At 42.5% G+C, this 120,652-nt stretch overlaps 1 protein-coding gene across 11 annotated transcripts; it reads left to right on the top strand.

The window, feature by feature from the left end:
• The first annotated feature begins 24,350 nt into the window (after nt 1–24,350).
• Nucleotides 24,351–119,640, top strand: FGD3 (FYVE, RhoGEF and PH domain containing 3). Of its 11 annotated transcripts, none has more exons than XM_088171754.1 (20): nt 24,509–24,639; nt 72,991–73,161; nt 76,545–76,713; nt 77,794–78,391; nt 84,891–84,980; nt 87,586–87,722; nt 89,044–89,200; nt 93,526–93,664; nt 94,446–94,504; nt 96,084–96,230; nt 96,900–96,992; nt 98,775–98,854; nt 99,246–99,276; nt 99,757–99,858; nt 104,008–104,070; nt 108,258–108,380; nt 110,715–110,867; nt 112,377–112,517; nt 116,614–116,702; nt 118,240–119,640. In XM_088171754.1, exons 1-20 carry the CDS (start codon nt 24,627–24,629, stop codon nt 118,316–118,318), a joined length of 2,634 nt encoding a protein of 877 aa, XP_088027880.1. In that variant the 5' UTR covers nt 24,509–24,626; the 3' UTR covers nt 118,319–119,640. The 11 variants fall into 11 exon arrangements, 9 of the variants coding, with proteins under 9 accessions (XP_088027876.1, XP_088027880.1, XP_088027878.1 ...); XR_015806149.1 differs by lacking the exon at nt 24,509–24,639 and adding an exon at nt 51,321–51,342 and having other exon boundaries at nt 116,610–116,702; XM_088171752.1 differs by lacking the exon at nt 24,509–24,639 and adding an exon at nt 51,321–51,342.
• The last annotated feature ends 1,012 nt before the right edge of the window (nt 119,641–120,652 follow it).

Genomic DNA, 120,652 nt, shown 5'->3' with positions numbered 1-120,652 from the left:
CTTATGAATTATATGTCAACATATGGCAGAGATTTGGGGGGGGGGGGGGTCTAGATTGTGATTAGAAAAGAGTTTCAGCAAAAAGCAGGAGCTCTGCTAAACTATGTGCTGTGCTTCAGCATCTTTTTTATTGAAGTGTTATGCTTTATATGTTTAAATTACTGATTTTTTTAACTGCCATGTTCATTAAGAAATCCAGGGTATTCAAATTCTGGGGTTTTTTCATATTGTATTATTATTCTTAGGAATAGTTCAATGTAACAAGAAGAAAACTTGACTTTGCTCTGGTTAAAACAGTAATAGGCACTTGAAAGATATTAAATAAATAGTATTACATATAAATTCCAGAAGTCCTGGGTTTTAGGAAGGTGAAGTATTATCGATTAACAGAATTTTATACAACTATACCAGTTAAATTCCAAATTGGAATTGTTTTGTTACTTTTTCATTTTATTGTGCCAAATTATGGTACATTTAGAAAGAAAAATTCTAAAGTGGTCAGTGATAGGGTGTTATCTGTCAGCGCCTTTCTGTCACTCATTATTGCCAGTAGTGCCTTTGATCATTTGAAGGGAGACTCTTAGAGTAGTGTAGGGTAAGTCCTGTCACTTAGGAATAGAATGGCTGGTTTGGAATTTGTTAAAGATGTGGAGCAATAAGTGCAAAGTGAACTCCCATTTCGCACATTTTTAATGGTAGGCTTACTATAGAGTTTATATATTCAAGGAATTGTAAAAAATTCTGTTAGTCAATGATATTTCATCATGCACATCCTTGCAAATTCAAGGGTATAGAGGGGAAAAAAATCAAAATCACAACCTGAACAAATCTGACTACACTTTGGGAACCAAATGGACTCATGTTGAACAGATGAGCAGTGTATGACCACATTTATGGTATCAGTCTGGGAATGCGTTGGGAGTGTCACTGTCTGTGGATGGTGGGGGGCAGGAGCCACAGCACTGTGTGCAAATGTGAACCCCAGCACATTGGGATCTCCTTTGCATGTTGTCTCTAATTGTGATTTCAGCAAACAGAAACAGAGAAGCGCATCGACAAGCCATGCCAGGTTCTCAATGGCTTGGTGAGGCTCATATGGATGATTAAATTGGTACTTGCTGGAGGGGAGCCTTCCCACTTCCCAATAAAAATAGAAATGGAACTAATATTGATAGTGCAGTAAAGATTTCTGTTTGCTGGAAAAAGCATTATTATTCCTAGACGTGAGGACTTATACTTCCATCTTCTGTTACACTATTGATTCATAAGAAATATTGTTGCATTTAAAATTACTACATTTGTATGTGGGTATTTATTTGAAATGATGTCTAAGTACTGTATTATGTTCTATGTGCATTACTTTTTAGTGGTGGGTTGGTCTCCATGTAACGTCCTGTGCATGTATTCTTGCCAAGTAACCTTTACACAGATCTGGAAAACAAAAAAGTTAAACTTCTTGAAAGAATAACTGTGTGTTAATTGGATAACTTTAGGAGGAGGAGTGGAGGCCAAAACACTGCTTCCAGATTAATAAAATAGTTTTTAATCTAGAAAAGCAATGTGCCTGTGTAAAGGTAGTTACATTGGCAGGAGCAATAAAAGAGAAAAGGAATTGTGTGTTCGGCCTGTTGGTTTTGCAGTTCAAGAAGGTGCTGGTTTAAGTAGTCTGCTGAAGGGATTTTCAGCTGGGGGCCAAATAAATACTAATTTTTATCTGAAAGAAACTGAATACATCACATGAAGTTTTCTGCAGAACTAGAAAATTAATTATTTTTGCTCACATTCAGGGAACACTATCCTGTCCTATCCCACGATATCTTCATGGATTAGTTTTGGCCTGGATCAGACTGGTTTAATGTATGTTGCTGAATAGCCTTGCAAACACTTGTACTGGTACAGGGAAAGTAAGGGTAGGCCTAAGGCTATGGTGTCAGTCGTGACAAATCATCCTCAAGTTGCATCTTAATTTCTTGTATACTCTCCAAAATAACTCACATACTCTTTAGGGCCCCATCCAGCCTGGCCCCGAACACTTCCCTGGAAGTATTTCCTAACCTGGTGGTGTTCCCTGAGCACCCTGATCTAGTGGGAGATGTCCCTGCTCGTGGCAGGGGGCTGGAACAAGGTGGTTTTAAAAGCCCTTTCTAACCAGTTAGGGATTTGGGGAAAATGCATAAAGTTGATGCTTGTCCAGTAGAATTAGCAAATAAACTCACAAAAAGCCCCTGAAGCAGAATACTAAAACTCTGAAGGCAAGGCTGAGGTTTGCCCCATCAATACAATGATGTTCCTGGACCAATGACTTCATGTTGTTCCCTAGAAACATTAAATACAGTTTTATACTCTAGTTTAACAACTCTTGTGCCCCCAGGGAGGATTGTTAGAAGCATTCTGCTGATTGTTTCTCTATCTGGTAGCTGTCAGCTGCATGATCCCAGCTCATCAACTTACAGATGCAAGATGCCAGTTTTTCTTTTGGCATTTGAAAACACTTGCTCAGAGGTATGCAGTGAACTAGCAGAGCATGTGTGCTGGGACACTTGCCCTGCTTGTAGAGGTCTGCATTTTCTCTAACAGGAACTTTACCTGCAGGATGATCTTCAGAAGAAATATGTAAATCCATCTGCATGCACATGAGAGCAGACCTGTGAAACAGTAAAACAGGGTGATTCAAGAATGCTTTAGTAAGAAAGAGATTGAGAAAACAGTCAAAGGAAAGAATTTACATTAAAAGCCTGTCTAGTGAATGGTTATTAATTAAAACGTTCATTTCTTTGACTCTTTTCTGTGTAGAAAAATCCCTTCCCTAAGCCCTGGGGGAAATGTTGCCTCTGCAGAGACGGAGGGTGGGTTCAGCATTACAGCAACATATGTGCTGGAGTTACGTCTCTGGGAGAGGAATCTGCCAGCAAATATCACACTCCTGCTTGCTACAGAGTCAGTAGTCCAGCAGAGATCTTTTGTTTCTTGCAAGTGAGCTTGAAAACAAGTTGCTCACTTCCCAAAAAAGGAACTGGGCAGATTTCTGGGTGTACTGAGATGCCTCAAGATCAGAGATATGGAAGTTTCCAAGTACCCGGTTTTGTGGGATGAAGGCGATGAAAATTGAGACAGAGGTGCTTTTCGGAGATCTCGCTAGATAACATGGTAAAATTCAGCTAGACAAATATTTACAGTAGTTAGAGTTTCAAAAATATATTCACATTCTTGTGATTTTTGAAGGCTGATGTAGTAGATGGACCTACATGAAAAGATATTTTTGCATCCAAGAACTTTGAAGAAACAAAAATATAAAGATCAACTCCGGGAGCTCATAACCAAGCAAAGCAGCTAGTCAATGTAATTATTCTGAGTATATTATTTTTTTTGAGAGTTATTTTGAATACTTATCTATAAAAGCTTCAAGCAAACATTCATTCATCGTTGTTGGGAAAATCACTCATATTCAAACCACTCAAAAGGATAGCTTCATTTGTCCTTTCCCAGGAAAGGAGGAGAGAATGCTGCTTCCCAGTGTGAATGCAAAATTCTCCAAGAAGGAACAGTCACACCTGGGGAGGGAATGTTTTTCCTCATCCTTACTGCTATCTCAAAGATAACCTGAGAGCTGATCTGCCCCTTACCTTGCCCTGTGAATTTGGGATGTGCTGCTCCTGAACTAAGCCATCAGGTTTGATAGTTATCAAGTGAAGGAGTTGTAAAATGCCCTAGGTCCAGAAACTGTTTAAAAAACTCAAAAAAAACCATGAAAGCCAACTAACAAGCTGAATCTGGTTCTAGATGTTAGAGTACTTCTGAAGCAAAGGTAATACACAGAGTGGGAGCAGTGTAATAAAAGCTGATTATTGTGAGTGTGCTGAAAAAATCTGAGAAAAATTTAAAAACTTAGACCAAATCTATACTGATAATGTAGCTAGGACAATGTATGTAATGTGTTACTTGCAGGTGAAAGTTACATACCTGAGCAAATCTTGAGTTAGCTACATGAGATGAGGTGAGTTTAAGGCAGGCAGAAGTGAGTTAGTGCATGTCCAGACCTCTACCAAACTAATGAGAATAAGAATTTAACTAAGCTGAAAATTACTTTCAGACCAGAATTCCCAAATACTGCGGCTTTTAGCCAAATCAAGTGTCATTAGAAGGACACTCTGTAGGCCAAAGATGTACCTGTGTGATACTCTTTATGTTGCAAGAATTTTGAAAAATTTTATATATTTGAAGCATCTCTGATATTACTTTTAAAATAAATGTCAGCAGGTGGGGATTTGGGCTGTGAATGTCCTAGGCTAAAATATTGTAGCAGGCTTAACAGGCAGGAGAAACTTCCATACAGATGATTTAGTGTATGGTTTTAAAGCAATCATAAGAGGAAGAAAAAAGAGCAAAACTTTTAAAAATAAATTCTCACTAGCAATTACACGATCCATTCTCAATAACAGCATTTTTAAATCTTTTTTTTTTTTTTAATTGATAATTTCTGCTTTCCAAACAGTCATCTATTTGAGGAATTACAATTCTCCATTATTAAGTTTAAGGAAAGAATAGAAAACAATTCATTTAACTATACACTTCTTCATAATGCTTGACATCATTTCTTCCACATCTTCTCCACAAAACCTGACTCCTTATTTTTTACACAGAAATTTTCAGTTCGGTATTGTCTCAGCATTCAGATACATGCTAACTCAAATTTAGGGAAAACATTCAACTTGGCAGTTCCATAGTAATAAACATTTTCCCCTTAATTTCTGGTGGTGAGACTGCTCCTAACTATAACAGTTATTTCTAATTATACTGATTAAACATTCAGGCAGCTTCTATTAATCTCAAGTGTTGCTTAGCTTTTTTTCCTATGTGACTTCTACCCTGGAATTCAAATTAATGCAGCTCAAAGTTTTATCAAGAGATAAAGAATGAAATATTTGATCCAGCACTGAAACATCAGCTGCCTACTATTGCCAGATGAACAACAAACCTTTATTGAGCCACATATCAGAGTCCTGGAGCTGGAGCAGAAATCTCCTGATTAGCAGCCTGATGCCTCCATCAGAGAGCAGAGTGCTGACATGCCATGGACAGTGTTGGAGGGAGGTTTTATCCTGTGAACTTACCTGGCTCTAAGGAGTGTTCTAAAATTACCCTGCATTATTAAGATTGGAAAAGCATTAATTCGTTTTAGCTGGTAATCAAGGAGTTGTTTAGTAACAGGTCTCAAAAATAAGATGCAGTTTTTGAAAGTAAGTACCTTGTGCGTTCCTTGTCTTTCTCCATAGGGACAGAACTCCCAGCTATCAGCTCTCACCAGTACGCATAATTACCCAGTTCCTGAATGTCCAGATCAACTCTCTTTGGAAGTCAGGTCGGAGAAAAAACATTGACTGTGGTCTACATGAAGGGAGGAGAAACCGAGGTGGGAGGTGAAAAATAGTAAGGGGATGTAACCCTTATGCCTGAACATGCAAAATACAACTACTGACAGCTGTGTGTGATCAGGGAACAGTTCTCGCAGAGAACACAAGATGGCAGTGCCAGACAAAGACAGGCAGGGCCTGACAGGGCCAGAGAGAGCCAGACAGAGCCAGCCAATTCCGGACAGAGCCAGACGGGGCCAGACAGCGCCAGCCAATTCCTGACAGAGCCAGGCAGGGCCAAACAGAGCTGTGTCTAACAGAGAAAGGCAAGGCCAGACAGAGCCAGGCTATGCCTGATAGAGCCATGCCGGGCCAGATAGAGCCAAGCAGGGCCAGACACAGCCAGGGCCAGCCAATTCCTAACACAGCCAGGCAGGGCCAGATACATCCAGGCTGGGCCAGAGAGAGCCAGGCTGGGCCAGACAGAGCCAGGCTGGGCCAGACAGAGCGAGGCAGAGCCAGCGAATTCCAGACAGAGCCAAGCAGGGCCAGACAGAGCCAGGCTCGGCCACACAGAGCCAGGCTGGGCCAGACACAGCCAGCCAATTCGTGACAGAGCCAGGCTGTGCCAGACAAAGCCAGGCAGGGCCAGACAGAGCAAGGCTGGGCCTGACAGAGCCAGGCTGGGCCAGACAGATCCAGGCTGTGCCCGAAAGAGCCAGGCAGGGCCAGAGAGAACTAGGTTGTGCCTGACAGAGCCAGGCTGTGCCTGACAGAGCCAGGCTGGGCAACAGACAGCCTGTCAGGGCCAGTTAGAGCCAGGCAGGGCCAGACAGAACCAGGCTGTGCCTGACAGAGCCAGGCTGGACCAGACAGAACCAGGCAAGGCCAGATAGAGACAGGCTGGGCCTGAGAGAGCCATGTAGGGCCAGACAGAGCCAGGCAGGGCCGGAGAGAGCCAGCCAATTCCTGACAGAGCCAGGCTGGTCCAGACAGATCCAGGCTGTGCCCGAAAGGGCCAGTCAGGGCCAGAGAGAGTCACGCTGTGCCTGACAGAGCCATGCAGGGCCTGACAGAGCCAGGCTGTGCCTGACAGAGCCAGACTGGGCCAGACAGAGCCAGGCAGGGCCAGATAGAGCCAAGCACGGCCAGACAGAGCCAGGCAGGGCCAGAGAAAGCCAGGCTGGGCCAGAGAAAGCCAGGCTGGGCCAGAGAGACCCAGCCAATTTCTGACAGAGCCAGGCTGTGCCCGAAAGAGCCAGGCTGGGACAAACAGAGCCAGGCAGGGCCAGACAGAGGCTGGCAGGGCCAGAGAGAGTGAGCCTGGGCCTGGCAGGGCCAGGCAGGGCATGACAGAGCCAGGCTGGGCCAGATAGAGCCAAGCACGGCCAGACAGAGCCAGGCTGGGCCAGAGAAAGCCAGGCTGGGCCAGAGAGACCCAGCCAATTTCTGACAGAGCCAGGCTGGGCCAGACAGAGCCAGGCCGGGTCAGACAGAACCAGGCTGGGCCTGACAGAGCCAGGCAGGGCCAGACAGAGCCATCCAATTCCTGACAGAGCCAGGCTGTGCCCGAAAGAGCCAGGCTGGGACAAACAGAGCCAGGCAGGGCCAGACAGAGGCTGGCAGGGCCAGAGAGAGTGAGCCTGGGCCTGGCAGGGCCAGGCAGGGCATGACAGAGCCAGGCTGGGCCAGAGAGAGCCAGGCAGAGACAGGCAGAAACAGGCAATTCCTGACAGAGCCAAGCAGGGCCAGACAGAGCCAGGCAAGGCCAGATAGAACCAGGCTGGGCTCGAGAGAGCCAGGATTGGCCTGACAGAGCCAGGCAGGGGCAGACGGAACCAATCAGGGCCTAATAGAGCCAGGCAGGGCCAGACAGATCCAGTCTTTGCCGACAGAGCCAGCCAAATTCTGACAGAGCCAGGCTGGGCCAGACAGAGCGAGGCTGGGCACGACAGAGCCTGGCAGGGCCAGAGAGAGTCACGCTGTGCCTGACAGAGCCAGGCAGGGCCAGACAGATCCAGGCTGTGCCCGAAAGAGCCAGGCAGGGCCAGAGAGAGCTAGGCTGTGCCCGAAAGAGCCAGGCAGGGCCTAACAGAGCCAGGCCGGGTCAGACAGAACCAGGCTGGGCCTGACAGAGCCAGGCTGCGCAACAGCCAGCCTGTCAGGGCCAGAGAGAGTCACGCTGTGCCTGACAGAGCCAGGCTGGGCCAAACAGTGTCAGGCAGGGCCAGACCGCGCCAGGCTGGGCCTGACAGAACCAGGCAGGGCCAGATAGAGCCAGGCAGGGCCAGACAGATCAAGGCTAGGACAAACAGAGCCAGGCAGGGCCACACAGAGGCTGGCAGGGCCAGAGAGAGTGAGCCTGGGCCTGGCAGGGCCAGGCAGGGCATGACAGAGCCAGGCAGAGCCATAAAGAGCCATCCAATTCCTGACAGAGCCAGGCAGGGCCAGACAGCGCCAGACAGGGCCAGATAGAGCCAGGCTGGGCTCGACAGAGCCATGCTGAGCCAGACAGAGCCAGGCAGAGCCATAAAGAGTCAGGCAGAGCCAGGCAGAAACAGGCAATTCCTGACAGAGCCAAGCAGGGCCAGATAGAACCAGGCTGGGCTCGAGAGAGCCAGGATTGGCCTGACAGAGCCAGGCAGGGCCAGACGGAACCAATCAGGGCCTAATAGAGCCAGGCAGGGCTAGACAGATCCAGTCTTTGCCGACAGAGCCAGCCAAATTCTGACAGAGCCAGGCTGGGCCAGACAGAGCGAGGCTGGGCACGACAGAGCCTGGCAGGGCCAGAGAAAGCCAGGCTGGGCCAGAGAGACCCAGCCAATTTCTGACAGAGCCAGGCTGGGCCAGACAGAGCCAGGCCGGGTCAGACAGAACCAGGCTGGGCCTGACAGAGCCAGGCAGGGCCAGACAGAGCCATCCAATTCCTGACAGAGCCAGGCTGTGCCCGAAAGAGCCAGGCTGGGACAAACAGAGCCAGGCAGGGCCAGACAGAGGCTGGCAGGGCCAGACCGCGCCAGGCTGGTCCGGAGAGAGCCAGGCAGAGCCAGGCAGAAACAGGCAATTCCTGACAGAGCCAGGCTGGTCCAGACAGATCCAGGCTGTGCCCGAAAGAGCCAAGCAGGGTCAGAGAGAGACAGGCTGTGCCTGACAGAGCCATGCAGGGCCATACAGAGCCAGGCTGGGACAAACAAAGCCAGGCAGGGCCAGACAGAGGCTGGCAGGGCCAGACAGAGCAAGCCTGGGCCTGGCAGAAGCAGGCAATTTCTGACAGAGCCAGGAAGGGCCAGACAGGGCCAGACAGAGCCAGGCTGGGCCAGACAGAGCCAAGCAGGTCCAGATAGAGCCAGGCAGAAACAGGCAGAGCCAGGCAGAAACAGGCAATTCCTTACAGAGCCAAGCAGGGCCAGACAGAGCCAGGCTGGTCCAGACAGATCCAGGCTGTGCCCGAAAGAGCCAAGCAGGGTCAGAGAGAGCCAGGCTGTGCCTGACAGAGCCATGCAGGGCCTGACAGAGCCAGGCTGTGCCTGACAGAGCCAGACTGGGCCAGACAGAGCCAGGCAGGGCCAGATAGAGCCAAGCACGGCCAGACAGAGCCAGGCAGGGCCAGAGAAAGCCAGGCTGGGCCAGAGAAAGCCAGGCTGGGCCAGAGAGACCCAGCCAATTTCTGACAGAGCCAGGCTGTGCCCAAAAGAGCCAGGCTGGGACAAACAGAGCCAGGCAGGGCCAGACAGAGGCTGGCAGGGCCAGAGAGAGTGAGCCTGGGCCTGGCAGGGCCAGGCAGGGCATGACAGAGCCAGGCTGGGCCAGATAGAGCCAAGCACGGCCAGACAGAGCCAGGCTGGGCCAGAGAAAGCCAGGCTGGGCCAGAGAGACCCAGCCAATTTCTGACAGAGCCAGGCTGGGCCAGACAGAGCCAGGCCGGGTCAGACAGAACCAGGCTGGGCCTGACAGAGCCAGGCAGGGCCAGACAGAGCCATCCAATTCCTGACAGAGCCAGGCTGTGCCCGAAAGAGCCAGGCTGGGACAAACAGAGCCAGGCAGGGCCAGACAGAGGCTGGCAGGGCCAGAGAGAGTGAGCCTGGGCCTGGCAGGGCCAGGCAGGGCATGACAGAGCCAGGCTGGGCCAGAGAGAGCCAGGCAGAGCCAGGCAGAAACAGGCAATTCCTGACAGAGCCAAGCAGGGCCAGACAGAGCCAGGCAAGGCCAGATAGAACCAGGCTGGGCTCGAGAGAGCCAGGATTGGCCTGACAGAGCCAGGCAGGGGCAGACGGAACCAATCAGGGCCTAATAGAGCCAGGCAGGGCCAGACAGATCCAGTCTTTGCCGACAGAGCCAGCCAAATTCTGACAGAGCCAGGCTGGGCCAGACAGAGCGAGGCTGGGCACGACAGAGCCTGGCAGGGCCAGAGAGAGTCACGCTGTGCCTGACAGAGCCAGGCAGGGCCAGACAGATCCAGGCTGTGCCCGAAAGAGCCAGGCAGGGCCAGAGAGAGCTAGGCTGTGCCTGACAGAGCCAGGCTGTGCCCGAAAGAGCCAGGCAGGGCCTAACAGAGCCAGGCCGGGTCAGACAGAACCAGGCTGGGCCTGACAGAGCCAGGCTGCGCAACAGCCAGCCTGTCAGGGCCAGAGAGAGTCACGCTGTGCCTGACAGAGCCAGGCTGGGCCAAACAGTGTCAGGCAGGGCCAGACCGCGCCAGGCTGGGCCTGACAGAACCAGGCAGGGCCAGATAGAGCCAGGCAGGGCCAGACAGATCAAGGCTAGGACAAACAGAGCCAGGCAGGGCCACACAGAGGCTGGCAGGGCCAGAGAGAGTGAGCCTGGGCCTGGCAGGGCCAGGCAGGGCATGACAGAGCCAGGCAGAGCCATAAAGAGCCATCCAATTCCTGACAGAGCCAGGCAGGGCCAGACAGCGCCAGGCAGGGCCAGATAGAGCCAGGCTGGGCTCGACAGAGCCATGCTGAGCCAGACAGAGCCAGGCAGAGCCATAAAGAGTCAGGCAGAGCCAGGCAGAAACAGGCAATTCCTGACAGAGCCAAGCAGGGCCAGATAGAACCAGGCTGGGCTCGAGAGAGCCAGGATTGGCCTGACAGAGCCAGGCAGGGCCAGACGGAACCAATCAGGGCCTAATAGAGCCAGGCAGGGCTAGACAGATCCAGTCTTTGCCGACAGAGCCAGCCAAATTCTGACAGAGCCAGGCTGGGCCAGACAGAGCGAGGCTGGGCACGACAGAGCCTGGCAGGGCCAGAGAAAGCCAGGCTGGGCCAGAGAGACCCAGCCAATTTCTGACAGAGCCAGGCTGGGCCAGACAGAGCCAGGCCGGGTCAGACAGAACCAGGCTGGGCCTGACAGAGCCAGGCAGGGCCAGACAGAGCGAGGCTGGGCACGACAGAGCCTGGCAGGGCCAGAGAAAGCCAGGCTGGGCCAGACAGATCCAGGCTGTGCCCGAAAGAGCCAAGCAGGGTCAGAGAGAGCCAGGCTGTGCCTGACAGAGCCATGCAGGGCCTGACAGAGCCAGGCTGTGCCTGACAGAGCCAGACTGGGCCAGACAGAGCCAGGCAGGGCCAGATAGAGCCAAGCACGGCCAGACAGAGCCAGGCAGGGCCAGAGAAAGCCAGGCTGGGCCAGAGAAAGCCAGGCTGGGCCAGAGAGACCCAGCCAATTTCTGACAGAGCCAGGCTGTGCCCAAAAGAGCCAGGCTGGGACAAACAGAGCCAGGCAGGGCCAGACAGAGGCTGGCAGGGCCAGAGAGAGTGAGCCTGGGCCTGGCAGGGCCAGGCAGGGCATGACAGAGCCAGGCTGGGCCAGAGAGACCCAGGCAGAGCCATAAAGAGTCAGGCAGAGCCAGGCAGAAACAGGCAATTCCTGACAGAGCCAAGCAGGGCCAGACAGAGCCAGGCAAGGCCAGATAGATCCAGGCTGTGCCCGAAAGAGCCAAGCAGGGTCAGAGAGAGCCAGGCTGTGCCTGACAGAGCCATGCAGGGCCTGACAGAGCCAGGCTGTGCCTGACAGAGCCAGACTGGGCCAGACAGAGCCAGGCAGGGCCAGATAGAGCCAAGCACGGCCAGACAGAGCCAGGCAGGGCCAGAGAAAGCCAGGCTGGGCCAGAGAAAGCCAGGCTGGGCCAGAGAGACCCAGCCAATTTCTGACAGAGCCAGGCTGGGCCAGACAGAGCCAGGCCGGGTCAGACAGAACCAGGCTGGGCCTGACAGAGCCAGGCAGGGCCAGACAGAGCCATCCAATTCCTGACAGAGCCAGGCTGTGCCCGAAAGAGCCAGGCTGGGACAAACAGAGCCAGGCAGGGCCAGACAGAGGCTGGCAGGGCCAGAGAGAGTGAGCCTGGGCCTGGCAGGGCCAGGCAGGGCATGACAGAGCCAGGCTGGGCCAGAGAGAGCCAGGCAGAGACAGGCAGAAACAGGCAATTCCTGACAGAGCCAAGCAGGGCCAGACAGAGCCAGGCAAGGCCAGATAGAACCAGGCTGGGCTCGAGAGAGCCAGGATTGGCCTGACAGAGCCAGGCAGGGGCAGACGGAACCAATCAGGGCCTAATAGAGCCAGGCAGGGCCAGACAGATCCAGTCTTTGCCGACAGAGCCAGCCAAATTCTGACAGTGCCAGGCAGGGCCAGACCGCGCCAGGCTGGGCCTGACAGAACCAGGCAGGGCCAGATAGAGCCAGGCAGGGCCAGACAGATCAAGGCTAGGACAAACAGAGCCAGGCAGGGCCACACAGAGGCTGGCAGGGCCAGAGAGAGTGAGCCTGGGCCTGGCAGGGCCAGGCAGGGCATGACAGAGCCAGGCAGAGCCATAAAGAGCCATCCAATTCCTGACAGAGCCAGGCTGGGCCATAAAGAGCCATCCAATTCCTGACAGAGCCAGGCAGGGCCAGATAGAGCCAGGCTGGGCTCGACAGAGCCATGCTGAGCCAGACAGAGCCAGGCAGAGCCATAAAGAGTCAGGCAGAGCCAGGCAGAAACAGGCAATTCCTGACAGAGCCAAGCAGGGCCAGATAGAACCAGGCTGGGCTCGAGAGAGCCAGGATTGGCCTGACAGAGCCAGGCAGGGCCAGATAGAGCCAATCAGGGCCTAATAGAGCCAGGCAGGGCCAGACAGATCCAGTCTTTGCCGACAGAGCCAGCCAAATTCTGACAGAGCCAGGCTGGGCCAGACAGAGCGAGGCTGGGCACGACAGAGCCAGGCAGGGCCAGACAGAACCAGGCTGTGCCTGACAGAGCCAGGCAGGGCCAGATAGAGCCAGGCTGGGCCTGACAGAACCATGTAGGGCCAGACAGAGCCAGGCAGGGCCAGATAGAGCCAGGCTGGGCCAGATAGAGACAGCCAGTTCCTGTCAGAGCCAAGCAGGTTCTGAGAGAGCCAAGCAGGTTCTGACAGAGCCAGGCTGTGCCCGAAAGAGCCAGGCAGGGCCAGAGAGAGCTAGGCTGTGCCTGACAGAGCCAGGCTGTGCCCAAAAGAGCCAGGCAGGGCCTAACAGAGCCAGGCCGGGTCAGACAGAACCAGGCTGGGCCTGACAGAGCCAGGCTGGGCAACAGACAACCTGTCAGGGCCAGTTAGAGCCAGGCAGGGCCAGACAGAACCAGGCTGTGCCTGACAGAGCCAGGCTGGACCAGACAGATCCAGGCTGTGCCCGAAAGAGCCAGGCAGGGCCAGAGAGAGCCAGGCTGTGCCTGACAGAGCCAGGCTGGGCAACAGACAGCCTGTCAGGGCCAGTTAGAGCCAGGCAGGGCCAGACAGAACCAGGCTGTGCCTGATAGAGCCAGGCTGGACCAGACAGAACCAGGCAGGGCCAGATAGAGCCAGGCTGGGCCTGACAGAGCCATGCAGCTCCAGACAGAGCCAGGCAGGACCAGATAGAGCCAGGCTGGTCCAGACAGAGCCAGGCAGAGCCAGGCAGAAACAGGCAATTCCTGACAGAGCCAAGCAGGGCCAGACAGAGCCAGGCTGGTCCAGACAGATCCAGGCTGTGCCCGAAAGAGCCAAGCAGGGTCAGAGAGAGACAGGCTGTGCCTGACAGAGCCATGCAGGGCCATACAGAGCCAGGCTGGGCCTGACCGAGCCAGACTGGGACAAACAAAGCCAGGCAGGGCCAGACAGAGGCTGGCAGGGCCAGACAGAGCAAGCCTGGGCCTGGCAGAAGCAGGCAATTTCTGACAGAGCCAGGAAGGGCCAGGCAGGGCCAGACAGAGCCAGGCTGGGCCAGACAGAGCCAAGCAGGTCCAGATAGAGCCAGGCAGGGCCAGATAGAGCCAGGCAGAAACAGGCAGAGCCAGGCAGAAACAGGCAATTCCTTACAGAGCCAAGCAGGGCCAGACAGAGCCAGGCTGGTCCAGACAGATCCAGGCTGTGCCCGAAAGAGCCAAGCAGGGTCAGAGAGAGCCAGGCTGTGCCTGACAGAGCCAGGCTGTGCCTGACAGAGCCAGGCAGGGCCAGAGAAAGCCAGGCTGGGCCAGAGAGACCCAGCCAATTTCTGACAGAGCCAGGCTGTGCCCGAAAGAGCCAGGCTGGGACACACAGAGCCAGGCAGGGCCAGACAGAGGCTGGCAGGGCCAGAGAGAGTGAGCCTGGGCCTGGCAGGGCCAGGCAGGGCATGACAGAGCCAGGCTGGGCCAGAGAGAGCCAGGCAGAGCCATAAAGAATCAGGCAGAGCCAGGCAGAAACAGGCAATTCCTGACAGAGCCAAGCAGGGCCAGACAGAGCCAGGCAAGGCCAGATAGAACCAGGCTGGCCTCGAGAGAGCCAGGATTGGCCTGACAGAGCCAGGCAGGGCCAGACGGAACCAATCAGGGCCTAATAGAGCCAGGCAGGGCCAGACAGATCCAGTCTTTGCCGACAGAGCCAGCCAAATTCTGACAGAGCCAGGCTGGGCCAGACAGAGCGAGGCTGGGCACGACAGAGCCTGGCAGGGCCAGACAGATCCAGGCTGTGCCCGAAAGAGCCAGGCAGGGCCAGAGAGAGCTAGGCTGTGCCTGACAGAGCCAGGCAGGGCCAGACAGATCCAGGCTGTGCCCGAAAGAGCCAGGCAGGGCCAGAGAGAGCTAGGCTGTGCCTGACAGAGCCAGGCTGTGCCCGAAAGAGCCAGGCAGGGCCTAACAGAGCCAGGCCGGGTCAGACAGAACCAGGCTGGGCCTGACAGAGCCAGGCTGGGCAACAGACAGCCTGTCAGGGCCAGTTAGAGCCAGGCTGGGCCAGACAGAACCAGGCTGTGCCTGACAGAGCCAGGCTGGACCAGACAGAACAGGCAGGGCCAGATAGAGCCAGGCTGGGCCTGACAGAACCATGTAGGGCCAGACAGCGCCAGCCAATTCCTGACAGAGCCAGGCTGGTCCAGACAGATCCAGGCTGTGCCCAAAAGGGCCAGGCAGGGCCAGAGAGAGTCACGCTGTGCCTGACAGAGCCAAGCAGGTTCTGACAGAGCCAGGCTGGTCCAGATAGAGCCAGGCAGGGCCAGACAGACCCAGGCTGGGCCAGACAGACCCAGGCAGGGCCAGAGAGAACTAGGCTGTGCCTGACACAGCCAGGAAGGGCCAGTCAGAGCCAAGCACGGCCAGACTGAGCCAAGCACGTCCAGACAGAGCCAGGCTGTGCCTGACAGAGCCAGGCTCCGCCACACAGAGCCAGGCAGGGCCAGACAGATCCAGGCTGTGCCCGAAAGAGCCAGGCAGGGCCAGAGAGAACTAGGCTGTGCCTGGCAGAGCCAAGGCGGGTCAGACGGAGCCAGGCTGGGCCTGACAGAGCCAGGCTGTGCCTGACAGAGCCAGGAAGGGCCAGACAGAGCCAAGCACGGCCAGACAGAGCCAGGCAGGACCAGATAGAGCCAGGCTGGGCCAGACAGAGCCAGGCCGGGTCTGACAGAACCAGGCTGGGCCTGACAGAGCCAGGCTGGGCCTGACAGAGCCATCCAATTCCTGACAGAGCCAGGCTGGGTGAGACAGAGCCAGGCTGGGCCAGACAGAGCCAGGCAGGGCCTGACAGGGCCAGGCAATTCCTGACAGAGCTGGGCTGGGCCAGACAGAGCAAGGCTGGGCCAGACAGATCCAGGCCTGACCCTGACAGAGCCAGGCAGGGCCAGACAGATCCAGGCTGTGCCCGAAAGAGCCAGGCAGGGCCAGAGAGAACTAGGCTGTGCCTGGCAGAGCCAAGCCGGGTCAGACGGAGCCAGGCTGGGCCTGACAGAGCCAGGCTGTGCCTGACAGAGCCAGGAAGGGCCAGACAGAGCCAAGCACGGCCAGACAGAGCCAGGCAGGACCAGATAGAGCCAGGCTGGGCCAGACAGAGCCAGGCCGGGTCTGACAGAACCAGGCTGGGCGTGACAGAGCCAGGCTGGGCCTGACAGAGCCATCCAATTCCTGACAGAGCCAGGCTGGGTGAGACAGAGCCAGGCTGGGCCAGACAGAGCCAGGCAGGGCCTGACAGGGCCAGGCAATTCCTGACAGAGCTGGGCTGTGCCAGACAGAGCAAGGCTGGGCCAGACAGATCCAGGCCTGACCCTGACAGAGCCAGGCAGGGTCAGACAGAGCCAGCCAGTTCCTGACAGAGCCAGGCTTGTCTAGACAGAGCCAGACTGTAGCTGACAGTGCCAGCCAGTTCCATACAGAGCCAGGCAGGGCCAGACAGAGCCAGCCAATTCCAGACAGAGCCAGGGAGGGCCAAATAGAGACTGGCTGGGCCAGAGAGAGCCAGGCCGTGTCAGACAGAGGCTGGCAGGGCCAGATAGAGCCAGGCTGTGGCTGAGAGAACCAGCCAATTCCTGACAGAGCCAGGCAGGGCCAGACAGAGCCAGGATGGGCAAGACATAGGCAGCCAATTCCTTATAGAACCAGGCAGAGCCAGACTGAGCCAGGCAGGGCCAGATAGAGCCAGGCAGGGCCAGATAGAGCAAGGCTGTGCTGACAGAGACAGCCAAATCCTGACAGAGCCAGGCAGGTCCAGATAGAGCCAGGCTGGGCCAGGCAGAGCCAGCCAATTACAGGCAGAGCCAGGCTGGGCCAGGCAGAGCCAGCCAACTACAGGCAGAGCCAGGCTGGGCTAGATATAGTCAGGCTGGTCCAGAGAGAGCCAGGCAGGGCCAGACAGAGCCAGGCAGGTCCAGATAGAGCCAGGCAGGGCCAGATAGAGCCTGGCTCAGCCAGACAGGGCCAAGCAGTGCCAGGCAGAGGCAGACAGGGTCATACACTGCCAGCCAGGCAGGGCCAGACAGCACCAGTCAGCCCGGCATGTCCATTCACAGCACCCTCTGCTGTTTTATAGAAAATGGGAGGTGAGAACAGATCAAAGCTGGTCACACTTCTTCCACACTAAAAGCTTTGACGTTGTCTCAAGAATTCTCCCCTTCACCCCTGCCCCTCTCTATTTCATTCAGATTTGCTGTTGTTACCCATAATTTTGTACAACTCACCTTGGATATATTTCTTGCTCTTTTGGCAATTCTCTGGCTTGACAGCTCAGGAGTATGAAGCTTTATGAATGGATACCAGTGCTGCAAGTGATTACCCTGAGTCACGTGACAGGCAATAAATGGAACCACAATTGTGAATAAGTTTTAATTTTTCCTCCTTGTTATTTTTTTTTGACTGCTCTGATCATGCAGTTGACTTCCTGATTATTCACCAATTGTCTGTGTGTCACATAATTATTCCGGGCTTGTGCAGGATCTGTTGTGCATAGAACTTGCCCTGCTTGTTTATTTAAATGCCTAGCAGGAATGGGTTGGGTCAGCAAAAGCTGTCTTCAGGTGTGTGCTATGTCAGAAGTTTGGCAGAGCGATTGGCAACCAGCAAGAGTTTGGTCTGCACCTTCCCCTTTGCCCATCCATAACCCCGAGTCTCAGAGCACTGCTTCAATCAGCATGGCCAAGGTTTCATCCCATCTGAATCCATAAGCCAGTGGCCAGGCTCAGAGATGTGGCTACCTGTAAGTGAGTACTTCTGCGCATTCTCAGCTCACCACTCACTGGCATTGCCAGTTTGCAGGAGGACTTTGTGAAAGGTAAGAAACCAGGCAGGAAATGCCAAGGGTCATGCTGACATCATCCTATTGTACAGAGAGGAACAAAGCTAAAACTACTGAAATAAATCAAAAATCTCATTATGTAATGGATAGCATGGCCACATACATGCCTAGTTTCATTAGTTTAGGAAGTTTTGCTGCCAAGACATGATGTGGAAACTACAATAATTAGTCCCAGTGGCATACCCGCTAAAATTGGTGTAATTTCTCACTAGCAAATCAACCTGCTATGTGAAAAGTAGTAAATAATTATATTATTTAATCAACAATTAAAGGCTAATAGCACTCCTGGAAAGATTTTATTTCTCTTAGAGACTTGAAGGTACTCCGCCAGAAACTCCGCTCTCGGATCTGCAGTTCACCTCCAATTGTATTTTTTAACTTATGAGTGAAATCATATGGTAGAAAAGTTGCTGCTGGTGGAAAAGTATTTAAGCCTCACAAATAGATTGCTAGTTAAGACCACACTACTTAAAGCGTGCCTTTGCTCATCATAGTGACAGCTAAGAAAATGTAGGTATGAAAACAAACAGATAGCCTAACATCTCCTGTATGTTAAGTATATCCAAAATGTCTGCACAAGATAAAAACTAAATCATATATTTCAGGGGATAAATATCTAGAAATAAAAGTGCTTTGGCTAAAAAGCCACTCATAGATTCTGACTTTCAAGGAAGTTCAGGCTTTATATAATTGTATGTGTGTGTATATATATATATATATATATGTGGGCGTTGGAATTAGATGATCTTTAAGATTGCTTCTGATGCAAAACATTCTATAATTCTGTGATTTTAAAAACTTTTTTTTTAAAAAGTCACCTAAGGTGTTTGTGCTGATCCATCGTACCGAATACATTCCATGTGAGGGTTAGCCCATTGACTCCTTGAAGACAGGTGAAGCAAACTGACTGTGCTTTAATAAATGAGGTTTACTTACCTGCTTTCCTGGGTACAGATGTGACATGAGATCTCCCATGTGACAGAAAACAGGCATGTCATTGCAGGGCAGGAGCTGTATGTAGACCTTTCCCTCTGCATCTGCTTTATGACTCTGCTAATCCCAGCCCAGGCTGGGCAGGACTGTGGTGACCACGGTGGGCTGTAGCACGTGTGGCTGCAAGGGTAGCTTTGAGGGCTACTGAGTAACTCATGACACTCTTGCAGTCGCCAAGATCCTAGTAACACATAGACCATCCAGGTCTGTGTGTAGAGCAGTTGATGATGGCTGGTGTGAAACTTTATGAGAACCTTTGAGTAGTTTCATGAAGAGTCACAGAGAATCTGTTTTTAAAAAACATACATCAGTGTTCTGGATAATTTAATAATAGATTACAGAAATATTGTACTGTAGCATCGACTGGCGCTGTGCTTGAGACAGAAGGAGCAGTGCTCTATGGTCCTTGTGACAAAAAGCCTCTTTATTTTTCTGACTTCACCTTAAATACCTTTCTTAATGTTCCCGGGTAAGCGCCTGTGATTGGTTCCAAGTTAAGGCTGCTTATCTCTCTGACCAATAGCCTCTGCAGCTTGGGCTGGAACTCATTGGATCACATCCTTGTCTATCTCCAACTCTGTCCTATCTCTGTTCTCTGGGGGCCTGTCTATTAGGCTAGGCTGCTTCTCCTATCAGTGGCCAAATTCACTGCCCAGTACAAGCCAGCTTGCACTGTAACATTGTACTAACCATTTTGTTTTGGTTTTTTTTTCAGAGTAAAGTTTTACAAAATATTTGGGCTTCAGCTAATTTGCTGAATCACCCTTAAGTACTGGAGTAAGTCCATAACTGATGAAATGTATGTAGAATGGAGAAAAAAAAAAAAAAAAGAAAGATGAGAACTCTTTTATCAGGATTCAAAATGAGTCAGTGTTTGTTTCTGAACCCAGATTAACAGTGACAAGGGTGACAAAAGTCAGGTACTGGAATTCCCTCTTTCTGTTTAAAAGCTATACCTTATGTCTGCCAGACCATTGTTGAACGTATTAGAAGTCAACATTTCTGGACTAAATTTCTAATCTAGTGGTGCCCAGTAAAAAACAGTATTTCCCTCTCCTGTTTGAGAGAGATTCCAGTTTTAGTACCTTCCTAATCAAAGCAGCAATCTGACAATCTCTGTTCCGCCCTTTTCAGGGTACCAAAAATATTGGGTAAAATCTGCAATGCCCTTTAGACTATTTAATTTCTGAAAGGGCTTAACTATAATCCTGGTTATTTTTAAAAGCACTTAGGTACCTCTGTGCTTTTTCCTTTTGAATAATGGGATTCTTGAAAGTCATTGACTGTGAAACACATCACCCTTGATGCATGATTCAATTGATAAAGCACATCTTCTTTTTGAAGGTAATGCAAAAGTCAGTGTTGTTTAAAAGTGTTTAATTGAATGGTGACAAGCTATAGCTCCTCATTTACTTTATAACATGGTACAAGAATAAACTATGAACATGGGAGCTAAGAAGATCTTCTGGGCCACCGAGTTCACCCCCACTGCTGCAAATTAATGTGCACATCTGACAAGCCTACAACTTTAATTAATCTAAAAATATAAATGTAAACCCACAGTAAACAGAACCTCATCTATGCACAGAGGTTTCTGTAACACTACTGTGCTCTGCCATGAGTTCAGCCCTGGTAACAGCCAGTAAACAGAGAGCCACCCACTGATAGGTGAGGATTCTGCTGTCTGTCACATATGTTGGCTATTAGCTAGTGGTCAGCAACATCTCCTCATCATCATCCTGTCTGGTGGGGATGGACAGTCACACATCAAGTGTAGCCTTTCTGGTCAGCATATTATGAGTCCCCTAATGATCCACCCTCATTTTATACCCCAGAGACAGAAGTGAATGGATACATCACCCTTGTAGGTCTTTTTTTTTTTTTTTTTTTTTTTTTTTTTTTTTTTAAGCAATGGCAACAGGATTACTATTTTCCCCAATATATCATTTAAAACATGAAGAATGGCTCTTGTGCTCTCCTTGGACATAGAAGACATTTTCCATTGTGAAGATCAGCTCTGAAAACAGGTGGTGCACTGATCATTCATTACCTGTTGTATGAACCTAATTCTTCTTTCAGAGAGCCCAAATAACAACTCTAAGGTATATTACCTTAAAAAGATCTGAATCAATTTAAATGAAAAAAACCTGTTAAGTCAGTGTATAAAGAATACCAGTGATATTAGGAAGTCCAGGGTTGGAAATGCCTCAGTGCTAAGAAAAATTAACATTCAAGCTCCAGTAAATATTTAAGTTCAACTACTTCATAATGTGCAGCTAAAATACTATTCCACTCTGCTATAAAAATCTCATGCCAGAGTTTAAAATCAGCCACAGGACCTGCATCCCAAATGGAGAGCTGGTTTACTTTCATCTGCAGTTCCTTATTTCTGTATATTGTTTTGTGGGGTTTTTCCCTCTGGATGCTTGGCTGCTGTGGTAAGTGGGGTTGGTGAATATGGAGTAGACTTGCTTTTGCCTAAGATACCATTAAAAAAACCAAAACAAACAATCTCCCCCAACCACAGTATGGTTTTGGCTTAAAAATATTTTCCCTTGAAAACTACTTTTCATCAATCATTTCTTTCTGACTTTTTTATTTTTTCAAATTTTAAAGCAGCAGAATAAGTTTCAGTGCTACCATAAAATTTGTTTTTATTGCATTTTCTGGTTTAATCTCATTGTGAATGAGAAATAAATCAGTTGTGCTCTATCTGCAAGTGCAAAGGCCCAGCTTCAAATTCATGAGAATGGGATTGCACAAATACTCAAAAGACATCATAGTAATCCTCAAATCTTCGTTTTCACATGAAAAGTAGTCTTTTCAGAAAGAAAAAAAAATCCAGTCAAAATTCCAAGATTTATAAATAAGAACTCTGTGAACAAAGGAACTCTGTGTTTGCCATAGAGTGTCATATGATGGCAAAAGCACGAGGGTGACCCCAAGGATTACATGATCCAGAACAAAATATGACATGCATCTCCTACAGGAAAACAATGTCAGACAAACCCCATGTATTTGCAAAGCCTTGGCTCTTTGGTGTCCAATGTCTCAATAAATCTAGAAGAGGTTATTCTTACTCTCATTATATCTATCTTTCCTGGACATGTAGTGGTAATCCTCATTGAACTGCAAAGCCTACCATGAAGGAGAATTACTTTGTATTGAAAGAACTCATCTCGTAACAGAATTTTATTGCAATATAACAGGCAACTTTTTTATTTTTGGAGAGAAGGAATATTTGTATGAACTCTGCTAACCAGTTACACTGTGTTTATTGGCCTTTTACCCTTGCACACATGTGCATTCGATACCAAGGGATTGAAAACAATTAAAACCAGCCAAAGACCATATTCAATGGACCTTGATCAGTGCTTCAAAGCTTAAAGAAGTTCAGTGTACTGGGCACAAAGTAGAATTTGCAGCTAAGATTTACTAAAACTAAGACCTTCAGGTGCTCAGCAAGGTCCAGTTCATTGCAGAAGTTTTCTAACCAGTTTCTGGTTGATTTAAGAGAATCTTCAACTTCTTTGAGACTAACACTGTGGATACTAGAAATGACAGAAATATTGACAAGGCAGACTTGTTTCTATTATGACTTCCTTCATAACACCTGAAGGGAAACAGCTCAGGTACCCGAGACAGGTTAGAAGAAAAGGACTTTACAGAGCTAGATATATATCTACTGCATGCAACTCAATGAAAGGTGGCATCCCATGCTTGTTACTTAAGAGTAATAAAAATGTGCTGTAAATGATCACGGATCATTTTGTTCCTCACAGTTTTTAAGGATTGCATGCCACTGAATTCAGGTGGGAAGAAAGTTCCATTATTCAGGGGTGCCCCAGCAATTTCTTTTGTCTTCCCAAATCTGCACTGTTTTGCTCTTTTCCTGGTATTGTCAGACCACCTTTTCTTAGTTTTATTCCTTCCAATCCCCAGCAGAGCTGCAAAGCAGAGCCCTTCTTTTAGTTGTTGCTTATCTGCTGAAACCTCTCTGACTCTACAGGATTTACCTTGGCTGGAGACATGGCTAATTTCCCAGACGTAAAGAAACTGACGCTGACCCTCTGTTACAATTTTGCTGGCCAAAAGCAATGGATACAACTTGCTTAAATTGTTAACTCTCTCCAGAATAACTTAACTGATTCTGGTCAGAGATACAACTTAAATGCTGCAGACGCCCGGACTGTAGATACTGAGTACCTAAAATGTAAAATGGTCCAATTATCTAGAAGAAACAACCTAAAAACCAAACCAAACCAAAATGATGGCTAGGATGGGTAAAGAATTGGACAGGAAATAAACAGGTAATTTTAAGGGACACAGGTTATTTGGTGTTCTGGTGCTATACTTAACAAGTTATAATGATTAAAACAAAGCTTGTCTCAGCTTCACACTTTATGGCATGCACCTTGCTTTCATGACAGCAAAGAACCTGGGAAATTTCCAACAATTTGTGAGTTTGTTTCTGCTGCTGAATCTCCATTATACCTGATGAACATGCAGCCATGATTGGTGAGCTTGGATCTGTTCAGGTGAAAATGCTGTAGAGAAGACCCACCTTATTGTGCTAAAGGACAGGACTAATCTAAGAGAGTCATATCCATTTTTACAGTAATAAATGTCTGAAATCATTAATTGCATATTAAATTTGTGCATGTGTATTAATGCTTTAAGGTAGGATTTTGAAAGTAACAGGTTGGATTTCCAAAATGACAAGAAATCCAGATTGGTTCGTGACTGATGAATCTGCTTTCTTACTCTGGTTTATCTATCCCTATTCATGGAGTTGATCTGTGAATACATGAACAGCTACTTCTTTTATCCTGGAATGGATTAGTCCACAGAAATTAATTTTAGGAATGTCACTGCAAAACTGCATTTCCATTCCACCACACTGTTGAAGTGCTCAACATTCTATTTCCACATTAATGCCTGCATCAACATTGGGTATTTCAGAGGGAAGGTAAAGAGCAAGGATGAACTACTGGGTAATAAAAAATAGACTAAAGCCCAACACAGATAACTTATCATTTTCTTGTTTTGCTGCTTTTTCCTGAAAGTAAATGCCTTTGTGAAGACCATTTTACATCTCTTTGTGCTTGTTTGATAAGTACTTCTGTTTTTCTCTGTGTTATTTACTTCAGGTGATGAGAAGCTGGGATCTTAAATCTCAGAAAGCTCTCCTTTAAATATGTGCCTCACCTGAAGAGCCAGGGTTTTACCTCTGTGGAAGGAGTACTTCATCAGGGCTACAAAAGAGAGCATCACCCTCCTGCTCAGCTGTAATCCCTACCACGAACAGCGTCCTACTCCCTGTCCAGGCACAGGGCAGTGAGTCAGGTGGGCCTTCGGGTCTGACTATTTAAGAAGCTCTTGTTTCTGGGAATGGCCCTGAGAGGTGGGAAGAGGCTGGCAGGGTTTGGTCCCCTCAGACAAAATTCGTATCTGAATTGCTCTTTGACACTTACACGGAAGAACAGGTCAGTCAGAGAAGCCATGCAGAGCCCGGGGTCTCTCCTGGGCCTCAGCGTGTGTCCCACAGCCGTCCCCAGGAGCTGCACTGAGAAGCTTTTAGCTCCGAAGGCAACAGCCAGTGTACAGTCTGTGACCTTTAGATTTCCCTTTCTATTGCTTGTGACGTGATTTTGAGCTTCGCCCTGGGTTCGTCCTCTTTCTTACCGAAGGGACCCATAAACACCTTCCCTATGGCATGCAAATGGTGAAGAGCTTGGGCGCCCCTTGCTCCCTGCAGCTGCATCCCGGAGCCCACTGGTTCACTTAAGGGCAGTGGGATGCCATCGGTTAGCCTATTACTTGCCTGGCTCTACGGGAGCTCCTCCTAGCGCTGCCCGGGGTCCACGCAAGCCACAGGCGCTGCTTCCCCAGGGCCGGGCGGGAAGGAGGCAGGAAAGGGTGTTCTCCCCTTCCCCTTGGCCCCCGCTCCCAGCCCTAGGGAGGGGCCAGCCCCGGCGGGTGCGCCCTTTCCCCGGGCCTGGAGCAGCACCTGGTCCCCCGGCAGCCGGGGCCCCTCTGGCGTGTCCCGCTGCCGCCTGGGCCGGGCCGGGGGCACATCCCGCCTTCGCGGCCTTCAGGGGCGCCGCGTCCCGTTGGCGGCGCCTCATGGCGCGATGCAGCTGCAGTGGGAGGGAGAGGAAACCCACCCCCCTCGCCCGGCGGCCGCCTTTGTAACCGCCCGGCCCAGCTCAGCGCGCAGCGGCTCAGTGAGCGCCGGAGCGCGGCGGCGGGAACAGATGGAGCCGGAGGGTAAGGCTACGCCGACCCCCTCGCGCCCTGGCCGCGATTCCGAGAGAGCCCCGCGCTGGCCCGGCGAGCTCTTGGTGAAGGCTGCGGAGGCCGCGGGGAGCTGGGCCGGGAGCGAGGCGGTGCGGAGATCCCGGCGGGCCGCCGAGTCTCTGCCGTGCGGGAGGGGAGGCTGGTTCCCGGGCCGGCCCCGCTCCAGGTGTGCAGGGCCCCCGCCTCCCTCCCTTGCCTCCGCTCGCCGGCCGGTGGCGGGCGCTGCTCCGCGCGGTCCCGCCAGCTCTGCTGGGGCCGGGGCCCCGCTCCGCCCGCGCCCTCAGCGGGGAGCCCGGAGGTCGGGCCGCTCCACTGGGGGAAGTGGGGGGCGCAGCAGAGCAGCCCGCACGGACTGAGGGGGGCGATCAACTAACTTTCTTTCTTCCATTGATTTTTTTCCTTTTCATTCCCTGCCCCCGCGAGCGGCTGGCGCGGTTCTGATGCAAACCAATAGCCCGCGGGGCCGGCCTGCCCTCCCCGGGCTGGACCCGCAGCGGCGCTGGCTGCGCTACCCACGGCCTCCCAAGCACCAGCTGCGGGCTCACCTCGAGCTGCTGGCTGCCCCGCACACGCAGCCTGGACCTGGCATCTCTGTGTGGCTCACAATGGCCCGAGAATCCATGTTTGAGTAAATGCAGCCCTGAGTTGTAAATATATCTTTAGTTCTCCGAAAACCACACAAAATCAGTTCTGTAAAACATTCATTTTAGTATAACTGCAATTTACTGTATAGATTAAATTTATTTCCTGCCAATCCATATTTAGGCACTTATGAAATGCTGAGGTTTTTCTCCTCTCTCCTTTTCAATTACCTTTTGGAACTGTTAGTACTCAAAACGTAAACGACTTCCAGTTGCAAATTGGAAATCTCTTAACCATAATGGTCTGTTGTGTTTAGCTGGCTGTCTACGAAAAACCAAAATTCTCGTGGGGAGGGGGGGGAAAAAAAAGCGCCCTAAAACCCCTTATGAGAATCATGTTTAGAAAACTGGCATCATGCATTGTAGCTGTTTTTTAAACCTCAGTACCTATGTCACATTTTCCATTCCAAATATGAAGAGTCGTTTAACTATGTTAAAGGGATATACTCTACCTTTGTTCCATTGCAAGCTTTAGGGAATTTTAACACAAAGGAATATAGTTCTGCGACATAAAAGAATCTTGCAGTGCCTGATATGCAGCAGCACCAAGGAATGGGAGAGACTATTGAAAGTTGTTAATGACCAGAACTGGTTTTGTTGAGAAGCATGCAGAATGGAAGGGGTTATGTATGGCAACCAATACACTGATAGAAGTATTTTTGCATTCTTTAGAAGTTTATCTTTCATAGAAAGCTGTTTTTCACAATGCTAGGAGGATGTTTTAGAGTTCATACTCCATCTAGCAGAGCTGTGTTTATAATATCCCTTGAAATAAGAAGGCTGGGTTGTTCCTGTTTTAGCTAACTTATGACCCAGTTCTTTATATTGTATGTGTTCTTACCTAAATGATGCTAAAGAAAAATGATAAAAATGAGACTGAATTTGAAGGAACTCCTTTTAAAGAAATAAATTCTTATTTTTAAAAACTGAAGTTTTCTGCCCTGCTTCTTGGGTAGGTAAAAGCTGGATCAACCTAGGAAAGATTATGGTGAGTTGCAGAGATGCTGAAGTTCCCCACCTACTCTGGATGCAGAGATATTCAGGGAATCTGACTTCTTGTACCTCCTTGGGTAGCAATCTTCAATACATTAATTTTTAGAGGCTGGTCTTCCCACATGGCTTGGAGCCTGCAGTAGTTGAAATGCCCATGTTTGCAGCCTCCTGCTCTGTTAGGAAATCTGTAGATCTTGCTTGCTCTTGTGGCTCTGATGTGCCCTGCTTGCCTAGTCCTGGCTGGAATCATTCTTGAATGGGACTGGAATTGCTGTTGTCCAGTCTCATTTGGCACAGCTTCTTGCATTTAAATGTATGTCTAAAACTCTTGCTGAAAGTGAAGCTGGGACTTTCTCTTTCCGGAGGACCTTTGCCTTTTGCCGAGTGTGCAGATCTAAGGCCTGTCAGGTATCTTCCACAGAGGCAGGAAAGAAAGATGAAGTTGATACAAGGTTGCCCTTTCCTTAAGGAAATCCAGTGTACCCTACTAATGCTACAGAAATACTGACCAACACAATTCTTGTGGGTCTCTCCTCAACTCCTAACGTTGGCTGAGGTGATAAAGTAGGACAAGGTTGGGACTGCAGAGTGTATTTGGTCTTGGAATGTCTCAGAGGTGCAAGAGAGAATATTATATTCAAAACAATAAAAACAGTAGAATCATCGTGCTGATGGTTCTTATGGCTTTTTGTGTGGGATGAGCTTCTGTAGTGTGATCCAGAATGAGGAAGACTGCCTTAGATCAGTAGTGATGGAAGTGGGATGTTGAAACCTTGTGACACCAGCAGTGACAGACTTGGGAAGTCAGAATCCCAGATGATGATTTTTCTCACATGCATTGCTTGCACTGCAGTGTTTTCAAGGCAGTTTTTGTGGCTGGGTTTTCCAAAGTATTCCGATGGTTTTATACTCTGAATTCCCTGATCAGATTCAATGTGTTCAGTTTTGAGAAAGCTTTGTTCTCAAATGAGCTATGTGAGATGGAGTGATGTGGCCAATGATGCCCTCTGAAATATGACCTAAAGTCCAACCGTTTCCTCCTGGTTTTCAATGAAAAATGTACAGCTAACTTCTGCAGGAGGTATTGGAGGGAATACCTTTGTCTTCCCATGTGTCCATAAGCTCAAAAACCACTGTGTTCCTGACTGAAGCATGTCTGTTCCTGCTGACCAAGCTCAATAGTTACGGATGCATGGGATTTTTCAAGATTGTCTGTCTCTTTTTTTTAGGGATCTTGATAAGATTATTGGAGATCAATAATGGTCCTGCTTTGGTCAGTGAGTGTGACCCAGTGGTCTGTGTGAGAATTGAAAGGCAGGGAATATACATGCAGCAATGATGTGATTAATGCTTTAATTCCTCTTGACTGTGCATTGGTTTCTACTAAAGCTACAAAATTGTGAAATGCTTTTGAGTAACGTTAATTTTCTTCTTCAAGCTGTTTTGTTAAAATTTACATTTTAATTTTTAATTTAAATTTTTCATTTAGTGAAAACTCAATTTGAAACTAAAAGAGATGACTGATAAAACCTAAGTAATTATATTTCTAGCTCCCTGGATACAGATATTGTGTTAGACTTTTGAGCCATTGATTGTATAGATGTTAACTTGAGTTGAGTGCACAGTGGCAGATTAAAGGCGGTAATAACTACTTTATCTGTTTGTATTGATATTATCAAATTTTAATGTGAAATTTGATGTTTCACTTAAGAGAACTGAATGATATTTCACCGACAATGACTTGGCGATTCTTACATAATGATGAATATTGATGGTCTTTTGAAAATATGTCTCTTGTTACAAAATCTCTGAAATAGCTACAAGTTCCTTTTGAGTAAAAAATAACGACTTCAAATATTTTTCAGATGTGGGCACATGACATAGCCTGAGCTAAGATGGACTTGGAGATGAGTGAGAGGAGAGGAAAAATAGGAGGGAGTATCGTTGAACTGCTTTCCATGATATGACTGCTCTTGAGCCATGCTGCATGCCCGCCACCAGCTCTCAGGGCTCTCTTTTTTTTTGTCCTCTGCCAACCCCTTTGAACATACCACTGAGAACTGAGCCTGGCACTCCTGGGCACAGGACCCCAGACCTCCATGGTGAAAATCCATGTGAAATTGAAAATAGATGTCTGCAGCTCAGTGTTACGTTCTCTGGAGTATTTGGGAAGCAGTCAAGTCACAGCACCTGACTGGTTTGAAGGTTATGAGTGGTGAAATTTGAGATGCCTTTGTTGGTGGAACAATAGTGAGGTACACTGGAAAGTGCTTCCAGGGGAACTCTTTTCCCCCCTCCCTCTACTTTCCCTCTTCCCATTTCCAGCCAGTTCATAAAAGGAAGGGTTATTATAAGTAGATTCACATCCTACCCTTTGCAATACCTTAAAATTTCAAGGGTCTTTGGGTTTTATTTCAAAGTTTGTGACTGTTCATTCTATCTGTGCTGCCTGTTGTTGGGAGCTCCTGATACTACAATACCAAGTGTTTGCTTTACCTGGGTACCCGGCAAGTGCTGTGCCAGCCTGTGCAGAGAAGATGTGCTGGTGCATGGTGTCACTGCTGGTGATGCTAATTGGAGTGACAGACTCATGCTCATCTCTGCTCCCTTGGTGGTGTGGCTGTTGCTTTTTCTGGCAGTGATCACCATGTCCTTCTATAAGAAATACTCAGGTCTGCAGTTGTGGTCTGGCTTCTCAGGGTTAACTTGTTGAGTTTAAGTGGCATTATTTAAAGCACATTGCCTCTGTGGTCCCTGACCACTGCCTCACAAAATGCTCCCTGTCTTTTCTTCTGGTCTTACTGACTTTTGTTGATATTTTTGTCTTTCTGTGAAAGAATGTATTGGTATTACCTGCTTCCTTGTTTTCTGGGTTGCACTTTTCATGATATTTGCCTGGGGTTAAGACCTTTGTGTGGAACAGAAAGCTAATGATTTAACTGCTATGAGAGGGCCTGGTGAAGAATTGAGGAGGAAGACTGTGAAGAGGAGGTTGTTGAAATAGCATAATCTCATGCAGGACTCCCTGCAGGATACTTGAGGGGCTCAGCAAAGTGATTTCATCAACTCCTCATCTGTAGTCCCTCCATTAACAGTAGGATGCAATTCCGACCTTGAAGCCGGGCCATTTGAACAACCTTTCAGATATGGGGACAATACTTTTGTCCCTCAGTCTTTCTTCTCTCCCCCTTAGTATAATTAATTTTGTGGTTATGAACTCTAAAAACCAACAACTCTTTTGCAGTTAACCATCAGCATAAAAAATTTGCAGGAGTGCTAAAACGGGATTTTTCTCCTTTGTTAAGAAGCTTGGTACTGCCTGAATGATGTGATACGTGTTAGTGGTGAGGCTAGTAAATCTGGCTTTACTGTCACACAGCATCCCCAGGAGGCATTGTTGGTCCCTCTCTGTACTTTTGCTGGGCACCAACAGCCTGAGAAGGATGTTTTTTGTCTTGAAGAAATGTCAAGTGTTACCAACTTTGGTGTTTTAAATGCCAGTGACTTTCTAGAGAGCTCAGAGTTACTAAAGGCAAGAATAACCATTTCTAAATTTTAAAATTTCATAGGCCTCTGGAATTTAAATGTGCTGGAAGTATTGATATCTGTTCAGAGGGCACTCTTGAGGGTGGGTCAGAAGCAGTCATTGAGCAGTAAATAGAATAATGTAGAATTAATGGTCGTCATATCTGTTGTTAGTCATAGAAAAAATGCATCTTTTGGGATGACAGAACCGTCAAGGTACTAACAGGGACAGAGCTGACCATTGGCCATTGCTGTGAGAGGTGAAGAACTCTAAAATGTTGTAGGTCCTCATGCATTTCAGCATGGCCTTGAGCAATTACTTTACTGTAATTGTATTTTAAAATCCAGAAATGTCCCCTTTTGAAAGATAGTTCTAGGTTTTTATTTCTTCTTTATTCATCTAACTTTTTACTGCTTCACAGAAATTCTTTTATTTAATAAATATTCAAGGAGAGAGCATTTTTATGCTGGACTATTGAATGAATCAATTGCATGTGTTATTTGCCATTTTTCTCTCTTCAAGCATTTTGAATAATCTCCACTGAAGTATACAGAATCACTGCTAAAAGTGTAGTACCTTTATAGTTAATTTCAGATACTCACTGAGCTGGTTAATAAACGCAAATGGCTAAAACACTAACACAGAGTCCAGAGTTGACACTGGTTAGATGTCAGCCTGTTATTGGAAGCCCAACCTCTATCCTTGGGATAGAGCATTTGAATACAGCGTGTGCAAGCAGCATACGCATCTGTACATGGCATCATGGATTTAGATTTTTGGAGGCTACCAGTCTTGATATTAAAGAATATAATTTCTAAAAGTCCAAAGAACCCAGTAGTCACAGTATTTTTTGAAAGACAGAGTGACATCTAAATATCACTTGGATGTCAGAGGTTTCTTCTCTTTATCTTATACTTCTGAAAAGCAGAAAGTATTTTATACTTCTGAAAAACAGGAAGGTGTCTGATTATAATGAAGGAATTTAACACTGGGCTCTAGTTTTCTTAAACTCTTGGCCTCTTTTTATTCTTTCTTATTGGGCTTGCTGGCTCCGAACAGAAAATCTCTCTTGGTAATTTAACCCTGAGCAAATATTTACGTTCATGAGATTCTTGCTACTTCAGTAATCATTTTGAGCCTTGAGGATGGAACAGGGTGAAAGAGCTAATGTACCGAACATTGAGGCAAGGAACTGTGAAAGGGAGACCAAAGAAGCCTCCAAACCTGGGTTTACCATGTTTGATATCAGTCACCTGCTAAGTGGAATTTGGTTGTCACTTTCAGAATGAGGTTTACAGTGATAGTGTTTTCTGTCACTGTCCTTATGTGTCTGATGGAGGCTTGTGAATTGAATTTCACCCACAGCTTTAAAAAGCTGAATAAAAATGTTTGTGTAAAAACTGAAGGGAATGAAGTAGTAGAAGAGAATACTGAAATAGAAAAGAAGGAAAAAGGGAAAAAGTGAGTACAGTGCAAAAAAAACTGATAAGGGCGTAGGAAGAGATTTCGAAGAAAGAGGGTTTTAAAGTCAAAATTAGTAATCTGAAATTTGTAAAAAAGGAAACCGGTACAAAATGCTCTGAGAGATTAACCTGTGGGCACTGCAGAAGTAAGGGAAAAGTTCTCCAGGATAACACCAACAGAGAGCTGAATAAATATGGTAAAGGAAGGAGCGATCTCTCTGAAGACTAGTGAATGGAAATACCACCAGATCTCAGCTTCCCATGGGTTTGTTTTTTTCCTAGATTTTGCTGTCACAATCCAGCATCATGCCCTGTGCTGGCTGCAGTTTTTCTGGGAAATACAGGGGATGAGAATGTACTCAGTTCTCACACTCTTTGAGGGAAAAATATGCAGGGTTCCTCATGGAGCCTTCCAGTGGAGGATGGAGCTTCCTCACACAAGCCCACCTTGGCCACACCTTTGGATATGTGCTTGGACTCCCAGGGATTGGGTAGTGGTCTGGCCCTTGGGTCAACCACTGCAGCTCCATGCTGCTGCCGGTGAGCTGCTAATAGAGCAGGGGTGTGCATGGGATAGCTGAACACATAATCCAGTACAAACTGAGCGTTGTATTCCATCTTAAATTGGATGGGAAAAGGGATTGTGCCCCCACAGGTAAAATTGTGCTGTTGGTTGACACAGTTGTACTGGAGCTGTGGCTGAACCTACAAAAACTGACAATGATTAAGGCCCAGCCCCCAGGCTGTAGTAGTGTACAGCTGCATCTTGGAACTCTTAGGGGTTTGTATTGAAGTAACATATATGGTTTTTCTATTTAATTTTTTCCCCTATTTTTCCCTTGTTTGTTGAGTATCTGCAAAACCCCTGACTGGGGGTAGATGGATTTTGCCTGGAGGAAAACCTCAGCCATTCCAATTTCCTGTTGGAGCCAGGTGTTCCACCTCTGTGAATCGCTCTTGCTAACTGTCGGAGTCATTCATGCAGAGTGAAGTTTCCCATGGAAGAACAAACAGTGCTGCCTGCTGAGCTCTCCTGGGGATCTGTTTTACTAATTGCTATTGAAATTCTCACAGCCTGTTTCTTGGCTGTAGAAATGCAGAGCCAAATATCAACAATGGGGGGAGAAGTCCCCCTCTAATTATTGCGCAGTTGAGAAAGGCATTTCTTAATTTTTTTTTTTTCATCTTATGCAAATATATGCCTTGCTTTGCCATTCCTAATTTACTGGTAGAAGTGCAATTGTTCACAGAGAGGGAGAGTAAGATTTCCTCAAAATAGTAAAATAAAAATAATAATTCTTAAAAATTCTGTCTCATCCATGCTGTGTGGAGTTGTTGGAACTGGGTGTTTGGTTGGAGTTATGGCTGCTTGATCTTGATGGTTGTGCAGTCAAAAGGTTGCTTCACTTGGAGTGCAGAACAGATGCTTTTTTATTCACTTGAAAGGATAGTCTGGTGTTTTGTTGGTATTTCCCAGACCATGCAAGTCCAAAAAGTTATTTTAAAAACTGCTAATCCTCTTAAGACAAAGAAACTGACGAAGCAAATTTTGAGGATAGGAGAGCTGCTCTGTTACTTGTCTGTCTTCAGAACTTCAGGATTCTGGCCACAGACTGAAAACCTTTGTAGCAAATGGTTATGGAATAGCTGGCAGCAAGAGGTGGTTTTATTGTTTCTTTTCTTCCCCCTACACTCAATTGTTTAAAAATTCCATTGTGTCTTAAAGCTGGAGGGTTCATCGACTCACAGAGTTCATGGCCTTCATGGAAATTGAAATTTTCTTATGGTTGGTAACAGAATTTCTAGTTCAGAAACTTCTGCAGAGTTGTGCCACTGTTTTACTTGTATGTTTGAAGTGTTAAAACGTTGCATCATGACATTGTATAATGAGGGTGGATGTTCCACCCAACTCCTCTGTGTAAAGTGTTGAATTCTGGGTTTGAGCTGATCCATTCAAAGCTGTAAGGAACCTGCAAGTGAGTTGCCTCCAACTGCACAGTGAGCACTGTTTTATTGCTCCCTTTTCTCTTCTCCCTCTTGGTTGGATTAGGTTTCACCATGGAGAATTGAACAGGATCTTGCTGAATGATTTTTTGATGACAGCAGAGCCTCTATAGGGTGGTGGTTTCCTCTCTCTTCAACAGAGGGTCAGAAATCCAGGAGTCATAGATGGTGCCTTTAATCTGGGAGAGGCTTGGTGAAATGCTCATAAAAATCTTAAACATTGAGAATACAGGTTTTAAATTTGGCTCTTTGATTCCCCTACATCTGCTCTTGCACCTGTATTGTTTGCATCTCCCAACCACAAAGGTATTGTATGCTAAGAGTATATTCCAAATCTGCTAAATGAATTAGATTATCCTGTCTCCTGTTTTCTACTCTGTTCTGTCAGCTTTATTGGAGGAACATCAAACTCCTGTTGAGTCCTGGTCATCTGTTTGTCTTACTTCACTGTGTCTGAGAATCCTTGAGTACTACTGATGTGATATGGCTCAGCATCAACCTACCACTCTTTTTTTTTTTTTTTCCTTTTTTTCCATTTCCAACTGTTTTTGGTCTCTTCCCTCTGACATATTCCAGTTCTGTGGAAGCTCCAGGATATTCCTGATGACATCTTTTCCCAGGATGTTTCTGCTGTGACATCTGCTTGGCTGACTAATAAAAATTAATAAACCCTGAGTTACAGTATTTTGAGCTGAACTTAGCCTAGATCTTCAGATCCTTCTAGAGACCATTTTTGTGCATTACTTTCAGCATGCTAAAACTTTCAGTTTTATATCCAAAACATTGAAGTTTAGATAGACTGTGTTTGTGGAGTTATGATAACTCGGTGCTGCTGTTTCTCTGATATTTAATTTAATCCCCACCCTCCACTGAATTTATGTTCCTCTATCTTGTGATGGAAGATGCGATCTTACATATTATATGAGACTTTTGAGCATGTAATCTCTTGGTTTAGCTTGCAGAATTCTGGGTGTGGTGATATGATAAATAACAAAATCCATCATGGTTGTCATTCCTTAGTACCATGCATCCCACAGGCACCTACTGAGGAGGTGCTTGGCACTAAAAGCTGATTTTTAATTTCACCAGGTAGCAGGGAAAATGAGACTTAATTTAATATCCATTTGATTAGTAAAACAATATCTTGATCTATCTTTTGAAATGCATTAAAGATGTTTAAATGATGTGCCTAAGTTTCTAAAAATACTGAAAAATCATAATTTGCAGTAAAGGCCTTAAAATACGTTTTTATGAAATAAAGTGTTTTTTTCTTTTTAAAATATTAGTAAGAGTTTTCAAAGGTAGAGCAGTTATAGAAGGGGAAGTAGTTCAAATGTGATTCTGTGACTTCCATTTTGGTTTTGTTTGTTTATTTTTTTAAGACTGGAAAATCAGATGGTACTTTAAGGATTTTTTAAGTTGATGCTGAGGATTGCAGTGATGTGCCCTTGCTGAGAAGGCTTGTGGCAAACCTGCAAATCCAAATCCTTATTTTTCAATCTGGTGTAGTGATGATTGCTCTCTTTTATTTCACTTAGAAGCAGAGTATGCTTTTCAGCAACTTCGGTGTTAAAAGACATGACCTAAGGAGATTTTATAGTTTTCCCCCTGATGATTCTGCTGCCAGATAAATATATTGGAGGGAGATCACACTTTCAGGGATTAACACAGGCTGGAGCAAGATAAGGCCTTGTCTAAACAGAGCAGGCAGTGCTTTGCCTGGGTATTGCTTCTTGGATGTCTTCTAATGTCAGTACAGGACTAGAGCTGATCAGCCAGATTGGATATCCAGAGTTTCCCAGAGAAAGGGAATCTGTTGGAAAAATACTTATCCAAAAGGGAGCCTGAACTGGAAATATGGTGGTAATGTTCAAGTTACTGTTGGATTTATAATGAGAGTTCTGCTTAAAATTATGCTTCTTAATTATATGTATTTTTATGTGGTGTTACAAGTGGGTAACAGACTTGTATAAATGTGTCTACTGAATGAATGTGTAATTAATGTCCAGGATAAAAGAATGTAATTAACAAGATTTTTCTTCATAAGGACTGTGCTTATCAAATAGGTTTGTCTTTTCTTTGTTAGCAACCTGGTCTAGGTGGAAAGTGTCCCTGCCCATGGTAGGGGGATTTGAATATAGTGGTCATTAAAGTCACTTCCAATGCAAACCATGTGTGAATCTATAATTCTATGAATAGGCAGAAACTGGGTGTGGATTATTACACTTCCGTGTTTTGGCTCTGACTTGTAGTTGGGTTTGGTTTTCAGTGATGAAAATGTGTTGCTGTGTCTTTAGCTGACTCTTCAGCTGACTCTGAATTTGTCCCCTCTCCTTGAACACCTATTCAAGATGTGGCATAGAGTCTTCATTTCAAGTTGCTGGTATTGATTAAACTGTAGTGTCCGATTTTTTTTTTCCTCTTCCTTTTGGAATACATTAAATGCATTTTTAAGAGCTGGATGTCACAATTGCAGGATTTGAACTACTTTGTTTAAACAAAAAGCCCACAAAAACTGGAAGTCTGTATTTTTTCCACCCTGTTATTTTTACGTTTACTTAATGACAGTCATGATAGAGGGTAATTTATGCAAGATTTGAAGTTCAGCTCAGGTGTGGATTTCTACAGTAGTTTATAGATAGCTTAGAAATAAATGTGGAGGCTACATAGTGACAGTATTTGGTTCTTTTGTCTGGCTGAAATTTGTATCATAGTCATTAAAGATATTGACATCTCTGGTCTCTTACTCGGAGTTGACCTTGATAGGTCAGTATTGCTGCTCTCTGTCAATCCCACCCATTACATCTGTTCTCTGTGTAGTTCAAATACAAGGACTAAAATTGAATTGAATGGATTTTCTGTTTTTTTTTTTTAATTACTGCTATTAAATCTAATGTGTTTTTTTGGCTTGGCTTTTGTCGTATAGTGTTAGGATTTTTTTTTTTAACTAACAGCTTTTTGAGAGAAATTAGGAGTATGACTTCCTTCTTTGCAGTCTGTTTTTTAGTGCTGACAATTGTCTCCTACATGTTAGATCTGAGCTAACAGATCCATGCTCCATCAGGCAGACCTGCTTCTGAATACATTCCCAGCACACTAACTATTCCAGAAAGTTAATGCAAACACCTCCAGTTTCTTCCTTCCCTCATCTTCTGTCATACTGACCATGTAAAAAGAGCTATTTGTGTTTAGATTTGATTAGTTCCCTGTGCTAGTCTCCAAATTTGGAGCGCTCTTTAAGCTCTCTGCTGCTAAAACAACTTGCAGGTAGTCAGCTCCTGCCTTTTTGGGACTGTCCATGTAAACTCAGCTGAGGTCTGGCCAGCATGGCTAAGGATCTTCTACCTGGAAAGATACAGAAATCCTTGTTACAAATAGTTTTTTGGAAGTGCTTTTCTTGTTTTTGTTGGGGGCTCTGTGGATTTTTTTTTTTGGTGGGAGGAGGGATGTTGTGCTTGGTTTTGTTTAATATTTTTGTTTTGGGGTTTTATTTTGTTTTGGGGTTTTTTGAGTGTGTTTGTGTTTTAAGAAGGCCTTCAAAGCTAACATCATGTGTTGTATACATGCTGGAATAGCTTCATCCCAGTGGAGGCAAACAGCAGATCCTTGGCAGTACAAGCTCAGGCTTAGTTTGCGTTATATGTTATTGGATCCTTGGATGGATTTTCCACTAGAAAAGAAGCATTATCTTCCGAGTTCCCGTAGGCTAACCCACTATTAAAAGTTGGCTTGCAGTGTTTGTAAATGTAAGCACACCATCGTTTTATATAATGTAGCCAGGATTATTATAAGCAGTGACATGTTTTCTGCTCTTTGTCATCATGCTTAGTTTCATGGTGTCATGGTTTGAGAATGGTACTCCCCAATTAAGTGTTCTCACTAAGACTCTCCAAACCATGCTCCACTTGCTCTCTCCCTCATGGCAGCTGGATAGGAGAATGGGAGACAGAGCAGATGAAGATTGTGAGTTGAGAGAAGATAAATTTACTGAAAACAGCAATGAGGTAAGAAAATTAACAGTAAGAGCAACAATAGTAATACAGAATGAACAGGAGAGAGGCCAACTATTCATGTATTCATCACTATGCAGAACCCCTGACAATACCTGACCATGCCATGCTGTGCCACCTGGAAGGGACCCTTCCCTCCATCCTGGAAAATGATGTGAAGTGTTATGGAATAACTTATGTTCTACAGTAAAAATTAACCCCATCATGGCTGGAACCAGGACACATGTTTTTTTTGGGATGACACTTCAGAAACAAGCACTGATACTCTAGTTTTTAGTGCTGTAGTCAGCCTGCAATACTAAGCAGACCAACAGTACAGCAGAGGAAAAATACTGACGAGTGTCTTATTAGGGGAAAAAATATTCTTCTGAGTTCATGGGGGTTCAGTATATTCCCTTGTCGTTGGATTCAGCTTTGTAAGAAAATGGATATTTATTTTCCCCAAATTTAGGTCCCAGGTATGCTCAGAGATCTGAACCAAATGTAGAGTTCCTTACAGGTCATGTTATGAGTATTCTCTGTATACAATCTCCCTAGATTATCTTTCAAAGCATTTGAGGACACAGATTGTGAAGTAATCTTACTTTAAGATCTGGGGTGCATAACAATTGAGGTTTGTCTTCAACATGTCAATATCATTAGGAAAAAGTCCAAGCTACTCTAAATAGTTTTTCTGTTATCTCTCCCACTCTCTATTTACAGACTTGATAGGAGTTTTATTGTTTATGTAGCATGAAAGACTTTGGTCCATAAGAACAGGAAATGACAGAAAAAAAAATGTTTACTGCCTGTTACATCCCTCTGTTCCAACAGGAAAATAAAAGTAGGAACAAAATCTTGCTTTCTCCCCCTTCATTTTTCTCTTTGTCAGAGGGGATGTGTTTGTTACAGTAGAAATTGATTGAAGACATTCTTTTTGTGCTTCAGCTTGTGAAGTACATGGGTCCATCTGGAAAGACTAGATTTCTTTCAGTTTGGGCGATTAGGAAAAATTGCAGCAGTCAAAGAAAAATATCTGTCATTCTTGAAGTAAATATGTTTAGTGATCAGTAGCTCATGTGCTTACATGAGGGCAGGGGAAAAATGGGATGCTGAAAAGAGGGGGAATTTGGGTTCTGCCAAAGAAAGGAGTTTTGCAATAATCTTATTGGCTAATAGTCTAAACTGTTGGCTCTGCTGCAGTTCTGGGGGTCCTGCAGGCAGTCACAATGGTAGCAGAGGTTGTCTTGGCATCTTATAATGGCTGATCAGGTCTAAATGAAGAAATTAAATTTCTGCATTTCTGTCCTGTTCACAAGTAAGTGCTCTGCTGCTGTTGCAGGAAACTTGCTAATATTGTCAGGAATGCTCCCCTGCCCCCTTCCTCCCTTGAGCTGCTACTGTGCTGGCAGCCAGCAGTTTTGGCACTAACACCAAAGGCAAAACTAGAAAGACAAATGTTTAAGGAATCTCTAAGATGTATGTCAGGAAAAGATTCCTTTAGTGAGAAGCTGGTGTCGTGGTGGAGTTACATCCTTTTGAATTGGATAAAGTGGCATTTGATTGAGTCCTCAGAAGACCACAGACCTCCTTTACTGGAAAAAGTGGATGTTGTAGGAAGTTCAAGATGTGGTCCTGCTAATTCTTGTAAATCTCTCAGCTTCTTTCCATGCTCCTAAACACAGGGTTTGCAATCCCTAATGGGGGATGAGGACTCCTCACTGAAGTGGCTTTACTTGGCACTGTGGTAAGACATTCTGGTGCCTCGAGCTGTAACACAACTTAATTTTGGCACCGTTGCTGCCCTGTAGTTTGTGGAGGAGGGCTCCTCTTATATATGAAGAGTTTGGAGCTTTTTATTCTTCTAAGACTAATAGCAAGATCATATCTTTACCTTGGAGCACCAGGGGTATGCATGGTATATTGCAGTAACTGATTTTATTTTTTAAATTTTAATGACTATTAACCTCTTTAGCTACCTAGAGTATTTTTAGATTTCACCTAAAACAACTGGGCATGGAACTGGGAGGTTACTGAGAGGTAAGGTGCTGCTCTAGTGTTCTGGCTTTCTCTGCAGTTAGTCAGACCATGTTTTGCACTTGGTTGCTTGACGGTTTCTAATCAGGAGAATCAGAATCTTGTCCTGTTTCAAGTACTGACTTACACTGTATAATTGAAACAACTGATCTTTTAGATGTTAGTATACAGTGCTTACACTTTGAATCAGCTACTTCTGAATTGAGCTTTGAGGTAATGCTTTTTGGTCTTTGTCAGCTGAGCTGGACCTCTGACAGCAGTTGAGAAAGTCAAGAAGAAGATTGGCTTTGTTTCCTGGCCTCCTGAAGCTTTTTATCTCTTCCATACTTCATCTTGGTCAGCTGAGGACTTTACTTGGAGTCTATAAAAAAGAGGATTAGGTTCTTTGAGCTGTCTGGAAAACCCTGTTGGACTTGGTTCAGCTTTAATACTGCCCAAAAGCTTGGGCTGGATCTAGGCTAGCGTGTTACAAGAGCAAGACAGCTCTTTGCATGAAGAGTTAGTTACGTTTTGGATAACGTTTATGGTTTCAACTTGATCCAGAGTGCACATATACATGGTCTCCCTTGCAGCCGAATGGATCTTCTTTCCATCTGTAGCATTGGCATTTATTAGTGGCAACTGTGACTTGAGATGCAGAGATCAACAGTCTCTTACGAACCTTTTCTCTGTGGGTGCTGCCTGTTAGAAATTCCTGCTGAGAAGTCTGCTCTCACTTTCTCCACGATAGACTGGACTTTGTGATTGCCTTCTCTCGTGTCAGGTTTGAGGGAAGGCTGGATTTGGCTTGTAAGGGAGGAGTATAAACAATTCTTGTAGTATTTCTGTTTCTGATTCAGGAGTGGGAAGCAGTTATAGTTGACATTGTTCCGCTTAGAATGTATTCTTAGTTTTTTTAGTATTTAGTGGTAGATTTTGCTTAGGTAAGACTTTGGGGTTAAAAATACCAAAGAAAGGAAGAATACCTTGTATTTGCTATGTCTATATCAGTAGTTGCTGCAGCCTATGGAATTGGATCTTTGGAAGGAAGGTGGTGCTGAGGATCACTATCTGCCCTAGGTGTTAGTATTAAGGGTTTTTACATTAGATCAGCTCATGGTAGGCCCTGAAAGACAACTTCCCTGTCAGCTGCCATTGTGTGCTTGACACACTCGCTGAATGCCTTTCTTCTTGAGAGAGAGCAGGTCATATGCTCTGAGACTGTGCTTGGCTACAAACCAAAACACACTAGTATAAAGCAAGCTGGGAGATAGCTCCAAAGAGGCTCTCTGGCTAGCACTAAAATGGGGATGGTGACACATCCTTGTCAGCCCCTGGAAACCTGCACAGTGGAGTTTTACAGCCAGCTTGGTGGGGCCATGCCCCAAGGCTCAAATTGAGTCTTGGCTGCTCTTCTCTTTGATCTCACACAGGAAAGAAATGTCAGAGAGTAGATTAATTCTGTGTCTGTAAGGTGTCCTTTGCTCATCAAATTGACTTTGGATAATGATGAAGTTGATAGAGTCTGACTTCCTAACACGGAGCAATGCAGTCTAACATAGAACTCAGCCACTGAACCCAAAAACTAAAGTAGGAGAACCTCAATCCATCCCATTCCTTCTGGTTTGATGGCAGTGACAGCAAGAGATGCCCAGAGCCTGGAGAGGGATCACAGGTCAGCAGAAGAGCACCTTAAGGACAGTGAAAAACAATTCCAACCACTCCAGCCAGTAGATTGGCTTCATTAGGACCCAGCTTAAATTCCTCTGTGCACATTAATACAGCATGGGAAATAAACACGTGGAGTTAAAAGTGTGCAGTCCTATGATTGTACCAGCTGTGGCTGGAGCTAGGCTGAGAGAGCTGGGGGTGTTTAACCTGGAGAAGAGAAGGCTCTTGGGAGACCTTAGAGCCCTTTGCAGTGCCTGAAGAGTCTCTAAGAGATTTAGAGTGGGACTTTGGACAAGGGCCTGGAGTGACAGGACAAGGGAGAATGGATTCCCACTGCCACAGGGCAGGGTTAAATTAGATTTTAGGAAGAAATTCTTGGCTGTGAGAGTGATGTGGCCCTGAGGCCCTGCCATGGCAGGAACATCTTGTTGAAATGAGACAATCTTTAAAATGCCATCGAGCCCAAATCATTCTAGGACCTTGACAAATAAAGCCATGCTCTGGAGGCTGGGCTGCCTTGTCTGGCAATTGGCTTTTGCTCAATTAAAACTTGCTTTAGTGCTATCAGTAGCATGACCATGACCTTCCACAATAAGCAATGAAATTGTTTGACAGGCCAGGAAGATGCTGCTGGTTTTTTCTGCTTTGTAAGTTGATCAATACTTGTCTTCTTCCTATAAACACGAGTGTTTCCTGGAGGTGTGTGCCCCATTGTTAGCTTATCAAGATTACGAAATATGTTTCAAAATCAATATCTTTAATATGTTCAGTGGAGGGGGGATTACTTTTCAAATTGAACCATTAAAACTGATAGAAAATAATAATTTTGTCATGATCCTGGCAATGGCTCCTTTTTCTTTGTTTGTTTTGTTTGTTTGCTTGTTTTGTGGGGTTTTGTTTGTTTGTTTTTGATTTGTTATGTTTTAAAAATTTTATTGTTATTTGTCTCCAGGAGCTTCATTAGTAGGAATTTCTTGTAATCTATCTTTATCTTCTTGGCTCAGTCTCTTAATTCTCTTTAGTGATAAAAAAGGAGATGTCTGTTTTTTAAAATCATTATATAAGAGCTGATTAATGTTGGTTGGGAGAGAAGCGCAGGATGTATGTTTCAAAGGCACAGAATGAAATAGGGAGTTTGATTTCTAGTTAAATCTTTGATTTTTTTATTTAATGGGTTGCAGCATCCCTGTTGGCCTTGATTAAAGCATCTGATTCTTTATTCCTTTTATGATTTTTTTTCCTTCATGAGGGAAAATAGCTTGATATTTCAACCTAGGTGACAGTTTTCCTTTAAAGCTTCAGTTCCAGGTTCAGATGGTTACTTATGGATCTCAGATTAGATTAAAAAAACTAAGTAAATATTTGCTTGAGATTTTTTAATGTCTTTGTTGGAGGCATACAGCTTTTTATTAGCTTTTGGACAATAAGTCATAAAAAATTTTTGTTTCCCAAATTTCAGAGAGGTGAGTCCACAAAATCCCTGGATGTGTTATAAGAATCTTATGGCTGATCCTCTTCTAAATACCTGTACCTGGCAGAGATTTGGGCTTCTGTTTTTTGCATCTCTAAGGGCATAGGTAAATATTGTCTCTGTTTATTTGTTTATTTTTTCCTTCCTAGTAAAATTTTTTGTTAGATGTTCTTTGGTGCAGTTCTGTGTCAATCCACCAGATGACACTTGATGTTTAAGGATGAAAATATGAGTGGTCCTGCATGAAAAATTCTGTATTCTTATGTTAACTTAGGAAAAAAATCAGAACATCTTACTTCCAAAGTGTTTTCATATGATACTTGTAAAATTTGAGGGGTGTGTACAAATGATACTCCCCATCCCTGGGAGTGTTCAAGACCAGGCTGGATTGGGCTTGGAGTAGCCTGGGATAGTGGAAGGTGTTCCTGCCCATGGCAGGGTAAGGGATGAGATGAGCCTTGAGGGCCCTTCTATGATTCTTTACTCTTGTTTAATGAGAGGTTTCTGGTGGGAGCAAGGACCCTCAGAAGGGTGTTTTCTTACCCTATTAAACTCATCGGAAGGTGAGTGGTTTTGATATACATTTGTGTGGTGGAGCCCTGGTGCCTTTGCAGGTTTTACCGCAATTTTGACAGCAATTACAGATCCTCCAAGCTGGGATGAAATAGGTTACAGGCCATGGTATGCATTTGTCATGTTCTTTGCTGCCCTCCATCTTCCCTTACCATCTGTTCTCCAAATCCTTTATTTTTCACTCTTTTTTCACAACTTTTCTTATAATGTTCATGGTCAACTCTTTTGTTCCACTTCAGTTTTGTCTCAAAACCCCATAAAAGAATTTAAAAAAATTAAAGCAGTAACTGAGACAAACTGAGCTTTTAAATTGTGTTCGAAAGAAATTTGAAATTGAACAAGGGGGTGGTTATGCATCCCTAATTAGAGGCAAAGCTAAGTGAGCATGACAGATTTATTGATGATAAACCTCAGTCCTGTTCAAACATCTGTTGAAGCTCAACTCAATAAGTGACAGCAGATTATTGCTGCCTCAGATGCAGTTCCTGGGTGCCTGTGGGACACTAGAGGAGCTGTGTTGTAGTGTGTTTGCGCAACCAGTCCCAGAAATCCTGGGGCTCTGTCCACTGTGCAAGATTTACTACAAATGTCCAGAAAATTGTCCTTAAAATCAACTTGTTTCACTAAAAAAGAAAAAAAGATCAAGAGTATTCTCAGGGTGTACTACTGAAGGGGGCAAAAGATGCATAAAAATTATTTTCTTTTGGACTAAAGAGGATCTGAACAGCTCTTGAAGGCAGCCAGAAGACTGTGATGTTCCAAAGGCAGCAGAATATTTACCTTAATATGAACATGAAATTACTTGTGTGGAAAATCATGTTTTACAGGTTGGGGAAGAGTGGAGTGAGGCACCAGTCACAGGGTAGCTCAGTGAGGCTCTGTTTTAGTGCTGTTGGCATTAACTGGGGGCATGGGTGGTTTGTTTGACTCCATTTACACACATTTTCTCACAGTAGGAAACTTGGGAATTTCTTGAAAGTGGTGTTCTGCCTTTAGTATCTCCTCTTGTGCCCTACTTGTTTTTTTTCTGTAGTCCAACAGGTCCAAGTTTTGCTTTGTTTCATAATCAGTACAGTAGTTTTCCACCTTTTTCATACAGAGATCCTAATTTTTCATATTCATTTAAGAACATGGAACATTTTCCTTGAGAAAATGCAGAGTTTTTTTGAGCCAAGAGTGCATTGCCAAATGTTTGTCCAAAGGATGTGATTAGTATGGAGGGAATAAATGATAACCAGCCCAAATCAAAACCTCTTGGCAGCAAGCTACAACAAAGAGCTTTTTGGACTATCTTGTGCCAAACATTAAAGCCCGTATGAGAGGATGTGCTTAAAAGAACAACATTCAAGCCAGAAGCCCTAGATGCCATAAAATAGACAAGTTAGTGCAAGACAAGTGAATTGTAACATTGTTCCTCAAGCTAGGGTGCAGTTTCATGGCTGATTGAAAAATCAAAGGACAAAAGTAAATTCTCCTTCTGCATCTACTGAGCTAGTTCTGGGTCCAGAGCATCTCAGGCCAGTCTGGTTACAGAGCAGTGCTCTCCAAATTGCCATGCTCAGCACCCAAAATAGCAGCTGACAAAATTCAAATAACTACTTCATTTGTAGTTCTTTGTCTGAGTTCCTTCAGCAAAAACCTACAAAATCTCGGCTGGGAGGTGTTTGAATGTCTGTAATTGATATATTATTTCATGTGAATGGAAATGTTACTTCATGAAGTGCTTTGTGATTTTTGGGGGGTTTTGAAAAACACCTTTTGTATAATAAGATAATTATTAAGCCTGATTAATTATGATTGAACACATTCCAAAATCCAAGATGAGGGCTCTAGAAACTACAGGCTGGAGTTGATTTGAATTTTGCAGATCTTTGTACAGGCACTGATTTTGGATTGATGCAATACTAAAATAAGTAGGATTTTGTTGGTGGGGTTTTTGTTTTGGTTTGGTTTTTTTTCCTGTTTTTTTTTTTTTTTTTTTGTGTGTGTGTGTGTTTGTTTTGTTTTTCTTTTTTAATTTGTATCTATAAATCTTTAGCCTTTCCTTTGGTGTGGACTGAGATGCATGGATTTGCCATGTCAAGCAAGTGGGCTGCTGTTGGTTCCTGGCAAGTGATCGAGAGCATTTGTACCTCTTGGGCCTGATAGAGAAATGAGCAATTGAGCGAATTGTAATTGTTTTCTTTACAGCAGAGGATAAATTGAAAGGCAAAATTAAACAAAAATACTTTTGCTTTGGTTTTTCATGAAAGCATGCATATGTACAGCTAATTACAAAAGCTGCAGAATAAAGCCTTAAATGTTAAGGCTTTTTTCATAAATCAGAAGTAAGAGCAATAGTCCACATGAAAATTGCTGATATAATCACAGACTCTTTGTTACTGTTCAAATTTCCGCAGAGTAAATTTTCTTAGCGCCAATTGTTGGTGTTTCTGAATTAATTTGGAAACTAAGTGAGAGAAAGAAGACCTCTGGTGGTCCAGTTGGATGTTTAAGCAGAGGAAAGCAGTGTAGCATTCTGCCTGCTCCAGCAGGAGATGCTGCACTGAACCCAAAAGCCTGGAGGGGAAGTCTCCTATTTTTGCCCTGTGCTGGGCACTGATGAGGCTGTGTGTAAAATCCTGGGTTCAGTTTTGAGCCCCTCATGATAAGAAAGACCTTGAGGGTCTGGAGTGTGTCTAGGAAAGAGAACAGAGCTGGGGAAGGGTCTGGAGCACCAGCAGTGGCTGAGGGAGCTGAGGGGGCTCAGCCTGGAGAAAAGGAGGGTCAGGGGAGACTTTGTCTCTCTCCATAACTTCCTGACAAGAGGGGGCAGTCAGAGGTGGATCATGATCTACTCCCAGGGAACAAGGGATAGAACAACAGGAAATGACCTCTTCCCCACCAGGGAAGATTTAGCTTGGCTGTTAAGGAGAAGTTCCTTCACTAAAAGTGAAGAATTGGACAGGCTACCCAGGGCAATAGTGGAGTCACCATTCCTGGAAGTGTTCAAAAAATGTTGCTGTGGCACTTGAGGATATGGTTTAATAGTGAACATGATGGTGCTGGGTTGGCAGTTGGACTTGATGGTCTTCTAGGTCTTTTCCAGCCTTAATGATTCTATGATTCTATTGCAGAGTTCTGTCACCTTTAGTTATGAAAAATAGATGTTAATTCAATGAAACCTTCCACTTTTTTTGTCTAAGGCTGCTGTATTATGGAATTTGGATGGGAATTGGTGCTTGTTTTGGACATCCTATATTTACATTTTGGATCCTTACGGAAATATGGTTTCTGTTCCGCATAGTGTTACTTTGATATAAATCCTTATATGAGCCCATCTGCCTCTTTCCATGTGCTAACAAGTATCTTTAAAAAATGGGCTTGTCAAAATCAATCCAAGGCTCTTCTACATGTGGAAGACAAAATCTTTGATCTATTAAACCTTGTATGGCAGCAGTGGGATGACCCTGTTTCAGCATGCCATGAAGAGGATTTACATTCTTTGAAAAACAGGTTTTGATTTAAACCTTGATTTAAACCCGATTTCTTTCAAATACACTTACTGCTCAGTGCAGCTGGATCCATATGGGATAATAGAGAACTGCTTCTTGCATGAAATGCTATTATGATACTATCTTCTCTGCATGGTGTCAGTCTCTGCATGCTTCTTCACTTTTTCTTTCCCTGCAGAACTGTGCATTCTATTTGCATTGGGCTGTGAGTAATGTACAGATTCATTTTCTGTAGTGCCAGTGATGTTCTGCCCTTGTTTTAGTAGGGGATTCCCACAAGAATTCCCCTGCCTCTCCCATGTGGAGGAGTTGTGGGCACCAAGAATACATGTACTTCAGTTATTTACTATGTGGGGTGGGAGAGCAAAGGCTCCTATTTATTTCTTGTTGTTTGAAACAATACTACCCGCTCACTAACTGGTGCGGAAGGGAGTTACCCCTGTCCCAGGAGCTGGGTAGGACACTGGCCAGGAGTCCATGCTACAGTTCTGTTCCTGCTGTGAAACCTTAGCAACATTTTCCTTTTTTAAAAAAATTTTCTTTCATTTTCAAGCATTCTTTGTTTGAACTGTGAACAAACCCTGTTTTTAGTAAGTATTTGTACAGTGCTTATCTTGATGGGGTCTGCTTTCCTTTGGGATTCTTTGGTGCCTTTGTAGGAATAATAAAATTAAAACTAGCGATTGGTCCAATAAGCTCTATCAAAATGGTCTCACCTAGAGCAAGCTCTGGTGTTCCACATCCTTGAACTTTCAAAAAACTGAAATCCCTGGAAAGGCAGCCGGCAAGTTGCCTACATTATACATACACATGTATTCAGCTAATTGCAGAGATTCATTCTCCTCACTAATCATTGCAGAATGTCACGGACCTGAGCACAGTGTGCTGCTCTTGTGCACTCCTGCTATGGGAGCAGTGATATGGATTTTGGGAAGAAAACTGTTCAGTGATGTTATTTGCAGATAGATTTATATTCATATTTTTTTGAAGAGATGATACAGGAAATTGATCATGAACAATTACTGTAACACAAGCAAAGTATGGCTCCTTAAGTTTGAAGTTATTAAAGGAAATGGTTGTCAAGGTGTATATGCCTACATATATGTGTATAATGTATGGATGCATATAGCCATATATTAAAAACTTAAGAATTGCATATAAAAAATTAAAAATAATTGACCTGGCTCATGTTCTTGCTAAAGCTGTGCACCATTCAGAGCATAAAACTGTGGTTCCCCTTGCACAAAGACTACCTTTGTTTTTTTGGGTGAAGTCAGGGTCTATTTTAAACCCTGTGTTTTAATAATGAAGGTCACTGGAAACTGAAGGAAATGAGACCATGAGCTTTTGTCCTGATAAAAACCAAACTGGAACCTGCAAAGTCAGCTGTGAATGAATATGCGTGTCATAGTTTATGGTTTAAGTTTTCGAGTTTTTTTCCTCTTTTCTAAATGTTTTGGAAGAAATATGCAGCTCCCATCAGTGACCTCATACAAATAAGTTCTATTTACTTTCAAAGCATTTTTGGACTATGAAAATAAAATGAAAGTGGAAAAAGGCACTTCACACCTTTACTATTTATTTTTAATAGATTTCATTGAGCTGAACTTCGAGCTCCTCCTGTTCCCCACATCATGCTGGCTCAGTTCTGGGTTTTCTCCTGGTGTGTTCCAGCCCAAGAATGAAACTCAGAAGTGTTTGTACTTAAAGGAATGGTCAGTGCTTCTTGTCTGTTGCCGATGATGATAATAGTAATTATAACCGATTATTAGTACAGTGAAATTTAATACACTTATTGAACATGTGGTATGAAATGCTGGATCAAAGGTCTCTAAAGACCCATTCGTCTACCTTTTTTGAGGAGTATTTTTTTTTTGTTGTTTTAGTGTAAATATTACCCAGTTTAAGTAGGTGAAGTTATTTGGGTATTTAACCTTTTTTTTTTTTGCCACCACTTAAACTATGCAAGTGATTTAAACCTCTCTATTTTTACTTCAGGTCTTAATGGGGAGAGTTTCTAAAATAAGTTTCAGAAATTTGTATCAACAGGGCAAAAATTTCTGTTTAGTGTGTTTAAGACTAAAGAGGAAAGATTCTGAGTCCTTAAAAGAATGTATTTTGGCAGCAGAGGTGATTGACAGCAGAGCTACTTCCATTTTCTCAAAAGTTACTTGGTTTTTTCAAAAGTTTCTCTTGCAACGGAACAGTGACAAAACCCCCATGCTGTTTTAGTGTCTTTAAGGTAATTTCTAGTCGATTGGAATGATCAAGCTTTAAAGTTGCAGTGCCTCTGTAGTGATTGCAAATGCAGGGAGAAATAATAATTAATGAACGCTGTTTCATATAGCTTTTTAAAATTGATATTTTAAAGCAGCCAGGATCTGCAGAGTAGCACATGTATGCCTCATTAGTGCATGTGAGGAATTTTTTTGCTGCTATATGAGAAGGAAATGCTGGGTCTTACCAGAGATAGGGTTTAAAATGTTGAAAACTTAAAGGAGGATTGTGAAAAGTCATCTTTTTGAAAATAACTTCAGTTTCCTTTGAAGTGACTTGGACTAGCTTGAAATATATGGCAAACTTGTGTGGCTCACGAAAGTACCAGGTGTTCTGCCTTCCTAACATGTTAGCTCTGCACAGAAGAAAATTGTAAAAATACATATTGCAAACCACAATGTCCCCAGATGTAATGAGGACCTCTATAAATCTCCATTTCCATGAACAGGTGTACCATTGCACCTTTAGAGGTGTTATTTAGTGGTGGTATATACCAGATAACATAATACACTTGTGCAGCTCTCAGACATATTAGTAATTGTACATATTTTTGTTGGTTATTCAAAATATATGATTCTATTAAAAAAAAAAAGGCTCTTTTGCTTGCTCCACTTTGGCTGAAGTGATTAATTGCATCTTCTTAGGGTTGTTGTTTTGTTTTTTTAATTTAGTTTTGGTGCATGCAACTAGTGGTAGTATGAATATACAGCAACACAAGTGTCTGCATCAGATATCAGTGTTGCAGTTAGACAAGCTGACTTTTGCTCTGTTTCATTGGTAGGAGAATGTAGTTGTCAGAACATAAAATATAGGGTAAACAAATAATAGATACCAACTTGTTTCCTGTTTTGCTGAGTACATGATTTGAAATTATAGCTTGTCCTTAACAATGTCTTCTTTTTGCTTTTGGGGTTTTTTTTTGTAATTTTATCTCTGTTCTTCCACTAAGAGGTTATCAGTCACCTACAAGCTGCCACTAACCATGAGACTAACTCTTCATTTCTTTGCACATGTGTCACGACCCATTGTTAATACAGAAGGGAGTTGTGATGGTTAGTTTTGATCTCAATGGGTGCAAAAGACATCAACAGGGAACAAATCACTTTTCTCAAAGCAGAAATGCACTTTTGTTGAGTGCCAACAACTCAGTTTTGCAATAGAGGGAGTTAAAGGAAAAAAAATAAAGAGAGAGAGAGAGAGAGAAAGAGGGGAATAGGGAATAGCTACTGACAGACGAGACAGATGTCCTTGTGGTCTGGCCCAATAGACTCCGGTGTCCTCGTGGTCCCAGCCAATAGACACATCTTCTGTGGGGAGATCACAAAGGCTTCTCCAGAGGGTCGCTTTCTTACAGTCCTTTTCCAAAGCGAGTGGTGTGTGGCCAAGAGCTGGGGAGATTTATGGGCATTGTGAGGTGCTCGAGACAGAACATGCCGTGGTGCTCCAAGAAGCAGCTGTAGTGCAGTACCTGTTCCAAGGCACTATACCATGGACAGCACAGCAAGCACAGAGCATCAGCAAACAGTCCCTTGGCCAGCATCCACCTCGGCCAGGCCAGAACTCCTGTCCAGAAGCAGGTGGGGGTCCTTGGGACAGCCTCTATCCTCACGACGGTCGTGAGGCGTATGAGGGAAACTCTGGACAGACTCTTACAACATTCAAAGTTCTGATAAAAAGCTTCAAGAAGATCATAGGAGAATCACCTAATAATTAATAGCTAGTCATTTGTCAGATTTGTTCCATTTATTTTTTTGCAATTAAAGATTAAAGTCTGTTTTTTCCCTCAGCTTTGTACATCTGATGCCTTGCCTTGTTACTAAGAGATGAGGTATGATTTGTACGATGTGTAGGTTCCTCTCCTGGAGCACAGTGGTTTTAGCCACATAATTATAGGAATGTTGGCTGGTCAGTCTATAGCTATTTAGCTGTTAGCCTAAAACAGTGATTTTTTTTTTTTTGTTCAGGGAGGTTACAAAGAAATCTGTCTGCCCTTTCCAGGCATACCTGGATATGTACAATTTTTGTATACATATAGAAATAAATATATTCTTGACTTTTAATAATCAATATGTGCTCTCCCTGCAATTTCTTGATCTTCAGCTCAGCCTCACTGTTTACCTTTTTCTCTCCCTGGCAGCTGTCTTTTAAAGAAAATAATGAATCTGAGCTGCTCCCTGGTCTTGTTGAGCTTCCCTGGTAGTTGACGGTGTGGTTTCCTGAGTAAGTGAGGTTTATGCATTGTGCTTTCTGTCCCTTCTTGTTCCTCAGGCTCATTTCAGAGTGGACAATAAAAGGAGTAAGGAACTATACAATTTTTTTTCCTTTTCCTTTCTGTTTTTCCAAAATTTATTAGCCAGATAGACAGGTCCCTAGAGAGGAGACAAGTGGGCAGAAGCATCAGGATGGCAGTTGCCAGCTGGACAATGGACATTTGAGTTGCTCCAGACTAGCCCCATCCTACACTGGTTGGTGCCTGCTGAAGCTGGAAGAGGGGCACAGTAGAAAGCTGGCATGGTGTGAGGGGATGTGCCCAGAAACATGTAAGCCCATGCCAGGTGAGTCCTGCAAAACTGCTCCATGGTTTTAGGTTGCTCTGGTTTCCGGCTGCTTGGATTTTTAAGCCCTTTCATCCCTTCCCCATTGCTTGTCTATAGCAGCTAGTGTTTTATAGTGCTTTACTGTGTTTGCATTGGCAGATTTAATTCTGCTCTTCCTTGACTCTGTGTGAAGTGAGATTTTGATGCGAGTGAAATTTTGCTGTTGGTGGTTATGAAGACATGGTGGTGAGGCCACCTGTAGGAACTTGGAAAGCATGGAGAGTTGTACTGTGTGATCTGGGTCATATGTAATCAGCAAAACTGATTTTTATTGTGATATCATAAAATCAGATTTGTGTTTTGTTTGTATTAGGGTTTTTGATTTGTGCCTTGTAAAGAAATGTTGAACTTGTATTTGGCTGAGGAGGAAAGCAGTTGGAAATATATGGGTTGGACTGTTTGCTCTCTGCTTCACAGGGAGATGAACCTTCCTTCAGGTCCAGGAGGGGTTTCTCCACTCCAAGGCCAGCAGTGTGTCTTCTAGGGATTTTATATGTGTAAATGTAATGTAATATTCATCTGAACTGCTGTGACATGTTGCAACAACCATGTTTTCATACTTTTTTCTTTCTCTCAATTCAGTTTGGGGCAGAAATTACTGCAAATGAGAGAGAAGTGAGAAAGGGACCTAGCCTAGGTTACTTCTCCCATCAGTTCTCCCCTGGTCCCCCTTGGGTAGAAGATATCAGCCCCTTCTCTCAGGGCACTGGGACCTCGCACCGGAGAGGTAAGGGAGCTCCAGGGAGAAGGCAGCTGCATGAGGGCTAGCTGGAGCAGCTGTGGAGCAGCCAGCACTTGTATTTTCAGAAGAAACTACAAAGCCTGACAGGTTTTTTCCAGCCTTGTACCCAGCTGGCTTGTAATTGTTCTCACAGTGTCTCCACCCCAGGTTTACTCTGTCCTTTCATATGGCCCACAGCTTGCTTACCCCCTCTCTCTTTTGCTTAACTTTCTAAACAAGCCCATTGGAAATGATAAGTAAATAAATGGTGGATTTTGGAGCGGATCACCGTTAGCTGCTGTGCTTGCAAATCAAAGTGGTTTTTGTGTTGGTGGAGGCTTGTTGGTGTCCTCTAGAGAGAGGCTGAAGAGGGAGGAGGTCTGGCTAGTGTGCCAAGGTAGAGCTCTATTAATTAACAATTGTTAAAAAACTTTTTCTGTGTGTTCAGAGACAGTGTTCAGAGAATTTTTTGATGTGCAAAATTAAATTACATTGGTTATAGTGATAAACTGGTGACTGGAAGTTGCTTTGTTTTGTGGCAAATATTGGACAGTGAATATTGCACTTTGGTTGGAACATTGTGGTAATATCACTGTAGTTAGCAGCTCTTACCTCTTTCTGAGGCTGGAAAAGACCTCCAAGATCATCAAGTCCAACCTTTGACTGAATCCTATGATGGCCATTAAACCTTGTCACCAAACTCCATGTCTGCTCATTTTCTGAACACTTCCAGGGACAGTGACTCCACCACTGCTCTGGTTAGCCTAATCTAATGTTTAACCATTCTGTGTCAATGAAAGACTTTTACTTAATATCCAAAAAATAGTAAGAATAATATCCTAAAAATACTAATTAATGTCCCAAAAATGCTAATTAAATTTATATAAAATATAATCAGTTTGATGAAATTGTATTGGCTGTTCTCACTGGGATTTTGGTGCCAGGCTTCCACCTCCCGTGGATTATTTTGGGGGACATTCCATGGAGACCCTGAGAAGACCCAAGGAGGGGGAGGGTGGCGGTGGTGTGAGTCAGGATCTCATGAAGAAGCTCTGTGGAGTGTATCACAGTGTCCACCCTGCTTTTGTTGATGAACTTTTCTCAGTTCTGCAAGGGACAACAAAATCCTTGAGGTGATGTGCTTCATACTATGTGTGAGAATTGTTTGTAAGAGAAAGGCTACACCGTGTTTTAATGATAAGGCGATGCTCCTTATCAAGCCTTCCTGAAACTACTCCTCCTTGCTACAGCCTCAGCTCTGCAACAGGTTCATCTTTGTCAACCAAGTTTTAATTGCAATTGAGCATTAATTCCCATCTGTGTAAATTCTAGTATGTAAATAAAGTTTCTTCAGCTCCTCATTGGAGAGATCTTACATTGTTCTTGTTTGAATCAGTGTCCCCTCAGCATCTCAGGGAAGTTTTGTGTTTTTCAATGCTGTGAAATTTGGTGCAAATGAAAGGAAGTGAAGGTAAAATTATAGTACTAATAGTAAAACACATTTTCTTCTCCTGGACTACACTCCCACGCAGTCTGGCTTTAGAACATCTCCACCGAGTAGCAGCAATTGCCGTCAGCGAGGCCCCCTCCCCTTCCCACATTTATTTCCATGGTAACCCGGAGAAGGCATTCTGCAGCCTCGAAACTACTTTTGCTCTTTCATCATGCAAGCCGGCATTGTCAAGGGCTGAGTGTATTCCTACAGCTTTGCACGAATATAAAAAAAAGAAAAAGCCTGAATTTAGCTGGGCAATTTTTATTTGGGAGGCCCTGCAGCAGGAAGGAACAGGCAACCTTCAAGTGACCTAGTGTCCGTACATTGCTTAGTAAGGAAAAAACAGTCTTGCTTCATTAATTGATTAACAGGGAGGGTGGTGGTCATCAGAATGGTCTGTCTGTGATTTCCTGAATGCTGGGAGGTGGGTGGGTGAGGGGCAGATGGCTGGCCAGGATGGGCTGGTGCGCTACCAGTAACCATGCATGCTGTGATCTGTTCAAAGAGCGCTTTTTTGTGAAGCGTGTTATGCTTTTTCAGGTATCATGTAGAAAATGGTGTCTTACTAGATGCCTGCTCCTGTTACCTATTAGCCGTTTCCTGGTGTAGAAGTAGGGGGATTTGGCAGTATTGGGCAGTGCTTGCTGAGTGTGAGCAGTTTAGTGCTGGTAGTAAAACATCTGCTCTTTCCGTGCAGCTCCATAATGAGCTGTATTGATTTTATACTTTTTAAAATCCGTATTTATGCAGCATTTGCGTGTAAATGAGAGGATTTTGTTCTTTTTGAGCCAGCTACGGCTGTTTGATTGCTCTGTGTGATAGCAGCATGTGGAATGTATAGTACTTGGTAAAAGAAAACCAATTGCTTGCAAACAGTGTCTGCAAATGGAGGATGAATGAAATGATGTTGTAAGTAATTATTTTTTAAATAATCTGAAAGCAGAAACCTGTCTGGTCCAATTGTGGTCAGAATCTTGTATGACAAAGGAATTGGATGGATTATTAATTCGAATTTTCTGCTGATGTCTGTTTCAATGTTGTCTGAGTACCTGATTCACAGTGCAGGAAAAGTATTGGTTAAAGTATTTCAGGGGTGCTGCTTGATCAAAGGATTCAGTTGGCGTTTGGTTGGCTTGGGACAAGTTGGCAGGATTTTTTTCCCTTTCTTAAATTATTTGGTTGAGAGGGGTAAAAATGTAGCTTTTTTCTAAATGTGTCTGAAGTACATAAATGACTGAGAAGTCACCATAACAACATGGGGACCTAGATCAGACTTTCCCTCCATGCTTCTACTGTTTTGTTGTTTTAAACTATTTGTTATTTAGGCATTTCCTGAGGTGTTTGAGGGAGTAGCAATTCTTCCACGCTTCTTTGCTAAGGGATGCTGAGTATATCCCTCAGGGAGGAAGACAGTTTTGCTAGATGTATTGCTGGCTGTTCCTCTGAGCTTGTTGGGACACAGTGAAGCCACGCTACCCGAGGGGATTAAGGTTTGTCGTCAGTTCCTTCCTTCATCTGAGGCATTCAGATTTCACCACTTAAAAATTTTGAAGTGGTGAACACACACTGTGAGAAATTGGACCATACAGGACATTCTGAACCCTCCTGAAGCCATGGCACTTTTCAGGAGGGAAAGAAAGACTCCCCAGGTTAGAGAGAGTGTGCAGGGAAGGCAGTAACTGCAGGACATTGAATAAGAGGCTTTGATGAGGAGTTGTGGAGGAACAGCATTTGATTTCTGGTCTCCAATATCACAGCTGTGGGCACGTCTATGGAATTAGATGTGCTTATTTTGTGGTTAATATTTTGGGGTGATCTGGCTTAGGAATCTTCTAGAAGAGTATTTACTTTGGGGAGGAGACATCTTACCTGGAGATCTCTCCCTGGCACTGTATTCTGCCTCCTCCTTCTAGGGTTGGAGAGGTGTTTGTTTCACACTTGCAGCAGCAACCTATGTAATTGATAGTGAATTTGGTGGAATAATGAGTAGAACTAGATGTTCTGTGGAGGTAACATTTCCGTGTCAGCAGAGGAGGGTAATTACATACTTCTTGATGGGAAAACACCCACTGTAATTTGGGTAAATGAAAGTAAAGATCATTGCAGTTGTCACTTGTGCCCATCTACAGCTTGGAGGGAAAGTATGTCTGTGACATTTTCTGAGAATGTATGGATTTACTTGCCCTCATGGCAGAGCTGTGAGTATATTTCAGTATTGAGGCAATTGAAAAGTAAGTTGAATGTGACTGACTTTCACCTTGTATTATTACACTGCATCTCAACATGAGAATATGAAGAACCACGCATTTTCCTCTTGACACCCATTAATCAAATGTTTTATTTGATGCCAAATGAACAACAAAATGGCATCTTTTAATTTGGAAAAATGTTGAGTTCTGTCTTAATGCTGGAGCTAAATTTTCAAGTAATGCATAAAAGAAATTTTCTAGCTGGGTAGGATTATCTCCTTTGAAGAACTGCATGTCTATGTGGTGCAGCCTATTTTCTCTTTTTCTTGAAGTTACCTGATATTATCATTTTGAATATAGAAAATGTGCAGAAAATTTAGTCCTTCAGAAGTTCATATCAAGTATCTGAGAAAAGATTTATTTTGAGCCAGAGGCTCAAATAATGAAAAGAACAAGTAAGAGCAAGAGCCTGGTGGAGTTAGTTGTACAGAATTTTGTTGTTACATATCTTGCTTTCAAGATTCTTAAAGTTAGCATACATATCATAATGCTAGAGGCAAAAAATTGAAAGTCTTGAATTTAGGAGTAGCTAAAAAATAAAATAAACGTAAACCTGCCCTTCCTTTCCCTGCCAAAAAACCCCAACCACAAAAAACAAAAGAAACCTCTTCTTATTTTTAGGATTGGAGTCAAGCTGGATGCTCTAAGAAAATCAGCAGCAAAAGAATTCCCTTTAACATACGAAAATACAGTGGGGATAGGGCAGAGTGACACAGGTGGTGCCATTACAGCATTCTTGGGACTTAAGGGTTTGGGTGACGGAAATGATGCTTTTTACTCCACCTGTTCTCAGCAGTAGTGCTCTAAGAGGTCAATGACAATCACCTGAAATCAAGGCATCTGTATTTTTTTTCTTATTAATTGTGTTCATTTCTAAGTGGGGAAAGAAAAGTCTTGGTTTCAGTCCTACAAAATAGGATTAAATTAATTTGCAGTATTTTATTAGGAACAACCTTGTTTTGCTGTGTGTCAGAGACTGGCACTAGCTTGCAGTGTAATCCTGCTCCTTGTTCCTTCCCAGTACATGAGGAGTGTGGGTGTGTGAAGAACACCATGAAGAACTGCATCCAAAAGTTTAAAAATTCTTTTCAACTTACAAGGTCCCACTTACCACCTCTTCAAAAAAGGAAAGACTTCATCATAGTAAATAAATTCACAATTTAACATTAAATTTGAATCTTGTTTTTAATAGAGCTATTGTTCTTTGCCTTGCTTCACCCAACCCCCCCCCCCAAAAAGAAAAAAAAAAAAAAAAAAGAAGTTTCTGCATATACAAGTTCCAACAGGAAACCAAACTGAGCCTTTTCACTTCAGCATGGGATCAGCTGAAGTTTAATTTCCCCTATAAATGTGATATGGCAATAAAAAATCCTTGTCTCATAAACTGTAGAGGTCTGGAAAACACACTAAAAAGCTCAAGGTCTCGACCTCTTTGGCTATAAAAGGAAAACTGGTTTAACTTGAATTATATTTAGTGAATAAGTGGTAAAAATGCCATGGCCTGAGAAGGTGGAAAGATCAAACTGGAGTTATTTTCCTGTAAAGGTGACTTTGCTTATAAGCGGAGTAAACAGTATCAGTTTTTGAATACTTCTTTCAATACTTTTGATTCCCAGTGAAAAAGTATTTTGTTGCAGAACAAGAGGTTTTGATATTTTTTTTTCCATGCCATTAGGTAATAATAATTGAGATGAATTGTTTCTGTTTGCTGGCCAATTGAGTTGCAGTAAACCATGTCATTCCCAGGGTTCTGCAGAATGTAGGACCTGTTACAACAGCAGCCCTGCTTGTGGTACCACTGCAGAAGATGCCTCCAAGCCCAATTCTTCTTTCTTCTGCCTGTGGTCTTACTGGCTTCCACCCCAAGCATTGCTTTCACACCACTCAATCAATTCCGAGTTGAGTCAACCTTCTGAGTAAGAATAATGTAATGTCTGTGGTTGAGAGAGCAGGGCAGAAAGACTCTCTCAGTGGGAGGACATTAAGTGTAGTATAAAACCACACCATTAGTCCCACCACTTGTATCTTGCATCTGTGTTAAATTCTGTCTTTTAGTCCAGGATTTACCATTACTTTCTGCTATTGGGTGCTTGGTCTGGTTTGTTAAAATGTCCTTTTTTGGAAATACTACTGTGAGAAGCAGAATGACAATACATACAAAACATGGAATGCTAGTGGTGGTCATGTGCTGGTCCTACCAGCTGTTGAGTTTTCCTTCCAAAGCAGTTGCCCAGTGCTCTTGTGTTTCTTCTGCCCAGCCTGGATGGAAAATTATGAAGGGCTTCAGGACTGGGCCCTCAAAGAGTTAAATACACAGAAGTACTAATCAGCGAATATTTAGGTCATGGAGGACTGAGACTGCAGAAAGTCAGAACACTACTGACAGTCAGGGGGTTTATGTTGTTAATGGACTGAGGAATATCTTTTGTCAAGTCATAGCACCAGATTTTGACTTTGTGATTGTCCTTTCTTTTGTGTTTATGTTCTTAGTTGCAGTTGCTGTTGCTTTGCAAGAGGTGGAGTGTTCAATAAGTCTCTAAATGGGCTTTCTAGAACCATTACTTGTGTCTTTCATCATGTCCTGCAGCACTAGTCAAAGCTGAATTCCTAATAATCGCAGATATTTTGAAGATTACCTTTAATCTTCAGGTAATTGGTTGTCTTTTCTGAGGAAATGGTTATAAAATTCAATGTCTTACTGACTTTTTGCAGGGCTCTGACCCATAAATCACTTCTCAGTGACATGGATAGTTCCAGTTTGAAAAATGTGGTATACAGGCTTTGCACTCTCCTGGAAGGCTTTGGTTCCTAAGGGCAGGGCTTTCTGGTCTTTTCTGTCTGCAAAATGTAATTGAACATCCATGGTGTAATCTACATAAGAATGGTAATGATGAGCTCACAGTGTGTGTATGTCCCTGGTGAGAGAGGCAACTCCTGCCTGCTGTCCCTGAGGCCCAGATGGTGGTGACTCTTAAAAGGTTTGTTTGCATCCTCTTTGATAACCAAAACTACTTGAAGCTTTTGCTGCTTTCAGGAGAATAAACAATAAAATTTAACGATTTGTTTGTTTGTTTTTTTCAAATATCAAAACCCAGTAATTTTAATTGAACATTATCATGTGTATTTCCAATAGATTGCTGAGTGAATTGGAATTTTATGCTGTTAAATGTTATTACAATTTAAGTTCTTTAGTCAAAGAAGCCAATATACTGTTATGGCTTTTACATAGCTTTTATATTTTTAATTCTGAAAATGTTATGAAATAAAACATGTCTTATTGTACAGAAGAATGAGAAATCCTAGTGTATAATATAGTTTAGAATGTGTGATAAATGGAATTTTACTTGTTATGAAGAAATTTGTATAGTTTTCATGGCTATAATGAATTCCTTGATGGAACTGTAATCTAGCTGTTGTAATTCCATTATCAGATGAAGTCACTGAACTGAAGTATTTGGAGAACATCCCTGGCTGGGTCACTTATTCTGAAAACTGCCTGTGCTTTGTGTATCATATGCACTCTGGCATTCAAATGTTATTTAAGTTTTTTAAATTACAGGTAAAGAACTGTAAGATTGCTACAACATGTATTGTGTAGCTGTTTGTACTAAATGCAAAAAGAACTAGAGGTTCACACACTTAATGTTTGTTACTCTAAGCCAGTCACACGTTCCTATTATCAAATGTATCTCCTTGTGGAAGATTAGCAGATGGATGTACTAGTCCTCAGTAGAGTGCATCTTGTGCTCTATGCCTTTCTCCACATGTATCTGTAGCAAGGGATGTTGCCTTTTTGTGCATCTGAGAATTCTAAACTGGCTGTTCTGCAGAGAGGAAGAGAGATCTGTTCAGTCCAAGGTTTTTTGTAGATATTGCATTGGGAATGCTGTAGGGAGTTGCGTTCTGGGCAGGAAGAGAAGGTGCACCATGGTGAGAAGGAAGAAATACTCTTGGATCTGACTAGAAAATTTGAGAGATTACTTAGGATTTTCCATTTGTTTCTAGTTTTACTCTGGTTGTTTTTTCACAAGGCCAGATTCAATGAGGCTCTGACCAGCCTAGTCTAGTGGAAGGTTTCCTTGCCTGTGGCATATGTTGGAACGAGATGGTCTTCAAGGTTCTCTCTGACCTAAACCACTCTGTGATTCTCTAAGTGTGCATCCTGCAGGGAACAAAATACCCGATTCTTCCTGACCATTACTATTTAAGGACTTTTCAATTAAAACCCACCTTGAAGCAATTATTTTGCTTGACAGGTCTGATTTTTTCTTTATCACAGTACATCACAGAACCTAACCAGAGCATTCCCATTCTGAGAATACAGCTTTAGCCAGTGGTCACTGGAGCTCAGGGCTGGCCTCTCTGAGTGTATCTCTATGGAGTGTCTGCAGGAAGACTGAGAGGTATGGCAGGAACACAGAAGAGGGATGGTCCCATGGCACAGTGGTGTAGTGGCCCCATCAGAGTGACGGTCAGGGAACAACAGGGCCGTGTGCTGGGTTGTGCACGACAGAATGTGCACAGCTGGCTCTGCACTCGGACTAACTTAGAAATTACCAGAGCTGCAGCCATCCTGTTTGGCTTCTCTGAGGAGATCTGTCCTTCCCAAGCAGGGCAGGTGGGGAGACACGGCTGGTGCAGATTTTGCATATATTTATGAATGACAGATTTGGATATGGGGAGATGACACCTGAGCTCTAAGCATCTGTCAATTAGCCTCAGTTTATTTATGAGCTAGGACAACACGGCTTAAGATTCTTTTTGAGCAATAACTTTGTGTGGTGACAATCATCACAGTTATTTGTGGGGTCTGCCCATCGTATGCAGAAGCTTATCTCAGTGCCAGAGGGGAATGTGGTTAAGGACTGTGTGGTCAGTTGGTCTCATGATCAATGACAGTCAATGAGTTGGCGTGTATCAATCATTCCCAGAATGGAGCAGGGTGGCCAGGGCATAATCAGACCTTACTGCAATTCGTGTATGCATGTGCTGTGGGATTTGTTTTTATTTTTTGGAAGGGATATGGAGGGCTCAGTGGTGTTTGCTGACACCAGAGTGCTGTCAAGGAAGCAGAAGTGTCCTAGGCAATTTCGAGATGGATAACTGATATCCCAAATGATAACTTGGGCTCTTGCAAAATGTACTTGGGTTTCACATTGTTGTGGCTAAGGATTGGATGAAAGTGTATAGGTATAGGTAACAGGAGAGATTAAATAGCTGCTAGAGATACAATTAATTAACTGAAGTTTTGTTGGGAAAACTCATTCCTTTTACTCCAGTTTTTCTCTGTACTCTGTATTACAGCCCTTTGATCTGGTGTTACTTTCTTTGATGCTTGTCAGGCTGAAATAAAGGATGCTTTATGCTATCCTGTGACTGGAATCCAAAATACTGGACTTGGTTCAGTGATTTTTTATCTCTTCCACTTTATTTATCTGTGCATTGGACATGGACACCTTTAATCTTTTCCTGGTTCTTTTTTTGCTCTCGTTTTGGATCTTAGAGGGTGTGGATCATAGAGGGAGGAAGCATTGATCTAAGCTAAGGAGATGGTTGTGCGAGGAAAAAAGAATGCTCTCTGCTCTTGGTTCCTTCATCTGCAACATACAGAACAAGTTTGTGTGTCCCTCCACAGCTGGAAGAGATGTGAACTTTGACCTCAGGAGCGGCTCTAGGATAACCTAGGTGTGTAGGTCTCTGGAGGAGCAGAGTGCAGAGCTTGAGGCTGTAGAGAAGGGTAAAGATTGTGTTCTCTAGTCAGCTGAGAAAGCAATGCGGACCTTTGGTCAACATCATAGGCTGCTAGAAGTCTCCAAAAAGCAGAGACTCACAGTGGCTAGATCCCTCCAAGGTTTTCCTCACTCTGGATTTGCAGTCACTGTGTGTCTTGGGTTGCAATACAGGACGTGACCAAAAGTACGTATTCTATCACCATCTGTTGAAATCAACTAGGGCAGTGATCCTTATCTCTGGGGGAAAAATCTTCTGTTAATAGGCCATCTGATAAAACCAGGTAGAGCAGTCATCTTTATCTTTTCCACAGCCCATCCTTCCTCCAGGAAGATATCTCCTGTTAATGGGCCATTGAATCCTACTGTATGACTGATAAAATTACATCATCCCACTGGGAGATGCTCCAATCAGGGGGAGGAGCCAAGCCTTTCCTACCTAGATAAAAACTGAGATTTGGAACCCAAGACAGCCTTTTTCCACTGGATTCCAGAGGAAAATTGGACCTTTCCACATCATCACTGGACCTTCAGAGGAAAACTGCACCCTTCTACAGGAGCACTGCTTCAACTGAACCACATCTGTCATCCAGGAGGATGCAGCCACCACTTGATGGGACTGCTCCCAACACCCTGACTGACTGACTGACAGGGGTGTCAGGTTGTATTCTAACTCTGTCAGTGTTTTGGGGTTTGCTCTCTGTAATAGTGTATTCCTATTTTAATTTTCCTAGTAAAGAACTGTTATTCCTATTCCCATATCTTTGCCTGAGAGCCCCTTAATTTCAAAATTATAGTAATTTGGAGGGAAGGGGTTTACATTCTCCATTTTAAAAGAAGAGACTCCTGCCTTTCTTGGCAGACACCTGTCTTTCAAGCCAAGACACTGTGTGGGTTGCTTCGTCAGAAATATAGATATGAGAAAGAGGCATGGGACCAGGGATGCTTTTGCTTTTAGTCTCTCAGTGCTGTCCAGGCTCTTAAAGACTCTTCCAAACTGTGACTGCTTTTGTGAGCCCATGTGGCACTCAATAATCCGGTCCACAGCAGAGGTACCACAGTGACCTGTTTGCTAGTCTCCAGTTGTTGCCCATGTTCAGCTCATCAGTCAGAAATATTTTATTCTGTGTTCATTTCTCAATAAAGGGCTTATTTTTTAAGAACATTATTTATTGATAATTTACATTGTTATTTTGTTACATTTGTTTAAAAAGGGACAAAAATATTATTATAGATGTCGCAGTGTAATATGTGTGTCCATGCTTGGAACTAGTCAAAACAGGTCCTGAGCAGCCTGCTCTGTGTGGCCCTGCTTTGAGCAGAGGAATTGGACTGGATGATCTCGTCAAGCTCCTTCCAACCTCAAAGACACTGTGGCTGGGCCATTTTCTGTCAAAGCTTTAAACTTCAAGTGCGGTGTCACTGAGCCACACTGAAAGCTGAAATATGTTTTCTTTTAGTGATTATTGAAATATGATTTTGAAATATGCAGCTCTGCTGTCAAAATAGTGTCAAAACTGTTCTTTTCAATAATGACATGGAATTTTCTTAATTTCTGCAGTGTGGAGTGACAGCACATTGTGATCACACAGAAAAGCTAGTCCTGCCCTGCAAAGCTCACTTCTGTAGCAAAGGACCTGAGCTCAGTTTTACCTACTTTTATTTAGCACCTAAATAGACTTTTAAATCAGCAAAGGCGAATTATTGGTTTAATAAAACTGATAATTCAGGATTATAAAGAGAAAGCCAGTTTGTTGGGACACTATTGGAGATGAATTATATTGTCATTAAATCTTAACTGGAGGATAATTTTTACTTATCTTGCTGGTTAAATGAGAACTTACATTTTGCAATGTGTGACATTAAGAAGATGCACAGGCACATCAACTGAGCAGAGAGGTCCTTGTATGCTGCTTTTGTCATTAGGAAAAACAATTTAATAAGCTTTTAGTAAAAGAAGAAATTAAGTACATGAAGCATTTTTGACATGGTTTTGAATGAAGGCTGGAATTTGCTCATAGGACTCAATCAGTCTCTTTCTCATCATTAGGTCTTTTAAATCACTGGAAGGTAGGCAGTGTAATTCTTTTCTCTGTTCTCCCCTCTTCCCACAACTCACCAGTTCTGGGAATTGGAGGTCTGCCGTCTTTCTCGTTGTTCTTGGGAGAGAATCATAAAGACAGTAAATCACCCAGATTCAGGTAACCTGAAAGGAATAAATTGAGATGGCTTTGGCTGCAGTAATTTGAATGTAGAATAAATTTGTTTAGGTTTTCACAGTAATTGGTTGCTCTGGTGTTGCAATTCCTGTGTTAAAGTAGTACAGATGTGAAGTTGCAGGTGTGTTATTAGCCTGCAATAGTTGTTTGATTTGCACAATCAGTGTAATTATAAATTAGGACTCTTTCATCATAATGAAAAACTTTTTATGTGTCAAGGGAAAAAGAAAAAAGCAAACTCCCTGCTCATCTAAGAGAAAGTCTCAGGAATGCTGAATAAATATTCTGCTGTCATCTATTCATCAGGATCCAGTGTGTGCATCTTAGAGGAGTGTCATCCAGTGTTGGGCATCTTAGAAGTGACATAGACATCTGACATCATTGAGGAATCTGAAACTATCAATCAATATGATAGCTTCAACTCGGGAAATCAGTGGTGAAAATGCATTTATAGATACAGCTACATACTGCACCTCATGCTCAGCTGCCTTTGGCTGATCTCTGAGGACACTGTAGAGGGATCAGTTTTGTATGGGGTGTTCCCTTCTGGGAGATCAGGAATTGTCCATGGATTAGCACCCCTCTGTCGCGGAGGAATTACCTTCCATCTTCAAGGAATCCTTTTGCAAAAGAGGAAAGCAAAACAAAACACAGTCTTATGAATTAATGAATTCTGGGTTTCAGGTTAATAGCAATGAAATGTATGACTGAAAACCAGTTCTCCTTTCCCCTTTTAAATTAGGCACCTGCAACAATTTAAGATGGACTTTAGTATCTTGACCTTGGCTAATGCAGGAATTAAGTGTTGAAATCTACTGCTGAAGTTAAACAAGTTGCTTTGCATTTCATCACACAAAAGTAGGACAAGACTTGTATGCACTAGAGAAATGAGTCTGGCTGCTCATCCCTTCTTGCCTCCCTTTCTCTAGTAAAGAAAGAGCATCTGTCAGCCCCGTGTGATGGCTGAATCTCCTGATGTGTGCTGTGAGCAGTGTTGTAGCAGGGCATTTGTTGCCTGCGATGTCAGGCTGGCTGAAACCTACCCCAAGCTCCTTCTTTACTTTGTCACTCTTTATGCCTCAGTCTTTTTATGTCATCTAACCTGCTTTTCTCACTACATGAAAGAGTCTCAGGGGTTTTTCTCTTCTACCTTTGATATTGTTTCACAGAAGGTTGCTGTGTTGATGATTTTAGCCTAATTAAATCATGCCATTTGAGGGGGAAAGTCAGCTAAATGCTTCCTCCAGAAGAAAGAGATTTTCACAACCTCTTTGTTATACTTTGATAGATCATAAAAGTTTGTAACTGTCTTCCATTATGGGGATTTGATGTTCAGTATCCCCTAACGTCTATTCTCTGCATGTCAATATGAAGAGCAGGCCAAATGTAAATATTGAGATAACTATGGCTAAATGCAGTAATTTGCTTACCAATGAACAGTCTCCAGCCCTAGGCAGAGAAATTAAACATATTTTGTCAAATTGGAAATATGTTTCCTGTGTGCCTTATGGGAATATCACTGGAGGCTTGAAATCACAATGCCAAAGTTTGGGACCAGATCTGTGAAGATATGCCCAAATGCTGAGGTGTGATAGAAATGCTGATGCAGAAGTTACTGGTGGACACCTGTGTCAAAGTAAGCTGAGAGATGAAACTTAAGGCCAGGCTGATAATCTCCAAAAGGATACAAATATAAACAAAATAAGAAAGAATAACTTTGGCACAAGTTTGTCACAGAACAGCATTAAAGAAATTGAGAGTTGCTGCTTAGGTGGGTGTCAGTCTTTTCTCCCAGGTAGCAAGTGACAAGACAAGATGAAACAGCCTCAAGTTGTGCCAGGGGAGGTTTAGATTGGATGTTAGGGAAAATTTCCTCACTGAAAAGGTGGTCAAGCCCAGCACAGGCTTCCAAGGACAGTGGTGGAGTGTTCAAAACACATAAGTACTCAAAATGTGTGAAGATGACACAGAGGAGACACGGTTTAATGGTGAACATGCCAGTGGTAGGGAGATTGATGGTTCAGCCTGGTGATCTTAGAGATCTTTTCCAATCTTAACCATTCTATGATCCTGTGATACTGTGGAGAAGCACACAACGTTGATATTGGTTCAGGACATGATTGTGTAGTTCATTATCACACTCAGCAGCACTGCAGGAACAGATCTAGAAATTACAGTATTTGCATTAAACCACATGAGAGAACATATGTGACTACTTAAAAAAACCTCTCAAACCCCCCAAAATCCATCAGTTCTCATTTATACTCCAGCAGAGTTTAAATTGTAATCACTTAGAAGTTTATTAGCAAAGAAATAATTACATACGGAGTTTTCCACTCTTGAGACTTGCATTTATCCAGTGCTCTGATAACAGTGATGTACAGTGAGGAGCTGCTTCCCCGCAGTCCCTCCTTCTCTGCAGGAGATGGTGAGGCTGGATTTGTTCCTGGAGTGCCAGCTGGATGAGCCGGGTACCTTCTTATAGAGATTTCAGTACAACCCTGTCATTTGGGGCTGACTCCTGTGACTGAAGGGAGGCTGAGGCTGTGCAGCAGATGGCGTGTCCTCTGTGTGGATGTTAACAGAGGGCTCAATTAAAACAGTCAGTAAAAATACAAGACTTTTTTTTAACTTTGTACCAATAGCCCCCGGAGCTGAAGGTAAGTGCTCTCTAACTGCAGTACCACATCCTGTTTCATACAGGAAAGAAATATATTTTTGTTTCAGGGCTTTATTGTGCCTGTTGTTAGTCCTGGAGGAGAATATATATTCTGTGGTGCTTTACTTTGTTTTTTTTTCTCATTTTTCTTTTGAGTGAATTTATTCTGTCCTCAGTATGGCTTTTCTGGTTGTTCTTCCAATTCTCAGGCCCTCTTGGAATTGCCAGGTTTGGAAGCTGGTCCTTCTTCCCATTCAGCTGATGTGTTTTTCTCCTTCATTCATTTTTGGCCAGAATTTGCTTGGCAGCCTACTACAAAATAAAAATAAAATAAGAAATACCACTTTTCTTCTTTACTAGGTAAAGATGACCTTCCATATAGTTAATGATAGAGTCTGATATTTTGTCCTGGAAAGGAGTTTAAATTTTCTCTGCTGGTGGCAAGTTGAATTGATCCTGGATTATATCTCAAGAGATGTTATCATTGCTGCTTTGGTGGAAATGATGGGGCATATTTGACTGGCCTTGGAAGGATTCTTGCTTTGTGCTCTCTGTGGGGGATGTGGTGGCCAGCTGTACTCAGAGCAGCATAAAACACCTAAGAGTAGAAGTGAGTGCCTGCTTGATTTTTTGTTCTGTTTTTTTTTCCTTTGCCCTAGCATAAAGTTGTATGTAATGACTTTCTTGCAGCAGGATTTCTGAGACGTGCTTGTATTTTTGTCTTTTCTTTACCTTGTCATTGGGTAAGTATGAAGATTTTGTCAGGAATTTGGTTTACACATCTGTGTTAAGTAGTGCTACAATAATTAGGTGTTGAAGCTTCTCATTTCTGTCACTCAGAAACCTTCTCCTGACCATTGTAATTACATAAATGTAAACTCTTAAGAATCACTTTTACAGCCAGTTTTTATTAGCAGTTTACCTCAGACATGGATTAGCTGGCGAAGGCCCCAGCTGCCCCTGCAATGGTAGGCAGCCAGAGAGCCTGTACTGACACTGCATTCCTACTTTGTGTAGAACCAACAGTGCCAAAAGTGTTTCTGGCTGGACAAATGTGGGTCTGGAGTGTGAAGTTTTAAAATTTACATGCAGTATAGAAAATGAAGACTGTGCTCCAGTCTGGGGAATATGGAGTGGGACACGGAGTGTGCTTTATTGTTGTGAGGAAAGGGCTGATGTAGGTCTGTTGTAAACCTAATTCTTTAAATGAAAATATAACAGATTAAATGAGTAATTAAAATTCTGTGATGGTTTCTTTAAAGCAATTGTGGAGAAATGCCTGGCTGCAGGATCAAGTGTGAAATGTCCCAGAGGTAGAAGAGGGTTGGAAAAGCTTTGCACAGATAGCTGGATTAGGTGCTGTAATGGATAGGGCAATAAAAACAAGATTGCAATGACAGATACAGAGACTGCACTGAAATGAGTGTGTAAAACAGGTTTTTACTTATTGTATGTAAAAACCTGTTCAAGAAGAGCACAAGTCAAAGATGAAAACTCCTTTCTCCAAAATGTGCCTATTGTGATTCAGATGATGAAAGACATAAGGTGTCTGCCAATGCTGGTAAAGCACAGCCTTTATCTGGATTAGCTCTGTCCTTTTTTGAAAGACAGGTGTCTGCCAAGAAAGGCAGGAGTCTCTTCTTTTAAAATGGAGAATGTAAACCCCTTCCCTCCAAATTACTATAATTTTGAAATTAAGGGGCTCTCAGGCAAAGATATGGGAATAGGAATAACAGTTCTTTACTAGGAAAATTAAAATAGGAATACACTATTACAGAGAGCAAACCCCAAAACACTGACAGAGTTAGAATACAACCTGACACCCCTGTCAGTCAGTCAGTCAGGGTGTTGGGAGCAGTCCCATCAAGTGGTGGCTGCATCCTCCTGGATGACAGATGTGGTTCAGTTGAAGCAGTGCTCCTGTAGAAGGGTGCAGTTTTCCTCTGAAGGTCCAGTGATGATGTGGAAAGGTCCAATTTTCCTCTGGAATCCAGTGGAAAAAGGCTGTCTTGGGTTCCAAATCTCAGTTTTTATCTAGGTAGGAAAGGCTTGGCTCCTCCCCCTGATTGGAGCATCTCCCAGTGGGATGATGTAATTTTATCAGTCATACAGTAGGATTCAATGGCCCATTAACAGGAGATATCTTCCTGGAGGAAGGATGGGCTGTGGAAAAGATAAAGAACAGTGTCCCACCTTGATTTAACAGATGGCCCATTAACAGAAGATAGCGCCCCCAAAGATAAGGATCACTGCCCCACCTGGTTTTAACAGGTGGTGGTAGAATGCATACTTTTGGTTACATCCTGCATTGCAAACCAAGACAAGCTTGCAGGAATGTACCTTAGGAGAATCTAATGAGAATAAAGATGGGATATTTTGATGCAGGCTTATGGAAGATACAGTGACAATGATGTTCAGTAGTGACACTCAAGATGCTACAAAACATCTGTTAGAGAAAGCATCCTTATCTAAGGCAGTTTAAATTAGTCAGAACAGGATAAAAGTGCATTAAATCTCAAAATCCCAAATGCTAGCCTTATACGTCTAGGGAAACTATTGGTCCTTCTTGTACTTTCCATGCACAAATTTGTTGATTTTAGCGATTCTTTGTGATTCTTTCTGTGAAAAACTTTTTTTTTTGTGTCTGTATTTCTGTGGTGGTGTGAGGTGAACTGAATATACCAAATTCTGGCAGCCCTGTTCAGACAGAGCAATTGGCAGAGTTTTTCAGCATTGTGGTTTTTGTAGGAACCCAAACCGGCAGCTCCTCTGTGGCTCCTCAGAGATGGAGTCTGCCCTGAAATGCAGCATTTATTCAAAAATTTTACATTTTGCTTCATCCTTCATCATTTCCCATGTGGATTCTGATGGGAGAGAAGGATAGGGGAAGAAGCTTTGAACATTTTCAAGACATTTGATGTAAATCTTTTAGCAAGCTCCATCCTATGCTGGTAGAAATGCATTTATTATTACTTCTGTGGCCCCTCATTATTGCCACCTTTTGTGGTCCCTCATTTCCCTTTTCAGACTGTGAAGCAGACGGAAGGTTTGTGTGCTGAGAACTGTGTTTTTGTTGGTTTCCATGACGTTACTGCTGTTACTGACTGTTCTTGTATTAATATCAAACTATATCTAAGCGAAAAGCTCTATAAAAATATGAAGGAGGCCTACAAGAGAACTGGAGAGGGTCTTTTTACAAGGGTACGTAGTGATAGAACAAGGGGAAATGGTTTCAAACTAAAAGAGCTTCAGTTTAGGTTGGATCTTAGGAAGAAATTATTCTCTGTGAGGTTGGTGAAGTCCGGGCACAGGTTGCCCAGAGAAGCTCTGGCTGTTCCATCCACGGATGTGTCCAAGACCAGGCTGGATAGGACTCTGAGCAACCTGGTCTAGTGGAAGGGGGTTGGAACAAGATGATTTTTGTTTAAGATGCCTTCCACTCCAAACGATTCTGAGAATCTCAGATTCCATGATCTAGGTTTCTCTTTTCTGTTTGAGAAGATTCAGGTTTCTAAACCATCCGCATCCTTTGTATTGCCTTTCAGATGGTTTGAAACTTAAACCCAGCAGTAATCTCCCATGACTTGTGCGTAGCAAAGCTCCTCCATGGGCATTTGCCACACTTAGATACTTTGACTCACCAACCGCAGTGGTGGTCGGAAGTGAGCTGGGAGAGGCCAGTTCCTGTGAGCATGGCATTTAACCCATGAAATGAAAGCTGCAGCAGGAGCTGTTCTTCCTTCTTTTTGGTTGTCTTACAGCTTAAGCAAGTAAGAAAAAATGTATGAGTCTCTGCTCAAGCACAAGTAAGTGATATGCCTCTCTTTTGGGGGGGAATTGCAGTCCATGCCAGATTCTTGCTTGATTTGGAACATAATGTTTGCTTGATTGCATCTATTTCTGAAAGCTTATGGTGGTAACTTTGCTGTCACTCTTTTTGCTGAATTTTATGTTTTAGAATGCCGGAAAAATGTAAGCTAATTGTTGTCAGTGTCATTGAGCTGGGTTCTGTAGCAGGACTGTACAGCCCCAGCACACACTGCCTTACACCCCTGCTGAGGTCTCAGCTGTGCTGTAGACAGGAGGAAGAGGTGAGCTTTAAGTGGGTTTGAGGAAAATGCTGGAGTTAATAAAGCAGACATAAGAGGAAGAATTGATGTGTGAATTTATAAGATAAGGGTCAAAATACTCTACTTTGCAGTACCATAAGTAGCTCATAAGAAGTTCTTGCATAGACAAAAGGGATGTGTGGTGGTGCCACACATTTGAAAATAGTGAGGGAACCACTAGCTTTTGTTTTTAGTAAGAAAAGTAAGGTGCCTCACAGCAATGAATCCCAGGAGGAAAGAAGAAGGAATTAGGTTTTAATTCCTTTTGAAACTTCACAAAATGATACCAACAGGATAGACCTTTTTTTGTGGCAGTGGTTGAAGAAGAATGGAGAATGCTTAGGGTAACTGGTACTTTATCCCAAGTCAACGTGGGGTAGCTGGGCTCAGCTTAGGATGTCCAGTTGGGGATCCCCTAGGGATGTGGTGCCTGAGGGCAGGAGAAGCTGTGGCTCTCCTCCTTCAGCTGCTGTGGGGGACTGTGGACATGTCTGGCATCTACCAGGACTTTGGTGCTTTGCCAGAGCTGAAACCAGTGCCATGCTTGTATCATCAGACAACACAGCATGGGTTAGAGGGGTCTTCTCATATTTTCTAGAACTGTGGTAGGTGCAGAGATTTGTCCACTGAGGAATTGGATCACTGAAGCAATTTTTAAGAAAATACAACATTGCTAGATTGCATTCCAGTCACACACTGGTTAATACCTGCTGAAACACTGGGCTCTGTTTTCTGCATGCTACCCTTTTAATTTTCTCTAATTCAGGCTTTTCCTTTGTGCACTGCTTTAATTTCTGGCTGTGTTGAGCTACTGTTCATAAGGAAGAAGTCCTAGCCCTTCCTCTTAAAAGCTGGCCTGTGACAGCACTGCTGCTGTCACAGGGAGTTTTTGATACCCAGAGCTGAGCTATCAGCGTAAATTGTCAGTGATGATGTATTTGCAGTAATCTATTAATCTGCTCTAATAATCTTCTCTGTTTTCACTGTTTTTCTGTTAAATGAAATTGCATTTTAATAAAACCTAGTACTTACAATTTCCTGGTTTTAGCTGGAAGGATGTCTTAATAGCTGGTCTCAAATCTGCCGAAAAGAAGATTTTTGTGGTAAAAATACTAATGAAGCTTCAAACAGCAACAACTGGCAGCCGTATGTAGGGAATTCAGGGGTTATATATTTGGGTGGCAGAGATCAGCAAGTAGATTTGTGCCATCTGAAACTATTTTTGATAACAAAATCTGCAGTGTCCATGGCTCAGACTCCAGGGGCTTTATTCAAAAGGTCACATCCTGATTTCATACCATTAATATAAATCCAGGATAATTTAGTTGATGTGAATAGGAGTGCTTTTCATTTCATGTTTTTGATCTTAATAGGAATCCAGCTGAAGGTAAGTTGCATTTTGGAAGCTAAAGCCATATTGTTGAAGACATCAGAGAAAGGCAAAGACTGGCTTTTCACCTTTACATGAATCCTTTCTATGTGATGCAGGCCACCCTCTGCTCTCGCGAGATTCTGGTGAATTCAGCTAGTCTATTTCAAAACAGTAAGAGGGAAAGAATGTTTGTCATGTTTTCTTTGCCCATTTTTAGTTCATTTATGTTCAAATTTCTAAATTTGATGTATTTTTCATTTCCGAGTACTACCAGAACCCTATATATTTATATGTTCATATCCAGCATCTTTGAACCACATTCTCATAAGACACTAGAAAAGTTGATGTGAGGGTTTTATGTAGGCTTGCCACAACTCCAAAAAACTCCAAATCAAACACTGCAGAGGGTCCATGATGATTTGTTTTCAAGTCTTCACAGAAGTGAATCAAGAATGTAAAACTAAAGACCAACAATCATATTAATCACTTCTTTCTCCCTGTTGACACTGGATTGTATCTTAATGGCATCTTCTACTCTAGAGCCTTTTGCAGTCATGTTAATATTTAATATAAGGAGGATTAATAAATAGGGATTAAATGCAATGTGAGTGACTAAATCTGAAGAAATGGCACTTGTACCATTCCCACCACATGGAATGTATTTCTGAATCTTCTTAATACAGTTGTACTTTATGGAATAACGTAACGTTATATGCTACAGCACTTGTATTTCTGTGCAGAGAAATCCTTTTGACATGGTTTTAAACTGTTATATTTGCTCTATTATTTTGCGTATCTATGGTAAAGAAGTAAACAATTAATTAAAGACAGGATTTGAATTTCTGCCTTTCTAATCAGTCAGGCAGTTTAACAGGATAATTAAGGCTGGGTATATTGGTTGTGATAACCTGTGAGTGAATGGCTCACCCCTCTCCTTCCCCTCTTCCCTTCCTTAGGAACTTAGATGAGTGATATACTTCCACAAGAAGCACAAATTTTCTTCAGGATCAATAGAACGAAATAAATACTGACTTCTTTCCTTCCTTCCCTCAGGCTGCCCTTGTTCTCCTTTTCAAATCAAGTGTCACATTGACTCCAATCCCGTGTTAGAAGCATGTGGGGAACTACAGCACATCAACTCAGCACAATGTCTCCATCAGGCTGGAAGAAAGCCCAGAACCAAAACTGCACTGGCCAAAATGCATCCTCTACAGAAACCCCAGGGCAAGTGGCTTTGACCTTCTAGAAATTGTATAAGCTGCTACTGCACAGGAAGTATACTATTTTAAAATTATTGTTCTAATTTGAGTCACAGCAAACCAGCTACTTTTACATTGTAATGTGTAGCTGATAAGGTTTTACTATCTTCATTTTCCAATGTTAGATAACCACTTAGAGAAGCCTTCAAGAAGAAATTGATTCAGCAATAACCAATTACTTAACTTGTCACTTTATATTTTGTCCTGTTATTATACCTCATGCAGCTATGAAGCGTAAGTTGAATTTAACAATATTGTTTATATTTTTGATAAAAATTTTATAAGTATTTTAGGTGATAATATCTTACCGTTTAAACCTGGTCTGTTTTCCATTTATTGTAAGAACTATGTATGGCAACAGGAAATGCCTAAATGGAACAAATGCATTTTAAAAATACGAAGTAGAAGCTAAGCCAATCACATGTGGGCTGTGATACTTCCAAAGAACTGCCAGCTAATAGTCAAATAGGCGGCAATCTCAAAGTATGATGGAACAGAAGACAGGAAGAAAACTGTTCCAACTGGTCCCAAGCTGTTCTTCTGGTCTCCCTAGGCTTCTGAATTCTACAAAAAAACCTGCAGGAAATTTCTTGAAAGAGTATAAATTGTTTTCATGGTTCTTCCTCAGCAAAATGACATGTGGTCTCTCTTCGTAATGCCAGTTTGCCAAGAGCCCTCCTCTCGTTGCCTCATGCTTTGTAGAATTGATTACACTTATGTATGTAATGGGTGCTTGCTTCAAGGGAATTGAGGATGCAAAAATTATGGAGCTTGAGAGGTGTTTGGAACAAAGGAAGCTAAGCCTCAAGAAGATACTAAATTCATAAACCAAAATGTTTGGAATATGGTGATTGTCTTTTGAAAAATAAGATATTTTGGTGTTGTACACATTGAGCCATTGCACCAATACCCCCTCCCAACTAAAATACCTATACAAAAGGAATTCAGCCTTAAACAACAACAAAGAAAGCATTGTATTTTATGTTTCTGGAAGTAAACCTTAAACATTAAATTATTGTACTAATTCATGCTTGAAACATCTCACAACGTCTGTGTCTTTACGGAACTTTCATCTAGAAGTCTTGGTAGCCCAAGTTTAATTAATGGTTGTTCCATGAATCTTGTTATTACTGACAACAAAAAGGAGTAATAAAAGTGTTTGTTCAGTAATCTTGATCCGTTCTCCGCCCAGTCTCCATCTGGGATTGCCCTGACCCAGGTGCACTTGGCCTTGAACTACATCTGGTGTGGCTGAAATTTTGCTTGCTAAGTAGTCCTTGGTAGGGTTAGTGGCTTTGTCTGCATGCCAATGTCTCCATTTTGCAACATTACTTCAGTAGGTAAAAATTCAGAATGAACAGAAGTGTTTTCCTGCTTCCTTTTGGTCCAGTGCAGAGTGTGTTATCTGAGGTGATTCAGATGAATCCACTAACAGGAAAGACAGCAAACATTTACATGGACAGCAGTGAGACCTAGTGTAAATGCTTTGATGTTATTGTAAAACCTTTAGGTGTTATGGATCAGGGCCAGCTTTGAAGACCTGATGGGGTATGTAGGGTTGGTTCTGACATGCCTACCTGCTGCACTATGCACCCTCTGTAAGGAGCACAGAGCCTGTCTTCGGCTAGATGGGTCGGATAGCTATGTGGATGCTTGTTTTTAGATTGTTTTTTATTTTTACAAGGAGGGACATGGCCAGACACTCACTGGTCACATGGTGTGCACATGAAAACCTGGTGAACAAAATCAGATCTTCACCATTCCATTTATATGCAAGAAGATGTTATTTTCCTGTTTTCCTCTTATTCCTGTATAAGATAGGGCTTGTTGAGGTCTTTTCAAAATTGGACTTTAACAAATTCCTATCCTTTGTTTTAGGATAAGAATTTCAGAAGGTTTTGGAGACTGGGCAAATCAGTCCTCTTATAGGAAGTGTCCTCTTAAAGCTCAGATCCTTAGAAAATTTGAGTTTCTTCTTTCATGCTGAAATAAACCAAATAACGTAGGAAGTTGAAAATACGACCTATACTCAGGACTTCAAAATGCTTTAACAGCTCTTCATCACTGACCTCAGACACTGTCTGGCTATGGACTACTATTGCAGCTGCCCATCTGCTGGAGCAGGGCAGACATCTATGTTGATGTGGATCTTAGAACAGATGCAGAGCCTTCTCCAAGGAAGGGACTTTTGAAGTTGTCTTTTTGGGTGCATATGCCTCTGCTATCCTCCTAAAGCAAGTCACCCTGGAAGTACATTCAAAACAGTTGTTAACTCAAGCCCCATTACAATGCTGATCACACGTGCCAAATGGATGGTCAGAGTAAGAAATGGTTGAAAGAAACTGTTCTCGAAAATGTTTTCTAATACAGCATGCAGTTTGATTTTCCTAATTTAATGTGTCAACTCATTGGATAGTCTAGATTAGAGGGCACACTTGGCAGTGCTATCCATGCAGTGTGCGCTTTGGGAACAATCCCACAGCAAGGTTTCCTGCCTTCCAGTGTCAGCTCTCTGTATGGGAGTTGCTTTCCCTATATGAAACCATGACAGCATGGGAACCTGTTGCCATGAGTTACTGCCTGTGTATGATAAATCATTTACTCGGGAAGATCCAATGGAAGATCTGAATAATTTTTTTAAAAATGACATTACATTTTAATGTCTTTTTTTAAAAATACTGCGTTAAACTTTGTACCTTGGCCTCCTTGAGAGTCCTGAAGCAGAATGTGAAAGTTCTTACAATATTTATTTTATTTATACCATGCAACTCAACATAGAACCAGAAGAGGAAGGAAATTTGTGAAGACTACTACACCACAGAAGAGAGGGGGGAGGGAGAATGAGAGGAAGAAAAGCCATTATGTTCAGGCTATGGCATTTTCGACCAAGCAAACACAAGACTCTGAAATCCATGCTGGGGTTGGGTTTTGATGGTTTATTTTGGGATTTGGTTCATCCTTCTGCCCTTTTTTCCCCAAGAGGTTCAATGTGGTGCCAGAATTTTGAGAAGTCATGAAAGGGGAAGCTCATTAGTGTGATTGAGATGGCAAGCAAACTTGCAAACTGAAGTGTAAGCTGTGCATCCTGTTTGGTAATGAGGAAGCAGTGCAGTGCTGCAAGCCGCTCGGTTTGTTAGCACGGCTAAGCTAGCTGGAGAAACACAAAATAGAAGCCCGTCATTTTTCTTTAGCAGCTTGCTTTGGTGCAAACAATACTTCAGGACTGCACTTGTGCTGTTTATAAAGAATGAAAAAAGAATGCATACCTCTCGGTCTGGATTTTGTTTCCAGTTTAGGATAAAGAAGATGGAGATATATCCTCTTGTTTTTTTCCTTCTCTTTCTTTAGTACCTCCTAAGCCTGTCCATCTCAAACCTGGGCAGGAAAGAATTCCTCCTGCACCATCTCGGCCTTTGCCAGCTGATCCCAAATCATCAAGGAGCTTAGCACCTGGAGAGGAAGAAACACCAATATCAGCAGGAGTCAACACGCTCATTGAGAAATTTGAAAATATTAGGTAAATATGGCTTTGTGAGATCTGCTCTCTTCTCCCTCTTCTGCATTTTTAACTTAGAATGTAACAGTAGAAGGCATTAACTGTAATGATCACATGGAAGGTCCTCTTGAGGTGTTTTCTGCTGGAAGTGCAAAGCTTCACTGAGGACAAAGTATCTTTTTAATAAAAGCTGTGAGTTTTAGTTTGTAGTATACAGTTATGCTTAAGGAACTTAAGACCTGCTGAATTTGGTAAGATTCTAGCAGAGGCAAGTAGGCCACAGTCTGCTTTCAGTAAGTTGGCTCAATGTGGGAATTGCACCATAGGAACTTGATTGTTATGATACGAAATAATTGAGTTTTCTGTCAAAAAGATGCAATAAACATCAGATCTTGGTTCTTGGAGGCAAGGAAGGGTATAGGGTTCTGTGAAACAATGTAATGTAGAATAGCAGCCGTTCTGAAACTATGTATATGAAAGACACTAGATTGGATAAAATATATGTATTTTGCTGTAAAACCAGCTCATTTTACAAACATATGAAAAGTCTCTCTGAAGAACAAATCTGCCTGATGAAGCTAAGTGATGGGGCTTTTTTCACAAAGAGGGAGAGGGAGACAGGCACTGTACTGTGCCTTGGAGTGTTATCACCTGGGTGAACCTGGTGTCATTCAGAAAAGAAGAGTAGTGCCTTCTCATGCTTCAATGTATCCTCTCTGCAGAAAATACCTTGCCACAAAGGCTTGGTTCTGTTGAAGAATGGCAGTTCCTGTTTAAGTGAGCTCAGAACCAGTTGCTTATTTTTGAAGGTGATTCCTTCTTCTCCAAACCTTCAAATAGACTGTTCTTCAAGGTGACATGGAAAGCACTCAAGGCCCAAGATTCTGGTAGTGCCATTTCAGTAGAATGTAGGGGTGATGTTTCTTCATTCGATGTTGTTGGGTGATCACTGTTATTGCAATGTGCACACGCTTGCCTTCTGAGATTGTCAGTGGGGTGCAAGAGATACAACATGAATCAAATGACAATCAGACCCTCTCTTTCAGGGCACTTGTGAGACTGGATTGTTAATATGACTGTGATGCTTCTCTTCACCCACAGGCAATCTGTACATATTCTTCAAAGAAACCAGTTAAATTTAGCTCTTAAGATGGAACCTGGCCTGGACACATCCAAGCAGATGAGCTTGTGTGACTGTGACGCACTGGCTTCCAGTGGCTCTTCCACAAATGACAAAACTGAATTGGATGAAGCTGAGCCCAACGTACCATGTAGCACAGATCTAACTAACACAGACATAATGAAAATTAAAGAGCTGAGCATAGGTGATAACAAAAGCCATGAAGTCTTTACTGTTGTGACTGTGAGCAAAGAGCCTCAAGAAGAGCTTGGCAATAAAGACCCAACTGCAGAACTGAATGGGAGTGGTAAAATTCCCAACAGAGACAGTGGCATTGACAGTCCTTCTTGTAGTGTGGCTGGGGAAACATTCCCCAGTGAAGAAGGGGCAGAGCAGAAGAAGTCCAGCATGGCTGGGAACCCAGGAGAGATGGAACCTGACAGAAAGGGCACCAAACCTTCCTCTGTGGAGCAGAAGAGAGACTCCACGCAGGACGAGGACAGTGACATTGATGAGGGAAGCAGTGAAGAGCAAGAGATAGCAGAAGTGCCAAAATTAGAGTATTTGGATGTAAACAAGGTAAGGGAATTTGTTGCTATTGAGTGCTCAGAAACCAGTTCCTGACACTGGCAAGAGGTTTTTTGCATCACTTTCATACATTGTTTGAATTATTTGTTTGGTTGGTTTTTCATCAAAGGATCATGATAGTCAGTATAATTTCCTGCTTTATGCAGGTCATAACTTGTTCCTGACCTAGATAGTTTTTTAAAAAAGGTTCCCAGCTTGCCTTGAAACGTTTCATATAAGAGAATCCATCACAGCCAGAGGTAATCTGTTAAAATTCAAATACTTTTGTAGGTCAAGACTCCCAGCTTGTGTTTGTTGTTTGGGTTTGTCTAGGTTCAGCTTGTTAGAGCATGTTGTTTTCCTTGGAGCTTTGTGTTATTCAGAGAGTTAATTGGATAGTGCATCTTGCAGGGTCAGGACCTTGTGTCCAAGTAGAACGGGCAGGATCAGAATCTTATCTCTCACAAAATTTAGAGTGTTTTTTTTTACAGAAACCTGTGCTTTTGTTGGTGTGACCACTTCTTGAGTTCAAATAAGTTGTTTTAATGGTAGTTATGTCAAATTACTCTTCAGGAAACTGTAGCTGGAAGAGAGATTTTACTTTGATTCCACACTAATGTAGTCCGTGCTGTTGTTATTTGCAGCAGCTGTGTAAGATTAATGACAGATTCCTTTGATTATCAGCTTATCAAAACAGTTCTTTTTAGAAATAGTGCTGCTAAAAGGGATTAGATTTTTCCAAAAAACCAAAACAGAATATTGCAAAATATCTGCAAAATGTTCCACCTTTTTCTCTTTTAGTTTGTATTTGGGGGTGCTTGGATTTGTTAGGTTCCCCCCCCCCCCCCCCCAAGCCATGATGACAGTAAAGTTAATATATGAGATTTTTATTGATTTTTTTGTCTTTTAAAGAATATGATGAGCAGCTGCAGCTAACGATCTATAGCTAGTGAAGTGCAGCATCCACACCTCAGTTTGTACAAATTGGGTGATTCTGTTGAAATCACCAAGAGTATCGTGATTTGCCCCTTCAGAAATGTGGACATTAGAAAGCATTTCTTAGTTTCTAGGTCAATCATCTGGTGACTGTAAAAGAATGATGAAAATAGCATGCAAGTTCTGTACCTCAGAGCTTGACAAGTGTATTTTTACATACATACACACACTGTAACATCCTTTCATTATTTTGTAATCATAGTGTGTATATATGTGCACGTGTGCCGCTGAAATATTATTTAAAAGATACGTTATTAGTTGCAACAGAACAGCAAAAAAACAATGAATCACCGAATTTCCTGAGTTGGAAGGAACCTATAGCAATCATCAAAGTCCAACACCTGGAAAATAATACATTACATAAAAAATCTTTAGTCTGGTAATTAATTTTGCAGTTTGGACTAGCAATGCTGTATCAAACCAACAGTGACAACCCCAAGCTGAACACTTTGCATTATGATTGAGAAGTGCTTTGTTGACAAATACCAATGTTTTGTAAGACTTTGATGATTTGATGGCTGTTCTTAAGTTTTGTTCCTTACATTGTGTCCATGTAGTAGGAATTAAGGATGAAAAAACACAGTTATGATGTCATAATTCTCTGGAGCTCGCCTGGTGAGTTTATGAGAGAGGTATCTCCGGAAAAACACGTGTGTGTTTTGGTTTTTTTTGTATTACCCTTCTTCCTGATATGCATTTATGTGATGCACTGCAGGTTTTCCCTTGCAGTTTGAGTTGATTTCTCCTTCCAAAAGGCAGTTTTGAGGCTCACCAAACTACACTAAGTCACCTTGTTTTTGCAGTCACGTAGAGGAGGAAGGCTGAGAGAGAGCAGCTCCCTTTTCTTGAGTGTAAAGATTATGCCCTCTTCTGGGAACACATTGAGTGAAACCGATTTCTGTGTCAAGTGTCCACATAAAATCACAGAATCTTTATGGTTGGAAAAGGCCTTTAAGATCGTTGAGTCCAACCACTACCCTAACACTGATAGGTCCACTGTGTCCCTAAGAACCATATTTACTGATTTTTTTTAACGCTTACAGGGGTGGTGACTCCGTCACTTCCCTGGGCAGCAGCCTCTTCCAGTGCCTGACCCTTCAGTGAAGAAACATTTTCCTAATATCCAATCTAAACCTCCCCTGGAACAACTTGAGGTCATTTCGTGCTCCCCTCTTTGATTCTGTTGCAGATAGGGGGCATTGCGGACTCAGGGCTAGAGCGAAGCAAGGAGAGCTAATGTGATTCAAAGTTGACTTGTTTCATGGTTATTCTTAGGCTGGAATTTCACATCACCCTTGACAAAACTGATAATTTTTCTGCTTGGAGGAAGAGAGGAAAATTCAGTTGGCATCAGCTGCTGGCTGGGAAGCTGGGGAGACCTCATCTCCTTCAGAAAGCCTTAAGTTGGGAGAGAGTGTCTTTTTCCTGCATTCCCCCTCCTATCCCTAGTACCAGGCTTTGCAGCTGCACCATGAAGGTAACCAATGGTCTCATTAAATATGAAAATTGTTATAGTTGGAGGAGAATGCATGAGTACAGCTGCAGAGTGATTTAATGACGGCTCAGTAACTCCTAGGATATCACTGTAAGTAAAGCTCATGAATAACTGTTTTTTTCTACTTCAGTTATCTCTCCATCTTCCACCCAAGCTTTCACACAGCCCATGGCCGAGGAAGGTAACCTTGCCTGATATGTGACTGGTATTGTTTTATTTAGTCTAGGTTTAGCTATGCAGTGATGTGGCTTTCTTTAGGAGTCTGCAGCAGTCTAATAGGACTCATTATTAACACAAATTTTAAAATCTCAGGAGTGGCTTACTGCGATTTCCAGTTATCTTTTATCAAAATTAAAATGAACCAAGGGGAGCTTATTAGTTTTGATAATGTCTCAGAAAATGTCAGGAGCTCCAGGAAGTGATGCACATTAACCTGGATGGTTACAAAGATAGTTACAAAGAAAAGAAGTGACATGAAAGTGAGACTGAGGGACTGTCATGCTCCAAAATCCCAAGACTTCTGCTGACTGCTTGAGAGTCTGAGTAATGCTTCTGGGAGGGGTATCAGTGCTTCATAGCTTTTCATTTAGGTATTTTTTTCAATATCCTCATTTGTAATAACCAAAAAATGCTTTTCTCCCTCTGTCCTGCTTCCTGTTGTGTAAATAGTAACAACGGAGTCCCACATGGGTCTCATGCATTCATGGACACATGCTTCCATTCTGCCTTTACATGGCTGGAGTTTCACATCTGATTTCATTGTCCAGTGTGTGTTGTAAAATTTGGCCTGCAGCCCTGCTACTCAGACCTTTGGGTGAGATTATCTCCGCGTATATTCTGAAAAAAAAGTCCGTATGTCAATGTTTTAGTCATAATGTTGGTTGAGAAAATTCAGATATGCCATCATCATCATAATCATATTTGATTTAAATATCTTAAGGAAAATGTGACTTCAGTGCAACAAAGACAACCAAAGATATCCTAACTCATAGAATAACTTTTCTGTATTGTTTTCAGTATTATTGAGTAGGGAGTGGTCTATAATCTTTCTGGGACTTTTTGTTTTCTTTGCAGGGCTGACTGGTGGGCTTTTGAAGCATAATTATAAAGTATGATTTTAACCTAAGCTCTATCCCAGCAGCTCGCTTGCAAGATTTGCTGAAAGCCCTGCATGAGACAGATACTGACTGAATATACTTGTGCACACCCATTGTATGAAAAATGGTTGCTGCAAGATTTGAGGTGCAAATGCATTCCAAGTGTGAATCTGACCTCCATGAGAAGCTGGTTCTGTTTGATTTCAGGCTGTTGTTTCCTTTTATTCAGTTGCAGCTGAAAATGAATTTTTGAATCTTCCACAAAGAAGTGAAAGTGCATCATGCTGCTTTGAGCACTGAAGTGAACTTTCTGTGTTGTAAAGGCAACACCTCCCTCTTCAGTTTTCTCATCTTTCTTGTCACCCCACCAGCCACACTGTTCCATCCAGCCTCTGCAGTAGGTGTAAGGTTCTAGCGAATGACTGCACAGGAGATGCTGTGCCTGTGGCGAACAGTCACCCAGCCAGAGCACTGTGCAAAGCAGAGCATAATCTCAGTTTGCAGGTTTATTTTACTTTTCCTTTAGAAACATGGACCATAAAATATCTAATTCCTAGTGACCTGACTGACGACTCAGGCTTTGTTAAAGCCATCCTGCCATGGCACCAAAGGAAGTTAGAAGAATGGGACTGCCTCACATTTAATTAATCTACAATTTAATTTAAAATATTATGCCCACTGGAAGGCAAATATGTTGCAAATTTGTCTGCAAAATGTGCCTGTCTCTGCCTAGCAGAGAGAGCAACTGCAGATAGAGTCACTCTGTAAAACTGAGCTCAAGCTGTCTATTAAGCCCTTGTTTGGTATTTAAGCCGATGTCAGCAGGTTTTCTTGAAATATAAACTGAATTGCAGATGGTGAAGGTCAGGAGGTTAAAAAGCGCCTGTGCTATGTGAAGATTTACTTCTGAGTACAAATGTATTTGGTTGGAAAGAAGTATTTTTCCAATTCTGAATTCAAACAACTCGAAGGATGCTCTTGGTAGCTGGCGTGCCAGCTGGTTACATCAGTGCCTTTCATTTGAGCACTCCTTCGTGCCCAGCAAAACCAGCAGATAAATTCTTAGTGAGAGATCCTTGTAGTTACTGGGTTTGACTGGCCAGCAATGCACTTCAGTGTAAACTGTAATAAGATTTACTTGGAACAATTTCAAACCTTATTGTGCTGTAATTTTTTTTCTCTTTCCCTAAATATTAATACATATGGAACAGAGAAGGATGTTGTGTAGCATGTTGAAAGAACTTAAAAGAATATTTGAACTGACTTGGAATAATTTGAGAGGCAGGGCAGAGAGAGTCCATGTCAAAACTTGCACTCATGGCATGTTTGTCTATCTTCAGATCTGTGGTCTGAAAAAGAAGGGTTGCTTCAAATAAAGAGAAGCAATTCCTTTTCTTTCAATAATACTTACATCATGGAGCTGTGGGTACTTCATGCCAAGTGGCACCTCATTCCATGCAGGATAACTACATGGGTAGGATAACTACGTGGGTCTGATTTCTTGAAGTTCATGGCTTGCTTTGAAAAGCCTTTGAGGTTTTCAGTTGTACTGCAGTTTGTCTGAATGTGTGTGGAGGGTGGGTGTTTACATTTTTCTCATCAATTTTATTTGGAAACAAAATAAGGTGATGTTGAAGAAGCTTAAAGAGAGACATTATTTGATATTTTCCAACAATCTGATGGTGGCCCACAGGGTTATATCTAGAAGTCCTTGCCCCAAATGCAAGTACCAGAGACAGGCATTTGGGATGGAGCACTGCTACTGGTGACAGGCCCATGTACTTCCTGAACTGGAAATTGCCCCATGTATTTAATAGACTTCAGCCGAATTTTTCCTCTATGGATATTTCTGGTTCTTTTGTGAACCTGCCTGGAGGTTGCTGCCAGCAGTGTTGTTGCATGATGAAGCAGCCCCTGAAACAGCACCTTGGTGATTTTATTTGATACCCTTCAATTTTCCCATAGAAATAGTGATCAATTGCAGGTCAGTGTTCTCCATTCTAGGAATCATTAATGCACCTCTTACCTTCATCACATTTGTCCTTTTTTTTTTGATCCAGCCCAGTATAGTTTCCCTACATTTGATCATCCTTGCTGCCCATTTTCCATGCTTGTATTCCTGAACACAAGCCAGCTAATGCTCTGTTCTGGACTGGTTTCATTATATGTAGTTACAGTGTTTAAAGTCTAACACTTTAAAAGATGGCTGGAAAGCTCAAGCCTGTATTCTAGTAATTCCGGTATTTTTAAACACTTAGTGAGCAAAGGGTCTATGTAGCTTTTGGCTGAGCTGTGCCTTAAGTCAGTGCTTTATTACTGTCTTTAGAGGTTTCAAGTAGTCCTTTCTAATTTTATTTTTTTACATGAGCTTAATGAAAGGCTTCACTGAGTGATTTGGGTTTCCTTTGCTGAAAATTCTTTCCAGAGAATCGGCCCATGTTTAAAGTTGCACAAAAATCTTAAAAAATATGCCATAGAGAGTAATGCTATGCTGTCAAGGGTAGAAATCTGGCTGAACAGCCTGGTTTTTAGTTTTCATTTTAGTTACAGGACCTGAGTCCCAAAAGGAGAACAGTTGATTTACAGCCTATTGCCTTGTTTTTAAAATAGACTAGACTTATTTCCAGGTTTAGAGGGTGTTTCTGGTTCTTTTTATAAAGCCATAATGAACTCAAGTGATGTCCTGAGCAGCCACTAATTGCTTTACTAATTGCTCTTTCAGAGAACAGCATTAAAAATGTCTCTGGAGCTAAGTGATCTTTTGAGACATGCAGAATGAATTCTGAAATGTGTTCATCTCTTTCACTCCAGGCTCCTTTGCTGGTAGAGATTTTGGCCACTTACAAAATGAAAAGCAAAACAGTTAATGGAACTTAGGTGTGGAGTTGCAGATGAACTGTGTAATTTGTAACTTTTTTTTCAGTGTACAGAGCCCCAAAAGCTATTCAACATTGCCAATGAGCTGCTCCACACGGAAGAAGCGTATGTTAAAAGACTCCATCTCTTGGACCAGGTAATTGCATTTTGAATTAACTCTCATTTCTTTTCAGTGAGCAGCAATGATGTCTCCTGTCCATTGCCTAAGCTATAGCTCAATACAAATCCTATGTGTAAGTGGAAGATGGAGTTTGCTTGCCAGGCTGTGTGCTGTGGGTCCCAGAGGCGAGCTTTGGGCAAGAGGGTTCTCTGAGAAGGAGCCAGAGGATTGGGATGGCAGAAGGGACATGGGAAATCAGCAGCCCAGGACACAGACACTGCCAACATTTGGTTCCTGCCTGGGTGTATGGGGAGAGTAAATCACAGGGACAATGAAGGCACTTAGAAATGATGAAATCTGTGATTACTCTTTGATGTGCAAGAAGTTGAAGTTTTACTAAAATCAGGCCACATGTGTCAGACCTGTGCCTACAGCAAACTGCTTTTTTACCACTGTGTTTTGTAATTGTTGTCCATCATGTTTACACATGGGGATGAAGTGAAATTGGTGTGATGAGTCTGAACTTTCTTCCCCATAGACTTTGAGTTGACACTATACAGGTCAGGTCTTTCTATAATTATATCAAAGAAAAAAACTATGAATGTGCAGGAAAGAAATAAAAATGAGGATGATACACATTGCTAGGCAAGTGCTTTTTAAAAATGAGCAGAAGAAAAATAGAAATAGATAACTGTCACCTGGCTAGAAATGTTGTTAGAAGTTGTTACTTGGAGAACCTTTCACCCTACAACTCTTGGAGCTCTATGGAAGACTTGCAGTGTTTGTATTAGATGAACAGAGGCTGTTTCCAAACCATAGAAATCTAGGGAATGTATTTCCCTTTTGTTCAGTATAGTGTAATTTTTCCTACTGAGAAAAACCCAATCACATGGTTTATTTTGCTTTATGTAAATAGCAGTAAATGCTTTTCAGGGACTGGATGTTCTTTGCAGCTTGCGCTCCCAAAAATGAGATGTCTGATCTTCTTAGTATGTTAGTTACACACGGAGGAGGGCAGAATCAGAGAGGTTTTTCTCTATGAGAACTTCCTCTGTGAGTCAATAAGACCAATTGGAGGCTGGTTTGGTTATTGACAACCTGAGAAACCAATTAGAGAAAGTTAGTTTGCTCCGTAAAAACACGTTTTAAAGGAAGTAACCCGGAAAAAAGCTCTTTCTCTTCCAAGAGCAGTGCAGGTAACAGGGCCTGGGCCTGGCTCCACTGCAGGCCTGAGGGCCTGGCAGGAGGGGCAAGGCCGGGCCCCCTGTCTGGGATGCTGGCATGTCCCGGCAGAGAGGAGGGGTGGCCATCCACAGTGGGTGCTGTAGCTGAGACCCAGGGAGGCTGAGTGAGGTCCCAGCTGTTCCCCCTCCTGCCCCTTTCCAGCGCAGCCGCTGCCATTTCTAGCTTGGGCCAGCCCCTTCCAGTGTGGCCAGAGTGTTCTGAGATCCTGGCATAGCTCCAGCATGGCTTACCTATAGTCTTTGCATTTTTCCGTGTGAGATTTTAACTCTTTTAATGCTCAGATAAGACTTGCAGACTTTCAATTCTCCCCTAAGTTAAAAAAAAATAAAAATAGAAGAGCTAAGTTTCTTTAGATAAAAAGAGAATGAAAAAAATACTATGTAAGTTGATTGAAAATCCTTTTGCAAGCTGGAAGGATGAACTGATATTGCACTGAATATTCCTATAAACCACGGAGAAAAATATGGAAAAGTTAGAGAGTTTCATTTGATAGATTGTTGGCCAAAACCACCTGTGTTAAGGATCCTTTGCCCCGAGGAAAAAAGGAGAGCTCTATTTCTGGAGATGAAGCATGAGCAGAGAGAAAGAGAGATGAAGAGAATTTTTGTTTTGGAGCAGTTCATTCTTAAAAGTAAAATACCTCATGAGTTTAACATGGCCCATAAGCACAGCTTTGGGAAAGCTGTGAAAATGGAAGGAGCTTCACGACTTGCAAGTTTTTCCCAGGTGGATGCAAATTGTGAAAGTGAAGACACGAAAAGACTGTTTTTTTTTCTCTCCTTTTAAAAAAGTCCCTATGGCCTAACAAGAAAAAACTTCTCTCTCTGAAATGAACTGAAAAGGACTATTTAAGTTAAGAACTGACTGAAGTAGTTTTTTGTATGTTTGTTTTGTTGATATGAAGGTTGGGAGAGGGGAGGAAGCAGTAGTATGAAAATCTTATTCTGAATTTGTTTTTTTTCTCCTCTTTCTTTGTGTAGTTAATAAAGTTTTTTATACCCTTTTAAAGTTTTAAGCCTGCCTAGCTTTTGCTCCTAGTTCTGTCTCACAACAAAAAATAAGTATATTTAATTTGGCAAATTAAAACTATGACATTATTAGTGCATTGGCCAGGAAATTCAAATTAAACCAAAACACTCAGTCATTTCAATGTTTTTTGAATTACAGCTCAGATTTTCCTAGTTTTATCTATAGCCTATAGTGATATGTCTAACCCTGGGCGACAGTGGGCTTAAGTTTTGTGAATCTCCTGAATACTCCAAGGACTGGCTACCAGGGATCAAAATCTGCAGCTCTGTTCTAAGCAGTCATCTTTGCAAAATTGCAATCTAAAATCAATATGTCTAGGAGTGTTCTTCGTTAAAAAATATTGATACTGTCCTGTTACCTTCTGCAGGTTTTTTGCACTAAATTGTCTGAAGCAGGGATTTCATCTGAAGTGATAACAGGCATCTTCTCAAATATTTCTTCCATCTATTGTTTCCATGGACAATTTCTTCTTCCTGAGCTCAAAACAAGAATTACACAAGAATGGTAAGTATCTGTCATTAAAATTATTTTAAAAATACATTTTCAAGAAACTGTAGCAACCATAAGACCTAGTCCTTAAAAAATTCCATTTTTTTTTCTTGTTTAATGCAGTAGTTACATTAGTTATTTAATATGTTAATGTGAAGTCTCTCAGACATTTCTGACTGAAGGAGTAGGCACTCAAAATTTCCAGAATTCATTTGTGAGCATTTTTTTCAGTTCAAAGTATTGTCAGAGCTGTTTTCCTTATTTCATTCCCACTCTCCTATTATTGCAGTACTGTGAAAACACAGTACTAGGAAGGAATGAAATTGCTTGTTCTGGCACCATAGCTGAAGTATATATTTTCAAATACCAATTAAAATTTAGCTACTATAATAAGTTGAAGGTGGGACTTGTTGATTTTAGAGGTCTTTTCCAACCCTAATGATTTTGTGATTCTTTAAGTTGTAGATAAGGCAGAAATGCAGTGATAGGTACAAAAGTTAATTGTGAGTCAGATCTAGGAAACCCAGTTTGAGGGGACACATTGGCTACACAGTGTCTTGCAGTGGCAGGTGCAAATTGTGCTGACCCTTCCAGGTACCCTGACTGACCAAGACAGGACCAGGGCTTGCCTCTCTCTTGGCTGAGTCCAGTCTTCATACGTTCATCAGTGACCAGAAGGAATAAATGAATCTCAGCACCTCTGTGCCAGACTTACACTTACAGAGATAGCTGCAACGAAAGGGAGGAAAACTGCAGAGTCTGGGAGTCAGAAGAGGATAGAAGCTTGTCAGCTGGCTAAAGAGGGTCGTGCACTGGCAGACTGGGGAAGAATGGCTGGCTCTCTGCCTGGCCATGACTTTGGAAGAGAGACGTGTAGCTACTGCTGCTCCAGCCTGGGGTTACTGGCCCCTAGGGATTACCCAGCTGAACTGAACCATCTCTTTGCATTAAAACCAATCCAGATATTTGGCAGTGGTGGAAAATATTATTTTTAATAAGTAAAAGTTTCCCAAAAGATTTTGTGCTGGGCAGAAGAGACATATAGACGTTCCTTTAATCATGTGTAGTCAGTCTGCTCCTAAGACACTGAGGGCAGAAATACAATGTTCACTATGTGTTCATGTGTGTCCTTGTACATCAAGATTCATGTTTGAAGTTTCATCTAGGATATTGTATAGATTACCTTGAACTAAACTTAGCCTGTCTTGATTACACATATGTGTAAGTGCTTGTGCATGTGGGACACAACTGTGGAAATCTTACAGCTGTGTTTTTTGTCTCTGAAGAGACTATGGATTTCCAGAGATTTCAGTACTTACCTGTCTCTTTACCATAGGAGTGTCAACCCACGGCTAGGAGATATACTGCAGAAACTTGCTCCTTTTCTGAAAATGTATGGAGAATACGTAAAGAACTTTGACAGAGCAATGGACATAGTGAACACATGTATGCAGCGGTCCTCTCCCTTCAAAGATGTTGTTCAGAATATACAGGTATGTTGTTAATTGGCTTAATAGGACTTGGAGACTGCAATGGTTTAGGAATGATACTCCTCAGTTTAGAGACTCCAAAACCACATTGCCACTACTTTGCTTCCTTCCTCTGCCCTTTTTCCCTCCCCCTCCCCCTGGAGCATCTGAAGAGGAGAGCTAGAGGCACAAAAGGCAAAATTTATGGGTTGAGGTAAGAACAATTTACTGGAAACACCAATGAGATAAGAAAACAAACAGTAAGAGCAACAATATTAATAATAAAAATAAAAGTGTTAATAAAGAGAGAATGCAGAGCTCAATCCAGCTGCAGCCACATCATCCAAACCACTCCCTCCAGCCAGACCAGCATCACCCAAACTGCTCCATGTGCCACATTTGCTCCACTATAAGGAGCCTTCTCCTCTGAAGTGAGACCCTCTCTTCCAGCCTGGCAATGACCTGAGGTGTTATCCAATAACACTGAGGCCCTTGCCACACCTCCTCCTGGCTACTGGAAAAAAATTAACTCTCTGCTGGCCAGAACCAGGAGTCAGAGGACCTCACTTAAGTGTGTTTATTTGTTTCCCAGTTCATGACACATGTTGTCAAGATAATAAGATACTAATATTAAAAATACACAGTTTTAGTGGCATTCCTTTCTTCTTTTTTGCCAGTACACAGATTTCTCACGCAGCTTTTTTTCCACTTAATTATTTTTCTTTTTTTTAATATGGCTTTAAACAGAGGGCAAAGTTCGATGGGATATTGGAAAGTAATTCTTCACCATGAGGGTGGTGAGATGTGAGTACAGACTGCCTGGAGAAGCTGTGGCTGCCCCCATCCCTGGAAGTTTTCAAGACCAGGCTGGATGGGGCTTGGAGCAACCTGGGGCAGTGGATGGAGGTTGGACTGGATGGTCTTCAAGGTCCCTTCCAATCCAAACCGTTCCATGATTGTGGTTTAAGAGAAATATCAGAAGTCACAGAATGAAACGTCACCATTGGCCCAGTAATTCTGACTTTTTTGGATTTGTCTTCCTCATTTCTTGTAGCCGTGGAAAGGGGTTTTAACCCTTTAAGTGCAGCGGAAATAAGATGCACAGCTACATGGTCATCTTTCATGACAGGAAGAAAGAGACAAGTTTATTCAGAAACACACTTGGTTTTATAGCATGACTCGCAATTCCAAGAGTAGAGAAAAGGTGATTGGTTCAGAGAGAAGGCACCCCTTCCCAGGGCCTGGTCACATACCACAACAGGTGTTTTATCTTTGTTATTAATTCCTTTTTATTTTGACCAAATTATCACCCTGGGAGAAATTTTTCTTAGCTTTGAGCTGGACCAGCTTATCGGCTGGGAACAGAGCTGAGAAGCTCCAGCCTGGAATATTTTTCAGGCTGTAATTTTCTTGCTTTCTCAATATGTGTCCTGACAATTTCTAACTTTAATTTTTTTTTAAATAAATACATATTCATTCTGAGGTGGGTGTGCTTAAGTTTAGATATGTCACTGACAGCATCTGCTGTTTGTCTGGTTTTCCTGAGGCTTCCAAAGTGGCATGCAGCTCTCAGGACCATAGCTCTACAGGAGGATGCTTAACAGGGATTTTCATGTGTTTTCTGATAATTGCATAGAAAGCTGTGCAGGGAGAGGGGAAGAGCTCTGGTTATGCTGATGTATCTGTAGAACTGCTCCATCCCACTTGTCCCCTGGACCAGCTGAAGGGATGCAGGCTCCAGCACACTCATGAGCATCCCTGCGCCAGTCCTGGAAAAGCAGATAACATCCTTTGGGAGGGAAGGGCTGGCAAGGAGTGGGTTAAGCTGAGCAGGGAGCACAGCTGCCTGCCCTAAATGGGAGGACTGTTGCTGGGCCAGCTGTGGGGAATCAAGCAATCCCCTAGCAAGCTGGGAGAGGAGAGGCCCTGTTTGGAGGTTTAGGGCCATGTCAGAGACTCAGAAGTTTGGAGAAGCAAGGACTGGGGGAGGTCCTTTCCTGCCATTCTGCTGCTCCACATGGCCTTTTCTTATCCTTTTTCTGCCTGCACCCATCCTGCTCAAACTAAGGGCATGCACACCAGGACTGTGTTTTGCTGTCCTCAGCCTGTGGCAAGCCATGACTTTCTGTAGAGTAAATCCATTTGGGACTGTTTTCCCTATAGCACAGGCAAAAATGCACCTGTCTCTTCCCACCAACAAGCTTCCAACAGAAATTATGTGTCTTACCTGTTGGTCTGCACTGGTTCCAGACCATGGGCAGCTCTGCTGTTGCTTGAGCAGAGCTCTTGCCAGGCAGTGTGGCCACTGGCAATGCAGGCAGGAGATGCGCCTCAGAAGCCTGCTCGTGACAGAATTGCACTGTAGGTTATTTAGTTGTACCTACACAGCACCTTTTGCTCCATTGCTCAGTGATCATAGCTGCAGGAGGCAGAGATCGGACCCAGAATGCTTAGTCCACTCATCTGACATATCTCTATACTATCAAAAACCACTGATAGTTTTCAACATACTGGTTGAAGTGGTGTTGTGATCCTTCAGGGATGCACTGTCTACCTATGCTGCTAATGGAATAGTGTATATATAATACATAATAGTATATATAATATATAGCTTAAGGCATCCACTGTTAACTAATTATGTTAAATTAGAGAAAGCAGAAAAAAATAAAATGTTATTAATAAGTTGATGACTGTGACTTATCAAGTTTAGTACTTTGAATTTCTGAAAGGATAACTAATGTTTTTCTCTCAGACATTGATCCCATTATCTCCAGCCTTGCTATGAGAATGGAGCGAGTCAGCAGTGTGGTGTGGGCTAGAATATTTAGGAGGAAATTGCAGATACTTGAAAGAAGTTTCTTTTTCTGAGAAATGAACAGAGAAATTAACGTGAGAGAGACTGTTTACACTAGAACAGACCACATTAGTGGGCTGATGTAAAAACAATGCTGTGTAAAAGAGCTTTGTGTCTGTGGTTAACATGCTGCTGTGGAGTCAGATTACATCACTAGCAGAAATAGTGTGCTTTAAAGCAAGTTATTGATTCTTACTGAGATTCTCATCTCTCTTTTATGTAGAAATATTTTTTTGCTTCACAGGATCCTATGAAAACAGGTACACTGCAATACTCAGTGCCATTGTGTGAAGAGCACATCTGTGCCTTATCAGATAACGTTTAATATAACCAGACTCAAACCTCCTCCCCTTCTTGGCCAAGTGAAAAAGAAGTAGAATTTGAGAGAGCTCTGCCTTTCAAAGCTGGTGTGTGAGCAGTGTTTCTACTGCTCATACAGTGAGCTCCAGCAAAGCAATACATCTCTGGGGCTGTTCTGATGTAGTGTAGTTGAGAGAGTAACACTGCACAGGGCCATGGATGGGAAGAGCTTTTCTGAGCCTTCTGGAAGAAGATAGTTGCATGTTGGCAGAAAATGCTGGACATGGGATGAAGATTCACATAAAACCTGCCAGCTCTGATCTCTGCTGTCGGGCAGGAAGGTTCCATAGTTTATCTGGAGAGGCTGGGTCCAAGGCCAGTAGTCTGAGGTTGAACAAGACCAAGTGCTAGGTCCTGTCCTTGGGTCACAACAACCCCTGCAGCTCCAGGCTGAGCCAGAGGGACTGGAAAGGGCCCGGCAGGAAAGGCCCTGGGGGTGCTGGTGGCAGTGGCTGAACAGGAGTCCAGGTGGGCAAGAAGGACCAGGACAGTGCCCATCCCCTGTGCTGGCACTGCTGAGACCCCACCTCAAATCATGGGGTCAGTTTTGGGCCCCTCACAACAAGAAAGAGCTTGAGGGGCCGGAGCGTGTCCAGAGGAGGGAACAGAGTTGGGGAAGGGGCTCGGCCTGGAGAAGAAGGGGCTCGGCCTGGAGAAGAAGAGGCTCAGGGGGAACCTTGTGGGTCTGCACAACTCCCTGACAGGAGAGGACAGATAGGGGGAGTCAGGCTCTGCTCCCAGGGAACAGGGACAGGAGGAGAGGGAATGGCCTCAGTCTGTGCCAGGGGAAGGTTTAGATTGGATATTAGGGAAAATTTCTTGTTGGAAAGTTATCTCCAGCCCTGGCACAGGCTGTCCAGGGCAGTGCTGGAATCATCATCCCTGGAGGGATTCAAAAGACATGCAGATGTGGCACTTCTGGACTTCAGTGGTGGCCTTGGCAGTGTTAGGTTTATGTTTGGACTTGATCATCTCAAGGGTCTTTTCCAACCTAATGACTCTGTCAATCCATGATAGCTTAAGAAGCTTCTGTGCACTCCTCTAGCTGTATGTGAATGGTCATTTTTCATTGCTGTTAAACACCAAAGGCAGGAAAAAAACAAACCCTCCTGTTCTTGTTTTCTCTCCATTACAGAAACAAGAGGTGTGTGGAAACCTGACTTTGCAGCATCACATGCTTGAACCAGTGCAAAGGATTCCTCGTTATGAGCTTCTCCTAAAGGACTATTTAAAGAAACTTCCAGAAGAATCTCCAGACAGGAAAGATGCTGAAAGTACATGTAAACTTCTCTCTGTCTAAAAGCACAATGAAGTCTTGGGCAGTTTTTTCTTCACGTGTTCAGATACTTACAACCAGGACTATGGTAGAAATGGAGATTTTAATTAATCAAATTATTACCAAATAAAGGGATTTTGAATTCTTTTGGAGTTGAGAAGGAAAGTGTTGGAGCGCATGCTCTAGGAACGAAGGCAGCTTTGGCAAATTAACAGTGACAATATGTTGAAGTTTGCTGTAGTAGAACATCTAACATTTTCGTTTGATCAATTTTGTGGCTAAGGACAAAGACAGAAGGACATTCTTGCAGTAGCCAGAGGAAGAAAGAAACAATGGTTTTAAATTTATATTGTATTTAAATCTGTATTTCTTGCCAAGAAAGCCAGATACTCTGTTTATGTGGTAAAACAGGAGAAATGGACTTCTCTTGATTACGAGAAGTTTTTGATCTCAACCAAAACAGGGTCCATATCACCATAAGCAGGCAAGTCCTGTTTTAGGAAAACAGTCTTTAAAATACACTTAGGAAGATTTAAGTGAGACTTAACTTTTAATAGGTGATTCCTAAAAGGTGAGGGTTCTTTGTCACTGTGGCTTTGGCTCATCAGATTTTTAGGAGAGAAAGATGAAACACAGATCAGCTGAACAGGCAGAAGTGATTGCTTATGTATCATCAGTTTTGAAGGAAAAATAATACTTAGAGAGGTGAACCCATCCCCCAAGGTGCTATTAAAAGATATAATCTGGAGAATGCATAACTATTGGTACCTTTATTGCAGAGTCACTGGAGCTGATATCAACAGCAGCGAACCATTCCAATGCAGCCATCCGGAAGATGGTGAGTAGCAATTCCAGAATGGAATTGTGATCTGACTGAAACATTTTGCTGTACTGAGGGCCTCCCATTGCAACAGGCTCAATACAGTAACTGGAGACGAATATCTGACTGTCAGTCAGGCTTTAAACATGTGTTGGATGTCTGAGTTCTTTTTATTGCACCTGCTGTTTTCTGTGGGTTCTTGAGTTTAAATTCCACTTCCCTCATTCTTAAGGACCCAAAGAGTTGAAAAAGGAAGTCTTTATAAAACTCATTTGCTTTTCCTTAAAAAGTGCTGAAAGTATTCCAATTAGGCCCGTTCACAAGGTGTCCTTGCAGATTTTCACACTGGATTTTTAGTCCTAGAGTTCTTTAACAGAATAAAGGTTGCTTTGATTTGGTTTTGACTCATCTTAAGTGCACTGAATGTGCATCTTGCCTGTATCAGTAGCTTCAGAAAGCTGTGCTTCAAAAGCTAGGCAGTCAGACTCTGGAGACTTTGGACATTAGCACATGTTTTATATATATAGAAGAGCTAGTGCATTGCCATTAAAATAAATGGGCTTTATAGCTGCAGATGTTCTCTCTTTGGTGCACCCAGATGTCTCAGGATATTTTGTATCAAAAGAACCTGAAATGCTGTGTATATGGCTTAGCATTCATTGAACATTTGGAGGTCCAAGGTTTATATTTGCTTCCCTATCAGACCATTACTTCCTCCCCCAGCTGGTGGGGACACCATGAGACCACGTTTCCTGTGGCTGCTGTGGGGAAGTAGTTAACTGATGTCTGTGTATTGTCCCTATGTCTGAAAACACAGTTAGGAAACCCTCTGTTTCTGTTTGAGTCTGGCATGTTCTCTTGATAAGGATATATTTTGGTGGAAATGTTTCTGATTTGGGGCCTCTAAAAACTCTTTTCTTGGGGGCCGTGTACAGTATCTCTGCAGATATCAATATGGAACAACTTGTTGGCTCATTGGTTTCTGTGTCAGTTGCTTTTTCTGTTAGTACACAAGAACTCATTGGAAAAGGCTGCTATAATAATTTTGCTGCATGAGGTCCAAGCCAGACTGAAAGGAAAGTGTGTGCTGTAGCAAAATCTCCAAAAGTTAGTAGAAGGTTGAATTGATTGTTGACTGCTTACTCCTGCTGTGGTGCAGCAGAAGAAATAAATCATGCTTCCATTATTTGGTAGCATACAGTTCTCCAACTTGGCCATTGGTTTTATTGGACATTGCTTCTAAAGTTTCAAAGATTAATATTTGGACTTTATGATTTTAGAGATCTATTTCAACCTTAATGATTCTATGATATGTATTTATTGTTGAATAATAATTGTCTAAGAGTGTCAAATGAATTTATCTCAAAATGTCATTAAATGGTACAATCCATGTGCAACTAATCCAGTATGACTAATCCAGAGTGGGGAATAGCACTGAAAAGTATGCAACAGGTTTTAATATAAATGCAAAGCTATAGCAGAAGTGAAAGACTGTTTTCATTCAGCGTACATACATTTACCACAGAAATTAAACAGTGGGCAATAGACCACATGGAATTTTTTTTTAATTTAAATTGCTGTGGGTTTGTACCTGTAGGAAAAGATGCACAAGCTTTTGGAAGTCTATGAGCGCCTGGGTGGTGAAGAGGATATTGTTAATCCAGCCAATGAGCTCATTAAAGAGGGACACATTCAGAAACTTTCAGCAAAGAATGGCACAGCACAGGATAGGTATTTATTCCTGGTGAGTGTTTTAGCTGCTTTTTATTTTCAGGGTTGTGCTCAGGTTGGATGGGCCTTAGAGCCTACTGACGTAGTGGAAGGAGTCCCTTCTCACAGCAGGGGGTGGAATGAGATAGGCTTTAAGGTCCCCTCCAACCCAAACCATCCTTTGAATCTATGATTCTGTGGTACATTTCCATCTTCCTAAGCTTAAACACAAAAAGCATTTACCAGCTGAGCCCAACTACTCCTTCTGAGCAGCAGTTTTCTCTTGTAGATTTTTCCTCAAGGATTTCCTTCTTTCTTCTATGCTGTGCCTTTGCTGATGCCTTGTCAGGCCCAAAGGGGTCTTTTCCTTCTCCCTCCTCAGACGCTGTTTTTGCAGAGTGCTACTGGAGGTGGTTTCTAGCCAAACCACCTTCCTGCAGGAGATGGCCAGCTCTCGCTGGGAGAAGAGCTCTTGGGCTTTTAAGGCAGTCAGATTCAGAGGGAGGAACAGAAGGGAGAAGTGACTGGCTGACGTGTTTCTGTCTGCCCACTTCTTTCGGTAATGATCCATCAGCCTCACTTTCACCTTAAATCTCTTATTGGGAATTATCTCTCAGAATAAAACACACCAGAGCCCTAAACTTTCACAGTGCACATGTGTCCAGCATGTAACTGCCTAAATTAAACTCTTGCCTCGTTGCAGTTTAACAGCATGATGTTGTATTGTGTGCCAAAACTGAGGCTGATCGGCCAGAAATTCAGTGTCCGAGAGAAGATGGACATTGCAGGACTGCAGGTTTGCATCTCTTCTTTTCCCTTTTTTAATGCTTCTTGATAACTTTGGATCCAAACACATAACATTATACAAATGTAAAAATATAATAATATTCTAAAATCCGGCTTTGGATCACTTTGGATCAATGAAGCTTTTCCATTACAAGAATTACCTTAAGGTGCTGGAGTGTGTCCAGAGAAGCACCACGGAGCTGGGGAAGGGTCTGGAACACAAGTCTGATGAGGGAGCTGGGGGGATTCTCTCTGGTGTTAGGAGCGAGACCTTCTCGCTTTCTACAACTGCCTGAAAAGTGGATGTAACCAGGTGAAGGTTGGCCTCTTCTCAAGGGTGACAGGATGAGAGGAAGCTGCCTCAAGTTGCACCAAGGGAGATTTAGGTTGGATATTAGGGAATATTTCTTCACTGAAATGGTTGTCCAGGGAGGTAATGAAGTCACCACCTCCTGAAGTGTTCAAAAAACATGTGGATGTGGCACTTGAGAACATGGCTTTGTGGTGAATGTGATGGTGCTGTTTTGATGGTTGGACTTGAAGATCTTAAATCTTCTCCAGCGTTAATGATTCTATGATTCTATCTCTTGGGGTTTTTTGGTTGATTGGTGTTACAAACAGGTTTAACACAGAACACCAAAGGAAACTAAGCCTCTGTGAATAAAATGGATCAAACCAAAACTTGATTAAAACCAAACAAGTTTAGATGTTGGTGCCAAAATAATGATATATTTTATTCAATCGTAAAAGAGGCAAAGAGAAAAAAAGAGAAAAGAATGAAAGAAATAGAAAAAGAGGTGTGCATGGGTGGGGGGACAGGGGTTAGGACCCCTCCCCAGGGTCCTAACAACTTCTCCTTGCTCCCCTCCATCTGCTCTTCTTGGTGGTGAGGGTCTCCCTGCCTCCCATTGCTGAAAAGTATGGAATCCAGTGGATTAATGAAGCGGTTTGGGCCAGTGGAGTGCCCACGTGCCTGCCCCGGGTAGGGCAAATTTGACACTGTCCCTTGCAACACTGTGGATCTGTTGCATCATCTCTGGTGCAGGGTCTGTGGATCCCTTTAGGAGGTCTTTGATGGGCCATGACTCTGCTGTCCGTGGATGGGATTTTTCCCGGAGTGACAGGGGCGTTCAGTGCTTGGACCACAGCCTTTTCATCATACACACAAAACCTTCACTCCCCACCCTTTGGTGTGAGGTCTGTTCGAGCCTGACTGCTGATAGCCCCGGGGCTGTGGCCTCCACCCCGAAGGTTCTAAGCTTGAGCCCTCTGTGAATGTATTCCTCTCCCTTGAGTCACTTTATCTTATTGCCATCAATGAGCAGTGTAGGGCTCCATTCAGGGTTTTGGTGGTTTTCCCTACAGCTTTTGTACAGTTTTGCTATAACAGGGAAAAGTCTTTCACGAAGATGTTTAAGACTTAAATTATAACATTTCAGTCTCCGACAGTTGGGTTTTTAAAATTTTTATAATAATCATTCAAAGGGGAACAGAATAAGAATAATGGTGGCTGTGTGACATGTTTGGATTGAGAGCCTTACCTTGTCCCCTGGCTGGCACAGGAGCCGCCTTCTCCCCCCTACTGCTATAGGACTCTGCTTGGTGATATGGACCCACAACTTTTGTAGCAAGACAGGTAACTATGGAAACAGTCCCTTATTTTTTCCACTTCTATGCTATATTCCAAATGATCCTTTCGACTAAGCATTTCGAAGAATGACTGTATTTGTAAGTCATTAAAAATGTTGGAAAGACAAGGTCAATGAGTCAAAAGCTGATGTGCTTTTTACAGGTCCAAGAAATTGCCAAGCAAAATGTGGCTCATACATTTTCCATAACAGGAAAAAAGAGATCATTGGAACTACAAGCCAGGTATGATACTTGTTCTGTCTTTAAAGGTTTGTGATTATGTGTGGAGAAATTGATCTACAGGCTGTGCTAGTGTGACAGAGCTTTAAATCACAAGGTGAGCAGGAGAGGTGGGTATAAGAGAACGTTGGTCCTAAGTCAAAGTGTGTTGATTGCATTATAGAATCCTTACAGTGTTTATAGTAGTGCTTGTAGGGCCCACTGTGTCAACAAATCAAGTATTTTTGGCACTTGGTAATAATTACTGTCAATAATTATTAATAATGTTTATAAAATAGTGGATAGCAAAGATAAAATCTAATGGATATAAAGCTGTGGAGCTGTGAATTGAATTTACTGAAAATATTGTAAGTAGAACGATGATGTTTCCTCTAATTTTCTTTTGTTTTAACAGGACAGAAGAGGAGAAGAGGGAATGGATTCATGTTAGTACAAAGCACCAGTGATAAGGAGGGCAATCACCATGCAGGCAGCATTTGAAATCATTGTTTTGGGGTTCTGGGGCTGTTACACGGAAGCTGGGTGGGTCAGTCTGGTGGAACTGCTCATGGAGAAGTGTGGAGCTCAGTCAGGGTCCCAGTGCTGACCAGGTTGCCCCAGAAAATATCTGGGGACTTCAGCTGGGCTCCCCCTTTCCTGCATTCCTTAAGCCCAGTATAAGAAGAGACTGAGGCATCAGACCTTGTATATTCTTCCAGTTTGACTTGTAGAGACACTATCTGATGGCAGTTCTTAGTTTTTAACTTAAACAATAAGAGGTTTAACACCACTATGGAAGGTTTTTAAGTTTCCCTTTCATTTATTCAAGTGTAAGGTTTTTTTCACCAAATGATAATCCTACCCATCTTCCTATTAGAGAATATTTTTGGTGATGCTTCTCATCTTTGCTGACATCTTTGTCTCAGGTCATTCAAGCCACAATAGAAAAGCACAAACAGAACAGTGAGACCTTCAGAGCTTTCAATAGCTCTTTTTCACAAGAGGAGGAGCATCTTCCTGATTCCTCAGTAAGTACCAGTGCTTTGTTCTCCTTTGCCAGAACAGTTTTACCAACAGTTAAGACTTACACAGCCAACTTTAAAATAGTGGAGTCTTCTTCTGGATTTTTATGTGACATTACAGGGCAGTCATCTCCATTTCTCTGGCTCTCAAATGTGTATCAGTCACAGTTACTCAGCCATGCAGATACAGAATAAATTATCAGGACAATTCAATGCCAGAGACCCATCAGGCACGTTTCCAGGCTGTTGGCTTTTTTTAACAGAACAGGTATAATTCCTCAATATTATGGGTGCTTAGCAGTCTGGAATATTATTTGTGTCCCTGGGAGATTTTGTTCATTACTTTTCCCCGTCTTGTCAGAGTTGCATTTTGGGATTATTTATTTGATGTTATTTTATTATTATTAAAAATATTTCAAAGACTAGGGAGGAAAATTATGCATTTTAAAAGGACCTTAAAATGCTGTCTTATAGATAATAAATATATTTCAGAAAAATATTCTCCATCAAAATATGTAAAATAGTCTTGAAAGTTCATTGTTTCTCTACAGCCATAAGGTATCGCTCTGTCTTGTCTTTGCTAGGAATTTTGTTTTAGAAGTATCCACATCAGGACAGTATCTCTCCATTCGACTTGCAAATAATGGTGATAACCTTAGCCACAGGCATTTGCTACAAGCTAAAGAGGAATGGGGACTGGGAGAGCAAAATATTTAGGAATATCATACAATGCTGCCTGTGACTTTATGACTTCAGCCATGATAGATCTTGGAGCAGAGGGAGAGAAGGTCCATCTACAGAGACTGAACTTCGAGAGCTTTTTATCTTCTCCCTCCCCTGCCTCCTAAACTGCTTGTTTAGGGGTTTCGTTTGTTTGTTTTGTACCTAACAATTTTTGACATCTCTCTTTGAAGATTCAGGACTGATTTGGTGACTCAATAATCTGGATTTTTTATCTGCCTGATTTCCCAGGGGCCTCAGGAGAGATGTTGGATGTGCCTTTCATCCCAGCATAATCAGATTGACAGTGAAGAACTTCTCAGCACTCCATAGAGTCTAGAATCCTGCTACTGATAGCAGCCAGCAATGAGCCCTTTTCAGAATCTAGCAGAGTTTACTTATCCTGACCTATTCATCAGCTAAAAATACCTGTGTAAAAAATAGAAAATAATCAATTCATGTCTATATTTTTCAGTTAACTTATGGCTGCATTCAGAGCCAGGATGCTTTGATGAAAAAAATCTTTTGCTAATAAGCAAACTAACAAGAACCCTTCTTTCTATATAATTAAGACACCGCATCTGGTCAAGTTCATTACTATTATCTTGCTTTGTAAATTCAATTTGATTTTTCCTATGTGTTCATGGTGTAGCCACATATTTATACTCTACTCGCCATAAAAGCCAAGCAGAGCAGAAGTCTGGTTTATCCCTGGTTGTGATATTAATGCAGTCTATACTGCAATTTCTTTAATGCTAGAATACTAATCTGCATTTTTAGGACATTGGCTTCTCTAGATAATCAGCTTTGAAACTGATGTCACAGTTAAATGTGACAGAAATTGATGTCCGTTAAAATGAGCTGGATGTATTTCTGTAAGGAAAACTGGACAAATACTGAGAATATTCTAACTGAATACACTGCGTTGGGTAGCATCCACCAGACATATCATTTATGGAATACTGGGCAGCAACTTTAGATGAAAAAGTGACCCTTTTCTTCTCTCATGAATCTATAAATAGATTGCATTCATGGATTCCTGGCTGGATCAGTAACAGCTACTAGAAATTAGCCTGTAAAAAAAGAGTCTAATTGTTTTTTTCCTATCTTTGGCTTTACATTTTCTCTGTTATAGTGCTTAGGACTGGTTGCAGTTCATGACCAGTGCATGCAACTCAGTGCTTGCATTTCCCTGCTCACTCACATGAGCTCATACCAGCATTTTGGGTTGGTGTCAGCCTGAAATCTGCCTAGAGAAGACTTGAGGTTTCTGGGAGGTGCAGAGATCTGAAATTTTACCTACTCTTAAGATTATAACTGTGCAAGTCTTCAGCAACTAATGAACTCTCACCTGTCAGGAGGGGAATATCCAGTGTCATTGCCAATCAGTGCCAAGCAGGGTAATGATCTTTTAAAAAAGTCTTTTTAGAAAGCTTTCAGGTTCCTTTGTGGTTTAGCTCCTCCATTTTCACCTGCAGCATTTCCAGGTTGTGTGAAAGGTGTTTTTAAAGCTATCTAAAGATGTTCCCAGGGAACTGCTTCATCTCAGAAGAATTGGAGGCTCCTGATGTGGTGACAGACCCAGTTTGTGCAGTCTTGGAAGGCTGTCAAGGAAAAGTGCTGCAGAGAGCTGAGCTTTGTGGAAGTGGCATTCCTATGATTTGAGATTGAGAATGCTTCTGTTAGTTAAACCATGAATGTTAGATGCTGTATCATCATTATTTCCCTCTGCTGTTTCTTTCCCCATAGATCTGGGGTGGTTCTGACAAACATGTCAATAACTATATTCTTATCTGAGACACTGTAAGTGATAATGGTAATGTAACAGGGAGAAGCCCTTTTGAAATACTTTCCAGGTAAGAGTAGAGAGTATTTGATTTTTAGCCCATTATTCCAAATAAACAAACAGAATTGGGGATCTGAATAGGCAACTGGAGAAATTTACTCTTTTCCCTAAATTTTCTAGCGGTTTTCTCAAGCTCTTCTTCAAACCTTGTTTTTCCTCCACGTTTTTCTTTTTCCAAGTCCCATCACAGCACACATACATCCTTTCACTAGGCAGAGTAAAATCCTGGGTTGATTAGGATTACAGTGAAAAAAAAGCCCCTATGCAGAGGACTGAGGAGCAGATGATGTGAACACCTTAGGTTACTGGGTTTTTCCAGAGGCAGAAATAGCTGATTAGAGCTGAGTAGTGATTCTTCCCTTAATTCAATCGAATTCCCTGAGGAAGTGCTCTAGGGTGACACAGCCCTGGCCCAGGGGATGCACTTGCTCCTTTCTCTGTTTTAAAGAGTTGATTGATTGTATTAGAATATAAATAGATCCAATGAGGCATCAGAATAATAGCTCTTCAATTTGGCCACTTAAACAGAGATTAAACCTTCTTGCTTTAAAATTAAATGAAGCCAGAGTGCCAAAATGCACTGGGCATTTAGATAATCTCAAGAGATGTTGTCTGATTGGCAAAGGAAGAATGATCTATGGGAATAACAAGAGAATTTATCACAAAGAATCTAATAGTTTGAGAACCCGGTGTAAACTAGCAAACTCCCTGTAAATTAATTGCAGATAAGGTGGTTTTCCTTCCTTTTTAGAATGTGGTCTATGATTTTGGTACTCAATGTACAAATGTACATTTGCCCTCTATATGTATTGAATACTATTGAATAAATAAATAAATAAATAAATAAATAAATATATATATATATATATATATATATGGTGTACATATAGATATATGAATATGATATATGAACTCTATAGGAATATATATAGATATATAAGCATCTATGTGTATTTAATACATATACATCTCTATAATTGAATAAATGGAGATGCCATTTCACATTTATTTAGGATTGAGATGTATTGTGAAAAAGAGAAACTTAACTGAGTGGTGTTTTGATGGAGTAAATTTCCTTCCTTTCAGAATCAATTGCCTTCACAGAGCCCTTGCTGGTCTGGCTGGCAGCCTCCAATAGAGAAGTGTCCTTCAAACCATGGCACTGGCTATCTGCAGCATGTGGGGGACAGGCATAGGTTGCACCCAAAGGCAGGTTGGCAATTCAGTGCCATCTGTAAAATCCTCCACATCAGAGTCCAGCCCATATTTGAGAGTGGCTGAGTACATGTGTGATGTGTGCACCTGGGCTAGTGGAAGGTGTCCCTGCTCATGGCAGGGGACTGGAAGAAGATGAGCTTTAAGGTCCCTTTCAACTCAGACCACTCTATGATTCTGTGATCTGATTTTATTAATTATAGTATGCTCACAATCAAAGAGTTGAGGGACTGAAAGCAAACTCTTTTTCTTTTCTGTTCCCCTGCCCTGCCCTTGTTTTTTTTGTTGTTTTTTTTTTTTTTCTTCAGTGTTTAATATATTTGAGGAAGAACATCCATATTGAAACTGTTCTGTGTCATTCTGTTTCTCCTCAGATAGCCAGCACCAGCTCAGTGGAATCAATGCCAGGAGCAGATAGTGGTGGTGCATTAGGAGGGGTGAGTAATTTGAAGCTAATACTTTAGTCAGAGCAGTGTTGCAAGGTGGGTTACATTTCTTTTGTAGCAGGAAAAATAATCATACTTCAATATAAGTTTATAGGGTTTCTGTTCTGCTGTCTGTGGCCTCAGCTATGCTGTCATTAGTTTCCTGGCTAAGTTATACCCATAGCTACTTGTCATTTGCAGCATCAGAAAATTTGAATCCTGCTCAGATGTGTCACAAAAACCAGGAAATAAACTCTCCAACCAGTTTGGTGAGTTAGACAGGTGACATTGCTTTATTAACAGTGCTGGATGTGTGTGGGTTTTTCCTTAAAGCATGCACAGACTTCATAAAGCACCATAACTCGTTTGGTAGCGGATATATGCTGCGTGCGCATCAGAGCTGGTTCCTTCAGTTTGCAACACTGGGTTTGGAGATGGGGGAAGTTTGGGTCAGCTTTTTTGTTTGGTTTTTGTTGGTATTTTTGGAGGTTTTTTGTTTGGTTGGTTGTTTTTGTGTGCATGTATTTAAATTGTGATAGGGAGCTACACTGATTGCTTGAAGGGAGAAGGGCAAAAAGATACCAAGAAATCTATCTGATTAATGCTGTTGCATTGTGTAACTCAAGATTTCATCTCCAGAACCAAATTTTGAGTAACACTTCTTCCACAGTATGCTTTCCATGCATTCTAGTGCAGAAGAAGAGGTGATAATACTTTCTTATGTCTCTGGTCTGTAAAACATTGACTGCCACAGAAGCAAAATATACTTTCAAATGTATTATTCATTTGGCTCAGTAAAACAGCTATGACTACTGCTGAGTCAAACTCAAGTTTTTGAGTCCTTAACAAGGTCAGTTTTTTATCATTCTTACCTCTCTCTTCTAGATTAAAAGATTTTCAGGAAATGCCTAGGGTCAGTTGAATTTACAGAAAATTAGCCTCAACAAGAACAAACAACCACCAAAAATACCCTTACCTAGAGATACTCTATAGGATGTTCTGTATTAACATGATGATTTTAGTAACAAAGGAGCGGTTTAGCAGCTCCTCCAGACCTCTGGCCAAGCTTGGAACCTTCTGGTAGAGTGCACAGTGTCTATGCAAAACTGTTAAACAGGCCAGCAACCTGACCTATACAAAAAATAAGTTATAAGTATTGGTGATTACTGTGCACCATGCTGGTTATTTTTTGTTCTCACTTCATATTTAACAATTGTTTCTTTATTTATAAAGAAATGCAACAATTTTTTCTTTATTTATAGTCGGTTTTGTGATTAGTGTTTTGTGCCTTGAGTTACAGAAGCTGTATTTAATGAGCTACTTAAAAAAAACCCCAATGTTTTATAGTATTAAAAAACCCAAAGCCACATAAAAATTTTGGCTGGTCTTAAGTATCTTTGGGAAATGTAAATTTTATTTGGAATTAAATATAAAACTTGTATCTTTTTAGTTGATAATAAATAGTTCTGTCAGTGATTTGCATAACATATCTTGATATGTTAAGTAGTTTTCCTTTAATCGTGTATTTAAAGAAAAATTTAATTCTTGAGATAGAAATAAAAATGGAGTTGATCAAAAAGACAGTTTAAAATACCCAAAATTGTGTAGTACTGATTCTGGGCTCTAATTTTGCTAAAAATGGATAATAGCAATGAGAATAATGAATAAAAACGTTAATTTCAGCCTCAGAAAATATGAATTTTTTGTGCTGACATCCCTTTAGTAACAGCTCAGTGAGAGCTCAAGCAATTCATGGTATGCTCAACAGCTTCACATGCAAACCACTTGGTGGTAGTGGTGGCCAGCAAACTGGGAGTGCCTTCCTGTGCTTCCCCTGCTTGAGAGGCTTCTGAGATTTTCTTCAGCGTTTGTATAACCAGGCAGTGAAATGCTACTGCTTGTCTACAGCATCTTTGCTGAATTGTCTTGCTGCTTTGCACTGCTAGTGCAGGTTATGCTCAGACTTCTGTGTGCAGGAGGAAATATGAGCTTGTGGAAAATATCTTCACGTAGTCTTGCATGTATAATGTTGGCATGTAGAGAAACAAACTAAAATATTACAAAGTACAAAATTTGCTATATAATTTAAAATTTTTCACTTAGTAAGCATTTCCAGAAGCACTTGCTGATGTTCTACCCCATTGTGGGTTGCTCCAAGTAGTTAATTTATAAATGGAAAATACGCCTGTAAGAGCATAATGAGAAGGAAAAGAATTAAAACTGCTATGTAGCTCAGGTGTCTGCTTATGTAAGAGTCTTATCAGACTGTATTTATGAGTTACATGAACAATATTGGGACTGTATTTCTACTGCTGGCTCAGACAGAATGAAATACGTGGCACAGAGAAGCCCTGGATCCCTGGCAGTGCCCAAGGCCAGGTTGGACATTGGGGCTTGAAGCACTCTGGGACAGTGGAAGGTGTCCCTGCCAATGGCAGGGTGGCACTGGATGGGCTTTGAGGTCGCTTCCACCCCAAACCATTCTGGGACTGTGTGATTCTCTGACTATATAGCAAGTAGTAAATAATGGTAACAGCAGTCTCCTAAGCCCACTGTTTTTCTTTTTGTTCCTACCAGCTTTTTGGTGATTCTTCCCTGCATTTAAGAAGCAAATGGAGGCTGAATAGTTCACTAAGTTCAGATCTCCGCTCACCTAAGAAGGCCAGCCACAGGCCTTCATCTTGCAGTCACATGAGTTGTACCTCTTGCTGCGATATATGCTATTTTTCCACCAAAATTTTAAAATTGGAGGAAACTCAGGATTTGGAGATTTAAATGCAGCAGAGTAAAAGCAAATTAGCAGTCAAAACAGCCTAGTCTGAAAGTAGATCCTGGCTCTGAACAGAGTTTATGTGATTTTTCCTGTCAGACTCAGCAGCTCCAAAACAGGGTTGGGTATATTGAGAAATATGGCAATTATTCAACCTCATTAATATCAAGATGCTGAAGCAAGGGCAGCTCTGTGCTAGCACCCCTTATAAAAGGCATCAGCAGTAAATAAAGTAGCTTGTGTAATAAAGGACACAAAGTGACTGTTAAATTTATCTAGAATGAACAACTTGAGTTACAACACATGTCCTTGTTTGCTATTCAGTGTCAGAGTTAAATAACATATTATTGAAAAAGTCTTCTATAATAGCTCACTGGAATTTGCTAAGTAATAAAGACTTTAATTTTTATTATCTTTTCTGTAGCTACAATAGCAATGTTTCAAACTCTCGTGTTCTCAGTATATTCTGACAATGTTGACAAATACTGTGAAATATTGCTGTCATTCATCAAACACTTAGAGACATATATACAGCACCTTGTATTTTTGTAATCTGCATGTTGGCATGTTAATCATAGAATCATGTAGTGGTTTGGGATGAAAGGGACCCTAAAGATCATCTCATTCCAACCCTCACCATGAGCAGAGACACTTTTCACTGGACCAGGTTCCTCAGAGCTGAATCCAACCTAGCCATGAACATCTCCAGGCATGGGAAATCCAGTTGATGCTGCATCCAGTAATGCTATTCAATTTGTCAGGAAATTGTGCAATTGGGTTTGCTGAGTGACTTTAGGTACTGGCTTGGATTTAGAGGCTAACCTTGCCTGGCCACAGCACATAGTGCAGGTCCCTGGTGTGGGTGTCCCTGCCTTCCTGAGGAGCTTTATGCTTCATCTTGGGCTGGGAGGCCCAAGAAGCTGGCCTAAGAAAACTCCTAAATTAAGCATTTGAATTCGGGTGGTGCAAAGTCCACTCCCAACACCATTCACTTCTTCAGTCAAGCCGTTTTCCCCAAAATCTTCATATCTCCCCCCCACCAAGGGAGGGAAATTTACAACACACTCAGGAAGTCAACCTGTACCTTGAAAAAGGAAGAAGAGGTGAGTGCTGGAAGGGAAGCTTTTCTTGAGAGGTCCATCTTGGCCATTCCTCCACCTCCTCACTGACAGACAGTGAGAGGAGATTGCTCCGTGGTGCTCAGGAGATGAGTGGGCAGAGAAGGGCTCAGACCACATAATGTCCCCCCAAGGCCCCTGATAGTTGAGCCAGCCAGTCCTCCAGCTAAGGCAAGCAGCAGTCATGCAGATTCTTTCCTAAAATAATATGAACCCCATAGAGGATCTTTGTCAGTAGAACTCTATGAACAATTTTGCAGTTTTTATTATTTTCTTTTTTTTTAATCACGTACTTGTACTTTTAATTTCAGAGTGATTCCTCTAGGAAATCTTCCAAATCTAAGCGAGACAAGGAGAAACAGTCTTGTAAGAGCTGCAGCGAGAGCTTTAACTCCATCACGAAGAGGCGGCACCACTGTAAGCAGTGTGGGGCAGTAAGTATCCCAGCACGCTCAGCTCTTGAGTTTCTTCTACAGAGACCATTAAAGACAATTTTTTATCTTTTTCAGTGCAGGAACATTCTGGTTCATGGCAAGTCATTGTCAGATCAGGTTTTTCCACTTGCTTTACTTGCTGGGTATCAGGGGGAAAAAGAGCAAAACTGGTGCCAGGGTCCTAATTTGTGCTGGTTTAATGGCAAATTCAGTGCCTGAGTGGATAGAAAGAAAGGTGGTGCTGTTCCTGTGGATGGGTGTGTATCTGGGGGAAGGGGTTGTAGTTTGTTTGTGGAAGCAATGGCCTTAAGACAGCTTCACTTCACCCAGACAGCAGCTCTTCTAACATGAACAGCTGAACATGACATATTAAAGGTGGGATTAAGCTATTAGAGAGCATCCAAAGGAGGGCAACAAAGATGACAAAGTGAGCAAAGCCATGTGAGGAGCAGCTGGGGGCACTTCTTCTCTTCAGCCTGGAGGAGACTGAGGGGAGACTCACTGGGGTCAACAACTTCCTCTGAGGGGAGGAGGAGGGGCAGACTCTGATCTCTTTCTCTGATCTCTTCCTAGTACTCAAGGGCGTGAAGTTGTGTCAGGGGATGTTTAGGTTGGATATTAGAAAGAGGTTCTTCCCGCAGAGAGTGGTCAGGCACTGGAACAGGCTCCCCAGGGAAGCAGTCACAACACCAAACCTGCCAGAGCTCCAGGAGAGTTTGGACAGCACTCTCAGGCACAGCGTGTGACACTTGAGGATGCCCTGTGTGGAGCCAGGAGCTGGACTTGGTGATCCTTGCAGTTTCCTTCCCAGTCAGCATATTCCGTGATTCTGTGTTTCTTTCCCTATAGAAAGGTTGTGTAAAAGTGGTTTCCTCCTGCTTGAAAAACCAAAGAAATTTTATCCCAGAGAGGCAAGGCTGGCTTACTGAAGGCCCTTAGTCACCTCCCCTAGATCCCTTTATTGACGACTGAATTCCCTTTTCTTTTTCTGTAAATCATAACCATAGCCAAGATGAGATGGATTGCTGTAAGATGACTTGAAACCTCATTCAGTGTTCCTAATGTAATTAAGGTCATTTGAAATAGAGATAAATTTTCAGCTGCAGAGAGATCTATATGTATAGTTAAGGTATTTAAAGAAACCTCAGTCTCAGCAATTGAAATTAAACTGCTGTGGAGGAGGCATTTTTACCCTGGTGTTGGGATTTTCAACCTTCTGGTTTGGTTTTATTAATAATTGCTTAAATCATGAAATACATTTCTGGAGGTTTAAAGTATCCCATTGCAAAGTCAGTGTAACTAAAGAAATTAAATAATGGCTTTCCCCCAGGAACAGAGAGAAACAGAATTACATCATTAATAATTTATTGTTAAACCATTGTTTGTTGTGCAATGCCTTGTGGTGTGACAATAGCACTTGAATTAAAAAAGTTAATTTATCTCAAGGAAAGACTATCATGTTGCTAAAAATACTGTCTTGCTTTTGTTTGGGTAACACTTCCTGAATTAAGGCAGTCCTCTTCATATAGCAATTAAAGCCTTACAGTGAACCATGTAACAAAATATATGTGTGCTGCAGGTTTGTGGTTGTTATTGTACAGAAATTCAGAATGGATGTCCATCAGGCTGACACTCTGTAAAGGTTTCTCTCCCTGGAGCAAGTGTATTAGAGACAAATTTTTAGCATGAAAACAGGTTCTGTAACTGCAGATCCAGCATTCTTTCCACTGGTTCCTTGGGCCCAATGTGTCACTGCATGCTCTTGGCAGCTGAGGCAGACAAATAATTTTTAATGGCTAATATACTGGACTATGTTCTTAAAATAGTTGTTGCTTTCTGGATTCCTCAGTTCTCCAGGATGTCCTTGACTGATGAGGAATGTCAGCCACTTTTACTCTGGAAATCAGTCCTTCTTAGACCATTAGAGAGCTCTAATTGCTTCTTAAATTTAAGCTCTTTTTGACTTATAAAAGCTTATAAGAAAAGACAAGGAAAACAAACTTGAACTATGTTAGTCATACAGTATTTCCCTAAAGACATAAGTTTTCTTTAATTTGGTATTTTGGTATATGCCATGGGATCACAAACACGTCAATTATTAATGGAGGTAGATATAGTGAATATTATATTGGTCTTATATCTTACATATTATATATATCTTATATCTATTATATATATATTTATATGTAATAAAATATTATTTATTGGTAAATAAAATATTTACATTAACTTTCATGGAATTTTGCTTTACTAACAACCATTCTGCAAGTCAATTTCTTTGATAAAGGGTTGTGTTTTAAACATGCCTAATTAAACACCACCTGTCTGTTACAGGTGATCTGTGCAAAATGCTCTGAGTTTAAGCCACTTGCAGATAACAGCCGCCATAATCGAGTGTGTAAAGAGTGTTTCTTGCATCTCCCAGCTAGCCCCTGCAGCCCTGGGGTGGAAGCCGTTGGGGAACAGAAGAAAAGACTAGCTGCAGAGGTACAGTCTTTGGCTAAGAAGCTTTGTGAGGCTCTCTCTTTCTTTAGTGTATTTATTAAAAACTAATCAAATTGGTTTTCTTTTCTACCCCACCATGGTATTTAATCCTCTGACCTATAACTCTCATTGAATATGCCTGCAGCCTGGATGATGTTTGTAGATGGTGAGCATTCATCATAGGATGCTGATCACACAGGGATGCATAGGTTTGGCAGCTAAGCTTTAGCTTCCAAACTTACAAAAGAGAAGGAAAACCCTCTGACTTCTTTTTATTTTGGTGTATTTCCAGTCTTGATCTGTGCACAGTAACTATTCAAAAAATAAGATCTGTTTTATCACTTTTAATTCCATGTAGCAACTCTGTTGCTTGGGGGCTTTTGTCAGCTTTGTACCCAAACACGTCCAAGATCTCGGCAACAGAGTGCAGAGGAAGTTCTGGATCCAGAACCTGACCCCATCAAAACCTTTACATGTGGTATCACATATTCCCCTCTGCAGCTGGGGGATGGAATGAGACGGTCTCTACAGTCCCTTCTGACCCACACCATTCTGTGATTCTGTGATATCTGCTCTAGCTGTGCCTACAGATGATGAGCTCTTCATGGGTGCCAATACAGTCTGTGGTATCTCATGACAAACTTTGCAGCACTGTTTCAGTAGGAGAAGTTTGGGGTGCAAACCTGCACCTACACAGGGAAGAGAGAGCCCTGTTCATCTGAAAAGCCGAGAGGCTAACCGGTGAAATGTGACCCATTGCTTTACTTCAGAAAGAAGATTAAAGCAAAAAGCTGTAAAAACCCAAGGAAAAGTGTCATTTTTTCCCTCCTCTACTCAGGCTGCTAGTTTTTTTGTTAAATCTTCAAAGGATGAGGTAAAATGCAAGAAGGCTGGTGTATAGAAAGAAAATATCAGAGTCAGGCTTTTTCTTTCACTTCTGTTTACATTAAACTTTTTTAACAAGCTTATTAGCAGCTGAGGAGACTGCCACTTAACAAATGTTATTAGCAGCTGCCATAAATCTTCAGGAGACTTCTGTGCAAATCCAAATGCAAATAGGAATTTTTATTTTCTTTGCTTTCTATTAGAACACAACAATTTCTTCCAATCTTTTTTTGGACTCTGATTTGTCTCCATCCATGCACAAGAGGATCTGTTAATAAACCTTTCACACTAATTTGAAGTAATCTCCCAGCCTACTTTGCTAAGCAAGAAATGATCTGCATCATCTTAATTACCATTCTCAATTTACTGGGTGGAAGTTGAATTTAGCTTCATGTCCTCTGGGAATGGTGGTTCAACCTCTGCCTCTGTTACATGGAATCATGCTATTGCTTAATTGTATATAATAATTATTAATTTTTATTTTATTATGGCCTATCCAACATTTGTCCTCAAGTGTTATTTGACTCTGCACCACTTGAGTATTTTATATTTAATTCAAAGTATTTTGCACACCTAAACATAAATGGAAGCAGCTCTGGTTGTTTTGTGTTTTTTTCCTTCATCCAGAAGCAAAGCATCCTTGCAGCTGAAAACAGCCTCTTCAGCAGCTACCTCCAGTTCTTTGAAAAAGGGAAGACTTGGTACAAGATGTGGGTGACCATCCCCAAGAGTGAACCTCTTGTTCTGTATCTGCAAGCAAGCAGCCAGGTAAGATGGCATTCACAAGGGTTAACACACAGGAAAAGAAAAGCGTAAGTTTAAATATGTCAAGCTGAGGAATGGGTCAAAGGATTTGGCTTATTTCAAGAACAGAACTGAATTTTCAATTCTGGATATGGAACAAAGCCTCAGAGTTTAGATTATCTTGTTACCTGTACTTACTGCTGATAGAATTAAATTGCTTTTCCATTCAAAATTTTTACAATAAAAGGGGGACAAAACAAATGTAATTTAGTTATCCTTTAGCTTTTTTAAGGTTTCAGACAGGTGTAGTCAAAGGTTTTATTACTCTTTCATTAGGGATAGCACTTTCCTGTTAAATATATAGAACAGCAAAGGAGGCTGGATATTGCAATTGCTGGAATTGCTGGTTCAAGTTTGTTTTCTTTTTTAACCTAGTTCTGGGTCGATGGGATAGAGGAATTTGTGAAAATGTATATGTTCTTCAGCCTGAAAAATTATAAAGCTCTCTGTCATAGCATCATGGGGTTTTATCTTTACTTGAAATACTTACATTGATAAGAGTTTTTTGTCTCTAAATGCACTATTGAAGCTAACTAGCATTTGTGTGTGGCAAAAATCAAGGGATAGAAACATCTGTATCTAAACTAGAAATATCTGTCATGCTTCCTTAGCACTGAACAATGCTGAAAGGAGATCCCCATATCCAGTTTTGCATTTGGCATTTGACATATTTATACATGGCTTTGGTTTATCTTCTACGGGGGATGGGAAAAGGAATGGAACGGAATTCAGCCAGCAATTACCCTGCTGTAGTTGTAGTGATAAGAAGATTTTCTTTTTATTAGCATCTGTTTGTGGCTAGGAACAGTCAAGAAAATCAGTTTTCCCTGTGATTTTATAAAGCATTTCAGAGTAAAACTCACCCTGTATCTGATCAACAAATACTACACCTTGTTAGAGCTGTGTTCATTTCTCAGCTTGTCAGCAGAAGCACCTCTGGCTTTAAGCAAGTTTGTGTGATGTTTTAAACATAGTGCTCAATGAGGCTGAAAGCTTGAAGAGCTTCAGCTCCCTTGGCTCCATCTGTGGTTCCAACCCCACACTGAGCAAGCATCCAATTAATCCTGCAGGCAGCAAGCTGCCCAGTTTCCCTCCTAGTCAGCAGGACATGTGTGGCTGAAATTACACATTGGAATAGCAAAGAGCCTCTGACAAGGCACTAAAACGAAGACAACAAATCCAGTCTTTGGCTCTCTCTGGATTCAGGGTCTTGAGAAAGGAACGATGCTTTAAAAAGCCAAGTAGAGAGAACAGCTTCACCAGCAGAGCTTTTCAACTGATGAGCAAGCTGTATCTCAGACAACAGCATTGCAATCCACACAAACCAAGCCAGATTGTCTCACACTTGGACAAGGACAGTGGGAATAGAGGGAGAGAAGTTTAAGTTCTTTGGCCTTTCTCACACAGAAACGATGTGTGTTATCTGAAGGATGGCAGGGGTGAGAAGTCGAGAGGAAGCAACACCCCTCACACAGTATGATTGAGAATTTCTCCTACTGCCCAACTGATGGTTGCAATACAGCATAAATAATAATCCATGGACATAATTCATTTGCATTCAGTGCAAACTTAATGATGGTTGATTCTTCAGGACCCACCTGACAGTCATGTAAAACCAGAGATGGAAGCTGGAGGAGCTTCTCTGCCTCAGTTGCTGTGTACTTTGTCCATGTCCTGCCAAATCTTGAGCATCTGCTGATATTATTAATAAGATCCCGGTTTTTTTAGGGGAAAAGTGTGCCTCTGGCACTAATTGTCAATTTTATGACAGTTAAATTTAGTGGTTAGTGTCCTCAACTATTTCAGGGGTGAGATAATAAAGTGCCAAGAAAGCAAAAGGACAAGGTTATTTATCTTACATTCCAAAACCAGGATTTACTGTCAGGAATGAGGCTGAATAACAAAAGTTACGCCTCTTTCTTCAAGGGCCTGCCATTCCCATTTGTGTACTTCAATTTGCATCCAACTGCAGGAAAAAATTTGGAAGCAAGTCTTGTTTCTTGATATTAATCCAACATTCTTGTTAATTCTGATTTACATAGGATGCACTAGACTTCTGAGGAAAATCTCTTCCAGAGCTTCATTCAGTCAGAATGTCTGGAATCAGTTGGGAGCCACTCATGTGCTTAAATATTCTTTTCCCAGGCATAGTTCTGTTTTGCACAACCACCTCCATGGATCTCACAGGCCTCTTTAGACCTGCAAAGAAGCATTTCCTTTCAGAGATGTGTCTTTCGGGAATAATATTGCCACCAAGAGTATTAAAGGTCTTGAAACATAAAGCATGACTTAAGAAGTTTGAAAGTTGGGGGATTATTGTTAAGAAGAACAGAAAGAATAGCTGCCTCTTGGGAAGAAGGAGCAAACCAAGCTGAATCTGGAGCTTTGAATACAGTGAAAGCTTCTTCCTCTGCACCCCTGGTCCTCATGCCAAAGAAGGGATGCTAGTGCAGGTAGAAACATGACTCACAGATTTAAAATAGCAAGAAAACTGTTCTTTTGCTTTTGACCCTTGTTCCAGGAGAATGAATTAATCCCCTGAGTGTTCGTAGTTCAAGTCTTTGCGTAAGGCTTTATGCATGAGGATTCCCAACTTGTTTAGGTTTGGGAATCAAACCAGTTTGATTTGTCCTCAAATGGAGTCACAAATAGTACAGCTGTTTGTCGTATTTATCTCAGTGAAATTGTAAGAGTTTACTTATAAGCAAAGACCACTTCAGCTGTAAGGAGCAGCAGTTTTAAGATAAATTAGTCTTGCCTTTTCAAGGGCTCCACCTGGACCTTCTACCCTTGTTGGCCTTGTAAAATGCACAGCTGCTTGCATAGCTCTGACATGAACTTATCTGAATGAGACATGCAAAATTAAGGCTTCCAGCCTAGCTGGAAAAGTAATGGATTTAGGAGAAATATGAAAGGTAAAACTAGTATAGCTAGAGCTAGTATATTTATGTATATATCAGATCAAACTTGATCCAAGAGAAAATTTTGTTTTATAAAGAAGAAAAATCTTCCATTCATCATGTAAATGTGATTTACTTTTAGAAAATAAGGGAGAAGCTGAGTTTGAAATTGAGCTCAGAGTTTTTGGGAAGTTTTTTTTCTTGCTTGCCTTTTGATCCTGTTTAGTAGAAGCTTTGCCTGGTCCTGCACAAAACTCTGCCTGCCCTTTTTTGGTCCTGAAGATCTTTGCATCACATGAGTCTCTCAATGCTTTCTGTAAGGCTGGGGTTAGATCATTAATTGATAAAGAGTGGAGTTTAGGCAGAAAAAAACCAGGTATTATCTAAGCCCATGCAGAAGTAGGAGGGGGGAAATGCCATTGTGGGTCACTGTTGTCTAAGACAGCTTATACATGGTAAAGAACTGTGGAGCCCAAGAGGCATGTCTGTATGCAGGAGTGCCTGAAACAGAACTGCCTGTGTGGTGGAACTGAGTTGTCTGTTCCCAAATCTTAAACCCTGGGTGTTGCAATGACTGCAACAGAGCAATAAATACATGCTGTTGTAATGACCTAGATAAATAACCCATTTGTGTTGTGCTGCTGAGAGTCAGGATGAGTGCACAGGGCTTGTGATTGCTGACAATATTACACATTCACTAGATTTTTATCTATCACTCACTCACTATCAGAGGAAAATTATTGTAATCAGCCCTAAAGTGAAGCTCTTTCAGCACTGGGTATTTTGATTTGATGAAATACTAGTATCATGCAGTCATACTATGCTGCATGCAGAAATATTTTTTAAAAATACAGTCCAACCAGCCAAATCGGTAGGCTCTTAAAACTAAAACATGAATTTTATCTCTCTTGTAAGGCCTGTAAATCCTACTTACATGCTCAGTATAGGGCTGGAATTCCTCATGGATGCATAGTAGTCCCTGGATTTGTTGGGCTTCAGGTAGGAGGGAAGGGTTCAGTGGCAACCACAGATGCTGCTAGTCCCAAAGAGAAGTCTGGATTGCGGGTGGGGTATTCCTCAAGGCCAAGTTCTTCACCTTTACCTGTCAGCAGTATAGCTTTTCAGAGATAATGTAAATCCCTTCCTTTTGGATCAGGCAGGTACAGACAAAGTGCCAAAGGCAGCATATTAAGGGAGGATGCAAGACCAAAGGCAGACTGCTTAATTTGCCTGTGTCTGCACATATTGGGTAGGTGCAACACATACAACTCAAATATCAATTTGCTCTTATGGTGCACTTCGTGGCTACAAACAGCATCATTTGTCATTGTCATGGGTAACCTACAATTTTCCATTTGACAAGTCTAAATGTCTACTCTTCCAAACCAAGACCAGTGAAACAGGCATGGTTGAGCTTGCATGTGCTCTTGTGCATTTGTGTTCATCAGTCCCATGTTTGCTTGCTTGAGCAGTGCCGTGTGTGCAGGAGCTGCTCTGTACATGCCAATTCTTCTGCATGGGCAAGACCTTCCTGTTTTTAGGGATGTGGCTGTGGTGTCAGGGAATAGGAACTGTGCTGCATTTAGGACAGCTAGTTACACTCAAATGAGAACTGAGTGTAACTAGTGTTTGGCCTAAAGCTGTCTTTAGTCTCATTGAATAGTGCTTGGTCTTCAAATAGTTGGACTCTTGTATTTTTGCATGACAATAACAAGCAATAGATTAATAAATCAAGAAGCCTGCATTGATTTAATAAACTGTGATACATCTTTGACTGTGTATTTCTTGCCCATTTAGTTAATGTACATGTTTGCATTGATGTGAGCAGTTTTGATACTTGAATTATTTTAGACAAAGTGTTAGAAAAGTTGGCATTTTTTTGGCCATTGTTTTCAGAGTTTTGGTCCTCTTTCAGATTTGCCAAGTCATCTGCATTTGGAGTGGGCTGACAAAAGAATGATTTTGCCACTTCTCTGTGGGATGCTTCGTTAGGTTAGGTATGGGGCTGCAACACAATCAGCTGCTACAGAAGGTGACAGCTTTGTACAGATGCTTGATGCCTGTATGATTCAGACTTCAGTTTGGGGACTCATCTTTAGAAACACTTTGCTGAGAGCAGTTGAAGAGGTTTCTTGGCTATGGCACACCCTGCCTTGCTAAAATAGTCTTTCTTGAGAGCTTAGGAGAGGAGTTGGTTGATGCTCATGATGTAACTGTTAGCTGTATTGCTCCTTAGATATGACCTTTAAAAGATGGTCAAGAATTTGAGCATTGGTTTTCTTGAGAACTCTCAAAGGCATCATAAATGACTGAAAATCAGAAACTGTCTTTTCTTTCAAAGACTTTTGCCTTGCCTTTTAGTTGCCTTGGTGTCTCTCAGGGTCTAGCTTTGCTTATTTGCTTCCTTTTAACCAATCCTACAAAATATCCCATGATGTTCAAAAGGACAACACCAATCTCTTCTCAGCTGGATCCCATTTCCTGTATCTAATGCAGAGGAAATTTTGTCAAAGTTCCATGAAATGATATTAAAATCCCTGGCCATATTTACTGTGAAAGGGAATCAGTGAAGTACAAATAAAGCACCAGTAAGGCATTGCTTTTTGCTGGTTTAAGCTGAGCAGTCAGTAGTACTGCCTTGTCCCCGCTTCCTCCTCTGCAGAGCCTGGGACTGCGTCTGTGTGCTTCCCGCAGTGTGTGCCTGCCGGCTCCATGCAGTGTGCCTGCCCCTCCCACCTCAAACTGCATTTGGTCCTGAATTCTTACACTTGTTCTCTCTCCTTTAGGATGGACGAAACCCACGTCCTATCCCTCTGCCAGGCTACGAAGTCAGTTTACCAGATTCTGGTGAGAAGTTTGACGTGAAGCATGTTTTTAAGCTTTGCCAGTCCCATCAAACTCTCTATTTCAGTGCAGAAGATGAAGAGCTGCAGATGAAATGGATGGAAGTTCTCACCAAAGCTGCCAAAGGGGAGACTGAGGATACGGCTGAAGGGCTCAGCAACCCATAGAGCAAGTTTCATCTAGTTTCTCTCTTACATGCTATAAACCATCACTTGAATTTGGTATTCATGGCACTTTGGAATCTGTATGGCTTTATATTTTCATGTGTCTGCATATGAAATTCAGTGGTTTCTCACCTTTTATTGTACATTTTTCACATACAGTAGTTACCTGCCATATATTATGTTAAATGAAAAAGTAGTTAGTTGTTGGTGGTGTCAATGCTGGTTTTAAAACAAAAGACAAAGAGCAAAGCATTAATTTTAACAAAGGTAATGGAAAATCATCAGTCTTTTGTTTTCCTAAATGTATATTTTCCAGTCCTTTTGATTGCTGTTGAGTGCAGGATGTGTATAGTCTGTGATTGTTCTACAAATGTTGCCTTTTAAGTTAAGTGTGGTAAAGGCATGTGCTGGCCACTGACATTCCATTCTCTGTCTCACCCTCCTGGTAAAGTCTTTGTGATGTGTGAGCAGCGTACTGAGTATTTTCCCATTGCTAAAACTATGTCTCTGCTATTTTGAGATGACCTGTTCAAATGATAAATGTAGAAGGGATTTCTAAAAACGACAGCAAATGGTGCAGAACAGAACATTAAGAAGCCTCATTGATTTTAAGCATTTATTATATTGATTGCTTTCTTCTGGAACCAATACCTTCCTTCCCTGTATTGGAACCCATTATGATGTAAGTGAACAAACATTTTATACTGCAAACTGGGTTATGATCAATAAACAAGAACATTTTTAGTATACACCATACAAAAAGGTGACTTTTTTGTTCTACTGGTTAATTTAAGTGGCCTAGGTTTTATTTATATATTTTGTAAATAATGTTTCATAAGTATTTTAAGAATTTTTAAAAGACCTCAGCTAATTAACAGGATTTAGTGCATAGTTAAAACATATTTGTATGAACTGAGTTTGTAATTTAATTTTCCTGTTCACTTGTTTTTGTCTTATTTTCAAACAGAAATGCTTATCTGTTTAAATAAAAATTCCTGCAGTTAACTCCTGAGCCAGATTTCCAAGGCACAGCAAAATTTAGGTCAACATTTAATATAGGTTAAAAAAAATATATTAAAGTCCAAAGCAAACAAACAAACAAAAAAGGCATGTCTGTTCCTAGTGGTAGTAAGCATGTAGTATCAATCAAAATTAAATAAAATCTTTCACAGTACTGTATTTTTAAAGGGTTTGGTTTAACTTTTGTTAACTTTTGTCCTTAGCCTTCTACATTTTCTGATACCGACAGAGAGGAAGAAATGCTCCATACAGAGTTTTTTAGGATTGTTGAAAATTAGTGATCTGAATCAGTGCGTATTTTTTGGACTAACAGAAAAGGACTTATCCTTCTTTGGAGTTTGGTTTATTTTTTACATTGGTGAATAAATCGTATATCTGAAGTCCATGACGATAAAACTTAGAGGCCATGTATTTGATTATCCACTGGAAATTTTTCTTAAGGCTTGCATCTTTCCTCCCTACTCACCCTCTCCCAGCAGTCTACACAGAAAAGATTTCTTGAAGAGTAGCTTTTACCATGAAAAGGAATTCTTTCCAGTGTGTGTTATTTCTTCTCCTAAGCTTCCTTGAAAATATAATGATGTAGAGTACTTACCTTGAAAATTTACTCATTTAGTAACATTTCCCGTTTGGAGGTGGAGTTTTTGTTTGTGTTAACATTCTCTCATTCTATGATCCTAAGCAAATCAAGGGAAATGTGCTTAGTGAACACATTAACAAACCAATATGCTGTAATGCAAGTGCAAAGCACCCTCAGAGAACAGCCACAGGCTACAGAACAGTGTTGTAGGAGAGTCTCTCTTGATCCACATTGACTGACCAGCACAAGGTCCCAGAATACAGTGATGCTCTGAAATCACAATCAAATCCTCTGAGAAATCACTACATGTCTCTGAAGGTTTGTCCTAAGTTTACAGCAGGATCTAATCTTGTCCAGATCAAAGGCTGGAGGGTTAGGACCTTTGTTTCATTCTCCTTCCTCATCTTCTCTCCTTTGGAAGGAAGTGGAAACTCCCAAAGCTGAAGAAATAAGCATTGCTGACACAATTAAAAAAAAAAAAATCATAAAAGCTGTTCTTCTGAGCTCAGCCTGCTTCTGTGCATAGGGTTAGCACAGGGATTAAGCATCCCAAAAATCCTTCTTATGCCTTCGTATTAGTGCATAAATAAG

This window comes from Sturnus vulgaris, chromosome 11, assembly GCF_052056855.1.
Source record: "Sturnus vulgaris isolate bStuVul1 chromosome 11, bStuVul1.hap1, whole genome shotgun sequence".
Lineage (NCBI taxonomy): Eukaryota > Metazoa > Chordata > Aves > Passeriformes > Sturnidae > Sturnus > Sturnus vulgaris.
This window is presented reverse-complemented; position numbering and strand designations above follow the sequence as displayed.

Excerpts from the sequence above, each read along its gene's own strand:
- FGD3 (XM_088171750.1), top strand. The coding sequence starts at position 24,504 with ATGCAGCTGCAGTGGGAGGGAGAGGAAACCCACCCCCCTCGCCCGGCG. Across the intron at positions 24,640-72,990 it reads GGAACAGATGGAGCCGGAGG|GCTGCCCTTGTTCTCCTTTT; the intron begins GTAAGGCTACGC and ends TCCTTCCCTCAG. Across the intron at positions 96,231-96,899 it reads AGGATAGGTATTTATTCCTG|TTTAACAGCATGATGTTGTA; the intron begins GTGAGTGTTTTA and ends GCCTCGTTGCAG.